At 39.2% G+C, this 127,696-nt stretch overlaps 1 protein-coding gene and 1 long non-coding RNA gene across 2 annotated transcripts; both read right to left on the bottom strand.

Moving 5' to 3' along the window:
• Nucleotides 1–11,517: 11,517 nt before the first annotated feature.
• LOC139175001 (triadin-like) lies at nucleotides 11,518–105,864 on the bottom strand. The gene is made up of 13 exons (XM_070765832.1): nucleotides 105,831–105,864; nucleotides 104,161–104,274; nucleotides 96,333–96,398; nucleotides 91,397–91,456; nucleotides 90,524–90,703; nucleotides 81,411–81,470; nucleotides 41,980–42,045; nucleotides 34,041–34,070; nucleotides 30,006–30,068; nucleotides 29,822–29,881; nucleotides 28,603–28,665; nucleotides 25,510–25,572; nucleotides 11,518–11,639 (listed from the first exon to the last, which is right to left on the bottom strand). Exons 1-13 carry the CDS (start codon nucleotides 105,862–105,864, stop codon nucleotides 11,518–11,520), a joined length of 981 nt encoding a protein of 326 aa, XP_070621933.1.
• Nucleotides 105,865–106,297: 433 nt separating this feature from the next.
• On the bottom strand, nucleotides 106,298–114,849 carry LOC139161044 (uncharacterized). Its single transcript, XR_011558059.1, has 3 exons — nucleotides 114,788–114,849; nucleotides 114,227–114,289; nucleotides 106,298–106,321 (listed from the first exon to the last, which is right to left on the bottom strand). It is a non-coding gene; the product is annotated as an uncharacterized lncRNA (long non-coding RNA).
• Between the last annotated feature and the right edge of the window lie 12,847 nt (nucleotides 114,850–127,696).

A 127,696-nucleotide genomic window follows, 5' to 3' on the forward strand; every position in this document is an offset into this window, starting at 1 on the left:
TAAGCTGATGGTTTTAACTAACCTCACAACAATCTAAGAGTGGCCCCTTTCAGGATTAGTAACTATAATCCTGGGCATTTTTTAAAGAAATGAGGGTAGACACTAGAGCAGCCATAGATTCATTGAATTAGGATTAATGAATTTGTCTTCATTCAAGGATACCGTATCTATAAATCTTAAGTTCATTTACAGATACCACATTCATGAAGAAAGATTGATTCTGTCTAAAATAAACTATCTATGATTAAAAATATATATCTTGAGTGATAATCAGATTCCTTCTCATGCCCTTATTTATGTTTCATTCATTAAAGCAGGTTTGGGCATCTTTGATACCATGTCCTGAGTGAGGCTTTTAAATAGTATCTAAGATGGTTCTAACAGATGCCTGTTTTGCTGATTGTATTCATTTTAGCAAACTTAACAACAGGAATTTCTGTTGTTATTTCCTCCAAACTAATTACTATTGTGTTTTGCATTATTGCAGGTCAGGGGACTAATGTGTTTTATCTACCTGAATATTTTAAAAAAAGAAGCTGACTAGCAATCCTTGACTTTATTTTGTGTTGAAGAATAAAATAGTCAACATTAGTTTATGCTACAATAAATAAGAAACAATAGAGGAAAACAAAGCAGAATTAAATAGAAATGCACCTCATTTACCTAGCTTTGGTTCAGAGATACACCGAAAGAGGGCTATTTATGATTTGGAAGGATCCTAAAATGTTATTCAACAATTTGAAAAGCTTTTTAATGATACTGCAAAACAATGACCTTTAGCTGAATAAAAATAAAAGTGGAGAGGCAGTTGCATCCCACTCATTTATATTTTAGGTGATGGGCAATCATGATTTTCCAAAGAATTTATATGGGCTCTAAGAATTCATACCAGTGACAAAGCAACCTGTGAAATTTGAGAGAGCAATGAAACAAAGCTAGCTTCTAATTAAGGATATTAGTATTCAATTAGACTTGGCATTTCTTCCAAAGGATTTATTTCTAATTATATTTCCTTGTCTTCCAGTAAGGTTGACCAAGCTGGCCAGATATCAAAGGCAAATCACTATGCTTAAATATAGGAAGGCAATTCTCCCGGGCTTTTTTATTTATTTATTTATTTTATTTTATTTATTTTGTCCAATACATAATGAAGGTTACAGAGGATGTACTTGTATTAAAATATATCAATGAAAGAATAGAAGAAAAGATATAGGAATAAAATATATTAATGAAAGAATATATAGGAATAAAAGATATAGGAATAAAAGATATCAATGAAAGAATAGAAGGAAAAATATAGGAATAGAAGAAAAAGTTATATGAAATATAGGAGAGACAATAGGACAGGTGATGGAACATTGATTCAATGTTCTTTTTAAAATGCTGTAGAAAGGGTATTTATTCTATTTGGGCTAGGCTTTTGCTCATGTGGCAAAAGGACAAATAAAGCTGTAAACTTGTTTTATTATATTGTTCATGTTATAATACTGCCCAGTCATAACTGATAGCCATGTGCCTGTATAATGTTCCTCAGCCATTCCAGATGGTTACATTTTTTACTTTCAAACACATGCAAATCTTACATTTAGATTCTATACTTTTAGAGTAGCTATATTGACTAACTGATATGTTCAGTTAGTCTTATGATCTGCACTTAATACCTGTGTATACATTGGCTATTTTGCATTAGTGAGATTTCTTATCCCCAGTTATTCACTACAGATTCTTCCCTTCTACTATCATCTGTCTTAAAAATAGGTGGATGTGTATCTGCAGGGGTGTGTTCCTCCTGGTTTGGACCGGATTGCCCAAACCGGTAGCAACCCGCTGGTGACATCACAATAGCATGACAGATCCAGTTCTGTCAATGCTAGTCTGTGGGTGCCATCATCTTTTTTGGGGAACTTTTTACTGTTTGGAAATTTTTTCCTCTGCTGCTGCTTGAAGAAAGGCCCTGCTGCCCGCCCCCAGGTTTATATTTACCTTTATTCTTTCACCTGAAGCACAGCTGATCAGCTCCTCAGCTGTGTTTTGGGCTGATTATAGCTACTGAGCATGCGCAGAAGCAGAATTGCCTGAGGGGGCATGCACGTGAAACGTCGCAATGTGATCCAGTGGTGAAGGTAAGTGGACCCCACCCCAGGTGTATCTGTACTTGTACCTTTTGCTTTATACATTTTTTGCTCCGTGGATTTTGCTTCCATTCAAAGCCAGTTTGTGATCTTCTCCTTCCTGCCATTTATATGCCGGGTGCATTCATTTCTTGTCCTTTTTTCAACTTTTTTTTTTCAGTGCCCTGTCCAATTGACTTTAGACATCTTTTGCTTTTTTAACTATCCAGTTTTAGTTTTCAAGGCTAAATGCATCCCTATGATTATATCTTGGACTAAATCTTAACTATGTTTTTGCCTGCTTCTCTCTTTTTTTGAAAGTAATTTCTTTTTGCTTAGTGGCATAATGTAAGAGACATCAAAGAAAGATTCTGGCAAGGGAAAGATTCAAGTAAAGAAAGTTCACAAAGAGACTCCAGAATTCTATTCTTGTTTTTTGTTTTCCTTTGGAGCCATTTGAAGGAGGCATTCTCATTTCAATGATCTGTTTTGCCTCCTCTGAATTCTGTCTGTGCTGCAATAAATAAAAGAAATGGCATTTGAGGCTTTCTCTTATACAATCTATTTGAAGTTTTCTGAGATTGGATTCTGAATGAAGAGGCAACTACAAGAACTATGATATAAGTCTGGAGGGTACTGTAAGGTGAAGTCACATTCTGTGAACTCTTCCATCATAACCATGGGAAAAATAGCCTAACAAAACTTTCCATAATGGAGACAAGTTCCTTGACTCGTCTCATTTTTAATCATTTCTGTGTTCCTGTCAAATTACAAACTGCAAAAAAAAAAAAAAAGGTGCGATGACTTAGAGTTGTGCACATCTGATTGAACACCCTCAGTCAGATAATCATCTTTGCAATTAATTCTTCTCCATTTAAACTCTGTGGAGGTAACTCAATTAACATACAGTGTCAAGGAATCTTTGATACGTGGGGGAGAGGTATTATGCCCATGGCTCATCTTCAAATTTCATGCACTGATTTGCTCTTCATAAACCCTTAGATGTATATATCCTGTTGATTATTCTTAGATTATAGGCATGATTAGTGATACTAAACAACAACAAAAAATGTGTTTGGAAGGATTTGGTAGCAAGTTTTGAATATCCTGTAATAATTAAAACCTTCTAAACAATTAATTCAGGGTTGTGGTAAATGTAGCATTAAAAAGAAGCATTTTAGAAATAATTCCAGCATACATATAACTGAAATACCAGAGTTCAGAAATGTGTGAGAGCCTACCGAAATAAAGAATGCATCATGGCATAGACTTGTGATGGCAAACCAATGGCACACATGCCACAGGTGGCACACAGAGCCATATATGTGGGCAAGTGAGCTGTTGTCCTAGCTCAGCTCCAGTATGCATGTATGTGCCAGCCCCTACCCTCTCCTAGGAGCCTCCACACAGCCCGTTTTGGATGTCAAGTAAGTACAGGGTTCGTGTGGAGGCTCTGGGAGGGCATTTTTGGCCTCTGGGGGGCCTCTACTGGGTGAGGAGAGGCTGTTTTCTTCATCCCCAGATTCCAGGAAAGCCTCTGGGGCAGTAAAAAAAAAAAAGGCCAACAGCAGAAGTTAGGAAACAGACTTTCCAGCTCCGAGGGCCTCTGAGGGGCTGTGGGAGGCTGTTTTCGCCCTCCCCAGGCTCCAGGAAAGTCTTTGAGACTGAGGAGGGTAAAAAAATGGACCTACTGGAAGTTGGGAAACAGGCTGTTTAGAGCCTCCAGAGGCTTCAGGAAGGCCTGCTAGGCCCAAAATGGGGCAAGGGCAATGCATGCATGGTGGGTCATGCACAGGGGCAGGGCATTGGTGGGGATTGCACACACATGTATGGAGAGTGAGGCACATGGGGGGCATTGAATTATGGGTGTGGACATGCCTGCATGCACACTTTCATCACTCAAGAGAAAAAAGTTCACCATCACTGCAGTAGTGGGTTGCTACCGGTGCGATAGGGGACTGCACACCGGTAGCGGCTGCCAGATTGCATAATTTGCACAAAAGCATTTTGGTGGCAGTCCTATGGGTGGTCACCATCTTTTTTCTTCAATTTTTCAATTTTTTTGCTTCGTGCGCAAGCACAGAAGCAAAACATGCTGGGGATGCGCACACATAACACACGCACATGCTCACAAGACAACCAAAACTCCACATGCATCGCACTGGTAGCAGAGGTAGTAGCATCCCGCCCCTGTCTCACTGGCATAGGCTTTTATCACAGAGGTCTCTATAAGCATATCTCCCTTAATATATAAAGCAGAGGTAAGCGAAAGCAAGCTCATTAGCATCCCACTTAAGCCCCTGGCAACCCTAGCATGCTCTATCAAATTTTGGCAGAAAAATCTGTTTATTGCCATTCCCAACTGTAACTAAAATGTTCTGTTTGAAATAGAAATAGCATTTGCTCGCATCCTTTCCTTTATAACTTGTCTTTATCTCTCTCTATAGGCCTTCTATTTACTATTTTCAATTACAAACTTCTTAGGAGCAGGAAGCCTGCAATGTCCTTTATATTATTCTGAGATAAGTGTTTACAGGCTGTCAAATATTGCTACTCATACTTTACTGATGGCAAGATATTACTATTACAGTTACTATTTCTAGTATTATAAATGCAATACCACTTCATTCTTCCCCATAAATATGTATATGAAACCATCAAAAATACTAAAATATCACTGGAGCGAAGGATAAACCAGTTTTTCCCCCCTATGGGTGACTTCAAACAGGAAATAACAAACTTTCTATGCATCTAATTGCCTCTTAGGTTCTATTTCTTGGTCACACATGTGATAGTTAAAGTCTTTGTAGTCTTACTGCATACACAAAACAAACACACACACACACACACACACACACACACAAACCCTTCTAATTTCAAGGTAGTATACAGATAGGAAAGAAACATATGGTTGCAGTTGAGTAATAATATAGCAATGTTGCACTCATAAATGACATGCATAAATATGAGAAAAGAACTGAAGGAGTTTTAATGAGTTTCTAAGATTTCTAATACTGTCAGAAACGGTGTTTGTACTTTTGTGTTCATAGATTTCTTTTTTTTGTTTTTTGCAAACCCAAATGCTGCAAAGAAAAGCTAATAATATATCCTGCAGTCGCCACATGTTTTTCAGGAAAATGAAAACCTAACCCGCCATACCTTGTTACCAAGAACATACATTAATTGGAAATTTCATTATATACTACATTAATCTGATGAGCAAACATGGCAATTATAGTCAGCCTAAAAATGCTATCAAGTTAGCATTTCAAAAGAGAAAACACGTTTAAAGTACTGTATATATGAAATGGCAAATATCCACAGCACTGGTAGCTATTACTTTTAATGCTACATTTTTAAAAACTGTATTTGCAAGGTTTATTTGAATTCTCTACTTGGATAGACCCATCTGAAGCATGACTCATAAGCTTCTTTTTAAAAGAAAACCTTCAAAAACCAAAAAACATACATTCTTTTAGTATAATTCATATACTATAATAGTCTTCAAGTGGAATACAGTGTTCCCTCGCTTTTCACGGGGGATGCGTTCCGAGACCGCCCGCAAAAGTTGAATTTCCGCGAAGTAGAGATGCGGAAGTAAATGCACTATTTTTGGCTATGGACAGTATCACAAGCCTTCCCTTAACACTTTAAACCCCTAAATTGCAATTTTCCATTCCCTTAGCAACCATTTAGATTATTACTCACCATGTTTATTTATTAAAGTTTATTAAAAAAAATATTTATTAAAGGCAGACAAAAGTTTGGCAATGACATATGACGTCATCGGATGGGAAAAACCGTGGTATAGACTTTCCGCAAAGTTCGAACCCGCGAAAATTGAGGGAACACTGTATTCCAAAACTTCTAATCAGATTCATGCATTTTCTTACATATACAATTATATCCCTGTCCCCTGATCCCATTGCTTTTCACGTGTGGAAGGGAAAAATATGAACCATCTAAGTAAGTGCAGGGCACATGAGGAGGCTTGGGGAGGCAAAAAACAGGCTTCAGAAAGGCCCATTTCTGGCCTCTGGAGACTGAGGAGGCCATTTTCACCCTCCCAGTTGCTTGAGGAAAGGGGAGGGCAAAAATGTCCCCCAATGTGGTCAGGAAGCCGACTAGGCCACGCCCACCATAGCCATGCCCATCCAGCAACTGAACAGAGAACCCGTAGCTATTTTTTCTGAAGTCCACTCTTGCATCTAATCTCAGAGCGTTCAAATGATTCCAAGGTCTTGCCAGGAACAGAGCATCAACAAAGCAGTATTGTTGGCTTTCGAGCTTTATCCTGCTGTCTTTATATTCTCCCCTTTGAAAACCTTGTCAAGGATAGAAGGCATTTTATTTTAAATTTTCAGTCATGGTGACATGTTGTGAGAGTTTTCAATCTACCAAATCTTCCTACTCATCCTGAAAGATTCCGGTGATGTTTCCTAACCTTGCAGTAACCCAACTGAAGAAGCTTAACATGGGGGTTAAACAAAAGGTTTAATGTTAGATTTCCTCTCCAAAGGACAATCTCTGTTTCTAAACTTGGAGGGGAAAATCCAGGGGCTTTGGACATTCATGTCCTTTTCTCTTTTACTAAACTATTCTGGGATTTTGTTAGAGCAGAAACACAGGTCATAACAATTATAATGAATAATGAAAACCATCATCAAATCATCATCATGTTTGTTTGTTTGTTGGTTGGTTGGTTGGTTGGTTGGTTGGTTGGTTGGTTGGTTGGTTGGTTGGTTGGTTGGTTGATTGAATTTACATTCCACCCCTCTCCGGGGACTTGGGGTGGGTCATCATCATAGGATCTGCTTTTTTGATTAACAAATTCCATCTTGCACAATCAAATATAGTGTGCTACTCATAAAAATCAATACCAATCAATGCAACTTTGTCAAAGGCGCTAGTATTACAGTGTTTCGCTAAAAATAAGTGCCAGTCTTATTTATTTATTGTTATTCCAAAAGATGCATTAAAGTTTATTTTTTTGAGGAAACACAATATCAGGGTGATCAGCCTAGCTGGGTGCCCGCCCACCCCTAGTGTGCATACAAGAAGCAGTGACCATATGGGAGATGACAGTGTCCAGCAGCAGCTGCAGTCCACTGCCCCCTTGGTTGGTACACTCTGGACCTGTACAGCCTACGCAGCACAGGTGAGTTAATTACCTTCCAAGCAGTAGACAGAGGCAAAGGAATTTTTTGGGGGGGGCAGGAAATCTGGGTCCACCACATGGGAAAACCAAGAATTGATGGGTTGGACTGGGTGGGTGACTGCAGGAGGCTTGTCTTTGCACACTGGCAGATGGTGGTAGAGATATGGGAGGAAGGCAGCCAATATTGATGCACTTCACACCACACACAAGCCGAGACATGGTGGAAAACACCCACCCACTATATTCCCACCATCCCTCTGTTTATCCATGGTCTGTGTGGCACATGAGGATCGCCTGCCTTCCTCAATCCATATACCTCTGCCTCCGTCTGCTGCTGGTGCCTCCATGTCCAGTCAACGAAGCAGTGGAAATGATGTGCCGGTGCCTGGAGGCTGTTGGGGTCTGGATGGGTGTCAACAGACTCAAACTCAACCCTGATAAGACGGAGTGGCTGTGGATTTTGCCTCCCAAGGACAATTCTATCTGTCCGTCCATTACCTTGGGGGGGAACATTGGCCCCCTCAGAGAGGGTCCGCAACTTGGGCGTCCTCCTCGATCCACAGCTCACATTGGAGAAACATCTTTCAGCTGTGGCGAGGGGGGCATTTGCCCAGGTTCGCCTGGTGCACCAGTTGCGGCCCTATTTGGACCGGGAGTCACTGCTCACAGTCACTCATGCCCTCATCACCTCGAGGCTCGACTACTGTAATGCTCTCTACATGGGGCTACCTTTGAAAAGTGTTCGGAAACTTCAGATCGTGCAGAATGCAGCTGCAAAAGCAATCATGGGCTTCCCCAGATATGCCCATGTTACACCAACACTCCGCAGTCTGCATTGGTTGCCGATCAGTTTCCAGTCACAATTCAAAGTGTTGGTTATGACTTATAAAGCCCTACATGGCATCGGACCAGAATACATCCGGGTCCACCTTCTGCCGCACGAATCCCAGCGACCGGTTAGGTCCCACAGAGTCGGTCTTCTTCGGGTCCCGTCAACTAAACAATGTCGTCTGGCAAGATCCAGGGGAAAAGCCTTCACTGTGGCAGCCCCAACCCTCTGGAACCAGCTCCCCCCGGAGATCAGAATTGTCCCCACCCTCCTTGCCTTTCGTAAGCTCCTCAAAACCCACCTCTGTCGTCAGGCTTGGGCGAAATGAACTACCCTTTTCCCCCTAGGCCTATACAATTTATGCATGGTTTGTTTGTTTGTGTGTATGTTTGGTTTTAATAAGGATTTTTTAATTATTTTAAACATTAGATTTGTTACATGCTGTTTATTACTGTTCTTAGCCGCCCCGAGTCTACGGAGAGGGGCAGCATACAAATCTAATAAATAAATAAAATACAAAGATGAGCCTCCCATGGCCAGCTGCCCATTGTGTCTCATTGTTTCTCGGCTTTTCTGCAGACCGCACAGTGCATCTGGATCACTTGCCTCTCCCCTCACACCTCTCCTCCATCTGCTATAATCAACTCATCAGCACTGCGTGGGCTGTGTCTACTGCCCAACACTGTCGGCCTCCATGCCCTCGCTGCCTCAAGTGCTGGCAACACCCAACCATCCCAGCTGATGATGACCTTATTTTGGGGGCAGGACTTATATTAGGAGCAGGCTAAAAAAATCAGATTAGGGCCTATTTTCTGGTTAGGTCTTATTTTCAGGAAAAACACGTTATTGATGCCACATTTGCAGTTCACAAGGTTATGGAGAAACACTGAGAAGGGAAGAAGCCATTACATTTGGCTTTCCTCAACCTTGTATAATGAATAATGAAAATGATAAAATAAATAGCAGAATATTGATTGCAGTGTTCAATTTCTAGAATGCATTTCAGATTTGGAAAAGTACATTTTCAAAGTGCCTATCAAACATCAACTAATGCTTTACTTCCGCATTTGATCAACTACATTAACATGAACTATAAGATTACATTATTACAAGCAAATAAGATTTTCATACCAAATGTAGAAAAATAAACCTTTTGAATATTAAGCAATTGAAGGGTGACTCCCTTCGCACAATCCTATCAGGTTTTGCTTCAGCAAAATCTTTGCTACCAAATCAAATGTTTGTTTTAGTGGTGGGGCTAATTTTCTCATTTAAGGCTTGGACTTTTTTGTTAAGTACTGAGAAAAGCTGTGAGTTAGATCCTTCCACCAAAACAGCTAAGTGGATATTAACTTGAATTTAACACGACTGCTTTCCATAATAGATGGTATGACAGTCATTTATGCGAGTTTCAACAATATTCATTATCTGTCTCACTTTTATTAAAAACCCTTATTATTTATTGGGCTTTACATTTTCTTGGTATGGCACACTTTTATAATTCTAAGCATACTACTGATATCACGTTCTAAGGAAAACACTGGCATTACTATTTATTTCTGCAAATGTGCATTTAGAAAGGCAACCTGAGGGGATGATTCACTGTTCATGCATATGTATGTACTCCTGCTGGAATCAAGAGACTGATAAGTGACTTTTGAATTACTCCCTAATGCCGTAATCCCATTCTGAGAAGCCATTATGAAGTAAGCAGTTTGATGAATGCAGGTGAGGATGTCAATTTTATGACTCCCCAACATACTTTTCTATAGGTAGTATTTCTATTATTGGGAAAGAAATTCCCTCTACCAAGTGTTCCCTCCCAAGCTATTGCAAGCAATCTTTTTCAGTCAGTTAGAATTGTTCTGGGATGGATTAAAGGATATTGGGGTAGGCCTGGAATCTAGATATATTAAATTTTTTCCTTCAGTTTGTACACAGGTGAGTTGCTATGATCTCTCTGAATGCCTTATTTTCTCTGACTGAGACATTATTGTAGAAAACACATGGTTGGCTAATTTTATTTTCTTTATTGAGAGAGTAGAATTGAAAAAACTCCCAAGCCAATCAATTTGTCAGCTTGCCATCTCTTAATACAGTACTTCTTAGGGATCATGCAACATTTATCATGGGCTACCATATCTAGAATTCCAAATTCTAACCAGCCAGTAGATGGCAGCCAAAGGTTAAGAGATTTCTAGTGTTCGTCCAAGATTCTTGTGGCCTGGGTATAGTTAACCTAACTTAATTTTTAAAAGGTTAAAAAAGATAAAAGAGGACTCACAGATTTTACTCCGCTAGTCATTACTGAATAAATGTGTTTCATTTACCAAGAGAGATCGCACCGAGCCACATCTGATTCCTGCTCAACAGCAGTGCTCATTTCCGTTTCAAGGCCATTGAGTTGGCACAGTCAAAAGACATTTCAGCAGTCATGTAAGCAGCATGATGACATGGAACACTGTTATCTTCCCAATAAAGTGGTATCTATTTATATATTCACATTTTAATGTTTTCAAACTGCTAGGTTGGCAGGGACGGGGTTGAGAAGCTCACTCCATTGCATGACTACTTCGTCACTCTCAGCCCACCTTTATACTTGGTGCTCTCTGAGCTGTTTTCTTGCAGATGTTTCCTTACCCAAACTAAGTAACGTCATAAGTGCTAGTAAGAATAACATCGTCACATCCAATCTGCAGGAATTTCACTAACATTTTTGTCCTTTACAGAATGGGAAAAAGCAATTGATTTTCCCTCAGACTGATTGAGAATGTCTAGGGGAAAAAAATACATATCATGACTGACATCAATAAAGTGTCTCTGCTTTATACTGTTTTCTCAAATCAGAGGCACCACTGTAGTGTCTTTGGGGTATTCTGATTTGGTGCTCATTTATCAAGACTCAGATCTTTTAATTGTTCCTTTCAGGTGAGAATGAGGTTTTAATTGTTGATCCAATAATTGGTGTGTGTGTGTGTGTGTGTGTGTGTGTGTGTATAAAAATATCATCCTCACCTGAAAGGAGCAATAAAAATATTTGAGTCTTGATAAAACAAACACCAAATCACTCCAAAATTATTATTTTTTTGAACCCTGAAATAAGCCCTTGTCCTTAGTGCCATGCACTCAAAAGCCCGATTGGGCTTATTATCAGAGGATGTCTTATTTGGGAATATATATATTTCACTATTGTTATGTTTATTTTTGTTTATAATTCAATGTATGAAAACGGAGCCACTCATGGTTGGCTTCAGTGCATATTGATATTTATTGATTTGATTTGATTTGATTTGATTTGATTTGAATGCCACCCCTCTCCGAAGACTCGTAATGTTAATCCCAAGGTGCTCTTACAAAAGTCAACTGATGTTTCTTTGTTTTTCCTTGAGGACATTTTGCTTCTCATCCCAGAAGCTTCCTCAGTTCTGACTGACTGGTGAAGAATGGAAGGATTTATATTCCTTGCAGTCATCTGGGGAATAGCACTGCCTCTGGGAGTTGTTGAAGTCACTTGCAGGATTTTCTGTGCCCTGGGGGTCACCTAAAAGGTGCACATGGGTGTAGAACCTTCATGGTTCTTGAAAAGACTGTGTTGTAAACAGGAGAGATAGTATGTATCCCTCCCTTTTGTTGAGAGGGGCTGTTCAATTTCAATGTAGATGTGTTTACAACACAGTCCTTTCAGCAGTCCCAGTTGTACTTCAAGGAAAAACAAAGAAAGTCCAGTTGCCTTTTGAAAAAGCACCTTTGGGGCAACATGACTTCCATAGACATTGTAATGCTAAATTAACCATTTTAGCCAATTATCTCCCAACTATGGTAAATTTGGAATGGCCAATCTTTTTGCATTCTGGACCTAAGGAATTTATTCTTTCCAAGTTCAATGTTTAGAGGCAGAACAGAGAGATTTATTTGAGAGTATGCCTCTTTCATAAAGCTGTGATGCCTGCAACATGAGACACAAATCCAGAATGAGTTTGTTTTTCCTGATCTTATTTTGCTTAATAATAATAATAATAATAATAATAATAATAATAATAATAATAAAGTCTTCAGGGCGGCTCACAACAATAATAAAACAGTGTGACAATTTAAACAAATCTAATAGTAAAAAAGCCTCTAAAAACCCCATCATTTAAAAACCATGCAAAACACATATACCATACATAAAACTATAAAAGCCTGGGGGAGATGTGTCAATTCTCCCATGCCTGGGGATATAGGTGGGTCTTAAGTAATTTGCAAAAGACAAGGAGGGTGGAGGCAGTTCTGATCTCTGGGGGGAATTGATTCCAGAGGACTGGGGCCACCACAGAGAAGCTCTTGCCCTGGGGCCCGCCAGATGACATTGTTTAGTCAACGGGACCCGGAGAAGGCCAACTCTGTGGGACCTTATTGGCCGCTGGGATTCGTGCGGCAGAAGACGGTTCCAGAATAGATTCTAGGGATTCGTATGCTGTTGGTGAATCTGCATCATAGAGAGCAAATGTAGAGAGAAATATAGGTATAGTGTCAAGTTGTTTATTTGTGTAAATATGAAACCAGTTCAATGATAAAGAAGAAACAAAAGCATAGGTTTTTTATTGGAGTCATTGCAGGTCACATTGCAGTGACCAAAATTTTTACTACCACACTGTGGATGTCGCTTATGCATTCTGTTTCAACATCTTTCAGTGCAAATTGGGTGCTCTTGGGTGGAGCTCCAAATTTTGTTGCCAGCACTGCGTTCCTGACCGTACCCTTAGGAGCCCATCACTGCATGTAAGGCTTTATAGGTAATAACCAACACCTTGAATTGTGCCCAGAGACTAATAGGAAGCCAGTGCAACTCGCAGAGCAGAGGTGTAACATGACAGCTCTCGTGGCTGTGTTCTGGACTATTTGCAGTCTCCGTACACTTTTCAAGGGTAGCCGCATATAGAGCGCATTGCAATAATCAAGACGGAAGGTGATGAGGGCCTGAGTGACTGTGCAGAGAGCCTCCTGGTCCAAGTAAGACCGCAACTGGTGTACCAGGCGAACCTGAGCAAAGGTCCCCCTGGCCACAGCTGAAAGGTGATGGTCAAAACTCAGCTGTGGATTAGCACCACAACTCAGAAGTGTCATTTTTCTTCATTCAGGTTTTTATGATGGTTCAGCTTTTACAACCATACTATTTCAATTAGAAAAACAAAGGCCTTGGCAATCAGTACATTTGTTATCAGTGTGATTTCTCTTCACTTAAATATTTTGTCTAGATCTCTTTTACTGTAATTTCTTTTTATTCAGTCCCATGACTTTCTGTACTGGAGAAAATAAGCTACCACTTCAGTTTCATCTCCATTTACTTTCATTTGACTAGTTTTTCATGTTGACATAATCTTGGGGGTGGGGGTGGGTTTTTTACATGGTGAGTGGCAAGCCAGGTTGTGCGGTATCTTTGAAGAAGATACTCTCTATCTCCTCCTTGCTTATCTCCTTTTGTTTCCAGGCATTAAAGTGGTATCATTAGCATATCTGAACTTTCTGATGTCCCTTCCAGCAAATAAAATTCCAATTTCTGCTTCTTTTAGGACAGTATTTCTTGTGATAAATTCTGCACATAATAAAGAGATGGTATATAGCCTTGGTATGTTCCTTTCCTGATTCTGATCTATTTATGTCCTCCATTATAAATGTTGCTTTCTGGTGATCATATAAATTATTCAAGAGGCAGACGAAGTAGCCTATATCCATGTTTTTAAGGGTTGTCCACAATTTTTGTGTGTGAGAGCTACACAGCCACCAGTGCCTTTGAATAATTAGTAATGCTAACACAGAATGCCTGTTTAGAATTCCTCTCCCTCTTCCATTATCCGTCAGAAGTTACCAATGTCATCTTGGGTGACCCTGCCCCTTCCGAAGGCGGCTTGTACTTCTGCCAGTTTTTATTCCATGCACTGTTGAATTCTGGTTTGCAGCATCTTGAGGATTATCTTACTGGCATGTGAATTAAGTACAACTACTCACTAGTCTGAACATTTCTTAGCCTTACCCTTTTGGGTATTGATCTTTTTCCGTTAGGCCGCTGCTATGTTTTCAGCAGCTACTTCCAAACCACATGAAGCACTTTAATGGCATCATCATCATCTAAGATTTTAAATAGTTCTGCTGGTATTTCATCAATTCCTGCAGCTTTGATGAAGCAATGTTTTCCACGGCCCATTAACCTCACTTTTCAGACCTTCTGGCTGTAGTCCAGTGATCAAACCTTCATGCATATCATTAATTCTGAGATGGGATCATTTCTGTATAGTTCTCAGGTCTATTCGTGCCCTATTTTCCATATATTGGGTTTCTCCAGTGGACCTTTACTTTTTTTTGCCTTTTATTAGGCTCATCTTTGTGTAATATTTTCCATTATTCCTGCAATTTTCTTAAATTTCATTTTTTTCTCCTTTTCCTTCTGATGTAATTGTCATCCTTAGTTTCATTGCATTGTTTATATAACTTTTGTTGCCCTATAAAATTTCAATGTTTAATTGGACAAATTTTCCTCCGTCCTACCTGAAGTTGATGTATTTCCTGCAGCAACAAAAGTCTTGTGATTTCCACATCATACAAAAGAAAAGGAAGAAAGGTTCAAGTCATCTGTAACTATGCATCTGGGAGTTATGTACAGGTATAGGTATTTACTGCACACCCAGCAGGGCTACAGCCCGACGGGGAGAAACGCAGTGGGGTAGTGAAAATAGAGCTCCACCCCAGAGCACCCAATTTGCACTGAAAGATGTTGAAAGAAAATGCAGGGCATCCTGTATAACCATCCTGTAGAAATTTTTGTAGCCCTTCATTGACACTCAGGTATAGTTCACCTAGGTGTGCAGTGAAAAGGTGTATGAAATTAATATCCTTAGGTTGGAAGTGTTTTTATTGGGAGAGGGCTCTATTCACTTTACTTTTGATCCAGTTAGAATCGGAATGGAATTGAAACTTTGCTGTGTGGCACTCTGATTTCTAGAGAAAAACTGACCTATGCTATATTGAACAAGTAAGCAAACAAAATTGAACAGGTCCAAAGACGGGCTACAAGAATGGTGGAAGGTCTTAAGCATAAAACGTATCAGGAAAGACTTAATGAACTCAATCTGTATAGTCTGGAGGACAGAAGGAAAAGGGGGGACATGATCGAAACATTTAAATATGTTAAAGGGTTAAATAAGGTTCAGGAGGGAAGTGTTTTTAATAGGAAAGTGAACACAAGAACAAGGGGACACAATCTGAAGTTAGTTGGGGGAAAGATCAAAAGTAACATGAGAAAATATTATTTTACTGAAAGAGTAGTAGATCCTTGGAACAAACCTCCAGCAGACGTGGTAGATAAATTCACAGTAACTGAATTTAAACATGCCTGGGATAAACATATATCCATCCTAAGATAAAATACAGAAAATAGTATAAGGGCAGACTAGATGGATCATGAGGTCTTTTTCTGTCCTCAATCTTCTATGTTTCTGTGTTTCTATGAAATATTTTCTATCTTACAACCAATAGCAGGTTGCTACCCGTACAGTAAAGGATGCCGCACCAATAGCAATCGCTTCATTGTGCTTTGATTATCTTGCATGTGCATGCATGCATGCCAGCATGTTTTTGCTTCTGTGCATGTCCAGGAAGTCCAGTGATGTTTTTGCTTCTGCGCAGGCACAGAATCTCATGAGGGGACCCACGCACTTGCGAGATTTTGGCAAAAAAATAGCCAAAATCTCATACGCGCATCCGCTCATGAGATTTTGCTTCCTGTGTATGCGCAGAAGCAAAAACACACTGGGACATATGCGTATGCAAGCTAACCGAATCTGTGCGCGAAGCACACTGGTAGTAGCGGTAATAGGAATCTGCCCCTGCTTACAACCCAGCAGTTTTTAGCTATCATGAATATAAAATTGTTGTGCCGGGCTCTCTGGTAGGAGCCTCCTGAAAATTCAAGGGTACAAATTTCAGACACACACGTTTGAAAATTCAAAACAATGTTCTTCATCACAAAATTCAAAATAAACTAAGCACTCTTTTTGTATTGCAAAGAGCAGTTTGTCCCAAAACAACCAGGTAGTCTGTACAATTTCCCTTAAGCAGTCATTAAGTACTTAGCTAGCAGCTGTGAAGAAACTTCACACCCCTTCTTCTTCCAACGAAGTGAGACACACACACACACACACACACACACACACACACACGTTGCTCTGCTGTGGTTTCAAAGGTGTGAAAAATCAACAAACAAAGTCCAGAAAACAGAAACACAGGATTCCTGAAGAACTGCGATCAGATACTCTTCCACAATGGCCAAACCCACATGCTGCTATTTATAGCAGCAGCCCTAATTACTGGAGCCCCACCCAAACACAGGTGGCCTCTCTTATCTCCTGTAATATGTCCTTACTTGGTCTCTTCTACGTATAATTCTGCGCTTGCGTGGGTCCAAGAAGTCTTCATCCGAATCAATGGAAGATAATGGAGATTGACTGCCTGGGCTGTGTGCCAAGCCCCCCTCTTCCAAGTCACTCCCACCTTCTTCGTACGAGGAAACTAAACTCTGAACTGACTCTGTCGGCAATAACACAGGCCTATGACATGTTGAAGTTTCCCCTGCATCCACCTCCACATTCCCTGGGGCAGGAGCTGGGGCAGAGCCAACCACAACACAAAATATATTTTTTAGATGTTTGATGTAGCCAGACATATACAAAACCCATCCTTTTAAATCTTGAAAGATGCAATGGTAATTCATGTGTAAGGACATGCAGAGGAATAGGGTAATATAATCTAACAAACACTTCCCCCCCTCCCCCTATGTATTTTGCTGTGAAATACATTGAACTAAGCATCTGTCTATATGTTTCCCCAATATCCTCAATACATTCTCCCGCAAGAATTCTGAAAGTCAGAATCTGCTGCTACCTGGCATAACCAATTATTCTTACTGGAAAACAGAAAACAGATGTGCAAAATGAGAACAATAGAATCGCAGTCCTGCATGCTAACAATTTGCATGCAGCAAGCTACAATGTAAAGACACAAATTTAGAATTGTGAACATCATTTTAATAAATAAAAAGAGATTTCACCCTTGTGAAAAAATTAAATCTGGCTCATTCTTCTGTGCAACGGTTTATATGTAGATGGGTAACGTTAAAGTCCCTGCCAGGGGTGCATTTTCCTCACTGTTGTGGGACTCTGTTTATTAAGTTATGAGACCCTGTTCATTAATTTTAGCACTAAGGATCAATTGGAGTTGTTGCTACTGTACCAGCACCTCTTCTGCATCACGTTCTCTCTATTTCTGTTCAACATCTATATAAAGCTATTGGGTGAGATTATTGATCAGCGTGCGGTAATGTATCATCAATATGTTGAGAATACCCAGCTATACGGTGTTCCATCGATTTTCGCGGGGGATGCGTTCTGAGACTGCCCGCAAAAGTTGAATTTCCGCAAAGTAGAGATGTGGAAGTAAATACACTATTTTTGGCTATGAACAGTATCACAAGCCATCCCTTAAAAATTTAAACCCCTAAATTACCATTCCCCATTCCCTTAACAACCATTTACTCACCATTATTACTGGTACTCAGCATTGAATAAGACACTTAGAGATCCTGATATTTAGAAACATAATTATTTATTAACAATTATTATTATTATTTTTTGTTATTTATTTGCAAAAATTATTAGTTTGGCGATGACATATGACATCATCGGGTGGGAAAAACCGTGGTATAGAAAAAAACCTGTGAAGCATTTTTTAATTAATATTTTTGGAAAAACCGTGGTATAGAAAAAACCTGCGAAGTATTTTTTAATTAATATTTTTGGAAAAACCGTGGTATAGGCCATTCACAAAGTTCGAACCCGCGAAAATCGAGGGAACACTGTATACTTCTCTCTCTGTTAAACTAAATGATGCTCTTGATATCTTTTCTAGGTGTCTGGAGACCTGGGGAGCCTGGATGGGGAACAACAGGCTTCAGCTGAATCCTGGCAAGGCTGAGTGGCTTTGGGTTTGGGGGACCTTCCATTTCTCAGGATTTACCATATTTAGCTTTAGACAGGTTGCAATTTTATTTATTTTATTTATTTATTTTGTCCAATACACAATGAGGGTTTTAGTGGGTATATATCTATATACAGTGATCCCCCGCTCGTTGCGAGGGTTCCGTTCCAGGAACCCCCGCAACGAGCGGGTTTTCGCGAAGTAGCGCTGCGGAAGTACAAACACCATCTGCGCATGTGCAGATGGTATTTTTACTTCCGCAGCGCTAGCGAGGAGCCGAAGATTGAGGACTCAGCTCGGAAGCTGCACGGGTGTTTTAAAAGGTCTCCGCCGGCATGGGGGGCTTCTTAGCACCCCCCCAAACCCGAGTTGGGGGTTCGGGAGGTGGTAGGAAGCCCCCCATGCCGGCAGAGACCTTTTAAAACACCCGTGCAGCTTCCGAGCTGAGTCCTCAAGCCAAGCGCAGAAGTTAGCCTTGAATCCCTTTGAATCCCGCCGCTTCTGCTGGATACGGGCGATGGGGGGGCGAGCTGCCACAGCCCCTGGCTTCCGCGTTGCTCGTCCCACCCACCGCCCGTATCCAGCAGAAGCTGCTGGATTCAAAGTGCTGCTGGGAGCCGCAGGCGAAAGGAGCTCGGGCATCGGAGCGCGGCGCCAGGCATTGTTCTCCGGACCCCGCCCGCTCAGCCCCGCGGCGGCCCTTTCCCTCTCCAGGCTGCGGGCGGGGTCCGGAGAACAATGCCCGAGCTCCTTTCGCCTGCGGCTCCCAGCCCACCGCCTGTCTCCTGCTGCCCGGTTTAGCCAGGACACGAGCGGCGAAATGACTTGGAGGAATGTGAAGATGAAACCGGCCGGTTTCAGCTTCACATTCCTCCAAGTCATTTCGCCGCTCGTGTCCTGGCTAAACCGGGCAGCAGGAGACAGGCTTTGAGTTTTGGCTGCGGGGGGAGAAGTAGGACTTTCCTAACTCCCTCGCCCCGCAGCCAAAACTCAAAGCCTGTCTCCAACGCGCGCTACGATCTTCCGGGCGAGCCAGGCTCAGCGGATCAAGGCAGCCGCTTGGGCCGAGAGGAGCCGGCCTTGATCCGCTGAGCCTGGCTGGCCCGGAAGATCGTAGCGCGCGTTGGCGGATCAAGGCCGGCTCCTCTCGGCCCAAGCGGCTGCCTTCCGTCACTGAGCCTGGGGTCCCGCGCCCCGGATCGGGCGGCTGCTGCTTTGCAAAGAGGCGCTTTTTTCCCTCCCAGCCCCGCGTGCAGATCCCGCGCGGCTTTTGTGTGTGTGTGTTTGTGATCTTTCCACGCGCTTTTGCGAGTTGTGCAAATTGGCGCTTTCGCTTCTTCCCCGCGCTCGGCTTCCTCCTTTTTTATTCCTTTGTTTGCCGGCGGCTCCAGGGCGCCCGCCGGGCCCGGCTTGCTTTGACCTCTCCCGGGCGGCCTCGGCATCCTTGGCGGCGAGCGGGGATCTTCCCCCCGCGAACGCAGGCAGGTGGTTGCGCGTGGCGCCCCGGGCTTTTTTAGGGGGGGTGTTTTTTATCCCCGTCTGCACCGGCTTTGCCAGGCTGCGATCGGGCGCTTGGAAGGGGAAGAGAAGCGTTGACAGACGCGGCGAACTTCCAGGGCTGGGGGTTTTTTATTTGCGCCCCGAGGGAGGAAGAGCCCCCGAAGTGACCCGCAGGAGCCGGGCGAAGCGGGCAGGCGGCGATCGCAAGACGCCGGCTTGGCTGCCGGGCTTTTCCGCCGGCACCTGAAGTGGAGCTCCGGCTGGGCTGCCCCCGGCTCGCTCGCTTCCTTCCTTCGCTACCTGCCTGTGCGGTGCGTGTCTGTGCGCGTCCCCCTCGTTAGCCTAATCGGCTGGAGCTAATTGCGCGGAAACTACCGGGCGACCCCGCTTGGCCCGGGATGCAAAGGGGGAAGCTGTTTGGCAGAGGAAGGAGCGGAGCCCCCTTGGCCAAGCGCTCTGGGCGGCCGTCGCATCGGGCAGCCCGGGAGACCCCCGTCCGGCGCGCTACGATCTGGCCCCCACCTGGTCCCGCCCGATCCTCCTCCCTGAGGCAGCTCGCCCTCCCATGGCCGCTTCCTCCACCCTCTATTGCAAGCCCTCGCCACCGCAGCCAACGCGCGCTGCGATCTTCAAGCCCGGCTCCTTTCGGCCCAGCATCCCGGGCCAAGCAGCTGCCTTCCGTGACTGAGCCTGGCTGGCCCGGAAGATCGTAGCGCGCGTTGGCTGCAGTGGCGAGCGAAGCCAAGCCGGCAGCAATGTCGCCGCCGGTGCAGCCAACGCGCGCTACGATCTTCCGGGCCAGCCAGGCTCAGTCACGGAAGGCAGCTGCTTGGCCCGGGATGCTGGGCCGAAAGGAGCCGGGCTTGAAGATCGCAGCGCGCGTTGGCTGCGGTGGCGAGGGCTTGCAATAGAGGGTGGAGGAAGCGGCCATGGGAGGGCGAGCTGCCTCAGGGAGGAGGATCGGGCGGGACTTTCTCCGCCAGGGCGAAGGGCGGGCGAGCGGGTGCTGGGGAGGGCTTCTCGCCCTCCCGACAGCAAGAGGGGGGAGCGAACGGCGTGGGCAGGCGAAGGGCGGGCGAGCGGCAGCGAGGAGTTTGCGTGGGCGGTGGGGAAACTCCTCGCTGACGCCAGCAAGAGGGGGAAGACCCAGGGAAGCCGCTGCCATCTACGCATGCGTGCCCGGCACGCATGCGTAGATGGTATTTTTGACTTCCGGGTTGAAAAATAGCGAAGTACCCTGTTCGCAATGGTTGGGGACGCAATAAACGGGGGATCACTGTACACATAGTAAAATACATGATGAAGGTTATAGAGAAGATACTCATAGTAAAATATATCTAAGAAATAATAGAAAAGAAGGTATAGTAATAGAACATATCAATGAAAGAATAGAAGAAGAGATATAGGAATAGAAGAAAGGTATAGGAGATATAGGAGAGCAATTGGACAGGGGACGGAAGGCACTCTAGTGCACTTGTACTCGCCCCTTACTGACCTCTTAGGAATCTGGATAGGTCAACCGTAGATAATCTAAGGGTAAAGTTCCAGACAGGCCCAATATGCAGTCTGGGGATTGTTCTGAATTCCTGACTCTTGTTTGGAGTGGCAGTTGTGGCCAGGAGGGCTTTTGCACAGCTTCATACCGTGTGCCAGTTGTAGTCTTTCCTGTCAAGTCACTTATGCCCTAATGACATCTCAGATGCAGCACTGTAATATATTCCACATGGGGCTGCTGTTGAAGTGTATCCGGAAGCTTAAGTTGGTGCAAAATGCAGTGAGGAAAGTAGTTGCGCGTGTTACGTTTCTTCTCCATGAGCCGCATTGGTTACCAGTTTGCTTCAGGGTCCAATTCAAGACGCTCCATCAGAATGGGCATGTTGTCGGTCATCAGCCAAGTACTATTGTTTAGTGGGGGCTAGGAACACAGCATGTTCAGCCTCTCAAACACAACCCCCACCACCACCAAATTGAGATTGGCTCCAAACTTTTTGGCTTTCTGGAAGGCCCTCAAAACCTGGTTTTGTCATCAGGGCTGAGGATCCCATGGAAGCATATAGCCCATTAAATAGTATAAGTTTGATTGCATTCTTCTCTGTCTTTTGTTAATATAATTTTAATTGACTAAATGTCAATTAAATGTCAAGTCTACGGAGAGGGGCTGCATACAAATCTAATAGATAGATAGATAGATAGATAGATAGATAGATAGATAGATAGATAGATAGATAGATAGATAGATAGATAGATAGATAGACAAACAACCTGATTATTTAATTTTGCTTTATTTGTGAATGATGCCCAGAATCACATGCATGTCAGATGGCTGCTATATAAATTAAATAAATAAACTTCCGCCCAAACCAGTATTAGGAAATTTAAGAAAAAGAACAGATGACGCTATAAGAAAGACTGCAGAATTCAAAAGATGAAAGTAACATCATGAGTGGATTATATTTAACGATCAGCAGTATGTGCCAAGGCCTTTTGATCTATTCTGTACGCTTTAAAGGAAACCCTTTTAACTATAACTTTTCATATTTTTATCTGGGTTTTCAATAATCAGGAAGGAACAAGCAATTATTATAGCAGCATTTTTTGTTTTTTAATGCATTTAAAGATTTAAATTAAGATATAGTAATAGTACTGAGACTTATATACCGCTCCATAGTGCTTTATAGCACTCTCTGAGCAGTTTATAATGCGAGCACATTCCCTCCAACAATCTGGGTCCTCATTTTACCCATCTTGGAAGGATGAAAGCCTGAGTCAGGTGGTCAGGATCAAACTCCTGGCAGTGGGCAAAGCTAGCTGCTTTACTGTACTTTAACCATTGAGTCCTTCCCAAAAACTACCACAGCTCATTATGTAGCAAGGAAGTTTGAAAATATTGTATTTATATATTATATAATTTGAATTTAAATATATTAGGGATTCACAACTGATAACTCAAGAGTTTGCATGAAATGTAATAAATGTTTCCTCTTTTTCCAATAATGAAAATTAATTCCAGATATGCATATCTAAATGTACACATGATTATTGCTTACATATTGATATAGCAATAGCACTTAGATTTATCTACCACTTTACAGTGTTTTACAGCCCTCTCTAAGCAGTTTACAGAGTCAGCATATTGCCCCAACAATTTGGGTCCTCATGTTATCCACCTCAGAAGGATGGAATATTGAGTCAACCTAGATATGCTAGCTTATTTGTTTATAAATTGTACTCATAAACTCAGCAGTAAAAGAATAGCTTAACTATTTTATCATAATTAAAGCTTTGCATTTTCGGACTGCCTTCAAATAATAATCTTGGAAAGAACTCAATGAGTATGAAGGCTAACAACAACTAAAGAACTTGCAGCTGTGACTTTACTTTATTTCATATATTATAATACAGTAATAATAATAATAATAATAATAATAATAATAATAATAATAATATCTCAGGTTTTTGGGAAGGACTCAATAGGTAGACAAAAATGCTGAATCCAGTCTGAACATCTTACTGATTGTGTGACAAAGCAATAATTTCATATAAACTGACCATTTAAAAAAAATTATATGATGGCATTACACTATCATACCTGCATATGACATTTAAATAATGTTACAAAAATATTTTTTTCAATATATCGACTTCTGAAATTACAATATACTGTAAATGGCTGCGGGGGAGGGGAGGAATGAGGCTCATATAAACACTAGCCAAATTTCAGGAGAGCTCAGCTTGAATGCGCACAGAGAGTTTTCCATTTACAACAGTTTTAGAGAGTATCTGAGAACCTTACAGACGAATTTCATAACAATTTTTCTCTTCAACTTACATTGACTGGAAAAGCCTCTGGAGATGTGGGACTACACAGGTATATTAAAAATTTATGTTTCTTTATCAGATTCTATTGTTGGCGTAATCATACAGGCCTTCAGAAGTTTACAGAAGTTAAGAGCAACACAAACTAACAAACAATGGTAAAACTAAACCTAAATACATAAAACCATAGAACCATAAAGTCAAACCACCTTTAGCATCCTATCATTCTCTATAGCAGTGATTTTCAACCTTTTTTGAGCCGCGGCACATTTTTTACATTTACAAAATCCTGGGGCACACCACCAACCAAAATGACACAAAATGACACCCTAAGACACTCTCCTCTCTTTTTCCATCCCTGTCTCCTCCCCACCCTTGTGTGTGTGTGTGTGTATACACACTCTTGAACCATTTCCAAAACCAGGTGAGGGCTGGGTTTTTTCTCTCTTATTCTTTGGGTGCTTTTTATCATATGCTTTAAATCAAGAGTCACTTCTCTCTCTCTTTTGTTTCTCTCTCTTTCTCTGTCTCAATCATTTTCTCATTTCTCTTTTTTCCTCCCCTTTTTGCTCATTTCTCTCTCTCTATCTCCCTTCCTCTCCTTTTCTCTCTCTCTCTCTTGCTTTCTTTCTCTCTCTTTCTCTCTCTTGCTTTCTTTCTCTCTCACTCTTGCTTTCTCTCTCCTTCTCTTTCTCTTTTCTTTCTCTCTCTTGCTTTCTCTCTCACACACACACACTCTTTCTCTCTCTTTCTCTCTCTCTTGCTTTCTCTCTCTCTCTCTCACTCTCTCTCTCAGCAAAAAGTTGCGAGACCGGAACCTGAGCTTCCTTCTTCGCGGCACACCTGACCATGTCTCGCGGCACACTAGTGCGCCACGGCACACTGGTTGAAAAACACTGCTCTATAGGACCATCAAGATAACTCTGTTATTAAAAATTAAAAATAAGGTTATTTTAAAAATAAGGTTATGAGTTACTGTTGTAAGATCCTTCTATTCAAATGAAATCTTATGTATTGTACATTTATTCAGAAATAAGCCTATTGAAATTGGTGGAATTTAATTTCAAGTAGATATGAACAAAATGGGAGCTCAATTCCCAAATATGCAAAATGTCTTGATTTTGACAAATGAGTGCAATGCATTTTCATCCTTATACTGTAGTTTTATTTTCTACTTTTGGGAACTTAGATCTAATTCCACCTAACTTTTTGTTGATATCTTATTCGGAGGACAGCTAGTGAGTGCAGCAATTAACACAAGGGTGGGTAGGTATGAGCAGAAGGAAGGATCAAAAACGTGAAGATAACAGCTGCAACTACCTAACAGAGGTTCTGCCCCTTTTTCTATGGATCACATTTGTTCTGCATAGAAAAGGGAATGGAGTTTTGATTGTGTAGTTATGGCTGTCATATTGCCTTTGCTTTACTTCTCCTACAGATGTCCCTAGGAATGGAGATGATGTGGGTCATATGAAGTTTCAACTGTGTCTTACTAGAGTAGCATTCCAGCATAGCTAAAGTTCAGTGAAGATTTTGATGAAAGTTCATGCAACTAAAAGAATTAACATATCTGGACTACCAGTTTACAAACTGAATTACTTGTCATAAAAGATATGTTTGTTATTATGGTCACAATTGTTTATAAATACTTATCATCTACAAATCATCTACAATTGTTTATAAATACTTATCATCTACATTAATTTCTTTGAAGAACTGTTCATGTATGTAAGAGTCCGCCTGACTAATTCTCATTAATTTTTACTATGAAAATTTGCTAGCAAAATACATCATATTGTATTAAGAAAATGTTGACATAATTTTATGCCATAGATACAAGGAGATAATAATTTCATAATAATGAATACTATTAAAAACAAAAAAGGACCAGGTTAAAAGTTCAGATTTGGGCACAATGTATATCTGAAGTTAAAAAAAATCATTTTTGAATTTAAAAAAATTACTAAATTCAGAACATTTTTAAAAATCAACATTTGCATATCCACCCAGTTAAAAATCTAAAAAATATACTCAGGTAGTAATCAGATTTCACTGAAGGGAGTAACAGAATATACAGTATTTCTTACCTGCTTTTTTAACTATAGGGGGCATTGTCCTCTCGGGAGTTTTCCTTTTTTCTTCTTTTAAGCCTAAAAATTAATTTTAAAAAGATGTTACTTATGCTGAAAAAGTAACTCACAAACTTCAGGAAGCTTAAAGTATGCTATCATTTTGAATGATTGAATATTGAGTCCAGTCTAAATTTGAACATACTGTACTTGGAGGAGATATACCGTATTTTTCGCTCTATAAGACGCACCTGCTGATAAGACGCACCTAGATTTTAGAGGAGGAAAATAGAACAAAAATATTTTGAGCCAAAAAGTAGCTATCACACATGAGCAAGTTCTTGCATCCATAATTCTATCCTTTCTATGTCTTCCTCCCTCTTTCCTCCCTCCCACTTTCCTTTCTATCTCTCCCTCCCTCTTTTCTTTCTATCTTTCCCTCCCTCTTTCCTTTCTATCTCTCCCTCCCTCTTTCCTTTCTATCTCTCCCTCCCTCTTTCCTCCCTCCCTTTTTCCTTTCTATCTCTCCCTCCCTCTTTCCTTTCTATCTTTCTTTCCCCCTGCCTTTCTCCACGCCCTTCCTTTTCCCTCTCCCTAACTACCCCCTTCTCCCTCCTTTCTATCTCTCCCTCCCCCTTTCTCTCTCCCTTCCTTCATCTTTCATTCCCTCTCTCTCCATCCCTCTTCCTTTCTCTCTTCCTTCCTCCCTCTTTTTTGTTCTTTCTCTCTCCCTCCTTCCCTCCCTCCCCCTTCTTTCCCTCCCCCTTCTTCCCCCCTCTCTTTCTCTTTCTCTTTCTCTTGCTTTCTTTCCCTGTCTTTCTCTCTTGCTTACTTTCTCGCTTTCTTTCTCATTCTTTCTCCCCTCCTTTCTTTCTCTCTCTTTCTCTCTCGTTCACCACGCCGGCAACAGAGAGAAAAAGAGAGAGAGAGAGAGGGAGAGAGAGTGGAGGGCGCCGTTGTCTTCGCCTCTTCCCGACAGCTCTGCAGTGAAGAGGAAACAGTCGCGCACCGCCTCCCGGGAGCCCAGCCGATTTTTGGAGCCGTTTTGTTTTCAGCTGGGCTCCCGGGAGGCGGAGCGTGGCCGGGTACCGTGTCTTCGCCTCCGCGCGCTGCCTCCGCCCGGCCGAAAACAAAACGGCTCCAAAAGTCGGCCGGGCTCCCGGGAGGTGGTGCGCGACTGTTTCCTCTTCGCTGCAGAGCCACACGGAGGCGAAGACATGGTGCCCGGCCACGCTCCGCCTCCCGGGAGCCCAGCTGAAAACAAAACGGCTCCAAAAATCGGCTGGGCTCCCGGGAGGCGGAGCGTGGCCGGGCACCGTGTCTTCGCCTCCGTGTGGCTCTGCAGCGAAGAGGAAACAGTCACGCACCGCCTCCCGGGATCCCGGCCGACTTTTGGAGCCGTTTTGTTTTCGGCCGGGCGGAGGCAGCGCGCGGAGGCGAAGACACAGTGAACGGTGCTTCGAGACCTCCCCACCTCCTGAAGCGATTCCCGTAGCCTTCCCAAAGGCTCGGAACCGCCACCGCTCCTCCGGTAACGCTCCGCCTCCTAAACCTGCGCGGTGGAGGCGTCCCCCGGCCGAGCACTCCCGGAGGCCGAAAGGCGCGGCTCTCTTCAGGGTTGGGAAGAGGAGAGGCGGCGACAGAGGTGGGACACTTTTGGTGAGTATATCGCCGCCCCCCCTCTGCTCCAGCGCCTCCCCCCCCTCCCTGCCTGCATCTTCGCTCCATAAGACGCCGCTGATTTTTCATCCTACTTTGGGAGGAAAAAAACTGCGTCTTATGGAGTGAAAAATACGGGTATATTGTTGTTGTTGTTGTTGTTGTTGTTGTTATTTATTAGACTTGTATGCCGCCCCTCTCTGGAGATCCGGGGCGGCTCACAAAATACAGTATAACACAAAATATATAATCTACATATCTATATCATTTAATTTAACTTAATTTAATTTATTAATTTTATAGGCCGCCCAACTCTTGATGGACTCTGGGTGGCGTACAACAATAAAATAATATACAGCAATTGAAAACCCCAACCCTAAAAACATTCATAACTTCCAGGCCAGAACTCAGTGCTATTGCTCAATGGGTGGCCCCAGGCCTGTTGGCAAAGCCATGTTTCTAAGGCTTTCCAGAAGGCCAGGAGGGTGGGAGTGGTATGGATTTCCAGGGATAGTTGGTTCCAGAAAGCTGGGGCTGTCGCGGTTTGTGAGTGATTAAAGTCCGTTAGGATAAAAGCCTTAGTCATTTGTTCAAACAAGATATATTTATTTTAAAAACAGAAATAAACAAAATAAAACATGTCTCGAGGGACAACACAATATATACGTCTTACATAATGGAGGTTCATGGAGGATTAGAAGAGGAGAGAGAAGAGGAGTGAAGAAGAAGGAAGTGAGTTGGCAGGATATTACAACATAATAGGAGGATCTAATAAGGCACACATAATTAATCCTTTCATTACTAAATGTCTCTGAGGGGCTGTCAATATACAGCGTGACAGGGGCATCACAGAGAAGGCCCTCCCCTATGGTCCCACCAGTCAGTACTGTTTGGCCAACAGGACCCAGAGAAGGCCAACCCTGTGGGCTGTAATTGACTGTTGGGAAGTGTGAGGCAGAAGACAGTCCCGTAAATAGTCTGGCCCTAAGCCATGTAGGGCTTTATAGGGGAGAACCTTTGTTTAAATTAATATTATCATTACCCTCCCCACCCCTCTCTCTGTGTAATAGTATACAAAATACATAGATTTATGTAGCACTGTATTCATAGGTTATGCATTTACAAACTTAATGACATTGATATCATGTGCCAATGATAAATTTATATTTATAATTTCCTACATATAGTTATTCTTATATTAGTATACTGAGATGGCTTTAGTTGGATTGATGGATTCTAGTTTTGACAAAATATTTTGCTGGTTAATGACAAAAGTAAAGAATGTTATACACCTGGGAAATGCTCATTGACATCAATGGGATTCAATAATCTGTACAGATTACAACACTTCTAATGGATAATGTAATGTGTAATGATTATATACAATCCCTTGTAGTTAGACCATCATGTTAATGGTAAAAAATTTCTAAAAATCACACTCCAAAAGCATACCTTTTGCTTGAATATCAGAAACATATTTCTTCTCATGGATTATCTTTTTTATTTCTTTCACTTCTAAAATATGAAAAAAACATGGTTTTGGATCATATAATCAAAAGTAGCTAATAAACGGAAAAAAGGCTCAACTCATTCTGTCCATTTAACATTAAAACAAACAGCTGCAATTTAGATTTCTGTGTCAGCAGGCATTTAGCTTACACCTCATGATGAATGAATATATTTTTTCATATAAATTGTTATCCCCTACAAAATAGTTTCCTGACAACTACACGAGAAGATCACAGCAGATTTTTTTCTTTCTTTAGTGTCCTAGGAAAGATATATCTGCTCTGTTAACCAGGACTGAACTCTCAACCTTTTGAGTGGAAAGTGAGCATCTTCACCAGTGGGCCACCACCATACCTCTCTGGATTTAGGTTTCTTTCAGGGACACAACAGATTTAAACTTAATATTAAGCGTTCCAAACTTGACTGTAAAAAATATGACTTCAGTAACCGAGTTGTCGAAGCGTGGAACTCATTACCGGACTCCATAGTGTCATCCCCAAACCCCCAACACTTTACCCTTAGATTATCCACGGTTGACCTATCCAGATTCCTAAGAGGTCAGTAAGGAGCGAGTACAAGTGCACTAGAGTGCCTTCCGTCCCCTGTCCTATTGCTCTCCTATATCTCCTATACCTTTCTTCTATTCCTATATCTCTTCTTCTATTCTTTCATTGATATGTTCTATTACTATATCTTCTTTTCTATTATTTCTTAGATATATCTTATTATGAGTATCTCTTCTATAACCTTCATCATGTATTTTACTATGTGTATATAGATATATACCCACTAAACCCCTTATTGTGTATTGGACAAATAAAATAAATAAATAAATAAATAAAACATAGGATCTGAGAGTGATAATGCATATGACCCCAGCCTCAGGCTCAGTCTGATACTGTCTTTCCATGTGCTACAGATATGTCCATGGAATTTGGTCAAAAAAGATCAACTGAGATGGTGCAATTGAAGTTTCACTCTTCCTTTTACGAGCACCACATATATTCTAGTCTCCATCTTATTATGGTGGTGATTTATTATTAAGTGGTGATTCTATGACTGCTTGATTATTTGATACAAATTTGTGATACTTCAGAATTACCCATATATCTACATAATACAGCAGCAATCTAGTAATACAATCCTTACGCAAATAACTTACCTTTCTTTTTCATTTCAGGAATATCTTTCTTCTCAGCAGTTACTTTTTTCCTCTCTTCTTCTAAGACATAAATCAAAGGGTAATTAATCGGTTTCATTTTGTTTAAATACAATAGGAAGATCAGAGCCCTTTAAAGATGAAGCAAATTAATTGCTTTATTTTTTTAAAAAAATAAATACCATACCTTTTCTTATGACTTGTGGAATAGCTTTCTTTTCTTGAACCACTTTTTTTCCCTTTTCCACTTCTAAAGAATAAATTTAAAAGGAAATTATTTCTGAGTGCATTTTTATTCGAGAATTAGTAGTCAAAATGACAGAACCCTTTCTACTTCTGCACTGGGAGAAATAAAATACCTCTGAATCTAAAAATAAAATAAACAGTGCAAAATGTTGCCTAGTCAACAGCCTTTTCATTTTAATGGAGGAAAAAGACTTCACACAGAAATGGGGGAATGCTAGGAAAAACAACTTCAGAAGGATTTTTTGTTTAATAAAGAAGACTAATGCCATACTGTGGAACAGCAGTGCAGTTGATTGACATTTGAATGGAGGGATAACTGAATTTCTGGACCACCCAAGATAATTTTGATACACTTCGACTTCATTTTTACCTCATTAGCGACAGAAAGTACTTTGATCGTCTGTGATAATAACTGCGCACAAATAATATGTTTATTTTGTTCTTTAGGGTTGAAAGGCACCATTGGATTTCAGCTATTATATCCGATGATCACAGCATTTTGATGGCATAGAATTTAGAAGCATTTTTTTAGTGGTCACTTGACATAGTTGGAAAAGTGACCTTGGTCATTGCTCACTCTATTTACTGTATATAATAAACCACACTAGTAAACTATCCAGGTTTTAAAGAATAGAATAGAATAGAATTTTTTATTGGCCAAATGTGATTGGACACACAAGGAATTTGTCTTGGTGCATATGCTCTCAACGTACATAAAATAAAATATACATTTGTCAAGAATCATGTGGTACAACACTTAATGATTGTCATAGGGGTCAAATAAGCAATGAAGAAGCAATATTAATAAAAATCTTAGGATATACGCAACAAGTTACAGTCATACAGTCAACTTGGAAGGAAATGGGTGATAGGAATGATGAGAAAAACTAGTAGAATAGTAGTGCAGATTTAGTAGAAAGTCTGACAATGTTGAGGGAATTATTTGTTTAGTAGAGTGATGGCATTCGGGAAAAAACTGTTCTTGTGTCTAGTTGTCTTGGTGTGCAGTGCTCTGTAGCGACGTTTTGAAGCTTTGATACTTCTACATTTCGGTGATAACCCTATATAGATACCTGATACCAGGAGGGGGGATGCAGAGGGGTAGTACGTTTATGCACTATTTATTGAATAAGTTGGTTTTTTTCATTGTCCTTCCTTCTCTAGTACTTTACTTACTGAATTACTTTTAAAATAGGAAATAACTAAATAGTATGTTTTTACCCATAAACACTTTAATCATTTTAATCATTATCTAGAACTGAACTTTTATAGCAATTAAAGAAAATTGAGCTACTTGCCTAACCTGTTATCATGCTGAATCATGCTGGGTTCAGTACAAAACCTTAAAATGTTATTATGCTCCTCAACAAATAATGCTGTCTATCATTTGTCCTCTTTGTGGCTATTCAAATATTGTGACTTAATCAATTGAAAAAGAGTCCAAGCACCTATTTTAAAACTTATGCTGGTCAGTAAGCCACTCCCACCCAGTCACATGATCTTTAAGCCACCCCATGGTCACATGATTGTCAAGCCACTCCCACTTGGACACATGACTGGCAAGCCACTCCTACCCCAGTCACATGACTATCAAACCACACCCACAAAATAAGCCATGTCCACAGTGTGGCAGTAAAACCTTTAGCAGCCCATCACTGCCAGTATTCATAATGAAGTGGATGAAGAGAGCAAATACATTTAGACTTCATCCACGAAAGAAACAGATGGTCCTGGCAATCTACAGTTCTATGCTAGATAGGATAAGACCTCTCTAAAACTTCAGATAATTTAGATGTGCTCTTTGATTTTTTTCCAAAGGTAAATGAGGTCGAAGATGCTGAGCTTGTCAGCCTGAAAGCTGACAGCCCAGGTTTGCACTGTGCAATGGAGTGAGCTCCTGTTGTTGACCTGGCTCCTGCTCACCTAGCAGTTTGAAAGCATCCACTGTGAATAGATTAACAGGTACCACTTTGGTGGGAAGGTAACATTCTGTGCACATTTGGCGTATAACCATGCTGGCCATATGTCCACAGAAAATGTCTTCAGACAATACTGCCCCCCTTGACCAAGCAATGGAGATTAGCACCTTAGAGTCAGGTATGACTGGACAAGGAATATTTATGTATGTATATTTATTTATTTTATTTTTATTTATTTATTGGATTTGTATGCCGCCCCTCCAGTCTCAGATTATGTTGTATTCCTGCACATAATAGAAGCATGTGCACATTTTTAAAAAGATGATTATATGAAGAGTAATGCTGTACATTTAGTAAAGGGGACTCCACCTCTCCTTAGCCCACACCTTCAACAAACTAGGTAAGGTGATTAAGGCTATCGTATCTGGTTTGCTATATTTGATAGTTTGTTTATTGATTGATTGATTGATTTGATTTGATTTGATTTGATTTGAATGCCGCCCCTCTCCGTAGACTCAGGGCGGCTAGTGATTGGATGGAAGCCAAGTCGGCTTTTTTCTGACTCTTTCCTGCCACATCCAGTTGTCAACTACATGCTGCTTAATAGCTTTAAAGGAAGGCAGAGTGAGTGACAGATGAGCCACTAACTCTGCTGTGGCTGTTGTGGCAGACACAAGAAACAGAGTCATTAGAGTCTCTAGCAGCTTCCATGTCGATTGCTCCTGCATGCTCTCGTCCTTTTCTTGTGGCCCTGAAGTAAAAAGGGAAGGGGAAGTGATGGCAGCTGAAAGAGACTCAAAACTCTTTGCTGCCCTCTAATGTGCATTCCGAGCTTTCCACCCTAGCTAAGGATGATTGCAGAAGATTATCTGAGGGAATGGTCTTGAATATGCATGGCTGTATTCTGAAGAGGATATCCTATTTTGACACAATGCAAGTCAACAATTATTCAGTTCAGGTCTGCTGCTACTAAGGCCCTATCCATTGAGGAACACCATCTAAAAGGCCTCCCTCGGGTCCAGGCGAGCTCTATTTAACCCCCTGATAGAATAGACTTTGCTTCAGTTTCATCAGTATATGTCTCATTTACATCCCTTCTGCAGACACTTTTTGGATAACAGATCCAAATACAGATGGAGTCAGAGATGGATAATTATAGAGACAGAGAAAGAGATGGATAAAGTCAGAGACAGTGACTAAGACAGAGATATGCTGATGGAGGCAAAGGCAAACAGACCCAGAAGCAGGTCTACTAATTTCAAAATGTATTGGGGATATATTAGCTCCAAATCATTCAAATAAATTGTCTTTAGAGGCCTTTTTATTTTTAAACAAAAGAGCATTCAATCATACATGCTCCCATTTGCAACCTGAAATACTCAGTTGAGCTATATTGCATTAAAACACAACATGTGGATATACCAAGTGTCTGGAAGGAAGAGAAAGAAGTAAGAGACGAAGCTGTTTTTTCTAATAAACCCATATTCAGTTAATTTGCTAAAATATATCTTATGGACTTAAGATCAGCCATGATCAGGAGCTGCTTCTCCCAAAACTGACTAAAAAACTTTAGGCACCAGACAAGGAAAATAAAAGCAAACATGAAGTTTTATCTTTAACTCTGCCCTCAATCTCAGTGTCACTAATATTAATGTATTTTGTTATTTATGACAACATACAGAGAAATGCCTCATGCATTTTATCAACTTGCAAAGGGAGAAGAGAATAGCACTAACTAGTCTCTGTCCTGACCCCTTGCATTCATTTATACAACCTGATTATCTTCAAAGCAGAACCTTTGAAAATAATATTTTAAATCTCCTTGCAATCTGGAATTCCGTATATTTCCCTCCAAAGAGCACATTACATTAGCTTAATCATGTTTTGGGGGGCACATCTTAACTCTTCCTACACATGCTGATTTGAATACATAATACACAGGATGTTTTTTCTGAATACTAAAAGTGTCTATTCTCAAATCACAGGACCATTTCAGATAAAACTGGTATGGTTATCTAGCCAAAAGCAAGCAACAGAATACAATATACACTACTTACTTTTTGTAGCTGTCACGTTAAGCTTTCCCACTGTGTGAGCAAAAGAATAATTTTTAAAAAGTTAAACCAAGGAATGCAAACAATGAATTATCAGGGATAAGAAAAGACAGCATGCTTGCAGAAGCAGCAGCAAATATGTGATTGTACAGTATTACAAAGCAGATATGTTCTTAAAAGCTACAAACCCTATAGTCTTTCTGCATATTGGTTCTATAAATATAAGCACCATCCATATGCTATGGGAGAGAACAGATTTACAAAGAGGTATAAAAAACAAAATTGATTCTGCCTGTATGCCAATATTGTAATATCCACAGTGCAATGAAATATCTGTTAAATTGTTCAACCACGAATAGTTTCTTTTATATTAAAAATATATAACATTTTTCTTTACACTTCACGGCCATGAACCAACTCAGATTTATCATTCCAATCCAGTACAAATATATCAATAGGTCAGATAAATTCTTTGTACACAAAGGGTCTACCCAAGTGTAAAAATTTCTAAGAAGCAGAAACTTTGTTTCCATTTGGTTTCACACACATTTACTAGAAAGGCCTAGACCAAGGATGTCAAACTCGATTTCACTGAGGGCCACATCAGGGTTGTGTTTGAAGAGGAGGCCAGGGTGGGTATGGCCAGCTTGACATCACTCGTGTCAGGGGCACCTCTGGTAGCCTGAGCACTCTACCAGTGAAAATGGGCTCCTGAGTTTTCAGCAGCAATGGCCTCCTGCAACCCTCTGCCAGGGAAAATGGGCTCCTGAGTTTTCAGCAGCAATGGCCTCCTGCAACCCTCTGCCAGGGAAAATGGGCTCCTGAGTTTTCAGCAGCAATGGCCTCCTGCAACCCTCTGCCAGGGAAAATGGGCTCCTGAGTTTTCAGCAGCAATGGCCTCCTGCAACCCTCTGCCAGTGAAAATGGGCTCCTGAGTTTTCAGCAGCAATGGCCTCCTGCAACCCTCTGCCAGGGAAAATGAGCTCCGTTTTTATGGCAGAGGCACCAAGGGCCGGTCCTTCGCTGTTTCCGGGATGGCCAAGTGGGCCAAATCTAAGCACCACATGGGTCGGATTCACTCCACAGGCCTTCAGTTTGACATCCCTGTTCTAGACAGTAACATCTGTTTCTGAAAATGCCAGAAAAACCAAATTAAGGCCTTTATTGTCATTTCTAACAGGTGTGCAATACTATTTGACACCAGCAGCCTTTCTTCTTCTGTGCCTTTGGAACTGCAACTCCCTGAATTTCCTGGGCAAAGGTGAACCAAAGGTATACAACTATTACCAAGGTTTAACTTGAATGTTACTTTTTTTCAAAATATGCTTTACTTTCCCTAATCTCACATTAATGGAGCAAGGTCCTAGAAAATTCCTAAATCAAAATGATCTCTTCGTAAAGTTAAAAAAAATAACTTTGCAAAGTCAGTGGAAAGAAAGATTGATAGATGTGATGAGAAAAATAAGAAGGGTTTTAATGTAAGCCTCAAAAGGTCAGGCACATTGCTCTAAAATGGTCTTCAATGACTTCTACAACACCTGATGCCTTCCACCTGCGATGTCAAGTGTTTTTAAGAGATGGAAGAAAGCAAGGAGGAGCAGCCCTGGATTTGTGCCAAGTGTCCTTCAAAGTAGATTAGAGTGCAGCAACTGCCTGTTGATCTGCCTGTGACGAGAATCTCTAAATATAGCAAAGCACTTGAGTTAGAAGGCATAGTGCTACACAACTGAGACTCTTCGAAGATACACGTTACCAGGCTCTGTATTTTCACACTTTAAGTTCCAAGATGATACAGGGAGTAAGTAAGTGACATTAGTGCTGATTCAGAAACAGCTTGCTGCCCATCCATCATCAGCAAAAGGAGGTGGTAAGAATAGGGGCTCAAAAGACTGCGGTGAAGAGGAACATATAGAAGCAAAAAAGAATAAGCAGCTGCATTTGGTGCTTCTGATCAAAACTGTAGAAGAATGGTTATGGAAACACATTTTTCTGAAGACATATGACAGTAGCTTGACTTCCCTTAAAATATTGCCTTCAGATTTAAAAGTATAATATGGAAGGTTGCCCCACCAAAGTTAATTGGCAATATAAAACAGATTAAGCTTGAATTAGATCTCTATTTCATATCTATACCAGTCCCTACTAACACTGCATTACTGAGATATAATTCAGTATGAAATAATTTTAAAATTAATGCTAGATTTCATTTTGACTAGATCAGTTCTATTTATACTATTTAAGGGCATATTCTCTTTCAGCCGTCCTCGCCTTGTGGCGTCTAGGAATATTGTGACTGGTGCCTTCAGAATTCCTAACTAGCATGGCTATTTCATTTAATTTTATGGAACAGTTAATATATTGGCTATTCTCAGTTTCCAAGTATTCAGTGTATTAATATTCATTGAAATCAGATGAGAATAGAAATGATATTCCTGGTATATTAGAACTTCTCTGAAGCCCGCTGTGCTTCTGAGCTCATCTTATCTGACAAGGTTTCTTCAAACATTCTTTTTTTAATGAGCGTTTCGTTTAGGTTCTATTCTTCTCCTCAGCATTGCATAGCTGTGCCCTCCTGATATAATCAGGCAGTTTATAAAGGTCAAGGAAATGTAAATAAAATCAATCTGAGATTTTGAGAGAAGCTTTTCTATTTAAAAAAAATCTGGATCCCATCTGTTTGACTTGTCTCAAGAATGCTAAGCCAGAAATAGGTACATCACTAAAGTATAAATTAGTGTAATGTTTTTAAACACCTTGTCTGTTATTTGGATTGGATATAGCCAAACCCTTGGGAATAAGAAAGCTAAGGCATAATGATGCAGCTAGGTCATTATGGGAGACAGCCTAGCTTCCCTAAGTGTCTGACATCTTCTACTCTGCTGTTTATTTTTCAGCATGTTATTTATTTGCTGTTGAGATGGAATAATAGATAGCTAAGACACACTAAATATTCTTGCACTCAAAATGATGTGAATTTATTGTGGATCTTCTGTGAGGATTCAACTTTGCTCTTTAGAGGAGGAGTTTAAAATCTTCTTTCACAGGTCGGAATACTTAAAGGCATTTAAAGTATGGTAACCCATTAAGGAAGGTTGTAGGTAGCAGAAAACAGACTGCCTTCAGATTTAAAAGTATAATATGGAAGTTTTGCCCTCCAAAGTTAATTGGCAGTGAATTCCAAATGCAAAATGAAATAAAAATGCCAATGATACAGCAGCTATAGCCCACTGCTTTTATTTGTATACTAGGCATTTTATTTTAATTGTGAACTTGTTGGTGACCAAATCAGCAACATGATTTATAGGTAAACTTCATTGAATTAAATTAAATCATACCCCCTACAAAACAAAATCCCCAGAAGATTTAATTATTTATATTTTCTGTTTCTATGCTGCCCATATCTCAAAAGGGAGATTTGTTTTAGATACATTTTATTTTTATATTGATAGACATTGTCCTTCTACAGATTTATTTATTTATTTTTATTTATTCGATTTTTATGCCGCCCTTCTCCTTAGACTCAGGGCGGCTTACAACATGTTAGCAATAGCACTTTTTAACAGAGCCAGCATATTGCCCCCACAATCTGGGTTCTCATTTTACCCACCTTGGAAGGATGGAAGGCTGAGTCAACCTTGAGTCGGTGATTAGATTTGAACCGCTGACCTTCAGATCTAGTCAGCTTCAGTGGCCTGCAGTACAGCACTCTACCTGCTGCGCCACCCCGGCTCCTCAGAGAAATCTATGTCATCTACCTGACTTTCCACAGTTCCACAACTAAACTGAAATCTGATTCATTTTCACTTTGATAAAGTTCCCAGGCCAGGTTTCTGAGTAATTAAGTTTTACTGTACTCAAAAGTGTAAATAAATATGCTGCCCATATATCTAGGCCCAAGTTATACCATATACCAGTTTTCAGAGGGGGGCGGCATAGAAATCAAATAAATAAACAATGTGTGAAGAGATTAGTATACAACTGCATTCCATTCTAAAGGAGTTGCTAAGCATCTTGGTTTTTCATTACGATTCCATATTTTTTAAAATAATAAAATACCATTATAATAGGAGGAAAAACTGTAAATAACGTGCTCCCGGAGAGAAATAGAAATTGATGAGTAAATGGGCAATTCATCAGTTATCCCCAAGCTACTCTGAAAAGGAATCAGAGACAGCCTAAATTAATTAAATGTAGAATCATTCTTACAAGCCACAATAGACATGCCATCATATTTTATGAAATATTGGAAGAAAATTGCCATAAGTGCGCTCTCTCTCTCTCTCTCTCTCTCTCTCTCTCTCTCTTCTCTCTCTCTCTCTCTCTCTGTGTGTGTGTGTGTGTGTGTGTGTGTGAAAACATGGAAGTAGCAAAGAAAATACTGGAATAGACTGATTTGGAGCCAGCATCATATGAAAATGCAGTATAAACAAAGTAATAAAAAATAGCAATTTCAGAGAAATGGAACCAAAAGTGATGTTCCTCATACTAGGGACATGGTTAATTTGGTAAAGACTAGAAATACACAGATAATCATGCAAAAAGATTAATCAGCACTTAAACTGGGCAAATATTTTCTTAATGAATTATTTTTTTCCTGATAATATAAATCCTAAATTACAGGACTCTGAAATTAGTTTTATGTAGAAACCATTCTATGTTTTTTTCAGTTCTGAATCATATTGTGCAGCCTTCTTGGAACATTTGTACTTTTCAACATCAATCATCAAAGAGGGTAAAGATTTTTTCCCCCCTGTTCTGGACTCATGCTTGGTATAGAATTGCTTCAAAATTTGATTTTCATATTGATTTTTTGTTTGTTTCTATATTAAAAATCACACTGACTCTTGGATCCCTGTTCTGAATTGTCACCTGCTTGCAGGCGGCTTCTAATAGCTTTACAGAAATGAGTTGTGTAAAACTGTGTAAATAGGTCTAAGTGGAAAACATAGCACTGTGTTAACATTAGGAGTAAGAGCATAACATCAGAGATGTAGTTCTATATCTAGATTCTAATGTGGATGCAGTGGACTAGACCTAACCTATAATTTTGTATGTCAGTTCAGCACACTGTTTTATTACTCTCACAGCGGAAAAACAATTATCCTTCTTTTTAATCTTTATCTAGTTAATCTTTGCACCGAGCTTTTCATATGCAAAGTGTTGCCTATGACACTAAACTTATCTTCAGTTTACAGAATGAATAGTATTTATTTATTTGATTTATACAGTCTCCTACCTCACCTTTATATGCTTACAATAAATATATAAAACACACAATATAAGAAACATTTTTTAAAAACTCACATAACAGGCAGGCATAATCTAACATAATCATCCACACAACCAAGAGATGGGCTATAACCCATGGCTTCTGGGTCTAGCTAACCAACATTCCCTAGTAAATAGTATGCCCTTTCTTGCCAGATCAGACAGGACAACTGGAAGCAATTTAGGTTTTAATACTTCAGAAATAATGTCCAGAAACACATCCAGATTTCTCCTACATCTTTCTAAAATTTAGATTTGCCTGACCATTTTGCCCAGGACTTTGCAAAAAATATGTTTTTTATTAATTTACTTTCTTTCTTTTCTTGAATGAACTTAACCCCTGATATTGGGATTATTGAAGAAAAATTGGATCCATAGACTTTTCTAAGGATCCAGCTGTGTATGTGGATCCAGCTGTGTATGTCTTCTCAATTTCTGCAGCTTCAGGCGTCAATTTATGAATATGATTACATATAGCACCACTGTATGAAATATATACACAGCCAACCCCATAATGGTTAAAATACCTTTGGGGGCGGGGGAATCAGCAAAAGCAATATGTAACTCATAATTCTGCAAATGAGGAACTAAATCAGAACATTTAAAGCCTAAAACACTAATTACAAGTGAACACAATGAATATTTACCATTATGACAAATAAGTTGGCACAACAGCATTCAGTTATTTTTGCTTTTTCTTTTGTTTTTGTTTTGTTATAAGATGAAGGGAAACTTCCATCAAATGCAGAAGCAATATGTCCTGCCTAACAGCCGGCATTTGGGGACTAAATTGTGAATTCTACCTTCTATATTTATATGAAAATATTTTACGGGAAATAGAAGTCAAACCATCATCTCATTTTGGGGAAGAAACTATCATTTTCAAGTGCTAAAGTCTCATTAAATTTGCATCTTACTACCTTCTTATCCTGCTTCTACATGATGGTTCTATTCTTACCCTATTCAATGATATTATGTTAGATCTCATGTGCGTGGCTTCTTGATCAGGGGACCAAAAATAGCTTTGCTTGGAACTTTTTCAAGGGAAACTAATTAATTAATGTGGTATTTGTTTCTAGATATTATTGAAAGAATGAGACATTTCAGTCTTTAAGAGAAAGCATGTTTAGGAAAAATCTAGAAATTGAGCAAGAATTAAACAACTGTACTACAGCTGGGCATATGAAATTGTAGCCAGTTTGCTTCAGTGATTAAGACATAAGACTAGAAACTGGAAGAACATTATTTACTCAACATCAAGCCAACTTGGATGGCTTTGGACCTGGATGACAGTTGGGCCAGCCATTGTCTCTCAGTTTTTGGGAGAAGTCAATGGCAAACAATATCTGAAAAATCTTGCCAAGAAAAACAAGAAAAACACAGTCACCAGAACAAATATCACCACTACTCTACACTGGCCTGGGTTGTAGTAGTTTTTCTAGGAGCATATTTTCCATTTTTAATTATGTACTTGTTTCTTACAGAAACAAAGTGGAGACATTGTCAAAGGATGTTGTATTATGAAGAACTTGACAATTTCTTGCCTAGTTTTACAAAATTATTTTTATATTCTTATCTTGCTGAAATTTCAAAGAGCAGTCTGCTATACATATGACAATGGAAGGAACAAGGAAGCAGGAAAAGACAAACATTTATTCTCAGTCCATTCTAAAAGTGGGAGGCCCTGTAAATTATATTAGTGGACTAAAACCTGAATCTTTACATTTCATCAAATTTAGAAATAATCCTGGAGCAAAACTGAGTGTGCAAAACTGATTCAATTTTAGTTTCATAGCTTAAACCTGTTGTTATGACTTTCTTTGAGAGAGACGTCTTAGATAAGGAAGATGAGTCAGGTGATCTCATTAAACTCTCTGGATCACATGACCCAGATTGTCTCTGGCCATAATCAATCTCCACTAACCCAGAATATGTTGACCAAGACTGTGACCCATATTTACCATCACAGTCCATGAAAATGGCTGATATGTCAAATCAAATGTGAGAAGATAAAGATGTATCAGTGTGCAAATATACAAGAGGTGGTCTTGAAAATAAAAGTATATTTAAGACTTGCTGAATATCTGTAGATCTGAATGCATATCAGACCTGAAGCCAACTGAGTAAGGACCATGTAACTATAATTTTTAGTACATTCTTTTTCTGAAAGAAGTTTAGTATTGGAAGAAATAGCTTGCTTGTGAAGCCTGGTGAGTGGATTCCTTTACATTTGAATCCTGACTAACCTCCCTGATATTCACATTTTTTGTAGCTTGGAAGCTGATTTTCATTCTCTCTTTAACAGATTAACATAATTGGAAGGGACCTTGCAGGTCATCTAGTCCAATCCTCTGCCCAAGCAGGAGATCCTTCATCTGTCTCTACCTACTCACAATCTGCTGATTGTTGTCTTGCGTTTCCTGGAATCTCAGCATGGATTTGGAGTGTTCTAGTTTTGCTTTCTGGACTGATTTAGCAACTTTGTATTGTTTTGATCCTCACCAATATTTTGAATTTGGACTCTGGATAATATAGTTAAGCTTTCCTTTATCTCCATCCCCAGCCGTGACCCAGGATAGGATATTGATATCAGCTTGAATAATAGTATCTATTTTGTTCAGGATACTCTGTAAAATATCTGAACTTTAAAATAATAAAAGTTAACTGAACCTACCTTCAGCAGCTGGGAGAAGAGCTGTGATTGTCGAGGTCTGTTCCAAAAATTGGGGGGGCAACGATCCTGAACACAAGAGAGGCATGAAAGGCTATTAAATATAATACTATGCAAAATAATACTAATATATAATGAAGCACATTTGGAGACTACTTAAAAAAAAAAGTCCCTCAGCAGAATGGAGTTTCTTCTGAATTGCTTGTGTATATTGCTAAGTACTTCCGAGAAATAAGATATTTCTAGGAAATATTGCTAAGAAATATTCTTAGAACTATTGCTAAGTACTTCCTAGAAATTAGTCCCTCAGCAGAATGGAGTTTCTTCGGAATTGCTTGTGTATATTGCTAAGTACTTTCTAGAAACAAAAGAGGGCAGAACAAATAAAACCCCTTGATTTGAAGTTTTAGACGAGTGAGCGTGAAATCATAGAAATTAAAAATGCTAAATTATTTGTTGATCACTTTGTATTCGGGTTAAAAAAAACATCTGTACAATCAAGCATCATACATTGATAGCTCTCAATTGTTGGCCTGAAAGCCCTTTTCCTTCTGCTTCTAATAGAAAGGGCTTTTCTAATTCATGAACATCTACCAGGTTGTGGAGACATAAACTCTTTAATAGCTGCTTTACTTTGGGTAGCGTATTACCAAGCCTTTGTAGAAATGTCAGCATGAGAGCAGCTGCAGAGTAGCATAAGCAGATGACATATTTTTCAGTGAAAGTGGTTATCATTTTGTGAAGTAAGGGAAAAAGTAGAAATACTACTCTCCACATTTTGAGTAGAATACACAGGCGAAAGACCTCTATTCTCTATAGAATGAGCCAGGCTGGGAACAATAACTGAGGTGATGCACGTTAGAAGCTAACACATAATGTTTATTACCAGCTAAACAGTGCTAATATGTGTAGGGTCTCCTGCTTGGGCAGGAGGTTGGACTAGATGGCCTACAAGGTACCTTCCAACTCTAATAATAAAAAAATTAAAATTAAAATTAAAATTAAAAAAATTAAAATTAAAAAAATTAAAATTAAAAACATTAAAATTAAAAAAATTAAAATTAAAATTAAAATTAAAATTAAAATTAAAATTAAAATTAAAATTAAAATTAAAATTAAAATTAAAATTAAAATTAAAATTATTAAAATTATTAAAATTATTAAAATTATTAAAATTATTAAAATTATTAAAATTATTAAAATTATTAAAATTATTAAAATTATTAAAATTATTAAAATTATTAAAATTATTAAAATTATTAAAATTATTAAAATTATTAAAATTATTAAAATTATTAAAATTATTAAAATTATTAAAATTATTAAAATTATTAAAATTATTAAAATTATTAAAATTATTAAAATTATTAAAATTATTAAAATTATTAAAATTATTAAAATTATTAAAATTATTAAAATTATTAAAATTATTAAAATTATTAAAATTATCAAAATCAAAATCAAAATTAAACAAAGAAAATAAAATAAAAATAGCTCCCTGAGATAACGTTGTTGACAGCTCTCTTTTATATGCAGCTGTCAAACGGAACAGCCAATCACATCTCTTCAATGTTCCCACTCCCTAGAGCAGCCTTTTAGGAACACTGGAACACTGCAGTCTACATTTTCCACAAATGACCCCAGATTAGACATTCTAGAAGGTGTCTAGCATGGGCAACATCACTGGAGTTATAACCAAAGCTAAAGGGAATTGTTTCTCCAGGATCAAGGGCAACATCATGTTTAATGATTTTATTGACAAAGGTTAGGAAAACCTTTGTCCACTCTAGTAGAATAACTCTGGCTAAAATATTCTTGCCCTCCTTGCCTTCTGCAAACTCCTTAAAACCCACCTCTGCAGTCAGGCATGGGGGAACTGAAATATCTTCCCCAGGCCTATACTGTTTATGTACTGTATGGTATGTTGTGTGCATGTTTTTTTTTTTAAATTATGGGTTTTTAGCTTTCTAATTATTGAATTTGTATTATATATTGTTTTCTGTTGCTGTTGTGAGCCGCCCCGAGTCTGCGGAGAGGGGCGGCATACAAATTTAATAAATAAATAAAATAAATAAATAAATTTTTCCACTCCCATTACATATAGGATATGTTGGCAATAAATTTCCTCTGAATCTTCTAGTTTCTCTTTTAAACAAGAACCCTCTATTTTCCACCTTCACTCTAATAAAATATATATAATAAAATACTTTGGTTTAACTTATTTCTTCTACTGTTACTTTCCATACATCTTGAAAACAGGCATGAACTCACAAAAATGATTAGTAATATACACCCCAAGCTTTGGATGTATTATGACAGCCCAAGCTTTGAAGTTTTGCGATAATACAGTCAAATGCATTCATAAAAATTTATGCCTACCGTATTAGGTTATTTTATTATACACTGGCATAGAAACCTTGACAAATTTTCAATTTACACTGACAAACATATGACAATATAGTTTTCCTCTTCTACATTATAACTTTGAATACCTACTCAGCCCACCTGCCCATTCTCAAGTGGGAATTTAAAATCTCAGTTTTTAAGGGAGATATAAGTTATGAAATATATAATGCAATTTCTGGCTCAACATGGATGAGTTCATTCTGGTACACTTTCATCCTGAAAGGAATTTCAACATGCTTCAATTTGACAAGGCTTTGAACCAAGCAGTCCCTTGAAGCTGCTTAGTGAAGCCTGCCTGGTCTGCTCCCTTTCAAGAGCTAAATGATGTGGCTATGTGGTTTTGCTTCAGTGACTCCCTTGGTTTTTTTTTTCCTCATAGAGCTTGCCGTATAAAAGAAGGCTGACAGGAACTTCTTCAGTGAGCACTGTGGAAGAAAGTTGAGATGTACACTCTCTATATTGCGTCTAAGAGGAATCACACCCTGCACAGAATCCCAAAATCCATGAAAGAATGACTAAATCAAAGAGCCCTTAATCTTGGGATGTGTTCTGCCGGCGTGTGCCAACCGCCCTTAATTACAGGTTAATTAGTCCAAGCAGACACACACACACACGATATAAGGCAAATAAATGTTCTTTATCAACAGAAGAGAAGAAAAAACTCCCTTTTAAACATCAAAGGGACTTCTTGTAGCAACAAGGCACAGTTGAAATACAATACAAGAACGAAGTCCAGTAATAAATCCAATTACTAACTCAGTAACTGTGAAATTGGGTCATAGCTACTGTTGTCCAAACAGTGATAAACACTCACAATGACGTATAAGCCAGAGTCCAGGAATCTAGGAATCCAAACACAGTCTTAAATACAACAATCCACGGTCTTGACGAACTACGATCAGATAATCTTCCACAACGGCCAAGCCAGCACGTTGCTATTTTATCAGCAGCTCTAATTACTGGAGCCCCACCAAACCACAGGTGGTCTCTCTTATCTCCTGTAATATGTCTTAAGTTGTTCTCTCCTATGCATAGCTCTACGCATGCGTGGGTCTGTCATACGTTCCTCATCTGAATCCAACGAATCCAACGAAGATAAGGAAGATTGATCTCCTCCTGGGCTGTCAGCCAAGCCCCCCTCTTCCATCACACCCACACTTCCTTCATCTTCGTATACTTCACTAGTTGACTCTATCGGGAGCAAAACAGGCCTGTGATATGTGGATGTTTCCCCCACCTCCACCTCCACATTCCTTGAGGCAGGAGCTGGGTCAGAGATAACCACAACAGGAGGGGACTCAACCAGTATTGGATTCCTATACGGTACGGGCAACACTGCTCACCAGTAGCGAAAATGGAGCTGCACGCACAGCTCTGTGTCTCCAGTGTGCACGCGCACACATCCCAGCGAGATTTTGCTTCTGTGCATGCGCAGGAAGCAAAATCTCACGAGGAGATGCGCACCAGAGAGATTTCAGCAACTTTTTGCTTTGCATGTGCAGGAGCAAAATCTCGCTGGGATGTGCACATATGCACGATGACGACCTGAAGCTTCACACGCATTGCACCGGTAGTGGCGGTAAGTAGCAACCCCCACCTGGACTCAAACATCCACAACTAGTTTAAAGTCTCCTCTTCCATATGAGAGAATTTCAAAGCTGTCCTGTTTCAGTTTAGGAGAAAAGCAACACAAAAAGATTGCCAAGCTGGGAATGGCTGTTCTAGATTGTAAAAATAAAAAACCTGAAGCCCATCCTCTGGATAGCCAACACCAAACTGTCTCTACCAGAATGAGATGGATGTCAGAGATTCAGGGATTCTGTTCCATAGAACTGAGCAATATTAACATGGGCAGTTTTGAGTCTTTGGCTAAGGCAGTGTTTCCCAGCCTTGGCAACTTGAAGATATTTGGACTTCAACTCCCAGAATTCCCCAGCCAGCGGGTGCTGGCTAGGGAATTCTGGGAGTTGAAGTCCAAATATCTTCAAGTTGCCAAGGTTGGGAAACACTGGGCTAAGGTATCCAACTTCTATTGGACTTGAGTAATGATGCCACAGACACCCCACAGCCTGAAACCTATCTTTGCAACTTGTGTTTATGTCTGCAAATGTGTTTATATGTTGTATGTTTCTAAAGTTTTAACAGGAAAAAAAAATGTGGTTCATTATTATATATTGAGAAAAGCGTAATGCACCAAATAAATTCAAAAGTATCCCAGACATTTTTGTAAAAACAGGCTAAATCATTTTTTTAGGAAGCAACATATTTTCCTAGGAAACAATTTCACATTCTTTTTATAATTCATATTTTCGACCACCTGATCACTATGTAATTTTCAATAACATTCTTCTCGTCTCATTTTCTTTGAATGCTTAAAACACAAGGCAAGCATTTTTCCCTGGACTCTAACTTTGTAAATTACAATCGCAAATGAGATTGTTTTATGTAAAAAGGGCTTACCGATTTGGGCAAAATGTTGACCAGTAATACTAAACATTTTGTTGAGATTTTTATTTTCAGCATTATTACTCTAGAGTTTCTAGAACTTGCTTAATCAACCACAGGTCAAAGCTAAAAACACTGTCTTAAATTTTTTGAACCCTAAAATATGTGCTTGGCCTTATTGCCCTGCACTCAAAAGCCCTATTGAGCTTATCATCAGGGAATGTCTTATTTTGGGGGAAACAGGGTAACTAGGGTTAGAAAAAAGGGGATTATAAACAACCTTACTTCACTTCTGATAGATAGTTTATTCTGCCAGTGAATACAAAAGGTAATGAAGGGAATGAGGTTTTTGAAGGAAAGATAAGAAGTTAGTCCTGAGCACAGAGTTTAAGAAAGTGGTGAAATTCTCAAGGAGCCATAACTTAATTTGGATAGAAGAATAGGTAGGTATAATGAATTATGAACTGACAAAGCATAACAACAAGAAAGACAAGAAGACAAAAGAAATGCTCAAGGATAACCTAAACCACTTTTCCAACAGTAAGAAGTTAAGGAGTTAAGAAGAAAACCAGGGTATAGATACAGAAAGTTAAGGACTGGGTGGAAGTCAAATAAAACACCGTGTTACCACTATTTGCAATTATAATATAATAGAACTAATTCATGCTTGCAAATACTTTCCCCAGAGTGAGTTGAGAATGAGTGTGTGTATAATAAATATAAATAACGTTATATTATAAGGCAGCTTTTGTTACCATGAAAAACAGCAGGAAAAAGAAAAGAGCTGTAACTGTTTATTAATTAGTTTGTTTTATTAGGAAATGGGGCATTCTCAGTGCCATTGCAAATAACTATCTCATTGTAAAAAAAATTCTTGAACATATTAATTAAATCTCTGTGTGAGAGAACATTCATTGTAAAAACAAAATGGCTAACAACCTCAAGGGTTGTGTAAATTCAACTAATGATCCAATAGTCTGGCAAAACTTCCAAGTCCAGCTTTTCACTCAACTATATCTTTCTTATTAGTTTGTAGCAAACCTTGAGAAATAGGGGCAACAAATGACAATATGTGCTTAGGGAGATCATATAAATGCTGTGAATTACATACTTCTATCAGCTATCAGCATAAAGTGGACGTCTTTATGTAATAAAATCACTGGCACCATCTTGGTTTTGTGTGAACACTGCTGGCTTAAAGTAGAGTTCCCTTGAATAATGAAATCCCATTATTACAGCTATCTTCAGAAGCAGGGGATTAGATACAATTCCAATTGCAACACAGTTTGTAATCAAAATGCTTAATGAAAACATTCTTGCTGATATCTCGCACACTACAGGATACCATGAGGTCAGTTTATCCTGTGGGGAGGCTGTAGTGAGCAATAATAAGCACCAGAGCAATTAATCATTTACATGCTTATAAAATCTAATAGATTAGCTATTGACCAGAAAAAGATAATAGGCTGTTTATTATTATTATTATTATTATTATTATTATTATTATTATTATTATTTATTAGACCTGTATTCCGCCCTTCTCTGAAGACTCGGGGCGGCTCACAGGGTACAATACAAAAACAATGTGTATACAAATCTAATTAATTAAAACTATAAGCTAAGATCCCACTATGTTAAAAACAGTCAATCAACTTAGTCACAACCATAAATCACATTTAATAGTCGGGGGAGGGCATGATCTAGCTGCCCCATGCTTGGTGACATAAGTGAGTCTTAAGACTCTTGCGAAAGGTGAGGAGGGTGAGGGCAGTGTGAATCTCTGGAGGGAGTTGATTCCAGAGGGCCGAGGCCAACACAGAGAAGGCTCTTCTCTTAGGCCCCACCAGACGATACTGTCTGGTCAACGGGACATGGAGAAGGCCAACTCTATGGGACCTAATTGGCTGCTGGGATTTGTGCCAGATCCACTCTTACTACTAATACTAGTTATTTTTTGCAGAGGGTTAATATTAATAGAAGCTTGCATAAACACACACACATATACACAAGCACACACAAGATGTTCATAATTTTAAAATCTGTTGCCCAGCTGATCAAAATATTTAGTATGTGTTACCTAACTTTTGTTTTTTAAGGAAAATCATCAAACATGATCTCCCAAGAAACTTCTTTGAGGCAAATTCTATGGATATTACTGGTATTTTATATCATTCCAAAAGTACTTGTTTTAGAAGGGTAAGCATTAATCTTGAGATCATAATGGATAGAAGGACTTTATATTGTGTTAGGCACCTTGTGATCTGGTTTTTCTGGTTTAGAAGATAAGCAGGATGGACTTCCTGGAGCTTGGAAGCTGAAAAATCCATCCAGCACAACGCATAATGAACATGCCTATGAATATGAGCTTAACTTGAAGGAAATGTTACGTTTTAAAAACAGCATACCTACTTAGTATTTTAAGTGGCTATGACTCTTCAGGTTCTCAAGCTATGCTTTTTCTAATCTTGTTTTCTATAATCTTTTACAACATAGTGACCAGGGTTTTTTAGCATGCAAAATATAGCCTTGACAGAGACATACTGCATTCAGGCCAAACTAGTATGTTTAAGTGGATATTAACTGTTGTGTCTAACTAGAGTAGGATTATACATTTATTTTCAAAGGAATACATATACATATACATATATTCCAAACTTGCAAAGAACTGATAAAGAAATAAGGGAGGCTAATATAGATCTATTTTGAGCTTTTTGGCTCGTCAGCTAGACATACCCTTCTAGAATACGAACCTGGGCTGTTTTGCCTTCTAGGCAGTGCTTTTACCCTCTAAGAATTGATTGGGTATAGTCATGGATTCCTTCAATTCATGAATTGATTTTTCAAACCACATTCTGCAAAAAATTCTTCCTCCTATTTCTCCTTTCCTCATTCTTAATGCTAGTTAGACTTCGGTTTGGAATTAAAACCAAAACAATTCTGAAGATTTTTGTGAATTTTCATTGTCACATGTGCAATTTTATACACAATTGTTCATGAAGCAAACTATGGTATCTAGTATTATTTTTATTATCAACATTTGGTTATTAAGGGTAGATTGCCTGCTCAGCTGAAAACTTAATAGACATAGCATATGCATGTAGATTCTTATACGTACTGTAACTTTTCTTTGGGAAAAGCATAACACAATTCAGGAACGTGAATTCCAAATAAAAATACATTTCACATAATGGTTCAAAGGAGCAGAATTCAATAACATTGCATTAAATTGCAAAGCAAATCATTTTCTTGTTATCCCTCTTTATTGACGTGCAATTAGCAATATATATCCTATCTTTTCTCCATGGTGCCAGGATATTATCACCCATATTTTATCTTCATAGCAATCTCCTATGTAGAAGAGACTGAGCAACAGCGATTGAGTTAATTCAGTGTCATACAAGCAATTCAGGAAATTAAAAAAAAATTAATCTGAATGGGGGAGGAGGAATGTAATCCTTCTTCTCCAGTCATTATCCTGATAAAAGCTACTCCAAGCACTAAAATTAAAACTAGAAAAGGCTCTCAGTGACACTAGTGAGAACTTGTTTCCCTGTTGCTAATTACAGCATGAGGGCAATTTTGTTAGAATTAAACTTCCCCTCCCCATGTACTGTGGTCTTAATGAATATTGCTCCCTCCATACTTAGAATTTTTCAAAATTCCCTATAGACACATAATTACAGCATGGCGCATAATTAAAGGAAGGCATGTAGTTGAGTAGCAGAAGGAGAGTATTTCCATTTTAATTACGCTTAGCCTTGTTTGTTCCTATTTGCTGGGGTTTTTTGTTTTTTTTACATCTGACTGTCAAATCAGATATTTATTTATATCCTCACAATTTCTCCATTCATTGAATTTCTCCTACCTTTGTGTATCTTTGTGTGATGTGTTAGTTGTGCCCATTCCTGGACTATGGAGTTTTGCTCACAGTCACTCATACCCTGAGTCACCTCCCAAATCAATTACAGTGTTCCCTCGATTTTCGCAGGGGATGCGTTCCGAGACCGCCCGTGAAAGTTGAATTTCCGCGAAGTAGAGATGCGGAAGTAAATATACTATTTTTGGCTATGAACAGTATCACAAGCCTTCCCTTAACACTTTAAACTCCTAAACTGCAATTTCTCATTCCCTTAGTAACCATTTAGATTATTACTCACCATGTTTATTTATTAAAGTTTATTTTAAAAAATATTTATTAAAGGCGGACGAATGTTTATGACGTATGACGTCATCGTGCGGGAAAAGCTGTGGTATAGGGAAAAAAATCTGCAAAGTATTTTTTAATTAATATTTATGAAAAACCCTGGTATAGCCGTTTCGCGAAGTTCGAACCCGCGAAAATCGAGGGACCTCTGTACTGTAATGCATGGGTGTTAAACTCAAGGCATCATGTTGCAGTCATGTGACATATCACTATGTTTTCTCTCCTTAACGGAGTTGGAGTTGGTGTGGCCTGCATGTGACACATCCACCCAATGGGCTCCCAGTTTAACATCCCTTCTGTAATGCATTCTACATGGGGCTGCCCTGCTGCAAAATGCAGTCACATGGTCAGTGCACATGACACATGACACGTTATACCTCTGCTAGAAAGCTGCACTGGTTACCAGTTTGCTTCCAGATAATCATTCAAGGTGCTGGTTTTGTCCTTGAAAGTCCTACATGGCATGGAGCCAGGTTATCTTAGGACCTCCTCTCTCTTATTACAGCTACCTGTTCCATCTGATCTGCCAGGAGAGGCATCGTGCAGGTGTTGTTTGCTAAGAAGTTCTGGTGGGACCTAGCAAATGAGTTTTTCCGCTGCCATTTGGAACTGCATTCCCAGCTGCTATATCATGTGTACAAATAGTCCTTGAATTAGCCAGTTCGTTTAGTGGCTGTTCAAAGTTATAACACCACTGATAAAAGTGACTTGTTGTGACCATTTTTCACAGTTACGACCATTGCAGTATCCCCATGATCATGTAATCAAAATTCAGATGCTTGGCAACTGATTCATATTTATGGCCGTTGCCGTAGCCCAAGGACCAGTTGATGGCCTGCAACCAGAACGGTAAGGTGCTACGTTCTAGCAGTGATTTTCAGGATGCATGCACAGCTGTGCCCCCCTGATGTGCACATGTGCTTCCTTGCTTGAGATTTTGCTTCTGTGCATGCGCAGCAAGTGAAATCTTGCATGAAGATGCTCACATGAGTGAAATTTCAGCGATTTTCACCAATCTTTTGCTTCTGTGCATGTGCAGAAGCAAAACTATTGGCAAAAATATGAGCAAAAATCACCAAAATCTAGCTCATGCAAGCATCTTCACATGAGATTTCGCTTGCTGCGCATGTGCAGAAGCGAAATCTCACACCAACTGGTGCATGCACACCCACGACGGGCGCATATGGCACACTGGTAGCACCGAAGATGGCAGGCCTTTGCTGCCAAGGACATATGATCAGATCACCTTTTGAGATCTTCCGATAAGCAAAGTCAATGGGGAAGCCAGATTCACTAAATTCCCGGGTTATTAACTTATCCACTGCAGTGATTGACTTAACAGCCGTGGCAAGAGATATTGTAAAACAGGGCACAACTCAGTTAACATATGTTTTATGGGCTCAATTGTGGTCATAAGTCAAGGACTATCTGATGTGTTTCCTTTTGTAAAAAAACTCTTAACACTCTTTTTTACAACCTTGTAATCCCTTTGGTCCCTTTGTTTTTATTTACATTTCATAATTTTTTGCCATAATTTTTATTGATTTTCCTGGTTTCTACATCTTAATATTTTCAGATAGATAAACATCCATATATTTACATTCATAATAATACATTGTATAATTTGTACATTGTATTCACTATTATTCTTTGTTGTCTTTTCTCTTTCCCACACCCATCTCTTACTGATTTTTTTTATCTTTCTTTTTTGTATCCTTTTATACCATTTAGTCCAAATGTTATAATAGTCTGAGTCTTTTTGATTGTTCAGGTCCATTAACAATAAATTGACTTTTGTATAATGTTTATTTGTTGGTTATTTTATGCCAATAAAAAAATTACAAATTTGATAATTATATATAAATATCATGGCTGTTAAAATGGCATCATGGAAGCAACCAGCCATCAACTACAGGCTCCATGGGGTCTCTCTTTTATTTTTAGGGTCCGTTTTTAAGAAGGAAACTGTTTTATCCATTGAAACTCCCAAAATTCTGTCTCCAGACCTTTAACTCGTTGACTTTAGGGGTGATAATCTTGATCTGACAGAAGCTGTGCACCCATTGAACATGATTTAATGTTGTTACTTTTTTTCATTCTAAAGTATTCTAATTAGATAGTTTAGGTGTTTCTTGGAGAATGTAAAGCATAATTTTTGGCAGTGCAGACTATAACCAAAGGGTATTTCATAGATATATAGTTCAAGTCTGGGAACTTCCAGGAAGTTGTAAAGATCTGGCTTTTCCAGCAGGCCTGGGCCGTTGATCAAATGAGGCATCATCTAGATCCGGCCACAAGACATATACACGGTTAAATATGGGTTTAAATTATCTTTTTATATTGCTTTTTTTAGATGTTGCTCTCTCTGTGGTGAACTGGCCAGAGTCCTTAGGGAGTTGAGCGGCATATACATTAATCAAATGAATGAATGAATGAGTGAGTGAGTGAGTGAGTGAGTGAGTGAGTGAGTGAATAAATAAATAAATAAATAAATAAATAAACTCAACTTAGAAGCCCCCCCTTATCTTCTCTTCACAATTGTGTGAGCTATGTTAAACTGTGAAAGTGTGAACAGTCCAAACTTACCTGCTAATTTCATGATCAAATGGCATTTAATATGTCGTCTATGATAGGGATACTCAATCTCCAGGCTGCGGCCCACAACCAGGCTCTGAGCCATTCAGAACCATGCCACAGAAGTGGTGGATGAGGGTATGCATCCCCACTTGCGTGAGAAGCAAGTGCACGCATGCTCCATTTGCATGAGTTCATGGGTGCACGTGCCTGCCATTCACAACAAATGAAGCTGCACACATGTAGAACAGAATTTCACGTGGATACTTCCTGTTCCTCCTGCCAGTCTGTAAAGCCAGAAAAATTGGGGGAACTCTGATCTATGACATTTCCTTTCCTATATATTTCAACTATAACTACTGTATAACTATAACAGCCAATAGCTTACTTGGGCTTTTTATCACAAACTCAGAACATAGTTTTTTAACTAAATCAATACAGATAATCCCTGATGTACAATAGTTCAAAGATACAACAGCACTGGGAAAAAAGTGACTTATGACCATTTTTCATACTTACAAGCTTTGTAGCATTCCCATGATCGTGCAATCAAAGTTCAGATGCTTGGCAACTGTTTCATACTTATGACCACTGCTATCTCCCAAGGTCATAATCATCAAAATCAAAGGGGAAGCCAAATTCACTTAACAACCATGTTACTAACTAATCAGCTGTGCTGATTCACTTGACAGTTATGGCAATATGGTTGTAACATGAATCAAAACTCACTTAACTTGCATAAATGTTTCACTTGACAACTTAAATTTTGGGCTCCACTGTGGTCATGAGGACTACCTGCAATGATTGAAATATTAATTTACCTATTAAACTCAGTGAAACTTACTCTTGAGTGGGAATAAATAAGATTGCAGTCTAGTGTAGATCAATGTATCAAAGCAAACCTAAAGGAAACTTCAAAAGTTGCAATCCCAGAAGATAAGGATTTGGTTTTTGACATATTAAACTTTCTATAGATGGCAGGAGAATGGGATAAATACAGGAAACAGTTGAAAGAACTTTATAGACTAGCTATTAGCAGATATGAGCAGTACTGTAATTAAATTTTCGTGGGCCTATACCTCATCCAAGGTGACGAGGGCTACAGAATGAACATCTGATTCAACTCAATGTTTTTGGATAGAACTGTACAATCAGGCCACAAATGTATTAACGAGGAGATCAGAGCAGCAAAAAGGAACTACTCTGAAAAGCTAAAGAATCAATGTTCAACAAATGAACCAGCAAACATGTAGAAAACTCTCAAAAATATCAATGGTTATAGCAAACCACCTTCCCAAACTGAAGGAAATCAGCAACTGGCAGATGACCTGAATATGTTCTACTGTTTGAAAAACAGCTACCTATCTCCACAACCTCCATCGCAAACACACCAACAACAGCCAAATCTTCTACAACTGAACCCATCCCATTGGGTTTACCACCCCTGGTGATCACAGAAAATGAAGTGCAAGATCTGCAAAAGCACCAGGACCAGACAAGATAACTCCTTCTTGATTAAAAGTCTGTGCTGACCAACTGACCCCCATCTTCACACAAATCTTCAACAAATCACTAGAGATGTGCTATGTTCCTTCCTGCTTCAAATGCTCTACTATCATCCCAGTGCCCTCCATAAAGAAGCCCGCCATCAAGGAACTGAATGACTACAGATCAGTTGCTCTAACATCTGTAGTTCTGAAAACGTTTAAAAAGCTAGTGATGTCCCACTTGAAAACCATCACGGATCCACTGTTAGACCCCTGCAATTTGCATACCGAGCAAATAGATCGACAGGCTCTGCACTACATCCTACAACATCTTGAATCTCCAAAGACCTACGCTAGGATCCTTTTTGTAGACTTTAGTTCAGCATTCAACACCATCATCATACCAGACATTCTTTTAACTAAACTAAATCAGCTAGCAGTACCTGAACAGACTTGTAAGTGGACCAAAAGTTTCCTAACAGACAGGAAACAGCAGGTGAAGCTAGGTAAAATCACATCAGACAATTAGCACAGTGTCCCCCAAGGCTGTGCTCTCTTACCACTTCTTTCTGTACGCCAATGACTGCATCTCAAATGATCCATCTGTTGAACTACTGAAGTTTGCAGATGATACAATAGATCGATGAAACCATATACAGATGGATGGGAGGTTGAACAACTAGCCTCGTGGTATGACCAGAACAATCTAGAACTGGACACACTCAAAACCGTTGAAATGGTGATAGACTTTAGGAGAAACCCTCCCATCCTACCACCTCTCACAATACTAGACACACAGTATCAACAGTAGAGACCTTCAAATTTCCAGGTTCTATCATATCTTAAGACCTAAAATGGTCACCTAACATCAAAAACATCATCAAAAAAGCACAACAAAGAGTGTTCTTTTGCGCCAACTCAGGAAGCTCAAACTGCCCAAGGAGCTGCTGATACAGTTCTATAGAGGAATCATTGAATCTGTCATCTGCACCTCTATAACTGTCTGGTTTGGTTCTGCAACCCAACAAGACTGACACAGACTTCAAAGGATAATCAGAACTGCAGAAAAAACAATTGCTGCCAACCTGTGAAAATATTTACTGACCCTTCGCATCCTGGACATAAACTGTTTCAACTCCTACACTCAAAATGTCACTACAGAGCACTGCACATCAAGACAACTAGACACAAGAACAGTTTTTTCCCAAATACCATCGCTCTGCTAAACAAATAATTCCCTCAACACTGTCAAACTATCTACTAAGTCTGCACTACTATTACTACTTTTTTTCTCATCACCCATTTCCTCCCACTTATGACTGTATGACTGTAACTTGTTGCTTGTATCTTTAAGATTTTTATTAATATTCTTTCTTCCTTGCTTATTTGACCCCTGTGACAATCATTAAGTGTTGTACCTCATGATTCTTGACAAATTATATTTTCTTTTATGTACACTGAGAGCATATGCACCAAGACAAATTCCTTGTGTGTCCAATCACACTTGGCCAATAAAGCTAGTCTATTCTATTCTATTCTATTCTATTCTTGCATTGAGAAACCTATTTGTGGATCTTCACATCTCAGATTAGTTCTTGATTGGGTATATGTATAGAATAACACTTTGAATCAAAAATATTATTGTTATTAGAGAAAAAAGCTGAAATAGTGTCCACTTTTCATTTTATGCTTGTTAAACATAGACTGATTCAAGCAAGAGTCATGAGCAGATGAGGTACATGGGGAAACCAAATGAGAAACATGATACCCCCTTTTTTTCCCTGTTGGACAAAACAGTCTCTGGTTATTTTTCTGCAAGTTCAACAGTTTGGTGCCCTTACCCACTGGCTCAAGATGGAGACTTGTTCTTACTGATCGGAAGATCAACAGACAAGTTAAAATGAATTTTGTATCACTAGGAAATTAACATTTTCCTCCATTTAAAATAATCATAAATATCTTGAAGATAAAAGTGATGGTCAAAAATTAGAGAAGTTATTGTTTACAAACAGCTTCAAGTTTATAGCTTCCCCAAATATATCTCTGGAACTTGAAGTATCACTGTAAAACAGAGGTCTTCAAACTTGGCAACTTTAAGACTTGTGGACTTCAACTCCCAGAATTCTCGAGCCAGCATAGCTTCTGGATTTGAAGTCCACAAGTCTTAAAGTTGCCAAGCTTGAAGACCTCTGCAGTAAAAGATGAAGAATCCTTTTTCTTCAGCTCTGCACAGTATTATGCATATTACAAAACCCCTTGCATAAAGAAGTACAGAGGAAAGAATTCTCCACACATAACTGGCCATCATAAAGTGAAATTATATTTACTGAATGCAAAAACAGGAATATATATTCTTCAAAGAGTAACCTACATTGTGTACATGGCATCATGTGAAATTCTATAAAATCCATGAAAAAATATTTTCATTCACTGTGATCTGTTGCTATCATTTACATTTTGGAATCTAGTGAATGAACTCTACCAAAGCACATTCACATGCTTTTGAAATGTAAGCAATACAGAGCCAATCACCTCAACTTTGTGCAGCAGCAACACAACAGCACATTATTCAGGATTATTATGCAGTAGCATGCAGCTACTGCAAAAAGGCCAGGAGGCTATTACCTACTGTCCACTTCCTGTTATTTTTTCCTTCTTCAATTGGCACAATGTTTGATGGTGGCGTTGCTTCTGACAAGTTTAGAAGGAACCATTTCTTTCCATTTCTGTCCCTTTTTTCAAACACATTAGAATTGAGGAAGGATAAAGACCAAACAGCCATAAAGAATATAGAGAGGCAAGACATTGGACCATATGACCTCAGCACACTCTTCCAACTTTATGATTCTATAAGGTTATATTTTCATGGGCCATTCTAGGTCTTTGCCTCAATAAAGAAGCCAGAAGAGGCAGTTAACCCTCAGATTTACAGAGCTAGTTGACCATGGGGATTAGGTAACTATAACCACATCATGATTAATTGCTTGGTCAATTTTATCTATTTCTATGTTTATAAAACATTCCGACCCAAGCTATGTAAATGGTTATGTCAACAGACCTTTTATTTACAGTGGAGTTAAATAAACTGGTGCCTTCTAACATTCTTCAATCCTTATCAGCCCTACTAATTTGACTAGTGTCATAGTGTCATCCCCAAACTCCCAACACTTTACCCTTAGATTATCTACGGTTGACCTATCCAGATTCCTAAGAGGTCAGTAAGAGGCGAGTACAAGTGCACTAGAGTGCCTTTCGTCCCATGTCCTCTTGCTCTCCTATATCTCCTATACCTTTCTTCTATTCCTATATCTCTTCTTCTATTCTTTTATTGATATGTTCTATTACTATATCTTCTTTTCTATTCTTTCATAGATATATTTTACTATGAGTATCTCCTCTATAACCTTCATCATGTATTTTACTATGTGTGTGTATATATATATTAGTGGATATATATATATATATATATATATATATATATATATATATATATATATATATATTTGTTTTCGTAAATTTTCACGGGTATATGTATGTAGATTGTTCTGAGTTCGGGTTTTGCCCTGTGTAATGTTTTGCATGTCTATGCGACGTTTCGGTGAAATCACATTCACCATCATCAGGCTGGAGTTCCAATCTTTGTGTTTTTGCAAATGAATATTAGCAACTGACATTTCTTCTTAGCATGTAGTGTGGGGGTGGAGATTTGCTTTGAATGTAGCAAATAGATTGGGTGACTATGCTTCCGTGATCTGATTGGTTGGTGTAATCATGGTTATAGAAGGAATGGCATGAAGATTATGAAGTGTTTTGTTTAAGTCTGATTTCCAAATATAAAATTCTAAAATCATAATAATTAAAGGATTGACATATTGATTATAATGAGGTGTTTATTTTGTTTAAGGCTGGTTTCCAAATCTCTGGCAGGCGCGAGGTATCATCCCTTTTATTTAAACAAAAAGATCTTTTTTCAATTTCAATAGCTTCTAGAGAGATTCTTTTATATAAATTCTCTGTTTTGTGGAGTAATTTAGTTTTTTCAAAGTCAATTTCGTGCCCTGTTTTTTTAATGTGCTGGACAAGGGAGGAGGTCTTCTCCTGTTTCTTGACTGCATTCATATGTTCTGCCATGCGCTGGCTCACTCTTCGGTTAGTTTGTCCAATGTATGTGGCTGCACATGTTTTGCAAGGGATTTCATAGATACCTTGGTATTCTAATTGGATTTTATCTTTGGGGCTCCTTAGGATATTAGATATTTTTTGGTTAGTGCAAAATGAGGTTTTGATGTTATGTTTTTGTAGAATTTTACTAATTTTATCCGTGGTGCCTTTGATGTAAGGAAGGATGGTGGTGCCATTGTCCTGTTCTTGATCTTGTTTTTTGGGGGGTGTCTCTTTATTGATTAGGTTTGTTATTGTTTTCTCTTTGAATCCATTAGAAATTAGTACATCTTTGAGTTTGTTCAATTCAGTTTTTAAGTGCTCATGGTCAGCTAAGCGTTTGGTTCTGGTGATGAGAGTTTTGGCCACTGAGGTGATTTGTGCGGGGTGGTGGTGTGAGTGTGCATTTAGATAACGGTTGGTATGGGTTTTCTTTTGGTAGATAGTATGTCCTAGGCTGCCATTGGGTTTTTTATAGACCAGTACATCTAGAAAGGGAAGTTGATCATTGATTTCTGTTTCCATAGTAAACTGTATTTTGGGGTGTAGGTTGTTGAGATGAGTGAGGAAATTGTCTAGTTTTTCTTTACCATGTGGCCAAATTACAAAGGTATCATCAACATATCTCAGCCAAAGTTTGGGTTTGTATTTGGCTTGCTCTAAAGCATTATTTTCGAAATATTCCATATAGAGGTTGGCTATGACAGGTGATAGAGGTGATCCCATGGGGGCTCCCTCTATTTGTTTATATCTTTGTTCATTATAGATGAAGTATGTATTGGTCAGGCAGTGGTTGGTAAGGTCTAGGATATATTTGGGGGGTTTGTGTTTGTCTTGGATAGCTGTCAAGGCTTCTGTAATAGGTATTTGTGTGAACAGGGACACGACATCGAAACTTACAAGTAGGTCATCGGGTTGTAGGTTTTGTTTTTTAATTATTTGTATAAAGTGGGATGAATTTTGAACATATGAGGTAATAGTTTCTGTATATGGTTGAAGGTATTTGGCTAAAAATTTGGCAAGGTTTTGTAGAGGGGAGCCTATAGAACTGACTATTGGCCTGAGAGGTATTCCTTCTTTGTGTATTTTTGGAAGGCCATAGAGTTTTGGACATATGGAAGATTTTTCTCTGGGGATGATTTTTTGCTGGATTTCTTCGCTGATGGGAGAGGCCTTGATTTTAGATTTGGTGGTTTTTTCTAGGTAGGTGGTAGGATCTGTGCTTAGGAGTTTGTAGGCTGGGTTTTTTAGTAGATTTGTCATTTTTTCTTTGTATTCTGCTGTGTTCATTACTATAGTGGAGTTTCCTTTATCAGCTGGGAGAATTATTATATCCTGGTTTTTCTTTAGATTGATAAGTGCCTCTCTTTCTTCCTGCTGTATGTTGCTTTTTGGAGGTTTACTAGAGCACAGAATATTAGTGACTTGGAGTCTGATTTTGTTAGCAGTATCTGGGTTGATTTTATGTAAAGTTGTTTCAATTCCACATATGATATTTTCAGTTGGTATTCGTCTTGGAGTTATTGCAAAATTAAATCCTTTTGAAAGAATATTGGTTTCTGTAGTGGTGAGTATCTTGTCTGATATGTTATGTACTGTTTTGGTCATAAGTTGTTGTGGAGGGCTGGGTTTTTGCTGTACCTCTAGTATTTGGAGTTTCTTATTATGTGTGTCTGTTTTGTATTGGGTTTCTGTTTCTGCCCTCCAGATTGATATTTGTTTGAATTTATCCCAGAGTAAAGGGTGTATTTGGTTACTGATTTTAAGGTGAAGAGAGAGTAGACTTTTGTTGATTTCATCAAGTATGAATCTTTTTTTGTGGAGTTCATTTCTGATTAGGGCTAATTCAGTTCTTTTTAGGATCCTCTCTATGGTTGGGGTTTTTGGGTGGAATTTTAGTTGGAAGTATTTGGGAATTATTTTTTTGTCCCTGCAGTTGCGTAGGAATGTGAGATCACATAAGATGGAGGCTTTTCTGACTTCAAGTTTTTCATAGGTCCTAGTCAGTAGGAAAGTGTCCTCCCCGTAGAGGCAAGATATTTGTTTTCGTAAATTTTCACGGGTATATGTATGTAGATTGTTCTGAGTTCGGGTTTTGCCCTGTGTAATGTTTTGCATGTCTATGCGACGTTTCGGTGAAATCACATTCACCATCATCAGGCTGGAGTTCCAATCTTTGTGTTTTTGCAAATGAATATTAGCAACTGACATTTCTTCTTAGCATGTAGTGTGGGGGTGGAGATTTGCTTTGAATGTAGCAAATAGATTGGGTGACTATGCTTCCGTGATCTGATTGGTTGGTGTAATCATGGTTATAGAAGGAATGGCATGAAGATTATGAAGTGTTTTGTTTAAGTCTGATTTCCAAATATAAAATTCTAAAATCATAATAATTAAAGGATTGACATATTGATTATAATGAGGTGTTTATTTTGTTTAAGGCTGGTTTCCAAATCTCTGGCAGGCGCGAGGTATCATCCCTTTTATTTAAACAAAAAGATCTTTTTTCAATTTCAATAGCTTCTAGAGAGATTCTTTTATATAAATTCTCTGTTTTGTGGAGTAATTTAGTTTTTTCAAAGTCAATTTCGTGCCCTGTTTTTTTAATGTGCTGGACAAGGGAGGAGGTCTTCTCCTGTTTCTTGACTGCATTCATATGTTCTGCCATGCGCTGGCTCACTCTTCGGTTAGTTTGTCCAATGTATGTGGCTGCACATGTTTTGCAAGGGATTTCATAGATACCTTGGTATTCTAATTGGATTTTATCTTTGGGGCTCCTTAGGATATTAGATATTTTTTGGTTAGTGCAAAATGAGGTTTTGATGTTATGTTTTTGTAGAATTTTACTAATTTTATCCGTGGTGCCTTTGATGTAAGGAAGGATGGTGGTGCCATTGTCCTGTTCTTGATCTTGTTTTTTGGGGGGTGTCTCTTTATTGATTAGGTTTGTTATTGTTTTCTCTTTGAATCCATTAGAAATTAGTACATCTTTGAGTTTGTTCAATTCAGTTTTTAAGTGCTCATGGTCAGCTAAGCGTTTGGTTCTGGTGATGAGAGTTTTGGCCACTGAGGTGATTTGTGCGGGGTGGTGGTGTGAGTGTGCATTTAGATAACGGTTGGTATGGGTTTTCTTTTGGTAGATAGTATGTCCTAGGCTGCCATTGGGTTTTTTATAGACCAGTACATCTAGAAAGGGAAGTTGATCATTGATTTCTGTTTCCATAGTAAACTGTATTTTGGGGTGTAGGTTGTTGAGATGAGTGAGGAAATTGTCTAGTTTTTCTTTACCATGTGGCCAAATTACAAAGGTATCATCAACATATCTCAGCCAAAGTTTGGGTTTGTATTTGGCTTGCTCTAAAGCATTATTTTCGAAATATTCCATATAGAGGTTGGCTATGACAGGTGATAGAGGTGATCCCATGGGGGCTCCCTCTATTTGTTTATATCTTTGTTCATTATAGATGAAGTATGTATTGGTCAGGCAGTGGTTGGTAAGGTCTAGGATATATTTGGGGGGTTTGTGTTTGTCTTGGATAGCTGTCAAGGCTTCTGTAATAGGTATTTGTGTGAACAGGGACACGACATCGAAACTTACAAGTAGGTCATCGGGTTGTAGGTTTTGTTTTTTAATTATTTGTATAAAGTGGGATGAATTTTGAACATATGAGGTAATAGTTTCTGTATATGGTTGAAGGTATTTGGCTAAAAATTTGGCAAGGTTTTGTAGAGGGGAGCCTATAGAACTGACTATTGGCCTGAGAGGTATTCCTTCTTTGTGTATTTTTGGAAGGCCATAGAGTTTTGGACATATGGAAGATTTTTCTCTGGGGATGATTTTTTGCTGGATTTCTTCGCTGATGGGAGAGGCCTTGATTTTAGATTTGGTGGTTTTTTCTAGGTAGGTGGTAGGATCTGTGCTTAGGAGTTTGTAGGCTGGGTTTTTTAGTAGATTTGTCATTTTTTCTTTGTATTCTGCTGTGTTCATTACTATAGTGGAGTTTCCTTTATCAGCTGGGAGAATTATTATATCCTGGTTTTTCTTTAGATTGATAAGTGCCTCTCTTTCTTCCTGCTGTATGTTGCTTTTTGGAGGTTTACTAGAGCACAGAATATTAGTGACTTGGAGTCTGATTTTGTTAGCAGTATCTGGGTTGATTTTATGTAAAGTTGTTTCAATTCCACATATGATATTTTCAGTTGGTATTCGTCTTGGAGTTATTGCAAAATTAAATCCTTTTGAAAGAATATTGGTTTCTGTAGTGGTGAGTATCTTGTCTGATATGTTATGTACTGTTTTGGTCATAAGTTGTTGTGGAGGGCTGGGTTTTTGCTGTACCTCTAGTATTTGGAGTTTCTTATTATGTGTGTCTGTTTTGTATTGGGTTTCTGTTTCTGCCCTCCAGATTGATATTTGTTTGAATTTATCCCAGAGTAAAGGGTGTATTTGGTTACTGATTTTAAGGTGAAGAGAGAGTAGACTTTTGTTGATTTCATCAAGTATGAATCTTTTTTTGTGGAGTTCATTTCTGATTAGGGCTAATTCAGTTCTTTTTAGGATCCTCTCTATGGTTGGGGTTTTTGGGTGGAATTTTAGTTGGAAGTATTTGGGAATTATTTTTTTGTCCCTGCAGTTGCGTAGGAATGTGAGATCACATAAGATGGAGGCTTTTCTGACTTCAAGTTTTTCATAGGTCCTAGTCAGTAGGAAAGTGTCCTCCCCGTAGAGGCAAGATATTTGTTTTCGTAAATTTTCACGGGTATATGTATGTAGATTGTTCTGAGTTCGGGTTTTGCCCTGTGTAATGTTTTGCATGTCTATGCGACGTTTCGGTGAAATCACATTCACCATCATCAGGCTGGAGTTCCAATCTTTGTGTTTTTGCAAATGAATATTAGCAACTGACATTTCTTCTTAGCATGTAGTGTGGGGGTGGAGATTTGCTTTGAATGTAGCAAATAGATTGGGTGACTATGCTTCCGTGATCTGATTGGTTGGTGTAATCATGGTTATAGAAGGAATGGCATGAAGATTATGAAGTGTTTTGTTTAAGTCTGATTTCCAAATATAAAATTCTAAAATCATAATAATTAAAGGATTGACATATTGATTATAATGAGGTGTTTATTTTGTTTAAGGCTGGTTTCCAAATCTCTGGCAGGCGCGAGGTATCATCCCTTTTATTTAAACAAAAAGATCTTTTTTCAATTTCAATAGCTTCTAGAGAGATTCTTTTATATAAATTCTCTGTTTTGTGGAGTAATTTAGTTTTTTCAAAGTCAATTTCGTGCCCTGTTTTTTTAATGTGCTGGACAAGGGAGGAGGTCTTCTCCTGTTTCTTGACTGCATTCATATGTTCTGCCATGCGCTGGCTCACTCTTCGGTTAGTTTGTCCAATGTATGTGGCTGCACATGTTTTGCAAGGGATTTCATAGATACCTTGGTATTCTAATTGGATTTTATCTTTGGGGCTCCTTAGGATATTAGATATTTTTTGGTTAGTGCAAAATGAGGTTTTGATGTTATGTTTTTGTAGAATTTTACTAATTTTATCCGTGGTGCCTTTGATGTAAGGAAGGATGGTGGTGCCATTGTCCTGTTCTTGATCTTGTTTTTTGGGGGGTGTCTCTTTATTGATTAGGTTTGTTATTGTTTTCTCTTTGAATCCATTAGAAATTAGTACATCTTTGAGTTTGTTCAATTCAGTTTTTAAGTGCTCATGGTCAGCTAAGCGTTTGGTTCTGGTGATGAGAGTTTTGGCCACTGAGGTGATTTGTGCGGGGTGGTGGTGTGAGTGTGCATTTAGATAACGGTTGGTATGGGTTTTCTTTTGGTAGATAGTATGTCCTAGGCTGCCATTGGGTTTTTTATAGACCAGTACATCTAGAAAGGGAAGTTGATCATTGATTTCTGTTTCCATAGTAAACTGTATTTTGGGGTGTAGGTTGTTGAGATGAGTGAGGAAATTGTCTAGTTTTTCTTTACCATGTGGCCAAATTACAAAGGTATCATCAACATATCTCAGCCAAAGTTTGGGTTTGTATTTGGCTTGCTCTAAAGCATTATTTTCGAAATATTCCATATAGAGGTTGGCTATGACAGGTGATAGAGGTGATCCCATGGGGGCTCCCTCTATTTGTTTATATCTTTGTTCATTATAGATGAAGTATGTATTGGTCAGGCAGTGGTTGGTAAGGTCTAGGATATATTTGGGGGGTTTGTGTTTGTCTTGGATAGCTGTCAAGGCTTCTGTAATAGGTATTTGTGTGAACAGGGACACGACATCGAAACTTACAAGTAGGTCATCGGGTTGTAGGTTTTGTTTTTTAATTATTTGTATAAAGTATAATAATTTATACAAAATTATTTGTATAAAGGACCTATGAAAAACTTGAAGTCAGAAAAGCCTCCATCTTATGTGATCTCACATTCCTACGCAACTGCAGGGACAAAAAAATAATTCCCAAATACTTCCAACTAAAATTCCACCCAAAAACCCCAACCATAGAGAGGATCCTAAAAAGAACTGAATTAGCCCTAATCAGAAATGAACTCCACAAAAAAAGATTCATACTTGATGAAATCAACAAAAGTCTACTCTCTCTTCACCTTAAAATCAGTAACCAAATACACCCTTTACTCTGGGATAAATTCAAACAAATATCAATCTGGAGGGCAGAAACAGAAACCCAATACAAAACAGACACACATAATAAGAAACTCCAAATACTAGAGGTACAGCCAAAGTATTTGGCTTGCTCTAAAGCATTATTTTCGAAATATTCCATATAGAGGTTGGCTATGACAGGTGATAGAGGTGATCCCATGGGGGCTCCCTCTATTTGTTTATATCTTTGTTCATTATAGATGAAGTATGTATTGGTCAGGCAGTGGTTGGTAAGGTCTAGGATATATTTGGGGGGTTTGTGTTTGTCTTGGATAGCTGTCAAGGCTTCTGTAATAGGTATTTGTGTGAACAGGGACACGACATCGAAACTTACAAGTAGGTCATCGGGTTGTAGGTTTTGTTTTTTAATTATTTGTATAAAGTGGGATGAATTTTGAACATATGAGGTAATAGTTTCTGTATATGGTTGAAGGTATTTGGCTAAAAATTTGGCAAGGTTTTGTAGAGGGGAGCCTATAGAACTGACTATTGGCCTGAGAGGTATTCCTTCTTTGTGTATTTTTGGAAGGCCATAGAGTTTTGGACATATGGAAGATTTTTCTCTGGGGATGATTTTTTGCTGGATTTCTTCGCTGATGGGAGAGGCCTTGATTTTAGATTTGGTGGTTTTTTCTAGGTAGGTGGTAGGATCTGTGCTTAGGAGTTTGTAGGCTGGGTTTTTTAGTAGATTTGTCATTTTTTCTTTGTATTCTGCTGTGTTCATTACTATAGTGGAGTTTCCTTTATCAGCTGGGAGAATTATTATATCCTGGTTTTTCTTTAGATTGATAAGTGCCTCTCTTTCTTCCTGCTGTATGTTGCTTTTTGGAGGTTTACTAGAGCACAGAATATTAGTGACTTGGAGTCTGATTTTGTTAGCAGTATCTGGGTTGATTTTATGTAAAGTTGTTTCAATTCCACATATGATATTTTCAGTTGGTATTCGTCTTGGAGTTATTGCAAAATTAAATCCTTTTGAAAGAATATTGGTTTCTGTAGTGGTGAGTATCTTGTCTGATATGTTATGTACTGTTTTGGTCATAAGTTGTTGTGGAGGGCTGGGTTTTTGCTGTACCTCTAGTATTTGGAGTTTCTTATTATGTGTGTCTGTTTTGTATTGGGTTTCTGTTTCTGCCCTCCAGATTGATATTTGTTTGAATTTATCCCAGAGTAAAGGGTGTATTTGGTTACTGATTTTAAGGTGAAGAGAGAGTAGACTTTTGTTGATTTCATCAAGTATGAATCTTTTTTTGTGGAGTTCATTTCTGATTAGGGCTAATTCAGTTCTTTTTAGGATCCTCTCTATGGTTGGGGTTTTTGGGTGGAATTTTAGTTGGAAGTATTTGGGAATTATTTTTTTGTCCCTGCAGTTGCGTAGGAATGTGAGATCACATAAGATGGAGGCTTTTCTGACTTCAAGTTTTTCATAGGTCCTTTATACAAATAATTTTGTATAAATTATTATACTTTATACAAATAATTAAAAAACAAAACCTACAACCCGATGACCTACTTGTAAGTTTCGATGTCGTGTCCCTGTTCACACAAATACCTATTACAGAAGCCTTGACAGCTATCCAAGACAAACACAAACCCCCCAAATATATCCTAGACCTTACCAACCACTGCCTGACCAATACATACTTCATCTATAATGAACAAAGATATAAACAAATAGAGGGAGCCCCCATGGGATCACCTCTATCACCTGTCATAGCCAACCTCTATATGGAATATTTCGAAAATAATGCTTTAGAGCAAGCCAAATACAAACCCAAACTTTGGCTGAGATATGTTGATGATACCTTTGTAATTTGGCCACATGGTAAAGAAAAACTAGACAATTTCCTCACTCATCTCAACAACCTACACCCCAAAATACAGTTTACTATGGAAACAGAAATCAATGATCAACTTCCCTTTCTAGATGTACTGGTCTATAAAAAACCCAATGGCAGCCTAGGACATACTATCTACCAAAAGAAAACCCATACCAACCGTTATCTAAATGCACACTCACACCACCACCCCGCACAAATCACCTCAGTGGCCAAAACTCTCATCACCAGAACCAAACGCTTAGCTGACCATGAGCACTTAAAAACTGAATTGAACAAACTCAAAGATGTACTAATTTCTAATGGATTCAAAGAGAAAACAATAACAAACCTAATCAATAAAGAGACACCCCCCAAAAAACAAGATCAAGAACAGGACAATGGCACCACCATCCTTCCTTACATCAAAGGCACCACGGATAAAATTAGTAAAATTCTACAAAAACATAACATCAAAACCTCATTTTGCACTAACCAAAAAATATCTAATATCCTAAGGAGCCCCAAAGATAAAATCCAATTAGAATACCAAGGTATCTATGAAATCCCTTGCAAAACATGTGCAGCCACATACATTGGACAAACTAACCGAAGAGTGAGCCAGCGCATGGCAGAACATATGAATGCAGTCAAGAAACAGGAGAAGACCTCCTCCCTTGTCCAGCACATTAAAAAAACAGGGCACGAAATTGACTTTGAAAAAACTAAATTACTCCACAAAACAGAGAATTTATATAAAAGAATCTCTCTAGAAGCTATTGAAATTGAAAAAAGATCTTTTTGTTTAAATAAAAGGGATGATACCTCGCGCCTGCCAGAGATTTGGAAACCAGCCTTAAACAAAATAAACACCTCATTATAATCAATATGTCAATCCTTTAATTATTATGATTTTAGAATTTTATATTTGGAAATCAGACTTAAACAAAACACTTCATAATCTTCATGCCATTCCTTCTATAACCATGATTACACCAACCAATCAGATCACGGAAGCATAGTCACCCAATCTATTTGCTACATTCAAAGCAAATCTCCACCCCCACACTACATGCTAAGAAGAAATGTCAGTTGCTAATATTCATTTGCAAAAACACAAAGATTGGAACTCCAGCCTGATGATGGTGAATGTGATTTCACCGAAACGTCGCATAGACATGCAAAACATTACACAGGGCAAAACCCGAACTCAGAACAATCTACATACATATACCCGTGAAAATTTACGAAAACAAATATCTTGCCTCTACGGGGAGGACACTTTCCTACTGACTAGGACCTATGAAAAACTTGAAGTCAGAAAAGCCTCCATCTTATGTGATCTCACATTCCTACGCAACTGCAGGGACAAAAAAATAATTCCCAAATACTTCCAACTAAAATTCCACCCAAAAACCCCAACCATAGAGAGGATCCTAAAAAGAACTGAATTAGCCCTAATCAGAAATGAACTCCACAAAAAAAGATTCATACTTGATGAAATCAACAAAAGTCTACTCTCTCTTCACCTTAAAATCAGTAACCAAATACACCCTTTACTCTGGGATAAATTCAAACAAATATCAATCTGGAGGGCAGAAACAGAAACCCAATACAAAACAGACACACATAATAAGAAACTCCAAATACTAGAGGAACAGCAAAAACCCAGCCCTCCACAACAACTTATGACCAAAACAGTACATAACATATCAGACAAGATACTCACCACTACAGAAACCAATATTCTTTCAAAAGGATTTAATTTTGCAATAACTCCAAGACGAATACCAACTGAAAATATCATATGTGGAATTGAAACAACTTTACATAAAATCAACCCAGATACTGCTAACAAAATCAGACTCCAAGTCACTAATATTCTGTGCTCTAGTAAACCTCCAAAAAGCAACATACAGCAGGAAGAAAGAGAGGCACTTATCAATCTAAAGAAAAACCAGGATATAATAATTCTCCCAGCTGATAAAGGAAACTCCACTATAGTAATGAACACAGCAGAATACAAAGAAAAAATGACAAATCTACTAAAAAACCCAGCCTACAAACTCCTAAGCACAGATCCTACCACCTACCTAGAAAAAACCACCAAATCTAAAATCAAGGCCTCTCCCATCAGCGAAGAAATCCAGCAAAAAATCATCCCCAGAGAAAAATCTTCCATATGTCCAAAACTCTATGGCCTTCCAAAAATACACAAAGAAGGAATACCTCTCAGGCCAATAGTCAGTTCTATAGGCTCCCCTCTACAAAACCTTGCCAAATTTTTAGCCAAATACCTTCAACCATATACAGAAACTATTACCTCATATGTTCAAAATTCATCCCACTTTATACAAATAATTAAAAAACAAAACCTACAACCCGATGACCTACTTGTAAGTTTCGATGTCGTGTCCCTGTTCACACAAATACCTATTACAGAAGCCTTGACAGCTATCCAAGACAAACACAAACCCCCCAAATATATCCTAGACCTTACCAACCACTGCCTGACCAATACATACTTCATCTATAATGAACAAAGATATAAACAAATAGAGGGAGCCCCCATGGGATCACCTCTATCACCTGTCATAGCCAACCTCTATATGGAATATTTCGAAAATAATGCTTTAGAGCAAGCCAAATACAAACCCAAACTTTGGCTGAGATATGTTGATGATACCTTTGTAATTTGGCCACATGGTAAAGAAAAACTAGACAATTTCCTCACTCATCTCAACAACCTACACCCCAAAATACAGTTTACTATGGAAACAGAAATCAATGATCAACTTCCCTTTCTAGATGTACTGGTCTATAAAAAACCCAATGGCAGCCTAGGACATACTATCTACCAAAAGAAAACCCATACCAACCGTTATCTAAATGCACACTCACACCACCACCCCGCACAAATCACCTCAGTGGCCAAAACTCTCATCACCAGAACCAAACGCTTAGCTGACCATGAGCACTTAAAAACTGAATTGAACAAACTCAAAGATGTACTAATTTCTAATGGATTCAAAGAGAAAACAATAACAAACCTAATCAATAAAGAGACACCCCCCAAAAAACAAGATCAAGAACAGGACAATGGCACCACCATCCTTCCTTACATCAAAGGCACCACGGATAAAATTAGTAAAATTCTACAAAAACATAACATCAAAACCTCATTTTGCACTAACCAAAAAATATCTAATATCCTAAGGAGCCCCAAAGATAAAATCCAATTAGAATACCAAGGTATCTATGAAATCCCTTGCAAAACATGTGCAGCCACATACATTGGACAAACTAACCGAAGAGTGAGCCAGCGCATGGCAGAACATATGAATGCAGTCAAGAAACAGGAGAAGACCTCCTCCCTTGTCCAGCACATTAAAAAAACAGGGCACGAAATTGACTTTGAAAAAACTAAATTACTCCACAAAACAGAGAATTTATATAAAAGAATCTCTCTAGAAGCTATTGAAATTGAAAAAAGATCTTTTTGTTTAAATAAAAGGGATGATACCTCGCGCCTGCCAGAGATTTGGAAACCAGCCTTAAACAAAATAAACACCTCATTATAATCAATATGTCAATCCTTTAATTATTATGATTTTAGAATTTTATATTTGGAAATCAGACTTAAACAAAACACTTCATAATCTTCATGCCATTCCTTCTATAACCATGATTACACCAACCAATCAGATCACGGAAGCATAGTCACCCAATCTATTTGCTACATTCAAAGCAAATCTCCACCCCCACACTACATGCTAAGAAGAAATGTCAGTTGCTAATATTCATTTGCAAAAACACAAAGATTGGAACTCCAGCCTGATGATGGTGAATGTGATTTCACCGAAACGTCGCATAGACATGCAAAACATTACACAGGGCAAAACCCGAACTCAGAACAATCTACATACATATACCCGTGAAAATTTACGAAAACAAATATCTTGCCTCTACGGGGAGGACACTTTCCTACTGACTAGGACCTATGAAAAACTTGAAGTCAGAAAAGCCTCCATCTTATGTGATCTCACATTCCTACGCAACTGCAGGGACAAAAAAATAATTCCCAAATACTTCCAACTAAAATTCCACCCAAAAACCCCAACCATAGAGAGGATCCTAAAAAGAACTGAATTAGCCCTAATCAGAAATGAACTCCACAAAAAAAGATTCATACTTGATGAAATCAACAAAAGTCTACTCTCTCTTCACCTTAAAATCAGTAACCAAATACACCCTTTACTCTGGGATAAATTCAAACAAATATCAATCTGGAGGGCAGAAACAGAAACCCAATACAAAACAGACACACATAATAAGAAACTCCAAATACTAGAGGTACAGCAAAAACCCAGCCCTCCACAACAACTTATGACCAAAACAGTACATAACATATCAGACAAGATACTCACCACTACAGAAACCAATATTCTTTCAAAAGGATTTAATTTTGCAATAACTCCAAGACGAATACCAACTGAAAATATCATATGTGGAATTGAAACAACTTTACATAAAATCAACCCAGATACTGCTAACAAAATCAGACTCCAAGTCACTAATATTCTGTGCTCTAGTAAACCTCCAAAAAGCAACATACAGCAGGAAGAAAGAGAGGCACTTATCAATCTAAAGAAAAACCAGGATATAATAATTCTCCCAGCTGATAAAGGAAACTCCACTATAGTAATGAACACAGCAGAATACAAAGAAAAAATGACAAATCTACTAAAAAACCCAGCCTACAAACTCCTAAGCACAGATCCTACCACCTACCTAGAAAAAACCACCAAATCTAAAATCAAGGCCTCTCCCATCAGCGAAGAAATCCAGCAAAAAATCATCCCCAGAGAAAAATCTTCCATATGTCCAAAACTCTATGGCCTTCCAAAAATACACAAAGAAGGAATACCTCTCAGGCCAATAGTCAGTTCTATAGGCTCCCCTCTACAAAACCTTGCCAAATTTTTAGCCAAATACCTTCAACCATATACAGAAACTATTACCTCATATGTTCAAAATTCATCCCACTTTATACAAATAATTAAAAAACAAAACCTACAACCCGATGACCTACTTGTAAGTTTCGATGTCGTGTCCCTGTTCACACAAATACCTATTACAGAAGCCTTGACAGCTATCCAAGACAAACACAAACCCCCCAAATATATCCTAGACCTTACCAACCACTGCCTGACCAATACATACTTCATCTATAATGAACAAAGATATAAACAAATAGAGGGAGCCCCCATGGGATCACCTCTATCACCTGTCATAGCCAACCTCTATATGGAATATTTCGAAAATAATGCTTTAGAGCAAGCCAAATACAAACCCAAACTTTGGCTGAGATATGTTGATGATACCTTTGTAATTTGGCCACATGGTAAAGAAAAACTAGACAATTTCCTCACTCATCTCAACAACCTACACCCCAAAATACAGTTTACTATGGAAACAGAAATCAATGATCAACTTCCCTTTCTAGATGTACTGGTCTATAAAAAACCCAATGGCAGCCTAGGACATACTATCTACCAAAAGAAAACCCATACCAACCGTTATCTAAATGCACACTCACACCACCACCCCGCACAAATCACCTCAGTGGCCAAAACTCTCATCACCAGAACCAAACGCTTAGCTGACCATGAGCACTTAAAAACTGAATTGAACAAACTCAAAGATGTACTAATTTCTAATGGATTCAAAGAGAAAACAATAACAAACCTAATCAATAAAGAGACACCCCCCAAAAAACAAGATCAAGAACAGGACAATGGCACCACCATCCTTCCTTACATCAAAGGCACCACGGATAAAATTAGTAAAATTCTACAAAAACATAACATCAAAACCTCATTTTGCACTAACCAAAAAATATCTAATATCCTAAGGAGCCCCAAAGATAAAATCCAATTAGAATACCAAGGTATCTATGAAATCCCTTGCAAAACATGTGCAGCCACATACATTGGACAAACTAACCGAAGAGTGAGCCAGCGCATGGCAGAACATATGAATGCAGTCAAGAAACAGGAGAAGACCTCCTCCCTTGTCCAGCACATTAAAAAAACAGGGCACGAAATTGACTTTGAAAAAACTAAATTACTCCACAAAACAGAGAATTTATATAAAAGAATCTCTCTAGAAGCTATTGAAATTGAAAAAAGATCTTTTTGTTTAAATAAAAGGGATGATACCTCGCGCCTGCCAGAGATTTGGAAACCAGCCTTAAACAAAATAAACACCTCATTATAATCAATATGTCAATCCTTTAATTATTATGATTTTAGAATTTTATATTTGGAAATCAGACTTAAACAAAACACTTCATAATCTTCATGCCATTCCTTCTATAACCATGATTACACCAACCAATCAGATCACGGAAGCATAGTCACCCAATCTATTTGCTACATTCAAAGCAAATCTCCACCCCCACACTACATGCTAAGAAGAAATGTCAGTTGCTAATATTCATTTGCAAAAACACAAAGATTGGAACTCCAGCCTGATGATGGTGAATGTGATTTCACCGAAACGTCGCATAGACATGCAAAACATTACACAGGGCAAAACCCGAACTCAGAACAATCTACATACATATACCCGTGAAAATTTACGAAAACAAATATCTTGCCTCTACGGGGAGGACACTTTCCTACTGACTAGGACCTATGAAAAACTTGAAGTCAGAAAAGCCTCCATCTTATGTGATCTCACATTCCTACGCAACTGCAGGGACAAAAAAATAATTCCCAAATACTTCCAACTAAAATTCCACCCAAAAACCCCAACCATAGAGAGGATCCTAAAAAGAACTGAATTAGCCCTAATCAGAAATGAACTCCACAAAAAAAGATTCATACTTGATGAAATCAACAAAAGTCTACTCTCTCTTCACCTTAAAATCAGTAACCAAATACACCCTTTACTCTGGGATAAATTCAAACAAATATCAATCTGGAGGGCAGAAACAGAAACCCAATACAAAACAGACACACATAATAAGAAACTCCAAATACTAGAGGTACAGCAAAAACCCAGCCCTCCACAACAACTTATGACCAAAACAGTACATAACATACCAGACAAGATACTCACCACTACAGAAACCAATATTCTTTCAAAAGGATTTAATTTTGCAATAACTCCAAGACGAATACCAACTGAAAATATCATATGTGGAATTGAAACAACTTTACATAAAATCAACCCAGATACTGCTAACAAAATCAGACTCCAAGTCACTAATATTCTGTGCTCTAGTAAACCTCCAAAAAGCAACATACAGCAGGAAGAAAGAGAGGCACTTATCAATCTAAAGAAAAACCAGGATATAATAATTCTCCCAGCTGATAAAGGAAACTCCACTATAGTAATGAACACAGCAGAATACAAAGAAAAAATGACAAATCTACTAAAAAACCCAGCCTACAAACTCCTAAGCACAGATCCTACCACCTACCTAGAAAAAACCACCAAATCTAAAATCAAGGCCTCTCCCATCAGCGAAGAAATCCAGCAAAAAATCATCCCCAGAGAAAAATCTTCCATATGTCCAAAACTCTATGGCCTTCCAAAAATACACAAAGAAGGAATACCTCTCAGGCCAATAGTCAGTTCTATAGGCTCCCCTCTACAAAACCTTGCCAAATTTTTAGCCAAATACCTTCAACCATATACAGAAACTATTACCTCATATGTTCAAAATTCATCCCACTTTATACAAATAATTAAAAAACAAAACCTACAACCCGATGACCTACTTGTAAGTTTCGATGTCGTGTCCCTGTTCACACAAATACCTATTACAGAAGCCTTGACAGCTATCCAAGACAAACACAAACCCCCCAAATATATCCTAGACCTTACCAACCACTGCCTGACCAATACATACTTCATCTATAATGAACAAAGATATAAACAAATAGAGGGAGCCCCCATGGGATCACCTCTATCACCTGTCATAGCCAACCTCTATATGGAATATTTCGAAAATAATGCTTTAGAGCAAGCCAAATACAAACCCAAACTTTGGCTGAGATATGTTGATGATACCTTTGTAATTTGGCCACATGATAAAGAAAAACTAGACAATTTCCTCACTCATCTCAACAACCTACACCCCAAAATACAGTTTACTATGGAAACAGAAATCAATGATCAACTTCCCTTTCTAGATGTACTGGTCTATAAAAAACCCAATGGCAGCCTAGGACATACTATCTACCAAAAGAAAACCCATACCAACCGTTATCTAAATGCACACTCACACCACCACCCCGCACAAATCACCTCAGTGGCCAAAACTCTCATCACCAGAACCAAACGCTTAGCTGACCATGAGCACTTAAAAACTGAATTGAACAAACTCAAAGATGTACTAATTTCTAATGGATTCAAAGAGAAAACAATAACAAACCTAATCAATAAAGAGACACCCCCCAAAAAACAAGATCAAGAACAGGACAATGGCACCACCATCCTTCCTTACATCAAAGGCACCACGGATAAAATTAGTAAAATTCTACAAAAACATAACATCAAAACCTCATTTTGCACTAACCAAAAAATATCTAATATCCTAAGGAGCCCCAAAGATAAAATCCAATTAGAATACCAAGGTATCTATGAAATCCCTTGCAAAACATGTGCAGCCACATACATTGGACAAACTAACCGAAGAGTGAGCCAGCGCATGGCAGAACATATGAATGCAGTCAAGAAACAGGAGAAGACCTCCTCCCTTGTCCAGCACATTAAAAAAAACAGGGCACGAAATTGACTTTGAAAAAACTAAATTACTCCACAAAACAGAGAATTTATATAAAAGAATCTCTCTAGAAGCTATTGAAATTGAAAAAAGATCTTTTTGTTTAAATAAAAGGGATGATACCTCGCGCCTGCCAGAGATTTGGAAACCAGCCTTAAACAAAATAAACACCTCATTATAATCAATATGTCAATCCTTTAATTATTATGATTTTAGAATTTTATATTTGGAAATCAGACTTAAACAAAACACTTCATAATCTTCATGCCATTCCTTCTATAACCATGATTACACCAACCAATCAGATCACGGAAGCATAGTCACCCAATCTATTTGCTACATTCAAAGCAAATCTCCACCCCCACACTACATGCTAAGAAGAAATGTCAGTTGCTAATATTCATTTGCAAAAACACAAAGATTGGAACTCCAGCCTGATGATGGTGAATGTGATTTCACCGAAACGTCGCATAGACATGCAAAACATTACACAGGGCAAAACCCGAACTCAGAACAATCTACATACATATACCCGTGAAAATTTACGAAAACAAATATCTTGCCTCTACGGGGAGGACACTTTCCTACTGACTAGGACCTATGAAAAACTTGAAGTCAGAAAAGCCTCCATCTTATGTGATCTCACATTCCTACGCAACTGCAGGGACAAAAAAATAATTCCCAAATACTTCCAACTAAAATTCCACCCAAAAACCCCAACCATAGAGAGGATCCTAAAAAGAACTGAATTAGCCCTAATCAGAAATGAACTCCACAAAAAAAGATTCATACTTGATGAAATCAACAAAAGTCTACTCTCTCTTCACCTTAAAATCAGTAACCAAATACACCCTTTACTCTGGGATAAATTCAAACAAATATCAATCTGGAGGGCAGAAACAGAAACCCAATACAAAACAGACACACATAATAAGAAACTCCAAATACTAGAGGTACAGCAAAAACCCAGCCCTCCACAACAACTTATGACCAAAACAGTACATAACATACCAGACAAGATACTCACCACTACAGAAACCAATATTCTTTCAAAAGGATTTAATTTTGCAATAACTCCAAGACGAATACCAACTGAAAATATCATATGTGGAATTGAAACAACTTTACATAAAATCAACCCAGATACTGCTAACAAAATCAGACTCCAAGTCACTAATATTCTGTGCTCTAGTAAACCTCCAAAAAGCAACATACAGCAGGAAGAAAGAGAGGCACTTATCAATCTAAAGAAAAACCAGGATATAATAATTCTCCCAGCTGATAAAGGAAACTCCACTATAGTAATGAACACAGCAGAATACAAAGAAAAAATGACAAATCTACTAAAAAACCCAGCCTACAAACTCCTAAGCACAGATCCTACCACCTACCTAGAAAAAACCACCAAATCTAAAATCAAGGCCTCTCCCATCAGCGAAGAAATCCAGCAAAAAATCATCCCCAGAGAAAAATCTTCCATATGTCCAAAACTCTATGGCCTTCCAAAAATACACAAAGAAGGAATACCTCTCAGGCCAATAGTCAGTTCTATAGGCTCCCCTCTACAAAACCTTGCCAAATTTTTAGCCAAATACCTTCAACCATATACAGAAACTATTACCTCATATGTTCAAAATTCATCCCACTTTATACAAATAATTAAAAAACAAAACCTACAACCCGATGACCTACTTGTAAGTTTCGATGTCGTGTCCCTGTTCACACAAATACCTATTACAGAAGCCTTGACAGCTATCCAAGACAAACACAAACCCCCCAAATATATCCTAGACCTTACCAACCACTGCCTGACCAATACATACTTCATCTATAATGAACAAAGATATAAACAAATAGAGGGAGCCCCCATGGGATCACCTCTATCACCTGTCATAGCCAACCTCTATATGGAATATTTCGAAAATAATGCTTTAGAGCAAGCCAAATACAAACCCAAACTTTGGCTGAGATATGTTGATGATACCTTTGTAATTTGGCCACATGATAAAGAAAAACTAGACAATTTCCTCACTCATCTCAACAACCTACACCCCAAAATACAGTTTACTATGGAAACAGAAATCAATGATCAACTTCCCTTTCTAGATGTACTGGTCTATAAAAAACCCAATGGCAGCCTAGGACATACTATCTACCAAAAGAAAACCCATACCAACCGTTATCTAAATGCACACTCACACCACCACCCCGCACAAATCACCTCAGTGGCCAAAACTCTCATCACCAGAACCAAACGCTTAGCTGACCATGAGCACTTAAAAACTGAATTGAACAAACTCAAAGATGTACTAATTTCTAATGGATTCAAAGAGAAAACAATAACAAACCTAATCAATAAAGAGACACCCCCCAAAAAACAAGATCAAGAACAGGACAATGGCACCACCATCCTTCCTTACATCAAAGGCACCACGGATAAAATTAGTAAAATTCTACAAAAACATAACATCAAAACCTCATTTTGCACTAACCAAAAAATATCTAATATCCTAAGGAGCCCCAAAGATAAAATCCAATTAGAATACCAAGGTATCTATGAAATCCCTTGCAAAACATGTGCAGCCACATACATTGGACAAACTAACCGAAGAGTGAGCCAGCGCATGGCAGAACATATGAATGCAGTCAAGAAACAGGAGAAGACCTCCTCCCTTGTCCAGCACATTAAAAAAAACAGGGCACGAAATTGACTTTGAAAAAACTAAATTACTCCACAAAACAGAGAATTTATATAAAAGAATCTCTCTAGAAGCTATTGAAATTGAAAAAAGATCTTTTTGTTTAAATAAAAGGGATGATACCTCGCGCCTGCCAGAGATTTGGAAACCAGCCTTAAACAAAATAAACACCTCATTATAATCAATATGTCAATCCTTTAATTATTATGATTTTAGAATTTTATATTTGGAAATCAGACTTAAACAAAACACTTCATAATCTTCATGCCATTCCTTCTATAACCATGATTACACCAACCAATCAGATCACGGAAGCATAGTCACCCAATCTATTTGCTACATTCAAAGCAAATCTCCACCCCCACACTACATGCTAAGAAGAAATGTCAGTTGCTAATATTCATTTGCAAAAACACAAAGATTGGAACTCCAGCCTGATGATGGTGAATGTGATTTCACCGAAACGTCGCATAGACATGCAAAACATTACACAGGGCAAAACCCGAACTCAGAACAATCTACATATATATATATATATATATATATATATATATATATATATATATATATATATATATATATATATATATATAACACCACTAAAACTCTCATTGTGTATTGGACAAAATTAATAAATTAATAAATTAATAAATTAAAATTAATTAATTGTTGTGGGAACTGTTGGTATATCTCAGAAGTAGATTGGACTATGGTCTTGACATTCTAAACAATAAGAAGCTATTTACTTAAGACCTGTTACTTTATCTTAGTGGGGATAAGAACTGCAGTCTTAGGAATATATACTTCATGGCATTTTTTGAATTATTTTCTCTTTGGGAATATAAATATTGAGAAACAAACCTTAGAAAGGTTTCTGTAGAATTTTTTTTTTTTAGCAATAGCAACTCACTTTAAAATGCCCAGGTACAAAAGCAATATATTTATATTCTTGGTCTATATAAATATAAAATATAAAATACTTTTATATTCAAAACATTTCTGCTTGTTTTAGAAATGGAAAAGAAATGGAAATGGAAGGAGGTGCCATTTTAGAAAAGGACGTGGATGTACATCCTACACGAGGCAGAACAATGTATTTTAATTTTGTCAACAAACAGGAGGCAAGTGGCATTGGTAATTATATCCCTTTCTCTAAATGTTGAAGAACCTTGAATCTCATCAAGATCGGGGGGGAGGGGGGGATGAGCTGTTTTTCATGATCCAAAGGCAAGCCTACCTAATCGCTACATTTATTATATAGAGAATTTGAATGTCTTTCAAGTTTCCCACACTTTAAATTAATTCATCATTTTTCATGACAATAATTAGCTTCTAAAATATTTTAGCAAGTCGCCATCCTTCCCCCCCCCCCCCCCAGAAACAATCTTGTCCTTGTTATCACAATGCCACATTGTTTCAGAGCTGTAAAGTAGATGGGAAGGACTGCGGTTTGGGGGGGAAGGGTAGATGTTTCTTTCGGATTTTTAAAAATGTCATATTTCCATTTTTTGGTTTTGAATACTATTTTTCACCTGTTATTTATCTCAAAATTGATGACATGATGATGTTAATTATCATCAGTCACGGTCAGAACATTTTAGCAAACTGTACAGAAAGGAGATTTTATTTTGGGACTTCGAGATTTATTTTAGATTGGGACTCTCTCTGTGTGTGCAGTTATGCATCAGTATAATCCCACGCACACAATTATAACACAATTATTCCAACTGGTTCAAAATATCTTCATAAGATATTTGTCTCTGCTTTTGATTATTATTATCTTTTTGGTCAGCCTTTTGATGTTTTCTATTATCTTAAGAAAGTGAAACCTTCAAGTAAATATTTTATCTCTTATATAGCATAAAAGCATCATGCAAACAATCAGTATGCCATCTGCTAAAGAAAGCATCTTCCTTCTTTATTAAATCCCCACTGATTTTCATCTTTTTATATTGACACTAAGTTAAATGCATGCAACTACAGAAACATTTATTAGAAGCTTTAATGGATCAAGCCATTTGTTAATATGCTTTATTTAACCTGTGCACTCTCAGTTTCCATGTTTAACAATACACACACACACACACAAACACAGGGAGAGATATTTGAAGAGCACAAAATAGTAGAAGCTCTGAGAAAAACCAAACATTTCATTGACAGCATTCATTTCAAGTACCTGTGTACAAATTCCCGTGTGCAAACATGTCAATCATATAACGACAGAATGCAAATTGATCTGGCAGAATAGAAGGAGGGGGGAAAGAGCAATAAGACATAATTAGATTTTTTTTAATGAAGTTTTTTTTTTAAGAGTACTGCACTGGAACGCTTAATGATTTGTTAATTTCTTGAAGTAACCAAACATGATAGCATGATGTTTCTGTGTCCTTTTAAAGATTCTTCCACGGAAAATTTCTTCAGGCTTTCTCTACAAATACGATATTTCCAATGGCCAGGACTTTCTAAATCAGGTGTAATTTTAAGGACCAAATCACCTATTCTTTTCCTTACCTCCATCTTCCTAAATTAGTCACCTTCCATAAGAGTTGGGACTAAAATGTCTAGACTTATTCATCAGCAGGGCGAAAGGCCGTAAAAAGAGCCAGGGTGGCGCAGCAGGTAGAGTACTGTACTGCAGGCCACTGAAGCTGACTGTAGATCTGAAGGTTAGCTGTTCAAATCTCATCACCGGCTCAAGGTTGACTCAGCCTTCCATTCTTCCAAGGTGGGTAAAATGAGGACCCAGATTGTGGGGGCAATAGCCTTGCTCTATTAAGAAGTGCTATTGCTAACATGCTGTAAGCCACCCTAAGTCTAAGGAGAAGGGCGGCATAAAAATTGAATAAATAAATAAAATAAATAAATAGCTGGGAGTTGCAATCCCAGATCACATAGAGAATGCCAGGTTTAAAAAGTGCTGGAAATTATTCTTTTTTTCTTTGCACATGAGTAATCTAGATGTTTCCAATATGGACATTTAAACTAACTAAGGGATAGACAATGTGAGGCTTTTAAGAGATGACCGAACCACTATATCCAATAGCCCTAGCTATCATGCTCAATGGGGAGTAAAGTTTTGAGTCCAGCAACATGAAGTGGCATTCATGGCATCGGACCAGAATATCTCCGGGACCGCCTTCTGCCGCACGAATCCCAGCGACCGATTAGGTACCACAGGGTTGGCCATCTCCGGGTCACATAGACTAAACAATGTTGTTTGGCAGGTCCCAGGGGAAGAGCCTTCTCTGTGGCAGCCCCGACCCACTGGAAACAGCTCTCCCCTGAGATTAGAACTGCCCCCACCCTCCTTGCCTTTCGCAAACTCCTTAAAACCCACCTCTGCTGTCAGGCATGGGGGAACTGAAATATCTTCCCCAGGCCTATACTGTTTATGTATGGTATGTTGTGTGCATGTTTTTTAAATTATGGGTTTTTAGCTTTCTAATTATTGAATTTGTGTTATACAGTATATTGTTTTTCTGTTGCTGTTGTGAGCCGCCCCGAGTCTGCGGAGAGGGGCGGCATATAAATTTAATAAATAAATAAATAAATAAATAAATAAAGTGGGCTGAACCAGGCAATTTAGTCCAAATGTTTCTGGCATTTATTTATAGGACAACTGTATTAAAATAGATATTAAAAAAATATCTATTGACAAGTGAAAATAGGCAATCAATAAAACCAGTGGTTCTCAACCTTTTCTTCACTCCTTACCTTTTGTGGTCATGGACCACAGTCACAGTACCCCAAGACTTAACTCAAAATTTAAATCGTAACATTTCTTCAAGCCTTCATGGACCCCCTGTGATAACATGGCATGCCCCCAGGGGTCTGCAGACCACAGGTTGAGAACTACTGAACTGTACCTTGAGCAAATTTATGCAATGTATTAATTAAACAGTGACAAATTTATATATACATAGGCTAAAATGCAGGGAAATGTGTTAAATAAAGCTCACTGTTCTATGTGTCAACTGTGCTTCAGAGGATGCTTGCATACAATCATTTTATAAAGAAATAGTATATAAATTTGAAAGTCAATGCATCAAATGCCTCCCTCCTCTCCCTCCTCCTCCTCTTCTTCTTCTTCCTCTTCTTTTCCTTCCTCTTCCTCCTCCTTCTCCCACACTTCCTTCTTTTTCTTGAAACAATGGTTGGAAGCTAACCAAAGAGAGAAATAACCTAGAACTAAGGAGAAATTTTGTAATGGTGAGAGCACTCAACCAATACAATAGCTTGCCTTCAGATATTGGGAGTATTCCATCAAGGAAGACTTTCAACAGGATAGATGGACATCCATTTGTCCGAAATGGTATAGGGTCTCCCGCTCAACCAAGGAGTTGGACCAGAAGACCTCTGAGATCCCTTCCAGTTCTATTATTTTATGTTCGATGTGTCTTCTACTTCTTCTTCTGTCCTAGGGCTGAAAAGGACTGGCTCAAAGTCACTCAGATGGTTTCATATCTAAGGAACGGTAGAAACCACAATTTCCCAGTTTCTAACCTGGTGCCTTACCCACTACATCAAACTGGCTCTCATCTTCATTTTAAAAAGCACATTTTTTAAAAAAAACACACCACACAAGATAAATCTGCATGTACAAAGTAAACATCTGCAAAATAATTGATGCAACATAATCATACATACATAAGTCCATAAATCCAAAAGAATTAACTTCTGTGATTATACGACTCCTATAAAGAATTTGCATTCAGAAGATAAATTTCCATTTGGCACAAAATATTTGTACTGAAAGACAACTTTGAAATTTACTACCCTCAGGTCTCAGATACATTTTTTTTTCTTTCACCAGAGCCAAGTTCCTTGCATCACTTCTAAGTTCCTGTCTCTAGTCACAAGCAGGGCTATGTGACAATTTTGAAAACCGCAATGGTCATTGGACTGTCAGCAGAGCTTGTAGTGGTCATTTCAGCATAATTTTAGTTTTCTGCTCCACAAAAACAAACATCTTCCCTTTCCTTTGGGCAGCATTTGGGATCCAATTATAAAAAGAGTTTGCAGACCATTTAAAATTAAAACATTTTGAGGCAGAAGAAAATTAACTGCACGATAAATCTGTATGGCAGAAAATGATTTATCGATTCTAATTTATTTTCTTATTCAATTAAATAAAAAGTATTAAGTTTATTTTTAATTTATCTGCAGCTGCCACAAAATAAAAGCTACTACATTCAACAGATGGGAAATGTTGGGCTCTAGTTGAAGAATTTAGGTCAAGTTTGCCTTTCTGGGCTCTTCACAGGCTATTTCCATTAGCAATGCTTTTCTACTAATTCCACTGGAAAGAACTGGATGTTAAGCTTTATGAATTGCCACCTCTGATATTCATCTGGAAGAGGAATGCACAAAAATATCAGTTCTGGTTTCCACTGAGGTCCAAATTAGAAAATCACAAGTTGTATTGCCCTGCTCCAATCTCTGATTTTATTTCCCCTGGCTTTCCTGGAGCACTCACAGGGCCACCATGCATTATGATCAACTGGTACGGGAGAGGATATGTAACCCTTACCCCCCAGCATTTCCATTGTTGAAAGCTCATACTCCTTGGCAGGCAATCTTTGGTATAAGGTCAGTACTGAACCACAGTCCAGGATGAATGAATTTTTTTAAAAAAAATAATCAAAGGAATTGGGGAAACCATTAGGTTTCTCACATCACAAATATAATCCTGATATCTTAAAATTATTTTTAATAAATAACTAATTGCAGCAGTTTATATAATTTGCATATTGTCTAGTTTTGCTTTGCCGTTTCCATTCCATTCTTTCTTTGGAAAACTCACATTACCTCCTGGTCTTTAAAAAAAAAATCCCGTCAGAAAAAATCATGTGCACTGCGCTAAAGGGTTGATTTATGCTTATGACACGTGTGTGTCAGTTTTCAATTTAAAAACTTTACACTGCACATTTCAATTATCTTTCAGTCTATTACACCATGTATTACATTTCCAGACCTTTTTTGGTGGGAGGATGGAGGAAGGGACAGCAGTGGAACCAATCAATTTTTGTTCGCCTTTAGGATGTGTCTTTCACTAGAATATTGGATTTGACAAAAGACCTGAGGATGAAGACTACCAGTTTTACACTTCATTCTATCAATATTTTTTCCAACACAAACTGGATAAGATTAGAACCACAACCTTTGGTTATATGTGTAAAACTATGGTACCTGCACTGTAGTTTGCATCAGACATTGATCTGATGGATTATGAGTAGCATTAAAAACAACATTTACTGTTGTGAGCCGCCCCAAGTCTTCGGAGAGGGGCGGCATACAAATCTAATAAATTTTTATTAAATTAATTATTATCAATATAGTATATTTCATCACTATTTCATGTGTAAACTTTCATGTAGCCATTCTGCCTAAAATATTTTTTAAAGCTTTCTGTCAAAATTCACACATTAACACATTTAAATATATGTATTTATATTTTCCTTATAAAATATTTATAGCAGCATTATCTGATAAAGACACATCTAGCCATATTTAATCATAAAGTGCAGATTTTAAAGAAGATTAATAGTTTTTTTTAAAAAAAATTGACTGAAATTCAGGGAAACACAAAATCTGAAGCAATGCCGTAGAAAATGTCTGGGAAAAGGTTTGAAAGCCAAATGTTCCTCTCTTTATCTACATCTAGAGCAGGGAAATCTCTTTTTTATTATGCAGAAATGACATCGTAGGGAAATGCAGAAATCTCACAATTTTAATTTTTGTTCTGATGGATTGCAGCTTGTAGGGCAATCCCATGCTCAGGATTGCTCTGCCAAAGGAAGAAATATTAAGTTCATACAATCTTCCTACCATAACCCTATCAGCCCTTTGTCAACTCAGTACATGTTACTCAAACTGAAAGCTCATTCAGAGAGTAATGAGAGCAATCTCTTCAGATATGAGCTTACCACCAGTGCTCCCAATTTCTATATGGCACATCTGTCAAAAAGACAGAAATGATTGAACAGGTCAGAAAAACGAATATGAAGGAATAGTAATGCTAAGGTTCAAAGATTTTTTTTAAAAAAAAATAATTCTAAATTTTGATTTTGTTTTCTAATCTGCTATGGCTAAAGAATAATATTCATATTCATAGTGCAATTAATTGGGACATATATTTTTTTCAATCTAATTTTTGTACAGATTTACAATATTCATACCCTTTAAGCTTTCTGGATATAACTAACACTGTTCTGAGTGCAATGCAAATTCACAAGGAAATAAAAGACATAAAATGCATATATTAGGCAATAGTGTGCACAAAAATGTGTTTATTGGAATAAATATGGACATAAACACATAATATTATGAGAAATTGGTTGGAGAAATACAAATACCAGAAAAGGTTTGCAGAAATAGGCATGCAAAAATAGAAACCCAAATAAAAAGACCAAGAATTTTAATACAAATTTGGGGATTAATTATTTGAACTTTTTGGGAAGCATCCAGACTAGCAAGCAAGAAGGCTAAATCACAGGGCTAAAGACACTAAACAACTATAAAAGGGCAAGAACCAGCCCTCCCTGGATTCCATGGAGCCTTATCTAATTATTCCCAGGAAAGAACTGCTAGACTAAAGAGATTCCTGTATTATAGGCATATTATAATAAAGTACAGTGATACCTTGCCATACAAACTTTTCAAGATACAAACCCAGGGTTTAAGATTTTTTTGCCTCTTCTTCCAAACTATTTTCACCTTACAAACCCAAACCACCGCCACTGGGATGCCCCGCCTCTGGACTTCTGTTGTCAACGAAGCACCCATTTTTGCGCTGCTGGAATTCCCCTGAGGCTCCCCTCCATGGGAAACCCCACCTCCAGACTTCCATGTTTTTGCAATGCTGCAGGGGAATCCCAGAAGTGCAAAAATGGGCGCTTCGCTCGCAATGGAAGTCCGGAGGTGGGGTTTCCCAGCGAGGGGAGCCTCAGCGAAATCGCAGCATCACAAAAACATGGAAGTCCAGAGGTGGGGTTTCGAGGACTTCCGTGTTTTTACAACGCTGCAATTTTGCTGAGGCTCCCCTCGCTGGGAAACCCCACCTCCGGATTTCCGTTGCCAGTGAAGCCATTTTTGCGCTGCTGAGAAACCCCTGGTGGGATTCCCCCACCGCATCACAAAAACACGGAAGTCCGGAGGTGGGGTTTCCCATGGAAGGGAGCCTCAGGGGAATCCCAGCAGCACAAAAACGGGCACTTCGGCTGGCAAAAGGGGTGAGTTTTGGGCTTGCATGCATTAATTGCTTTTCTATTGATTCCTATGGGAAACATTGTTTCGTCTTACAAACGTTTCACTTTACAAACCTCATCCCGGAACCCATTAAGTTCGTAAGATGAGGTATCACTGTAGTTAGCTCAAGTTCTACACATGTGGACCTACTTGTTCGTGCCTGATAAATCTTTTTAAAAATGAAAAATCCATTCTTGACACGTTTAGTTGTCTCAAAAAAAAAAGATTTAGATAAGAGGGCTTGAAAATTAAAGATGATGCACAAATGTTTTTCATTTAGATATGTTGAAATCCTGTATAGTCTTTCAAAGGAATAGGAAGAATTTTAAAAATTGACATGTGCTGTCATTTTAGTTACATGCATACCTTTTTACTGAAGAGATAATCCTAATAATTTCTAAGAAATAACTCAGATTATGGGACCTAACCATAAACAGATTTTAAAATATAGCGTTTTTGCACAGCATGAAGGTGAATAGGAAAACTTTCATTTCCCTTTCCCTCCCTTTTTCTAAAAAGAAAAAAAATAGCAGGAAGGAGTCTACAAAAATCCTAAGCAGTTCAAATTGAAGATTTGTATGAAATTTTCAAAATTCTGTAAATCATTAAAAAGATACATCTTAAATGCTAATAATACACGTTTTGTCTACTATTTCCCCATGTGAATCCTGAGGTTTTCAAAATGCCACTAACTGTGCTTAAAAGAAAAGCATTAGTAGACTTGGGAGAGGTCCAACATTGGAAGTAGGAGAAAAAGAAAAACAAGAATGGAAATTCAAAGGGCAGGGAAGTTCAAATGAAGTTGAAAACAGCTCATTTAGGATTGATTCTTCATGCTACTCACCAAAAGCTGGTTGGGTGACTACAAATATGAGAAAATGAACATTAGAGACTGTGAATTGGAATATTTTTTAAAACAGAGAATGGTTGACTGGAACCACAAGCAAGAACTAAATCACTTAAAAAGAAAGCAATGAGAAAATGGAATGTGTTGAGTGGAAGTGGAAAAGTAAAGATATCCATCTAAGAGAAAAAGAAAGAAGTCTAGATTGAGTCTTTGTCCATTTGGACAAAGAGTCCAAATGTTAGTTGTGTCCTATCTATAGATTTCTTATTGCATTAAACTAGCTACTCTGGGATGTTTGTTTTTTTAATGAGCTAGATAGGTTTTTAGAATCTATAAGAACACTTACTCTCAGGGGTTCCTCTTGGAGATTGGCACAGGAGTGAAAAACAAAGTTACTTAAGTCTTTTTTATTATATTTTGGCTTTTATCTGCTTGTTATATATTTTAACTCAGAGTTTCCCAACCTTTCTGCCTCTATGGACCGGTGTGTGGGGGAGAGGAGATTGTTTTGCTAGAGCAGTACAGTTGGAGCACACAAACTCAGCTGCTGCTCGTGCACATACTCGTCCACCAATTCCACAGGCTGGTTCAAATTGGCTCTTGAGGCCCAATAGTAGGGCTTGGCCTGGGGGTTGAGGACCCTATTTTAACCTACCAGATAACAGCCCTGAGACTGAGGAATAGATGGATGGATTCAAAAAAAGAAATGTACATTCTAGAAACATATCTCACAGAAGAGCCGACAAAGGGATTGGCTGGCTGGCTGGCTAATGATGTCAAAAGCTTTCAGAGAGGTCAATCTTTCCCATGCCTCAATTTTTCTTCATTCAATGCACTTATTGTAGAAAGAGTTATAAATTGCATAGATCTCAAAATCTATATTCCCCAAATTCTGTCTACCTTTATTATTTATTTTATTCTATTCTATTCTATTCTATTTTATTATTTTATTTTATTGGATTTAAATGCCACCCCTCTCCAAAGATTCGGGCAGCTTACAACAAATAAAAAAGTACAATACAATATAATCATCTAAATCCAATTAATTTAAAAACTAAGTGTACTCATCTTTAAAACCCAGTATTGTTTAAAAGAACAATTCTCACAACAGCCATATGTAACATTCATAGGCCAGGGGGCTGGAATCTAATCGCCTCAAGCCTGGCTGGATAGATGAACCTTAAAACTCTTGCGGAAGGCGAGGAGGGTGGGAGCAGTATGAATCTCTGGGCGGAGCTAATTCCAGAGGGTCGGAGCCCCCACAGAGAAGACTAAGCCCTGCCAAGTGACATTGTCTAGTTAACGGGACATGGAGAAGGCCGACTCTATGGGACCTAACCAGTCACTAGCATTCATGCGGTAGAAGGCAGTCCCGCAGGTAATCTGGCCCGATGTCATGTAGGACTTTATAGGTCATTACCAACACTTTGAATTGCATCTGGAAACCAATCAACAGCCAATGCAGTCCGTGGAGTTTTGGAGAAACATGGGCATGTCTAGGAAGGCCCATGACCGCCCGCGCAGCTGCATTTTGTACGATTTGTAGTTTCTGAATGCTCTTCAAAGGTAGCCCCATGTAGAGAGCATTGTAGTAGTCGAACCTCAAGGTAATAAGGGCGTGAGTGACTGTGAGTAGAGACTCCCTGTCCAAATAGGGCCCTTTATCCCTTTCTCATTCCATTTCCTGACAAATTCCCTGCTTAGATTTAAGAATGTGAATATATATACTATTATACTTATACTATTTCCTGTATTTTATCTTACAATGGATATATGTTTTTCCCAGGCATGTTTAAATTCAGTTACTGTGGATTTATCAACCACGTTTGCTGGAAGTTTGTTCCAAGGATCTACTACTCTTTCAGTGAAATAATATTTTCTCACGTTGCTTTTGACCTTTCCCCCAACTAACTTCAGATTGTGTTCTCTAGATGGGTTGCTAAAGGTTGCTATTCCTTCTGTTGGACAAAGTAAAGAGGTTTCACATCTATGTTCTTATTCTGGAAATACTTTTGAAGTGAAATTTGTTCCTAAAAGAATTATTAGTTTTTAAAAAGTAGACATTAGTGATCAAAGAGGAAGACACTCCCCCTCCTCCTTCTCATAATTATGGATAAATTCTTTCTAAAAAGGGGAATCTGAATTCCTTTCTGCACTTCAGCATTTCTTGGTGACCTGCTCCTCATATTGTTTACCTTGATGATCGACTTTTTCTCTGACTGCCAAGGCAGTCTCCTTTTTTTCCTTGGGTTTTGGTGATGTAACTTCTGGTGCTTTGATTTCCTTGGTCTTTAGTCTTTCAGGTGCCTTGGCCTCGGGTTTTTTTTCTTTCACATCTTTTTTAATCTTTTCTTCAACTTGGATGCTCTTTTTATCTGCATGCAACATAAATGTTTTAGGTTCAAAAGTCACTTTTTCCCCACAAATCCTTGCCATGTGGCATTAAAAAATATCTTCAGTACAGCTTATGAAGCTTTAAATGACCACAGTGCCGTTATTAACCATCAGTGGAAAACATAAACTGCAGAACAACTGTTTTAAGTACACAGTTTGAACAGGATTTAATTCTTAGCTCAAATATCTATAGATTTTTATAAAGTAATTTCAAGAGAACAATGCCTAGGTTTTTTTTACTGGCACTAGGACACACTTGTATTTAATTAAATATTGTTTATCTAGTTTTTTGAGTTAAACAAAACAATAGCATGACAATAGCAAAATAGTAACACATCCAAACAATTCTTAAATGTCTTAATATTTAACAACAATTATTCTTAAGATTTGAATTCTGCACAATAGAAGAATAAAGTAATGTTTAGACAATGACTTTCCAACTTGTCCATATCCACATATGTAAATTTCAAGTCACAGAATTCACAATTTTGGCTGAGAATTTGGAGAGCTGAATTCCATATTTTATGTGATTCAAACTGATGTTTAAATCTTGCTGGCTTCATCATTATTTTACTAATAGCTTCCTGGAGTGATTTGGACTCTGCATTAATATTCTTGCTATATGATTACAGAAGAAGTTCATTCCTGAATATTATTAACGACTAAAGAAATACCTTTTGTGACAACTTTTTCCCCCATCCTTTCTTGCTGTTCAGTTTTCATTTTTTCTGTTACTAAAATGAGAAAATGATTTTGTTTTAACAATCAATCTATAAAACACAAATATTAATTTGTTCATTTAAGAAAAAGTAATTCATGGGGACTGAGAATCCCATACTATGGAATGATACTGTGGATTTAATTCAAAGATAAATATCAAAATTTTATGTAGTCTTCACTAAATATATTAACATTATTCATCACTTAATATAATATGTAAAAGTATACTAAGATACACGATCCTTAGTTTCTTTGAAAATGTTTTTTTACACAGGTAATTTTATTCTTTAGTTCCAGTATTCTTTAAAATGCAGAATGAGATGCAGAACACTTATGTAATCCCATCAATCATCTGCCACCTAACAATGTAGATAGTTCCAGACACATTTATTTTAACGGGTTTTCAATGGCAGACATAAATGTATGTATTTGTTTTATGATGTTTTAGTACAGATCAGTTCTCCTGATATGTTTGGTGCAAATTAAAAACTATGGAGTAATACAGTAATTTGATACAATAGACAATCACACTATTTACATAATATCAATCTTTGTATACACAAATCATTTTCAAGTGCTCCGTTTTTAAAAGAAAAGTTATCTATAAGAATGATCTGAATTCCCAGACCTGTAGAATGATGTAACTAGGTAAAACATACAAACTCCTGTAAACTATTCCCCATCAATACGGAGAGACAAAAAGAGAAGAACTGAGATCATCTACATCAGCCCAATTCTTTTCCCTGTTGACTAAAGAACATGCATTTGCAAAATAAATATAACCTGTATTGTATTTTATTTTATACCAAAGCAGAACAGAGCAAGAGAGCAATAAAATTACAGAACTGTTATTCCCACTGTGAGAAAGCAAAAGCTTGTTTTAAACAAGAGAGAATAGATAAGTCTAAAGGCTAACTTCTCCATCTCAGAAACAAAATGGGATTTCCCACATCACCTGAGACTGGATTTTTCAGGACATTCTCCCTACTACTTTTATTATAAAGTATTTGCTTTCTAATCTTTCATATACATTGGGGGGAAGAAAACATTGCATTAATGAGTTTACATCATTAAATAAAGATGCAGGAGTGTCTCTTACAGTCTAATCACGATTAAGCTAAATTGACAGAATGTAGAGGTACGGTTAATAAAGTAATTCTTGGCCCTTGGAGAATTGTAATAGCAAAGGTGAGAAATTTGCTACCTGAATATGGAGAGGCAGATCACAGTAATAAGTGGAGTAATTTTCAAGTTATAACCTTTGGCAGAGAATACGGGAGCCCTTATTTTAACATCATTTGCCTTGAGCTGCCTTTGAAGGCAATTCAGAGACCCCAACTTGCACACAATTTATTTATGCATTAAATTTATATGCCACCCATATCACTCTATGAAGCCATTCTGGAGGGCTTACAAATAAAATGGGTGCCACAATAACACTTGGAGTTATGTACTGCTTCATAATGTTTTATAGCCCTCTCTAAGTAGTTTACAGAGTCAGCATATTGCCTGTCTCCACCTCCCTCCCCTCCCCCCAATATTTTGGGTCTTCATTTTAGCAACCTTGGATGGACGGAAGGCTGAGTGACCTTGAGTTGGTGGGAATCGAACTGCTGGTATGCAATGCTGCATTTTAACTTCTGTGCCACATGCTTCTACCCTAATGTTCCAATGAATCACTTTAAAAAAATCAAGCCTATTCAGCCCTGGTGAAGCAATGGCAAGGTCAGAAACAACCGCTTAGAGCTTCTGAGTCTAATTCATAACATTGGAACTTTATTTTTCAAGCATTTTCCAATATACAACCAATCGGGTGTGGAAACCATAAGATTTCAAGAGCAGTTTCCTGCTGAAATCACATAAATTTATTTTTCTTCCTCAATCAGACCTTAGGAATTATTCTGCTTATATTGGGAAAGTTAGACCTCTATTGGTTTATTTGCTGGTGGAGCCTGAGGCTCCAGTTCCTAATGTAGCAAACCTAATTTTACCAGACTTGATGCAAGATGCTTTGTAAGCTGCAGAAAATATACAATTTATATAATTTGCATGATATCACCTTTATGCAAATGACAGAATGTGTGCCATTTGTATTATTTCTGTGCAAGTCATTATTTATAAAGAATAACCCCACAATGCCTTATCGGCATTCCTGAATATCCTTCCCCACATTTTACTCTGTTAAAATGGGGTTTCAATCAAATTATTGCTGTCAATGTTGAAGTTGGAGTTTTATTTTGTTTTAAGGTAAGTGGCACTCTCCAAATTACAAAAATCAGGGAAAAGATCATAAATATACCATAAAATGCCATTTTATGTTATCTACCAAGAAACCATTTCCATTAAGTTCAATAGGATTATTGCAATCTTGCATCCATTTTCTTTGGAATAAGCCCTACTGAATTCAGTGAAAATTACTTTTGAGTAGACATGTGAAAAATATCCAATCATCCAATGGTGATGATTCAGAACTGGAAAAATGAAATAGAGGAGGACCCTGGAAGATATATCTATTAGTGGCTAACATAGTAGGAGATGAGAATGTAAGGGGGTGTAGTTATATTGTATAAAAATAAAATGAGTAAAGACAAAAAGTAAGGGAAAGAAATATTATGGTTGAAAGTAAAAGAAGAGATCCAGGCAACATCTTGCTCATAATATAGATATGATAAAAGGGGGGGAAGAAGAAAAAAGAAGTAATATAAAATTAAATAAAACTGAAAAAAATGAGGATGATTACTATCACCAATATAATTTATAATATTAAATATGTTTCTCAGTTGCATATTGAGAAATAAATTATAGGTGATAAATAATTGAATGCAACAATGGAAAAAAAGTTGGAAGATGGAGGAATGGAGTGGATTGGAGAAAAGTAGGGGAGGGGAGAAGAGAAAGGTCGAGGAAAAAAAGAGAGAAGATGAAGGAAGAGGGAGGCAGAGAGGGGAAAGAAGAGAGGGAAAGAAAGGGAAGGGATAAAAGGACGAAAGGAGGAAAGTATGGAGAGAACAGGAGGAAAAGAAAGAAGAAAGAAGGGAAATATGGTTTTTGCTGCAAAACTGGGGGAAATATGATAAATATTAAAAAGTAAACAAGAATAAATTATTTGGTTGATTTGACAGCAATATAATTAATATTATAAGGGTCTATGTCACAAATATTAAAAATATTATTAAATGAATATAATTAGATTTGAATGAGAAATATAGAAATACAATTGGTATATATAGATGCATGCATGTATATGTACTCTGACACATTGTTTAAATTGAAAATGGAATTTCTGTATTATAAAATTAAATAAAAATTTATTTTAAAAATCCAATTTGCCTGGAATATGAGGTAGAGTTAACACTTTTATAGTAAGCACCTAAATATAAAAACTTTAAGGTAAGTTTTATCCTACCCTTGCACACAGATGAATAGTGAAGAAAATGAAACCAACGAGAAACATATACTGTAGATTCCTCAGTACTTTTTCCCAAAGTTTAATTAAAAAACACAATGCCAATAAAAGGAATTGCAAACATACTCTCTCAGAACTGTTACTCTACAAAGTGTGTGGCAATTTAATTAACAGTTTATCCTGGAATCTCCAATCCCCACCCCCCTCACCCGCTGTAGAATAAACTGTCAGTGAAAGAACTTAGTAATAGAGGAGTAAAAAAATTGATGTGGTAAATAATAGAGCACAAAGTGAGCTACTATTTTTAGATGTGATGAAAGACACATACAAAGCAATACAAACAATCTCGGAAATAGCCCAAGTCTTACTTAATCAAAAAATGATACCCAGGTAAAAGATTTATTATAAATTTTTCTCTGCCACTAATTTTGTAGAAAATCACCACCACCATTACCACTTCTGAAAATACCAATTGGTTGGTCTAATGCAGGGCTGTCAAATTCGTGATCCGCTCCCACACATCCAATTTAGTGAAGGGGAAGAAAGTTGCAATAGGTCACATGACACCACCGTGATAATGCGAGTTTGACATCCCTGGTCTAGTGGTTAAGACGCTAGGCTACAAAGGGGTGAATGTAAGTTCTAGTCCCACCTTAGTCATCAAAAACAGCTGGGTAATCTTGGCCCAGTCACTCTCTCTCAGCCCAACTCACCTCACAGGATTGTTATTGTGGGAACAATAGGAAAGTGTTTTGGCTATGTTCAGCATCATGAGTTATTTATAAAAATAATAAAGGTGGGATACAAATAGAAATAGGCAAATTAATAATAATAATATTATATTATAATATTATATAACAATAATATTATTATATAATAATAACAATGATAATAATGATAATAATGATAATAATGATAATAATGATAATAATGATAATAATGATAATGATAATGATAATGATAATGATAATAATAATAATAATAATAATAATAATAATAATAATAATTTACTAGATTTGTATGCCGCCCCTTTCCGAGGACTCTGGGCAGCTCAATGTCTTGCCTGACTGCAAAGAGGCATCTGTCTAGGAAAATTTCTGCACAATAGTTTTGTCACATGCTAAAGTTTCACAGGCATTCTGGTGATTTAAAAAAAAACACCAAATATGGGTAAAGAAAGAATACCTGCTCTTTGAAAGGAAGCCTAAAGGTAAACCATTCATACAGTATTTCATCAGAGTTCATCCATTGAGGTTCTTGGAGAAGACAATCGAAAATAAAAAGCTCAAGAGGGGATCTACACCTTGATAGACACCATATAGAAGATTGCTGGACTCACATGTGCTATTTCAATAGCAGTTATATGTGGAAACTCATTTGACAACAGAGTTACATGGATGCATTCTACATTCAGTCCCCCCCCCCAATGAAAAATGTGCTGCTTGTTGAATAATTTTTTATTAAAGTAAAATTAGTAAAATTACCTTTTGGAGAAGGAACTGCTTTCTTTTTCTCTTGCTTTGCAGTCTTCTCCTTGGAAGATACTGAAACTTTAAAAGAAAAAGAATATAATATAAATGTGGTCCCTTTATAGCAGTGTTTCCCAACGTTTTTGGAGCCGCGGCACATTTTTCATATTTTCAAAATCCTGGGGAACATGGAGGGGGGGGGCGCTAAAAAAACTTTGGACAAAAAAATCTCTCTTCCTCCCTTTCGCTCTATTTCTCTCTCCCTCCCTCTTTCTCTCTCTTTTCCTTCCTTTCTCCATCCCTCTTTCTTTCTCTCTTCCTTCCTTCCTCTCTTTCTGTCTCCTCCTTCCTCTCTCATCTCTCTTTCCTTCCTCTCCCTCCCTTTCTCTCTTTCCTTTCTCTCCCTTTCTGTCTATCCTTTCTATCTCTTACCCCTTCTCCCTCTTTCATTCCCTTTCTCTCCCTCCCTTTCTCTCTCATTCCTTTCTCTCCCTCTTTCCTTCCTATCTCTCTTTCTTTTTCTCCCTCCTTCATATCTTCTTTCTCTCCCCCCTTCCTCCCTCTTACCTTTCTCCCCCTCCCTTTCTCTTCCTTTTTCTCTATCCTTTCTACTTCTTACTCTTTCTTTCTCTCCCTCCTTCATTCAATTTTCTCTCCCTCCCTTTCTCTCTCTTTCCTTTCTCTCCCTCCCCTGGGGCTGCCTGTGCCTGCCCTGCACCACACAACACGGACGGACAGCCCCCGGTCGTCGGTTCGTCACCCCCCACCCCCCCACGGAGGGAGATCAGGCTGGCGAGGGCGGTAGATCTGCGTCACCAGCCACTGGAGGGAGATCGGGCTGGCGGGGGCGGCGAATCCACCTCCCCAGCCGCGCGGAGGGAAATCCGGCAGGCGGGCGGGTGGCCGCGGCTCCCTGCGCGCCCCTGGAAAAGCCTACAGGGAACGGTGCCCGGGGCCGCTGCAGCCGCCCCCCCCGCCCCTGCCATCTCCCCGCGACTGCCTGCGCCGCTGCAGCGCCCCCCCGCTCCCACCGTCAGTGCCCTCCCGCCGGGCCCCAAAGGACACTTGCCGACGACGACACGGCCAGGTGTGCCGACGACGACAGGGAAACTCCAGCTGGGCGGGGCGCTGCCGTGCTGGTGCCTCCGACCTCCCGCTTCCTGCTCGATGCCACGGTTTCTGGCGCTCTCCTGCTGGGCCCCAAAGAAGGAAGGCGGGAAAAAGGCGCGAAGAATGAAGCTCTCCTTCTTCCTGCCTTCCTTCTTTGGGGCCCAGCAGGAGAGCGCCAGAAACCGCGGCATCGGGCAGGAGCCGCGGCACACCTGGTGGTGTCTCGCGGCACACTAGTGTGCCGCGGCACACCGGTTGGGAAACGCTGCTTTATAGAACAAGAATAGAATATTGAAAAATCAACAATAAGAGAAAATTATTATATTTCAGTAACAGATCTTGGAAAATAATTAAGTAACAAAAAGTGTGTGTATGTGTAGTATCTCTCTCTCTCTCCATACATACACACACACATATTATTATTATTATTATTATTATTATTATTATTTATTAGATTTATATGCTGCCCCTCTCCGAAGACTCAGAGCAGCTCACAACAATATATTACAGGTACAGGTATTAATGTCTTGGCATATTCGGGTTTCAGAGATTCTTGGGAACGTTTGGACACAAAGCCAAAAACAGCAGACTGAAGATGATGAGTGGGACCTCATCGAAACGTTGCCAGGAATCTCTGAAACTTACACGGGAAGAAGGTCAAATATGCCAAAACCTTCACACACACACACACACACACACACACACACACACACACACACACGCACATTTGGGTGAATGGACATGCCCTATAGATGAAATGTATGAATCCCATTCAAAGTAGGCTATAAAGGCAAAATATTTGTTTGTTTGTTTTTTAAATTTGGTTTTGTGAGTGTATGTGTCTTCAAGTCAAGTGTTGTATCCTGGCAACTGCCTGGAGAAGCTAATGCAGCTTTTTTGCCAATGTTTTTGAAGTGGTTTGCCTCTGTCAGCTTCCTAGGCTAAGAGCAGGAGTGGGCTGCTGCCTGGATGGGAGGAACACAGTGGGTTAGCGAAAATGGCACTCCAGCCAGAGCGCCCAATTTGCACTGAAAGATGTTGAAAGAAAATTTAGGGCATCCTGCCTAAGCCACACCCACAGTGTGGTAGTAAAAGTTTTGGTAGCCCTTCACTGGCTAAGAGAGAATGATTAACTTAAGTTCACTCAGCAGGCTTTGTGCCTTAGGCAAGACTAGAACTTTTTCCCTTAATAAGCACTGCACCAAACTGTCTTCAGCTTAAATAGGTGTGGAAAACGGCAATCAAAGACAAGTGTGTTGTTCCATCTCTATCCTCTTCCTTTTAGCAAGCCCAAGTGAACCACAACAGCCTGCTAATCTTCCCAGTGCCCTATCTCCACATTTCCTCAATTGTTGCTGATATTCTAGCACAGCATATCCAGATTTTGCCCATTAACTCCAAAGGTTGCTTAAACTAAAGCCAGTAAAATGTAGAGTTTATGTATCTGCTTTTCATATCTATTATCATTTCTTTTCTATCAGATGACTGCCTGCCTATCTATCATCTATTCATTTATTTTGCTAACTGTTTCTTATTCCCTTTTTCTGCAGCTTGATGTTGCATACTCTAAATGGGAATAGTGGATTGGGTATAGATACAGATACACCATATGTCTCTAGATATGCAGAGAGCCTGTATAATATATCGCTTAAAGAAGGGGTCTCCAACCTTGGCAATTTTAAGACTTGTGGACTTCAACTCCCAGACAGGGGATTGAAGTCCACAAGTCTTAAAGTTGCCAAGGTTGGAGACCCCTGGCTTAAAGTACTGCTTGAAGATCAATGAATTCCAGCATCACTTTGGATCATCTTCTTTCAACCCAACCTAATTAATAAGATGGTTATTGGCAATATAATTATGGAAGTCAACTCAGGGGTGAAATGTTCCTGGTTCAGCCCAGTTTGAGCAAGTAGGTAGGGGTTGCAGCAGCTGGTTTGGAGAACCGGGATGGCAACATGAGGCTCCGCCCACCCACCCCAACATTATCGCTTCCTTTTTTATTTAAAAAAAAAAACTTTGTAAAGCCTTTACCCCCTGCCAGTTCCCCTGAATGAAAAAAGAGGGGGGGGGAGGGAGAAGGAAAGGGAAGGGTAGAGAAGAGAGAAAGAAAGAGAGAGGTGTTAGAAGGAAAAAAAAATCAGGATTCACTTTCCAGCCGGGTGATCACTTGGCAAAAAAGAGAAACAAATGCTGTTGCTTTAAATCAGGAATCTCCAAACTTAGCTACATGGCTGGCTAAGGAATTCCGGGAGTTGAAGTCCACAAATCTTAATCTTGCAAATTTTGGAGACTCCTGCTTTAAATTGAAAAGCCTTTGGAACCTGCTCGGAAGGAGGTTTTTAATTGCAGAAGTGAAGTGACATTCAGCAGTGGATAAAAGGAAGGATTCTTATATGGTTCTGTTTTTGAAGTCTTGGAGTTTGTGTAATATGGGCTTTGTGTTTCTAAAAGGGTTTGGGTGATTCCCATTGTAGCTAAATGACTTTCGTCCTGTTGATATATTTTGTCTTGAGTGTGGAGCTGCTTTGTTACTTTGCTACTGTGTTTTGTTAGTGCCAAATCTTGCCATGGGAAAATTTCAAAATATCCCATCTTGAATGGATTTTCTAGGGATCTGTTTGCCTGCTTGTGTGAATGGAGCCAAATATCAGGCTTCCAGTTTCTATACAATCATTATCTCATTAGGTCTTTTAGGCAGAAATGTGGAAGGACCTTCAGGAAGGTTGTTTGTCAGCAGCTTGATTTTTACTTGTTTTTCTTTTAGCGATTTATTATGACTAATATTTTATTTTGGGGGAGGAAGTGTGAAGGAAGGAAGGAAGGAGGGAGGGAAAGAAAGAAAGAAGGAAGGAAATAGAAAGAAGAAAGAAAGAAAGTAAGAAGGAAGGAAGGAAGGAAAAAGAAAAAGAAGGAAGGAAGGAAGGAAAAATAAAGAAAAAAGAAGGAAGGAAAGAAGGAAGGAAAAAGAAAGAAAGAAAGAAAGAAAGAAAGAAAGAAAGAAAGACCACAAACCTGTCTGGCACTAGAGGATGCTTTGAAACAGCACAGCAAAGTCTTGAAGGGACCTCAAAGATCATCTAGTCCAAGTTCCTGCTCCCTGGCAAAATGGACTGTTAAGTTGGCTGCACTCACCCAATCTCATGACCACATGGCCACACCCACCTGAAGTCACCTGACCTCCAAGCCATTTCACATTTCATCTCTGAGTCACCTCAAGCCATTTTAAGCTAGAAAGAGAAGATATAAACTCAATAACAAATTACTTATTATATAAGGAATGAGTCACTGCCCAATACACATCCATATCATAGCATCCCACTTCTCCCAACTACAAGAAAAAATACTGTTGCTGCTGCCTTCATTTGTAATTACTGGGAGGTGAACTGTTAGGTAAGCAGCCGTACCATAGAGGATTTAAGAGATAAGAGCAAAACAACAATGTGTTGGAATCTGAACATAAGAGTTGCTTTAAAGGGGACATGGGCAACATAAAAAATAAATAAAAATAAACACTATATATGTGCAATCAGGGACTTTTCCTTATTTTTCCTTTTGGCATAAAAAGTGAGTACTATACAAATGGTCTCCATAAAGGGAAATGTTTGAACTTCATTTCTACAAAACCCAACAACATGATTAGCATTATTTTAAAGCCTTTGCTCTTTGCGTGTACGTACAAAATTATATTCTCACACACACACACTTCCTCTCCACAAAATAAACACTTAATTTGAATATAGGAGGAGTATTTGAACGACACCATTAAATTTCTTAATCTAGCAGCCTCAGATTTCTATTGTTCGGTTTGTTTTTGAAACAGTGGGAACTAATGATTGAAAGTGTTCACTTGCTCACTAAAAAAATATCTATTTTCCAAAGTATCTTTTCTCAATTTGAAGAGGAACTAGAGGAACTACTGGTAGTAATAGAGAAGAGCCAAGCATATGGTTACAAAGCTAACTAATAAATAATCACCAGAGCCAGCCTAAGCAGCAAGTATAAACTTTGGACCTTTTGTGTGGCTTCTGTAAATTCCCGTATTTCTGCCACCAAAATTGAATTCTTAATTTACTTTTAGTTTTTAAAGAGTACTGAAAGAGGTGCATGTTCTTGTTGTTGCTGTTCTTGTTGTTGTTGTTTAAACCAGTGTTTCCCAACCTTGGCAACTTGAAGATATTTGGACTTCAACTCCCAGAATTCCCCAGCCAGCGAATGGGGAATTCTGGGAGTTGAAGTCCAAATATCTTCAAGTTGCCAAGGTTGGGAAACACTGGTTTAAAACAACCCACATCTGAAATATCTGTTCTGGGATAAGAATATGAATTCAGCTTAACTGTTTCATCTTCACTCACAGCTTGTTAAATTGTGAGATTAAACAGAATAACAGAGTTGGAAGGGATTTTGGAGGCCTTCTAGTCCAACCACCCGCTCAAGCAGGAAACTCTATAGCAGTTATGGTGAACCTTTTTTGGTTCGCCTTCCCAAAGGGATATGGGTGGGTGTGCTAGCATGCATTCATGAGCCTACACCCCTTCCCTCTCCCCCACACAGGTGCACTTCCCCCTGCACTCCCTTCCGTGCTTGCGTACAGGCCTTTTCTGAAGCCTGGTAGGTGAAAAAAATGCCCAACCCGGGCAAACCAGAAGTTCGGGAAAATGCACTTCCGGTTTGCCATTGTACTGTTTTTTTGTACTCCAGAAGGTTCAGAGAAGCTTCCTGAAGCTGTGGGGTACAAAGAAACAGCACAACCAGCAAACCAGAAGTTTGGGAAATGCACCATGAAGCTTCCCTGAAGCATCCAGAGAGTGAAACAGACGTTCCCAGGTCTGAAAATCAGCTGGCCAGTGTGCACATGTGCGTTGGAGCTTAAACGTTTATTTGTTTGTTTGTTTGATTGATTTTTTTTATTCCGCCCTTCTCCTTAGACTCAGGGTGGCTAACAACATGTTAGCAATAGCATTTTTTAACAGAACCAGCATATTGCCCCCACAATCCAGGTCCTCATTTTACCTACCTCTGAAGGGAAGGATGGAAAGCACGCAACATGACAATGTCTTGCTTGCCCTTGGATACGTGCCACCTGTAGCATGCATGCCATAGGTTCACCATCACGGCCCTACACCATTTCAAACAAATTGTTGCCTGAAATGGTATAGGGTTAGATACCACATTTGTTCAGATTCTTTGTCCTTTTATAATTGCCACTAGAACTTTTTAATATTCTAATGCACTTGGAAGATTTCAAAATGGCCAGCTTTTAAATAAAGACTTTACCATTTTAAGAGATAACCACAAGAGAAACATGAGCTGTTATAAATATGCAGCTGCCTATACATAAAACCCTTTCCTGCAGTGCTAATTCCATTGAAAATCCTCTTAATACTTGGTTTATCAACTGAAATGATGCACACAAATAATAGCTATGTCAGTCAATAGTTCAATTTCCTGCCATATATGACCCTTAGCCCCAATTGGCCATGACTATGCCATAAGGAAATGTTAAATTCAATACACTACAGTGAAAAATGACCATAAGTGCTCCTACAAATACCATATGTCCTCTTGCCTTAAGCGAGTCATTCTCTTTGCAGGCAAGTACAATATAATTAGCTTTTTATTATCATCCATCAACTTTCAAAGTAGTACACAAGTGGGTTTTCTGCCTGAGAGAGCACCATCATTTTCATGACAATTTCATCGCGTAATCATAATGGGTGGAAGCAATTTGTGTTTATCTGCTTAAGAAATGACATCTGCCAGTGGAAGGGATTTACTCTTTCCCTGCAGGCTTCAGCACCCCTAATTCTACTTTGGGAATTTCGGATCCTGATTTTCAGGGCTATGTAGAGGAAAGGGAAAGGAGATAATGAAAAAATGCAGCATACTTGGGAGATCTACTCATTAAATGCAGTCACAATGGATGTACATTTTGATTTTGTTTTCTCTTGAACTGGATAGGTCACCACAACTTTGATATAAGATCTCAATAAAAACAGAAACATATTGTTGCACAATTTTTATATACGGTGGGAACATTTCCCCCTAAATACTTTTGCAAAAATCATGAGAATGATATTAGTATTATTGAACAAGAAGTAATGGTGCAAGGGAAGTGAGGTACCCAAAAAGGCCTATCAATAGACAACACGTTGAACTTTGGTGATCCAAGTCTCTTAAAAAAAAAAAGAAATTAACACCAGGCATGATACTGTCTATAAATAATTTGGCAATTGCCAAATAAATTAGTCTTTTGTAAACCCGCTTAGTGTGCTAAAACACAATGGTTTGTTATCTTCTTTAATTAAAATGGCTTTTCTTCCATCACTCACTGCCCTACCTCAAATTTCAATAGCTTGCGACTAATCAGATAAAACGTTAGGGTTTTAAAAACTGAAAGTGGTATAAAACACCCACTGTTTTCCCACAAATGAAAGCAATGATTGCCTACATAAAGCAGAATAACAGAAGAAGAATGAGAGAATTCATCTTAAGTCATAAGAGAATATATTTTGTCTAGGAAGCTTTGTCTAGGAAAAGGAATTGGGCCTTTTTTAAGTAATGGATTTTAACTGATTCCTGAGAAACACAATGAAATAAAAATGAAAGTCAACGTTAGCTTCATGTGCCATCTCTTAGCAAAAATTGATTTGGGAACATAATATTTTCTCCCTATGAGTGTTTTATATTGCAATTTCATTGGTTCACCTTCAGAATTCAAAAATATTATAATTACCTATAGCTTTTTCTTTCTTTTCCATCTTTTCAGGTGGTTCATATTTGCCTTTCTTTTCAGGTTTTTCCTTTTTTTCAACTTTGTCATGTCTTTCAGGTTTTTCTTTGTGTATCGCTATAATGAAACATATATTTAAATATACAATTAAAAATCTTATCAAAATGATGCAGTTTACATTTTCTGGATTACTATTGGCATTGGTCTTATTACTCTGCTACACTTTCCCTTCTGTTCATGGTCATGTACTACAAGTGTCAAATTGAAGACTCACAGGCCACATCCTGTCTATAGGGTGCTTAGATCTGGCCCACGAGACCACCATGGAAACAGTGAAGTACTGGCCTATGGTGCTTCAGAGCTACAGGAGGCTGTCACAGCCAAAAACGGAGCCCAGGAGGGCTGCATGCAGTTCTCATGAGCTCTGTTTTCGCTCACAGAGTGCTAGCAAAATGAACTAGTAGCAAAAGTGGGATTTTATCATAAGAGTTGTTGAATCTGATCAATGAAGAGACTGGCAGGCATGGGAACAGGCAACACTTGCTTTATTGACAAAGAAGTAAACAGCAATTCATGGCAATGATAACTACAACAACAACGAGGAATGGCCGTGCCTGGCAGCTATTTATATCTCCCGCTGCCAGGCTGAGCCAGCCAATCCTGGCTCTGGATTTTCACGCCTAGGAAAGGGGATGGCCCAAATTACCTGGCTGTCCCTGGGACATAACACATGTGATGTTGAGCTGGCCATGTCCACCCTGGCATATCACCCTGACTTCCCAAGATCAAAACCACCCTGATGTGTCCCTCAATGAAAACAACTTTGACATGCCTGATGTGATATGCCAATGTAATGTTTTGTTGTCTGCACAGGATTTATATAGAAATCCTATGCACAAAAGTTACTTCTTATTGCTCATCCAATTTATTGGTTTATAAATGTTCCTCATTACTGTCACAGTATAAATCAGTACAAAAAGGTGGCACTATTATCAATATATTTGCAAATAAATCAATTAAGCTCTGATTCCAAAATGTTGGAATTTTTATTAAAGAATGATCCAGTGAGCTTTGTCATTTATTACAGTGAACATTAATATGCCACTCTCTATAGAAATCGGTATCTGTGGGTAGATTTGTAGCAGCACAGAACCACAAGTATAGTAAAAAGTTAAATTTAATTTTTTCAAAAACCAAGGCAAAGAAGACCAGAAATTTGCTTCTAATTCTGACTAACAGAACACAAATTGTTGGAAAATATTCAGGAATGTGAATATATTCATTAGAAAGCTAATAACCCTTCCTCTAAATCCAGCCTTGTTATTGTTTTCACATTTCCTCATTCAGTTCTTCACTTGATTAGAAATTAAAACCAGATATTGTTCCTTTGCTGTTGATTCAAACTTTCTATGGTCCTCATCATATTTTAATTGAGAAAGAGGAAGTTTATGTTTTCTTCTTCTAATGGTGATATGGTTGTGGTTTTCCATTTCGTTAGAAAGAAAAAGTGCTAACAAATCCTGTTAGATTTCATCTTATCTGAGCATCCGTTGGGGAAACTGACAATTCAAATTTTTGAAAAGAGCAGAAACTGTTTTAGTACTGTTTTGGTTAGGTCTATGACAATTCGTTGCAGCTAACTTGCCACAGCCAACTTACCACAGCCAACTTACCATGGAACAACTTGCTGTCGAACAAGAGTTCCATTAATATCAAAGAAATGGTGGAATAGAATCATTAAAGAAAGCATGCAAAAGAAGGAACAGAAGTGCAAATGCCAAAAATTAAAATACTTTTTTAAAAATTTGTAAATAATTAAACTTAATTGTTAAATTTTCCCATAGCAAGTTGTCTCATGGCTGTGGCGAGTTGGTCTGCAGCGAGTTGGCCCTGGCAAGTTGGCTGTAGTAATTGGGTGGTGGCAAGTTGGCTGCAGCGAGTTGACTGTCCCATTCCCTTAAACTTAAACTTCAGCAGTGGATTATATATTCTACTATGCCAAAAAACAATCACAGGAATAACCTGATTATCAAGGTTATAATCAGTGGTTATTTCTCACCTTTAGTAACTTCTCTTTTTTGAGGTTTTTCTACTTTTTCAAGCTTTTTGGTCTTCTCTACTATTTTCGGCTTCTCGTATTTCTCAGGTTTCTCTTTGTGAATGTCTATAAAAAATAATATTAATACATTGACATTTCTAAGTGACCTACAGTTTAGAAGAGCAATATGAAATAATGTTATTGAATACAAATGTAAAATTGCCCTTTTGAAATATAATAGTCATGCATAACATAACATCTTTCAGCTGTGGCGAGGGGGGGCGTTTGCCCAGGTTAGCCTGGTGCACCAGTTGCGGCCCTATTTGGCCCGGGAGTCACTGCTCACAGTCACTCATGCCCTCATCACCTCGAGGCTCGTCTACTGTAACGCTCTCTACATGGGGCTACCTTTGAAAAGTGTTCGGAAACTTCAGATCGTGCAGAATGCAGCTGCGAGAGCAATCATGGGATTCCCTAAGTATGCCCATGTTACACCAACACTCCTCAGTCTGCATTGGTTGCCGATCAGTTTCTGGTCACAATTCAAAGTGTTGGTTATGACCTATAAAGCCCTTCATGGCATCGGACCAGAATATCTCCGGGACCACCTTTGGCCGCACGAATCGCAGCGACCAGTTAGGTCCCACAGAGTTGGCCTTCTCCGGGTCCCGTCGACTAAACAGTGTCGTTTGGCAGGACCCAGGGGAAGAGCCTTCTCTGTGGCGAACCCAACCCCTGGAAGCAGCTCCCCCCCAGAGATCAGAATTGCCCCCACCCTCCTCACCTTTCGTAAGCTCCTTAAAACCCACCTCTGTCCTCAGGCATGGGGGGATTGAGATATTCCTTTCCCCCTAGGCCTATACAATTTATGCATGGTATGTTTGTGTGTATGTTTGGGTTTTAATAAGGGTTTTTTAATTATTTTAAATATTAGATTTGTCATATGCTGTTTTATTATTGTTGTTAGGTGCCCCGAGTCTACGGAGAGGGGCGGCATACAAATCTAATAAATAAATAAATAAATAAATAAATAAATAAATAAATAAATAAATAAATAAATAAATAAATAAATAAATAACAAAGTTGAATTAACCAATGAAATTCAAGACAAATATTAGACTAGATTCTATCCACTGTACTATACCAGTTTGGAAAGTTTAATTCTATCAGAGTAAAAGTGGTTATATCACATCACATGTAGGTCAACCATAGTTCCATATTGAGTAGGTGGTATTATTATTATTATTATTATTATTATTATTATTATTATTATTTATTAAATTTGTATGCCGCCCCTCTCCATAGACTCAGGGCGGCTCACGGCAGTAATAGAAAACAATATACAATACAAATCTAGTATTTAAAAACTAAAAACCCATAATTTAAAAAACATGCACACAACATACCATACATAAACAATATAGGCCTGGGGAAGCTATCTCAGTTCCCCCATGCCTGATGGCAGAGGTGGGTTTTAAGGAGTTTACGAAAGATATAAAGGTCTTCATGCCTTCATCTCTTTTCTTATAGGCGTTACCTATGAAGGTTTTATTGTATCCCATCAGCATGTACTATAAATACATAGAGAATAGAGGCACCATGCCTCTATCCATGTGCTTATTACAGATGTGACAAATGGAAATTTCTACATTGGTGTTCTTTATTTTCCAGATCTTAGGAGCTGTGGTGGTGCGGTGATTAGAATACGCTATTGATGGCTAACTCTGCCCACAGACAGGCATTCCAACATGACTGGCTGAAGGTTGAATCAGCCTTCCATCCTTCCAAGGTCAGTAAAATGAGGACTGCTGGGGGCAATATGCTGGCATTGTAAACTTTTCAGAAAGTGCTGTAAAGCACTATGGAATGGTATATAAGTCTAAGTGCTATTGCTATAACTACCCTCTGTTGCATTATCTAACCTTTTATATCACATCAGTATGCTGATTTTCTAGCTCAACACATTGCCATTTACCAATGCAAGTTTCTTAACCAAAAAAAAAAAATCCACAATGCCTGCCAAGTAAAGATTTTATTTTTGGAAATTAGTTCAGCTGCAAGGACATGAGTTAACAATGGGGTGTTTTTTAAACAAGCACACATCTTCAGGATGCATTGCATTTATAAATCAAGCTAGCTAGGGGACTATTTTCTGTGGATGTATAGAATCAACACCCACAAACAGCTGCTGGCTCACCCACAGTGTCATTCCTGTTTATGTGCTTAAGATTCTTAAGTTTGTTCTGAAACTAGTGAGAAAATTGTCCAGCTCATTAAATAAATGGCTTCTAGCTTGACAAAGAAAAAAACACTTGTGTGTCCTCAAACAATATTTCTTATTAAGGAATTAAGGCTAAATTTATTTGATGAAGCAAAAACAAGTAGAAACAATGCATTCCCTATTTCCTTTTTACTAAAATTTTTATGCTCAGTGGAAATGTTGAGAATTTGAAATCCAATTCATCTAGTGAGTACAAGATTGGAGAAAATAGATTGATGGCAGGGGTAAAGTTTGGACAGGTTCTGTAGAACCCATGGCGGCGATTATGCGCAGTTCGGAGAACCAGTACATCAGGCCATTGACTGGCTTGCCCCTCCCACTCCCTCCTTCTCTCCTCCTTCTTGGACTCCCACACACAGAACAAAACATGAGAAGGAGGTGAGAAGAAGACAGGTTGAATGCTAGAAGACTTGGCCAAACGTTTCTGTTGCTTCTGTGGGCTTGGCTTGGTGCGCTGGCGCCACACCACTTTGCTGTGAGTGATGTCAAGTTGGCTACACCCACTGAATCACATGACCCACCCACCAAGCCACGCCCACAGAACAGGGAAAAGTTTGAATGTCACCCCTGGTTGATGGGGGTTTTTTACAGTAGAAATTGATTTAATTTTATATCTACTTATTAAAGAGATGGCTCCATGCACTGTTATGATCACGCAAATTCTATATATGATAGTATACTAGTGAATTAACCTATACGTTGTCATACCTCTGGTTTGACTTGATGATGATGATGCCTATTGCTCTTTTTTCTTTGGAACTATTCTATTTCAGATCAACAACCCAAGAGACCTAAGGCTACCTACAGTCCCAAGGTCCCCTCCAATAAATCTAATGATCATTAGAGTTTTTACACTATATATCTGGTAGCCTAGCAAAGATGCAAAGCTATCTGTTATTAATTTTTTATTTGTATTATTTTATTTATTTGTATCCTAACTTGATTATTTTTATGAATATCAAAAGGCAGCAAACATATCCAGTACAGTTTCGTCCTCCTATTCTGATGGCTTAACAACTAGCCCAAATTCACTTAGCTGCTGTAGGTGGTTTTTAAGCACTTGAAGGATATGATATACATTTTATAATAAATAAAAATAAATATCTGATGAATAACCCATTCCCCACAATTTGTTGTTTAATCTATTATTTATAAGACTCCAGGTGGCTGTTGCTATAACAGCTTATTCCCTGAAATAAAATATACTGACCTCAGTAGAATTTCTACGTACAGCAGCTATTTACAATTTCCCCACCGATACAAAATGCTAAAGTTAAATCATATCTAAGTCTTAAACAGTCATCTAATAACAGCATTATAAACGCATGTGTGTGCACATATACACAAAGATACAGACAAACACACACGCACACACATACACGTATTCTAAACAAATAAATGCTTTATCTAAAACCCTGATATTCTCATGGCCTGTGAATATTTAGTACCACCAAGGAAGAGTTGTCAAAATATGTAATCATCACTGGAACTTGAGGTTTCTTATTTTGCCAACACCTGCTGTGCTAGATAAGAACATGGCTTGAAGCTATGTCTCTTTCCATGTCCTTATGAGGAACTAATGGTCACTGTTCTACAGACTGAGATTAGCATATTGTACAATAATCAGGATGCCAAGATCCAAAGAGCAGAGCTTTCAAACTAATTACCACATTGCCATCCAATGCTGAGCAGTGGAAAAATATATTTATTTATTACATAAACAAATCTACATTCCACTTTACTTAGCAAGTTAACTTACTGCTTCATAGAGACATCAAGACAGCACTTTTTAGCCTCTGGCCGATACAAACATGTATAGTGTATAACACTGATATATACATACATACATACATACATACATACATACATACATACATACATACATACATAACATAACATATTTTTGCTGATAATGAAAAAGAAGGAAGCCTACTATAGATCTGTTTCCAGGGTGATTTTGACAGAAAACATCAATTCTTAGAGGGTAAAAGCATTGCCTAGAAGGTAAAACAGCCCAGGTTCGAATCCTAGAAAGGTATGTCTAGCTGACAAGAGCCAAAAAGCTCAAAATAGATCTTTATTAGTCTCCCTTATTTCTTCATCAGTTCTTTGCAAGTTTGGAATATATGTATATGTATACGTATATCTATATCTATATGTATATGTATATACCAGGGTGATCCGACATAAAAAACATATAGCCCCTCCCTGGTACAGAGCTGAAGGGATCAGGTCTGGTGGCTCAGCTGTTAATTTTCTGCCTTACAAGGCAGAAATTGCCAGATCAAATCCCAGTAAGGGTGTGGCTAGCTGATGAGGCCAGAACAAGGCTGAAATGGTGCCATCCTAGTCTCCCTTAATTTTAATGTGATATATGCATATCTATATCTATATGCAGGGGTGGGCTGCTGCCCAGACCCGGGGGGGGGGATGCAGTGGGGTAGCGAAAATGGAGCTCCACCCCAAAGCATCCAATTTGCACTGAAAGATGTTGAAAGACAATGCAGAACATCCAGCATAAGCCACACCCACAGTGTGGTAGTAAAAGTTTTGGTAGCCCTTCACTGTGTATATGTATATGCATATATCTATGCATATGCATATGGTTGGTTTTCTGTCGAAATCTACTTAGGTTTTCAACTGTAAACTGCTTATTTTTCACAATATAAGGTGTAACAATTTTAACAATCCTTTTCTGCTTTTAACAAAATGTAGATCCTCTTCTGGCATCTGTATTAAAAAGCATAAAATAATTGATCTTTTGTGGGTCTCTTCTAACTGATGAATTCTGCAGCTTAATTGTTCCTGATATTTTGAAGGAAGGTAAGTGACAGAGATCTGTTTCCTGATCCTCAGGACCAGAACCAAAACTCACACAAACCCCCGTCAGCTTCTCTTCTATAATTGTCTTTGGCACCACTATCATTCCCTTCCTCAGATTACCGACTTCCCTCAGAGCCAATCCAGCTCTGAACGTGAGGCGTTTTAACTTGGCACTAATTTAAACAGAGAAGGGCAAGGGTGTGGGGGTGGGCAGAATGTTATTAATATCATAGCGTCATGGTATAAGTTTTACCCTTCTGTACCTGTGCCGTAACCCTCCCTTCATGGACAAAAGACTGTGACCAAAGACTCAGAATCTACTGAGAATCATAAGCAATGGTGCAGTTTTCTTATTCTAAGCTGGGCAACATAAATATTGTATAAATATATCCTGGATCCAAGTCTTAATTTCAAGGTTGACATTTGCACTATGTTGATGCACAAAGTAAATGTTAGAGAAGCCCGTTTTCAGTATCAATAGCATCACGTGCTAATGCCAGGTGTCACCTTTACAGAAGCTTAGTTGTTCCTTAGGAAGGCAATTTGGCATCTCTTTAAGTCTTAGCCAGTAATTAAAGACTAGTTGGAAAAGGTCCTAGAAACATAAATAGATCCTGGTTTTCATTCTTAGGAAATAAGCAGGCATACTTTTAGGTACTCTGAGAATTAATTTCAGACAACAATTCCAAATGCTATTGAAGCTACTGTCATATGCAATATTTTGGGTAGAAGCATTAAATTGAGAGCAGGAGCCCCATTGGCTGACTTCCCCTAGACATATACCAAAATGTTATTAATCCATTTATTTCCTGCTCAGCCTTTAAATGCAGTTGTCATGAGCCTGAGGCTGTGTACAATATTCTAGGAATACCTATATTGCTTGGCTTTGTGTTTTATGGCATTCTAATTTTTACAAGCAGTTTTAAATTAAAATCATTTATATACATTAGAATTATGCAAGTGAGTAATCACTTTCTCCTTCTTCTGGGAGAGATAATCATCTCTAGTTTAATGAAAACAGATCAAACTAAAATAAAATGGGCAGATAAATATATCATATCTCACAGGCCTATGCTTATTAACCCAAGGCCTGTCCCACTATGATCTCCATGAAAATTCTATAGAGGATTTAATATATAAGGATTAAATATAATATATATATTATATCTAATATAAACAATATATATTGTTTTGCCATGATTGCGTTTGTTTCTTTTTTTCCTAATTTGGTTTACTCCACACTATTCTCTTCAAGACTGAGATAATCCAGGAAGGGCCATATTATTAATAGCCATAATTAAGCACTAATTTGCATATTCTGAGCGAGACTTTGGCAAACAATTTGCTGTCTTACTGCAAGCTTGGAATGTATTGGACACGCAAGAAATTATTTGCATGTTGCCCACTGCTGCCCACTACACATTAAATAGAATCTCGAAGCTCTTAAGTGCAGCCACTGCAGCTTTGGAAGCAGCTGCAATCAAATGTCAAAAGTTAATCTGGGCTCAGTTTAGCAAATGGCAGACAGCAGCAGGTGGCCCTGGCAGAAATGGGTCAGCCGATGGCAATCCAGGTGAAAAGACTAAAAAGTTCAGCATTTGCAGACTCAAATGATACTGCCAGCTTTCATTTCTTCCATTTTTCTTTGTGCTATTAAACCAGTGCTCGGAAGGCCCTAGCATGATCATTGAAATAGCTCCAATGTTCAGAGTGTGATATGATAAAAATAATAAGAAAAAGAAAAATGAAACACATAAAGAAAGAACAAATCTTATAAAGACTTTAAAAACTCATATTAAATAGGCCTATTCTAAAAGGTCTGTCTTTGTATAGACAAAGGTAATATATTCAGAATACTTTATTAATATAGCTAAAAAAAAAACCAGCAAATGTTAACAAAGAAATTTTTATTTGAAATGTTCATAAAGACTTAGCCAAGATATTTACTTTTCAATCTATGAGATTTTTCACTCTTTAATTTTTCAGTATTTTGTTATCTGATTACCGTCTATGGGAAGAAACTGCTAAACTAATAACAGAGTTGGAAGGCACTTTGGAGGTCTTCTAGCCCAACCCTCTGCTCAGGAAGGAAACCCTATACCCTATACCAGTGTTTCCCAACCTTAGCAACTTGAAGATATTTGGACTTCAACTCCCAGAATACCCCAGCCAGCAAATGCTGGCTGGGGAATTCTGGGAGTTGAAGTCCAGATCTCTTCAAGTTGCCAAGGTTGGGAAACACTGCCCTATACCAATCAGACACATCAGATCCAATCTCTTCTTTAAACAACTCCAGTGTTGCAGCATCTATAACTTATGGACACAAGTCATTTCATTGATTAATTGTTCTAACTGTCAGGAAATGTCTCCCCAGTTCTAGGCTGCTTCTCTCCTTTATTAGTTTCCATCCATTGTTTCTTGTCCTGCCTTCAGGTGCTTTGGAAAATGGGTTGACCCTCTCTTCTTTTATCAGCCCCTTAGATATTGGAATGTTGTTATCATGTCACTCCTTCCCCTTCTTTTCATTAAGTTACATATACCTAATTCCTGCAACTATTCTTCATAGATTTTAGATTTATCTCCTTGTTATAAGGTTCTTCACCATCTCTGACTAAGAAGATATAGGCATGTCCTTCAAGGTATCCTTAAAGCTTTTATCTGCTTTTAGTTGTCTGATTATTATTTTAATCACGGGTATTTATAAGTGAGCTGATGAAACAACCACCTAACACATTACTCTTCCAGAGCAGATCTATGATGTGCGATATACTTATGGGAAAATCTATTGTGCAAAAAGTTTGCTTTATGCAGCTTTATATAACTTTATCCTTCATGTAACTGTCTTGGTTTCCCAAGGTTTGGGGCAGTTTTGTATGTTCTTCTTGTAAATAAAACATTGGGATGATAAAATGAATGAAACTAATTACCTTTGAGCGGTAGTTTCTTTTCTATTTTCTCTTCCCTTTCTTTTTCCTTGTCTCTCTGAATTTCTACAAGCAAAGAAGAAAATCAGCTAATTAGAGGAAAAGGAAACTGTTATGATTTGAACACTATGAAGAAAGTCCAAATATATCAAAGTTGAAAAATGCACAATTGAAATCTGGGAAGTTCTGATCAATAATATACCCACCATGGATAAGACATCATCCTTGATTTGTCTTATTCTAACTATCCACAATTCAGGGGTGGGTGGGTAAGAATTAATAGATTTTTTTTTCAATGTATGCTGTTGTGGATTATTTTCCAATAAAAATGATAAGAGACCATGCTGAACAGGCATTTGATTTTACTTGATAATTTAGGCAACAAAAATGCATGTTCTGGTAGAATTGGTTTCAAGGCTTGCATTTTATGCTTGATGGTGTCAACAATGAACTCAGGGACATTGACTATAACCCCTTTGCCTATGTTTGTGTAAGAGAGTGCTAAACCAGATCTGCCAATGCATAGAATATACATATATTCAAATAGATATACTGTAATATTACCTTTTGGTGTTGGCTTCTTTTCTACTTTCTCTCTTTTTTCAGACTTGTCTATCTGGATTTCTGGAACAAAGAAAACATTGCAGAGGCATAATGACTAGAATATTATGTTTAATACTCCTTATACTTTGCTCTTGGTAGGATTTCTGCTTTCAAAATGTATTCCATCAAAACAAAAATCACTTAAGGTAAAATCTCAACATTCAGTTCAGAATTGACTTTCAGAGAAATGTAATAGAACTGCTCAGAGCCATTTTCCTAGTGATAGTGATACACTTTGCTGTTCCTTTCAGTGGCTTTACCTGAAAATATACCCAAGATGTGAAGAAAAAATTCCTTGGGTAAAGTGCTCTGCATCTAATCAGATTGCAACAGAATGGATTTTACCGTTCCAGTTCAATCAGATTCCAAGTTTGGTTTTATAGCTATCCTTTGTGATAACTCTTGATGAGAGAAACTGGTACGTATAGAGATTTTCATATACAATTCTAATTATAAATATTAGATTTCCATAATATACTTTCTTGCCTATACATTTCCCTACAGATTGTTGGTCACAAAATTTGGAAAATAATAAGTACAATATGTTGTTGTTTCTTTGGTGGTTCAGACAGTATGAAATGAGCAAGTTTCCTTTAAACAGTGAGCCAACTGAATATTTCTGGAAACCTGGAATGGTTTGCCTCTGTGAGAACGAACAGGATGTTAAGATTTCAGAGGATCTTGACCGACTATCCCCACTAAACACATATTATGAATGTTCACCACTTTGGGTTATTTATAAAAATAATAAAAGCAGGATATAAATAAATAGATTCATAAATAGTGATGGGCGAACTGAACCCGCACAATTAGGGTCCGTACCGAATTTTGCAGTGTTCGGTATGCCGGACCTGAACCCGAATTTTTTTCAAACTTTGGGCAAAGTTCGGGGTCGTGTTCGGCGTTTGGAGCTTTGACATCACCGGCAAGTTGCTAAGGACGCCAAGGTGATCACTTCCTGGATTCTATGGAATCCAGGAAGTGATCACCTTGGCATCCTTAGCAACCTGCCGGTGATGTCAAAGCTCCGCACCCGGAATCTCTTCGTGGGAAGGATTCCCCATTCAGATTCGAGTTCGGGTTCAGGTTCGGCCGAATTTTGCATAAAATTCGTCCGAACTTGCTGAACCCAAACACCATTGGGTTCGCCCATCACTATTCATAAATGGTTTGCCCTTTGAAAAAAGCATTGCTCAAAATTAGTGCTATTGGGTTTTCAGTCAGCAACTAATAGTAGAACAGAACGGAACAGAACAGAATAGAATAGAATAAGAGAGTTTGAAGGGATCTTGGTGGTACCAGTGTACCAGTGACGGTGAACCAGGTGGCACGTGGAGCCATATCTGATGGCACACCAGCCGTTGCCCTAGCTCAGCTCCAATGTGCATATGTGTGCCGGCCAGCTGATTTTTGGCTTGCACATAGGCTCTGGGTGGGAGTTTTTGAGTTCCAGACAGCCTCCAGGGGGGTGGGAGGTGTTTTTATCTTCCCCTGATTCCAGGGTAACCTTTGGAGCCTAGGGAGGGTGATACACAAACCTACTGGGACCACCAGAAGTTGGGAAACAGGCCATTTCTGGCCTCCAGAGGGCTGTTTTCACTGTCCCCATACATTGAATTATGGGCGTGGGGGCTTACGCATGTGCAACAGAGCGCACGCATGCTCTTTCGTCATCTGAGGGAAAAAAGGTTCGCCATCACTCCCCTATACTATCAGGCCAAAGCAACATCAGTTGTGGTCTTTGGCTTGCCACACTTTATACTATTTTAATATGTATTCTTTTCTGTGGGAAATTTGGAGGGAGAATTGCATGAGGGCTGTCTGTATGTAGCCATAACAAATTATTTTTAAAGTTGAAGATTGGTCAACGTGATGAATTGGAGGTATGGGGGCAAGGGTTTGAACTTTTAACCGGGTGGTGAAACCCCAGGAACTTCAGATTTGGGTTTCATCCAGATGTGCCAACATGGCTCTGTTACTAAATTGGAACTTTGAAGAATACTTTGCTTGTTATTTTTGAATGCTATTTGAAATCATATATACCAGTGGTTCTCAACCTGGGGATCTGGACCCCTTTGGGGGTCGAACAACCATTTCACAGGGGTCGCCAAAGATCATGGGAAAAGACAAATTTCCCATGATGTTAAGAACTAGAGCTTCTATTCTGGCGCCTTGGAACATATGTTTACAATCTGACCAATCAGGCGTTTACAGTGGGGGTGTCCCTCTGGCCTTCCTGCCAATCAGCTTAAACCTTGGTTGGGAGAATTGGCACTAGACATATGATTGGGGGTTACCACAACACGAGGAACTATATTAAGGGGTCATGGCATTAGAAAGGTTGAGAACCACTGATATATAACATTTGAATGCTATTTGAAGTTATATATACCATTTCAGATGAATGGTTATCCAATCTCTTCTTTAAAACTTCCAGTGTTGGAGCATTTACAAGTTCTGGAGGCACATTGTTCCACTGGTTAATTGTTCTAACTGTCAGGAAATTTCTCCTTCGTTCTAGGACTATTGGTTATTCACCTTTTAAAGAAGAAGCAGTTTCTTTCTAGGTTCTATGTGTGAAATTTGTTCTTTTTAAAATTTGAAATCTGAGAAACTGAAGTAACTAATAGGTCACCTGAATAGGTGAATGTGGGGGAGGAGGTTTGAAGTCTAGGCTATTTAACCTAATCATTAATCCATGATTCCTAGTCATGCTGATACAGTTTTGTAAGAAGAGCAGAGTTATGCCAGTCACCATGGTTGCCACTTTTAGTGGCCAGAAATAGCAAGTTGATAACTGATACAGAGTGAGTTGAATAGCATCCACTTTCTAGAGTTTTGTGTTGTTTCACAAAAACCTTACTTATTTTAAGTATATACCATTTTTTGGGTGGATTTCTTTCTCCAAAATGCAAAGCTGTCAAAATGTAGCACTGCTGACAAGGAGACTGGATCCAACAGAAATTATTTGGAGGTTAGTGTGGGCAGTCAGCAACCTAAAGAAATGCTAAAAATTTAATATGGAATGAATCACATTCTCCGAAGCTTCCTTTCACTTTTTAAAATAGCATGTGCTTTAATTTCCAACTAATCACATAATATCTTTTTGCTGAGTTGCTAGAGCAGTTGTATTTTTATAGAAGCATTACATGGCCAGCTGAAAGGATGCAATTTATCTCCATCAGAAAAGCATATTTTTAATAAATCCAAAATATTATGAATTCATTTTTAGAAAACTGCCAGAATCCTGCAGCAACGAGGATAATCTCTGTCACCAAGGCAACCACCCCGATTCTTCATGAGATGGCACCACAGTTTATTAAATTATTGTGGAAGAGTATGTATTTAAAATGTATTCCGTTGCTCCTTTTTCATTAGCTACAAGGAAATAGAGCAAAAAAAAAAAGGGGGGAGGGAGAATCCATAGCTTCTTAAATTGTCAATTCTCTAAAAGTTTCCTCACTGATGACATGAGGATACAAAGCACTTATACTGTAGTTAATTGTTTTATATCCGATAAACTAAAAGCTTGTTGAGATACCATTTGTCAAGATATAATTCTCAATACTTTTGGCTGATCTATATAGACCATGTAATGCCAGATGTGGAAAGCACAGAAGTGACAAATTATTTCCGCAAACAGCTCAGAAAAATATTTTCCAAGTTTAAAATGCAAAAAATAAAACAATAAATAAAAATAAATAAAATTTCTAGTGTGCTTAAAATGAGCACAAAGGAACATTTTCTAATAAAATATATCATACAAAGTCTTTGATCAACTGATGTTACAGCACTGCTACAACTTCAGCAATTTTAGTTTTCTTCTATTGGAGCAATCAGTTATCTTTTGCAAATGACTACACTACATGTAATGTGTTCATATAGGAATGTTTTGTTTGTTATTTATATCTCATCTTTATATTTTTACAACTCAAGGCAGCGAACATATCCAACACACCTTCCTCCTATTTTTCGCACAACAACAATCTTGTGAGGTGAACTGGATTGAAAGAGAGTGATTGGCCCAAGGTTACATAATATAGTAACAATGCAATCCAGTGCAATACAAACATACAATCTGTTAAAATACATGGAACTGAATAGTACAAATTTAGTTTCAACAAAATCAGATTGATATTAAGTGACCAGATAAATCTCACACTTACTGCCTTTGATAATATCCAAACAAATGTAAATACGGTAACAAAACCATTGCGTGTTAATGCTGTAAAATGTTAAAGCTGTAAAAAAAATTAATTACAGTATCTTGATATTTTCCCCACATAAAACAATTGAGAAGAGAGGTATAAAGCAAGGGACATTTATATAAAAGAATTGCCTCATCAGATAGTAATGGGAATCACTATCATCTACCTATTCTCCTTCTCATTAGAAACAAGAACAGTATCTTAACATGCCTATTTTAATTGTTTGAAAGATCCTATTTCTCAGTTCATTAAGGCATTTCAATCTCTTAGAGTCTTGAGACAATTTCCTTCCACAGAAGATATTTGCACTTGGCTTAATACATGACCATACACCACAGTCAACCTGAAGAATCTATAACTGTTACAACTTTTAGCCCATTTACACAGTTTCTTGTATAAGATGGCCGGGACCCAGGGGGAGAGCCTTCTCTGTGGCAGCCCCAGCCTTCTGGAATCAACTCCCACTGGAGATTAGGACTGCCCCACCCTCCTTGCCTTTTGTAAACCTCTAAAAACCCACTTATATCACCAGGCCTGGGGAAAGTGACATTCCCCTAGCTGTTGCATTTTATGTATGGTTTGTTTGGATTGTATGACTGTTTTTTAGGGTTTTTAAAATTGTTTTTAATATTGGATTTGTATCTCATGTATTACTTGTTGTGAGCCACTTTCAGTCTTCGGAGAGGGGTGGCATACAAGTCAAACAAACAAACAAACAAATAAATAAATTAACAACAACAAAACAACAGCAGCAGCAACAACAACAATAATAATAATAATATATTACAAGAACACTAGCTAAAAACAATCTAAAAGGAATAACCTAATCACAGGATCTTAACACGCCTATTTTAATTGTTTGAAAGATCCTATTTCTCAGTCCATTAAGGCATTTCAGTCTCTTAGAATCTTGACACAATTTCCCTCCACAGAGGTATTTGCACTTGGCTTAATACATGACCATACACCACAGTCAGGGGTGAAATGTTCCCAGTTCATTCGTGACTATCAGTTGTCAGAGAGCTGGTTGCGAAGGAAGCACGAGGCTCCACCCACCCACCCTGATGCTGCCATTTTGGTCCTTTTACCCTCTGCGCACATGCAAAACATTCTGTGCATGTGCAGAGGGTAAAAGAACCCAAATGGTGACTTCCGGAGGGTGGCCGGAGCCTCGCGCTCCCTTCGCAACCTGCTTTCAGATGACTGACAGGCACAAGCGAACCAGGAGCATTTCATCCCTGACTACAGTCAACCTGAAGAATTTATAATTGTTACAATTTTGAGCTCATGTTCTCACTTACACAGTTTCTGGCATAAGATATTACAAGAACACTAGCTAAAAACAATCTAAAAGGAATCACTTAAATTCCTACAGAGTGCAATGTGAATTCAGCAAGTCAAACTCATTTGTAAGGGGGGGGGGAGAAAAGAAATGTATGAGGCAAGTAAAGGTATCCTGACTTTCAACAATATAAAGTCTTCAATAGATGCTCAGTGTAAATGAAAGATGGAATTTACATAGAAACATAGAATATTGACGGCCGAAAAAGACCTCGTGGTCCATCTAGTCTGCCCTTATACTATTTCCTGTATTTTATCTTAGGGTGGATCTATGTTTATCCTAGGCATGTTTAAATTTAGTTACTGTGGATTTACCAACCACGTCTGCGGGAAGTTTGTTCCAAGCATCTACTACTCTTTTACTAAAATAATATTTTCTCATGTTACTTCTATTTTTTCCCCCAACTAACCTCAGATTGTGCCCCCTTGTTCTTGTGTTCACTTTCCTATTAAAAACACTTCCCTCCTGAACCTTATTTGACCCTTTAACATATTAAAATGTTTTGATCATGTCCCCCCTTTCCCTTCTGTCCTCCAGACTATACAGATTGAGTTCATTAAGTCTTTCCTGATAAATTTTATGCTTAAGACCTTCCACCATTTTTGTAGCCGTTCAATTTTATCAATATCTTTTTGTTGATGAGGTCTCCAGAACTGAACACAGTATTCCAAATGTGGTCTCATCAGCGCTCTATACAGCAGGATCACAATCTCCCTCTTCCTGCTTCCTGCCTTCATTCTGCCATTGCTGTGGTGCTAATTTTAAGTTATTTGTGTGCCAAACTAATCAAGGAATCTATGGTAGAAAATCTTAACGGTAGAAAAATAATTGGAATCACCATCACTAAAAATATGTAAATATTTAGATCAGTCTAAATATGGTCTGTGCTAGAATCTCTTATTTTTCTTTAATTATCTTAGGTTTTTTAAAAATCACAAGAAAATCTGCTTTTTCTTTTCTTTTCTTTCCTTAATCAGATTCTAAGGCTTCCCACTCACTAATGTCTTTAGGCAACTTACAGAAATAAGAACAAATTAAACAAATAATAAAAAAGCAGCTATACCAAGGAGAAGAAGCAACCTGCATCACAAATGCACATAATCGCTAATCCAAAGTCTGGGAAGAACCAGGTTTAAGTGCCTTCCTAAATATCTATATGGTCAGAGTCAGCATAGCTACAGAGGAGGTTCACTTCCTGGATCCAGTGAAGGGCTAACAAAATTTTTACTACCACACTGTGGGCGTGGCTTATGCAGGACACCCTGCACTGTCTTTCAACATATTTCAGTGCAAATTGGGTGCTCTGGGGTGGAGCTCCATTTTGCTGGAGAGACGGAGTAACGACACGGACACCAGAGCTGGATTTAAAATTGGGTCATTTTTATTAACATAAATTTGCATAATTTATTCAAATACTTTGCATAAATTAGCATAAACAACTATGACCCGGAAATGGACCTGCAGGGTCAAACAAATACTTCCGGGGCGGAAATGACGTTATGCCAGTAAACATTCCTGGGCAACTCATGGGCGTATCTCGATGCAAGGTCCAGGTGAGGGCCAGGCCGTCACCTGTGACCTTTTCTGCCATGCTGTGCATGAGGGGGGTCCCACCGGCTAACCCGAATCGGGGAATTAAAGGTGCAGGACCCAAAGACAGGTTCCCCCCAGCTGCTCAGGCAGAAACTCCCTCCATGAGCTTGCGGAGAACCTGTCAATCATCCCCAAAGATGCCCAAGGGAGAACGCGCGGTTGCTAAACCACCCAATTTTCCGCCCCTAACCTGCCTACCCAAATGACCAGAGGTAAGCCAATTAACCTAATTAATGCAAGCACCCCCTAACCGCACAGCCATCACCCCAGTGTGGAATGGGCGAAAAAACAGCTCAGCTAAAAGGCAGAACTGCAAAAAATTCCCATTCGGCCCCCTAGGGGCGACCCCGAAGCACACTGCAAAATAGTGGAGGGCGGGCGGGTGTCTGCTCCAAAGCTCAGTCCGGGCGAAAAGGGAGAGCCCCGGGCCTGCTCGCCCTTATATAGGGCAAGCAGGCCCCGCCCGGACCAATCAGGGCCTGGCCAATCAGGCCCTGATCTCCCGAGCGAAGTCTCGCATCGCGAGACTTCGCCCGGGATCCAAAATGGCGGCCGCCATGAGGGACCGTGTCTCCCGGTCCCTCCAGCAAAGCCTGCCTGCCGGGTAAGTCCGGCGCTGCCCTTGCTGGAGAGACGGAGTAACGACACGGACACCAGAGCTGGATTTAAAATTGGGTCATTTTTATTAACATAAATTTGCATAATTTATTCAAATACTTTGCATAAATTAGCATAAACAACTATGACCCAGAAATGGACCTGCAGGGTCAAACAAATACTTCCGGGGCGGAAATGACGTTATGCCAGTAAACATTCCTGGGCAACTCATGGGCGTATCTCGATGCAAGGTCCAGGTGAGGGCCAGGCCGTCACCTGTGACCTTTTCTGCCATGCTGTGCATGAGGGGGGTCCCACCGGCTAACCCGAATCGGGGAATTAAAGGTGCAGGACCCAAAGACAGGTTCCCCCCAGCTGCTCAGGCAGAAACTCCCTCCATGAGCTTGCGGAGAACCTGTCAATCATCCCCAAAGATGCCCAAGGGAGAACGCGCGGTTGCTAAACCACCCAATTTTCCGCCCCTAACCTGCCACAGGAGCGGGGGTCAGATCTCTATCTTGGCCCCCCGACTCCCCCCTCTAGCTGCGCCAGCTCACGCAGAGACCGCTGCAGGTCCTGTAAGAAGATGGCGTTCCCCTGGTCAGACAGGTGAACGCCATCATCACGATAGAGCCATGGCTGGTCTATTGATATAAGGGGATGAGGTATTACTACTCCACCCAATTCTCTAACCGTTTTACCCATAGCCCTATTCACCCGTCGCCTAGCCCGGTGAATGGCCCTAAGGGAAGAGGCATCCCTCCACACAATCCTAGGTAATATTTCTGACCACACCACCTGCGTGGTGGGCCAGACCTCACGAAGCCTTCGCAGGTCTTCGCGTGCCTGGATGAGCAGCGCCAGGCCTCCCAGTATGCACAGGTCATTGCCACCTAAGTGCAATACCAGCCACCTGGGTGCGGCCACAGGACGCTGCCCACCCAGACCCCTTTGGGCGCGACTCCAGGAGCCGCCCCCCATATTGCCGGGCGCAGCCACAGAATGCTGACCGCCCAGCAACGCCGGTAGGAGACCCTCCCACCGCATACCTCTCCGGCCCATCCAGGTAACGTTGACCCACCGCCCCAGGGACAGGTGGGTCCCGATGGCGCTCCTGGCTGCTGCGCGGCCGGCCCAGAAAATCATGCTGTGGCCACACAGCAGCGCCGTCGGTTTCGTGTTAGCCTGGGGACCTGCAAGAGGACACAGACACAGAGAGGTTACCTAGCCTAAGCCCTGCCTGGGATCCTCAGCGGGCCTAACATAACCCAAATATGCCGCTGACCGCCAGCGGCCGATCTCCCGAATCCGATGGGCCGGGAAACCGGAAAGTGCCGCGCTAGTGGCGGCGCCGATACGGAACGAATGCGTTCCATAACCGGCGGGATCCATGCCCACCTGGGCCATCGCCCTAGATACTAAAGCCCAGAATTGGAAACGGGTCAGAGGGATACCATCACAATGCCTAAACAGGTACCCCTGACCTGACCCCCTCATACCACAATAAAGCTGTAGGGCGGCCACCGGACACACCGACTGGTCAGTGGCCGCACTAAGTTGTAAGGTAACCCCTCTGCGTAGCTGATCCGTTTTAGACCTCCTCACTACAAGGGACACCCCCCCTTGTCTAAAGGCCAGATCAGCGAACTGGAAGGCCCGGAGCGAAGTGTCAGCCTGAGACGAAGCCATGGCCTCGCTGACCCGAAGGGCCCCAAAGAACATGACACAAGCCGCTGCCCTAAAAAGACGGGCCTCGTACAATGAGGAACACAGACTGCCAAAAACCACGTTGATTGATGACAGCTGCTCCACCGTCAGGGCCTGACGAGTGTCACCTGGGGCCCCCGCTTGCTCCCTAAGCCAGCCCTCCAGCATCTTCCGGATGCGAAAGTCACCCGAAAGATCTGCAAACCCCCCCGCCTTGGACAAAAAGGCGAGGCCGGCTAACCGGGACCGGATCGTCCTAACTGACAGGCCACGCTGCCTGAGTTGGACGCAAAACTCGGCCAAATGCTCTACAGGGACAGGCCAACTAAGCTGGTAACCCCTGCCCTGCCTAAACTCCCCAAACTCCTTACCTGCACGCTGGTATGCCCTGAGGGTGCCGGGCGCTACAGACAAGGAAATTGCCCGGGATGCCTCGCCTCTCCACCACTCTGGATCCCTCCCAGACTCCAGAGGTGGCTGGGGAACGCTTCTGGCAATTCTCGGGCCCACGGGGCCAGGGTCCGAAACCTGGACAACTGACCACGGGACAAGGCATCAGCAACCCCGTTATCTAACCCGGGGACATGCTTAGCCAAAAACAATGCGTTTAGAGACAAGGACCTGTGCACAAAATGGCGGACAAGCCGCATGACCCTGTCGCTCTTTGAGGACAGGGCATTCACCACATGGACAACCGCTAGGTTGTCACACCAAAAGTGCACGGTCTTGTCCCTAAACTGCTCCCCCCAAAGCTCTAAGGCCACTATTAAGGGGAAGAGCTCCAAGAACGTAAGGTCCTTAACCAACGAAGAGGCACTCCATTCCGGAGGCCATGCCGACCAGCACCACTGGTCACCTAACACTACCCCGAAACCACAAGTCCCCGCGGCGTCAGAGCAGAGCTGCAACTCAGCTTCCAACAGAAGCTCGTGCCTCCAGAAAGACAACCCTTTAAATCTATCCAAAAAATCCCGCCACACGCCGAGGTCAGCCCTGACCCCAGCGCAAAGGCGGGTACGATGATGGGGCAAACGGAGCCCCTTCATCGCATCATACAACCTCCTGGAAAAAGCCCTTCCAGGAACAACTACCCGACAGGCAAAATTAAGAATGCCTGCCAATTCCTGAAGCTGCCGTAGGGTCACCTTCTGGCAGCCCAGGACCTCATCAAGCTTCCGCTTAATCTTAACCAACTTCTCCAGGGGCAATCTAGAAGATTGCTCCTCCGAGTCCAATTCAATACCCAGAAAGGTAATCCTGGTGGCGGGGCCTTCGGTCTTCTCAGAGGCTAAAGGCACCCCCAATTGAGCACAAAGGGCTTCGAAGTCCCGCATCAAAGCAAAACATTGCTCTGAATGCGCAGGCCCCGCCAACAGGAAATCATCAAGGTAGTGAACGACCGTACCCACACCACTTTGCCTCCTGAGCGCCCACTCCAAGAAGGTGCTAAAACTCTCAAAAAGAGAGCACGAGACAGAGCACCCCATGGGCAAAGCTCTGTCCACGTAATAGCCCCCCTCGAAATGGAAGCCCAACAGCTCAAAGTCGTCTGGGTGTATGGGGAGGAGCCGGAATGCAGACTTAATGTCGCATTTACCCATAAGGGCTCCCACCCCACACTTCCTAACCATAGTCACGGCTGCATCAAAGGATGCATACCGGACTGAACACAACTCGTCAGGAATGAAATCATTCACTGACTCCCCTTTTGGAAAAGACAAATGGTGAATCAACCTAAATTCACCACTCGCCTTTTTGGGGACCACACCCAAGGGAGACACCCGAAGATTCGGGAAGGGGGGCTCCGAGAAGGGCCCGAGGACCCTGCCTTCGGCAACCTCCTTCCCAATCTTCTCCCTAACAATGTCTTCATGACCAACAACCGACCTAAGGTTGTCAGACATGAAGGCCTTCCTAACACCCTGGTAAGGGATCCTAAATCCCTCTGAAAAACCTAGCAAGAGAGCGGCCGCTCTCGAGCGAGGGTGGTAGTCGCCCAACCAACCCTCGAGCACCACTAAATTAATTGGGCTGGGCCCCTTTTCCCCCAGCAGGTGGGGGAGGCTTTGGGAGACCCGAGCCTTTCTTTTCAATCCCCTTCTTGGGGCGGGGGCACACGGCTGCGGAATGGTTTCCCCCACAACTTCCGCAGGCGTGGCGAAACCTGCAAATGGGGCGGAAACACGCCCCCTTTGCAGCGAACTCGTGACAGACTAAAGAGGCCCCTTTACCAACGGCACCCGCCATGGCCTTGGCCGGCGCGGGCGTCGCAGGCTCCTCCTCCATAAAGTGACCGCTATCGGTCCTATCACAGCCCTCCTTCCCTGACATATGTGTGGCCTGGAACCACAGGTCCGGTACCACCATATCCCAAGGCAAGTAGGAGTCATGGGCAATACGCATCCTGAACCCCTTGTCGTAATGCCTCCATATGGTGCCCCCATATTCAAAATGGGCCCTCGCTATAAGGTCGATGTACTTCAGCAAGGCAGCGGCCCTACCCGGCTGCCTCTGAATGACCACCGACACAAAGGTCAGAAAGGCATACAGCCACGAGCTGAAGCATTTCGTGACCTTTGTCTTTTTAACCTTCTCCCCAGGGACTACCTCCTTGTCCTGTTTAGGGACCTCCCTGTTCAAGATGGAGAAAAGATCAACATACTCCCCCCGCCAGATTGCCTCCTTAACTGACGGGTGAAGATGGTACCCTAAAGGCGTGGCGGGCAACCCACAAGGGATGGCCCCAGGCTTGATGCTGGCGAACGGGTCCCACACCGTGGTGGCCCCCGAGCCCAGCACCCCAAGCCCCGGTGGATACATGAACGGGACCGGTGGCATGATGGCCGGTGGAGGAGGGATCCAACCCCCCACCCCCGCCCCAGGTGGGACAGGTACCCCCGGCGCCCCCACTGGCGGAGCCGGCGGGGACCAGACCTGACCACAGGTGCCTGCAGCAGACCCCAGGAAGCTGTTACCACCCCCCAAAGCTGGCGGGATGAACCCGGGACCCTGGATGGGCAGGAGCGGTGATGTGCCTACATGTGGTGCAACCTCACCTGCCCCGTAAGGGGTAGAAGCCATCCACGGTGGGCCCATCCTGGTTGGGCCCTGGAACGATGACCACTGCCCAGGCTGGGCCATCTGCCCAGCGTGGCCCGTCTGCCCGGTGCTGCCCATCTGTCCAGTGCCAGCCATCTGCACGTCGTGGGCCACTTGCCCTGCTGGTGCCGACTCCTCTTCGGGGTCTGCACCCCATGCTGCGGTGGCAGCCGAGGAAAGCCCCTCCGGGCCTGCCCCCGACCGCCACCTCTCCAATTCATCTAGCCGCTCCAGGACCCTGGCCCAGGAGAGAGAAGGGGACACCTCGGGTTGAGGGACTGTGGGCATAAACCCAACCACCCCCCCCACCGGGATCCCCCCCCG

Source organism: Erythrolamprus reginae, chromosome 1, assembly GCF_031021105.1.
Source record: "Erythrolamprus reginae isolate rEryReg1 chromosome 1, rEryReg1.hap1, whole genome shotgun sequence".
Lineage (NCBI taxonomy): Eukaryota > Metazoa > Chordata > Lepidosauria > Squamata > Dipsadidae > Erythrolamprus > Erythrolamprus reginae.

Bases quoted from the DNA above. Each gene is read 5' to 3' on its own strand.
- LOC139175001 (XM_070765832.1), bottom strand. From the start codon at position 105,864: ATGGAACTCTTGTTCGACAGCAAGTTGTTCCATG. The intron at 42,046-81,410 runs GTACTTGAAATG...TCTTGTGTTCAG, and splicing joins ACACGGGAATTTGTACACAG to GATCGTTGCCCCCCCAATTT. The intron at 29,882-30,005 runs GTATGGTATTTA...TTTATGTCTTAG, and splicing joins TCCACAAGTCATAAGAAAAG to AAGAAGAGAGGAAAAAAGTA.